The sequence below is a fragment of the Pongo pygmaeus genome, chromosome X (assembly GCF_028885625.2).
Source record: "Pongo pygmaeus isolate AG05252 chromosome X, NHGRI_mPonPyg2-v2.0_pri, whole genome shotgun sequence".
Classification (NCBI taxonomy): Eukaryota; Metazoa; Chordata; class Mammalia; order Primates; family Hominidae; genus Pongo; species Pongo pygmaeus.
In genome coordinates, this window is record NC_072396.2 from 39,925,396 (window position 1) to 40,069,574 (window position 144,179).

Here is a 144,179-nt window from a genome sequence, read left to right on the forward strand (position 1 = left end):
GTTCAGGGTGGGATGTGTGCACAGAATTTTGTTTTAAGTATCCCGGTGTCTCTCATGGGCAGCCAGGGCTGAGAATCTCCTCCTGTCTTCCAACACCATTGTGGGCATCAATATCCAACCCCCAGATATGGGAAATGGAAGAAACACATCAAAGGACCATGTAGGAAATACAGATAGTTTTTGACCTACAGTGGTTCGACTTACTATGATTAGGCTTACAATTTTATGACTTTACAATGGTGTGAAAGTGATACGCACTCAGTAGAAATTATACTTCAAGTATCCATACAACCATTCTCTTTGTCACTTTCAGTATAGTGTTAAATAAATTACATGAGATATTTAACATTTTATTATAAAACATGCTTTGTATTAGATAATTTTGCCCAATCATAGGCAAACGTGTTCTGAGCACATTTAAGGTAGGCTATGAGGTTCTGTAGGTTGGGTGCATTAAATGCATTTTCAACTTATAATATTTTCCAATTACAGTGAGTTTTTCACAGCATAACCCCATCATAAGTAAAGGAGCATCTGTATTTATGGATCGGACCAGGAAGTAATATACATCACTTCTGTCTACATGTAATGGGCCAGAAGTCAGTCACATGGCCACACTTCACCCCAAGGACCACTGGGAAACATAGTCCAGTTGAGTACCCAGGAACAAAGCAAAATGTTTTTGAGGGACATCTAGCTAGTCTCCACATACCCAAGATTATTGCTGTCTCTGAAATATGATCTTAAATTTAGAGAATACATCTCATTTTTGTTTGTTTGTTTTGTATGACAAAAATGATATGCAGACTGAGGGAGTTATGAGTTCTAGAAGTTCCTGGGGAGTTAATGGCATGGCCCTCTATTGACGTAGTCTGACTTGGAGATTGTGAATGATGCAATGTTCATTAACCTTTGGGCTGATCCAGGGATGTAGCCACAGAACTAATGGCTGCTGGAGGAGGTTATGGTGAGGACTGGGGAGACAAGAGTCCTCTAGAAAATAATGTGAGAGTCAAGGCTGTGCATGGCAGAACAGAACCTGGGGGAGCAGGGAGAAACAACTGGAAGAAGAGAGAAGAGGAGAAGGGCCGTAGCCTCAAAAATGGGTGAAACCATATACACTGTGGAATACTATGCAGCCATAAAAAGGATGAGTTCATGTCCTTTGCAGGGACATGGATGAAGCTGGAAACCGTCATTCTCGGCAAACTATCACAAGGACAGAAAACCAAACACCGCATGTTCTCACTCATAGATGGGAATTGAACAATGAGTACACTTGGACACAGAGCAGGGAACACCACACACCAGGGCCTATCGGGGGGTGGGGGGGCTGGGGGAGGGATAGCATTAGGAGAAATACCTAATGTAAATGAGGAGTTGATGGGTGCAGCACACCAACATGGCACATGTATACCTATGTATCAAACCTGCACATTGTGCACATGTACCCTAGAACTTAAAGTTAAAAAAAAATGGATGAAACACAGCCCTTGTCTTTAGGAATTCATAAACTCTAGGGAAATAACAGGTCTGTGCCCAGGTCCTCATAGTGGAATGCTAACTGAATGAATGAATGGGTCTAATGCACAGCCTGGTCTTTCAGGCCAAGAGTTTTTCAAAGTTATTGTGCCACTGAGACTTTTGAGAGTGAATAAGGTTGCTAACTAGATAAGGTACTGAAGTAACAGAAATAAACTGGCACTGTCTCAGGAAAACTGGACAAAATAGTCACCCCATTCATGGAAGTCCTATCAATCCATACACCGTGGGCATTCCCTCCAGGGCCCACCCTCTGAAAAAGGTAGACATGATTTGAGGCTTGTGGGACTTTCTTGCAAACATATGTGCTCCATAAAGCTGAGAAGCTGCAGATGTCCTTGCAATAAAATTCCATAAACTAACACCTTTTCCTCAGCAACTAAGAGGTTCTGGACACCTACTCACTGCTTAAGCTCTTCTTTTATCATTTATGAGCATTTCCCAAACATCTCCTTCTCAAGCCTTCACAGAAGTCGGTTGAATCTGAAACTCTTAGCAGGTCCCTGAACCATACAGCTAAAAAATTACATGCCATGCACATCTGCAGTGAGGAACGTGAGGCTTTCTAGGGGAGATTTATTGCCTCCCTTCCCTCCACCTCTTGGAAGGTTTCTGGATGCTGTTCCTTGTGTATAGCATGTGCCTCCGGCTTATCACTACAGTAAGTATAAAAGCAATTAATTTTTCCTCCTTTTGGAAAGCGGAAGTTTTAACTGCACTTGAATACCATTTGCATTTCTGATTTCTATCAAGTTCACACTTCCAGCAAAGAGAGTCCTGCTGATATAATTTTTTTATTGCATATTCTCTAGTAGGAAGCTGCTTCTTTTGTCTCCAAAGCAGAAAACATGTACACATTGGGAAGTGCTCACCTCTTGACCTCTGCTTCAGGTTAAATCACCTTATTGGTATTAGGGAGGTGAGGACAGGTGTGAAAACTTGGAGCAGGGCCCTCCTGCATTTTTATATAGATGCTCACATATGCTGAGCTTGTGAAAATTAGTTGCCCGATTTGAGTGAGGTGGGCAGGTTTCAAAAGCCATGTCTTTGTACCTGGTTGTAATTTGCTCATACGTTCAGAGAAATTTTATTAAGACATACCAGATTTATTTCTTGCTTTTTTTACTGGTTTATATCCTTTTACACTGTTCTGCTTCTACATCATTATTTAGACTTACAGAATGTTTAGGTTATGAGGGGCCCAAGGAGCCATGTGATCTGCCGATCTTCTCATGTTATAGGTGAGGAGACTATGGTAGATCGAATAAATGGTCCTGATGCTTCTTCACCCCAACCTGCAGTCGCATCATGGTCATGGCATATCATGGGTGGAGCATACTTTCTACCTCTTGATTTGGGGCCAACTGACTTGCTTTGGCCAGTGGAGTGGGACTTATGCTAGTTCTAAGCCTAGGCCTTAAGAAGTCTCACACATTTCCACTTCCTCCTGATATCTCTGCTGTTGCAGAGAACATGCCTGTTGTCTCAGTCCATTTGTACTGCTATAACAGAATACCTCAGAAATTTATTTCTTTCATAGTTCTGGAGGCTGGAATTCCAAGATCAAGGCACTGGCACCTGGGTGAGGGCCTTCTTGCTGCTTCTTCATGTGGCAGAAGGTGGGAGGGCAAGACAGATGAACTCTGTGTCCTCACATGGCAGAAGAGCAGAAGAGAGTGAACCCACTCCTACAAGCATTATCAGCATTAATTCATTCATGAGGGCAGAGCCTTCATAATCTAAACACCTTCCAAGAGGCCCCACCTCCCAACACTGTTGCATTGGAGATTAAATTTCAAACACATGAATTTTGGAGGAGACAAAACCATTCAAACCATAGCAGCCGTCTAGCCCACTAGCATGTGGAGCAGAGTTAGCCCAGCCAAGCCCCAGTCCTGTGATATGAAGCAGAGCCACTACAGTCTGAAGCATTGCTGCTAAGCTGATCCCAGACTAGATTGGCCAAACCCCAGCCGACCCGCAGATCTGTGATACTAATTGTTATTGTTGTATACTACTAAGACTGTGGGTATTTTTACATGCAATAGCTAACCAATACAGACACTGAACTCAGAGGGGAAAGGTGGCTCTGTCATTGTCACACAGCTGGCTTGTGTCAAAGGCAAGATTAGAACCCATGCCCTCTGCTCTTAGCCCTGTAGGAGTTACCCCAGGATTTTCACACACATGTGAAAGATGCTGTTTGGTCGTAGGTCTTGCAGCTTTTGGAAAATGTAGTTTGTAACAAATCGTTGAGAGAAAACAGATGAAACTTTACATGGCTCCAGGGATTAATAATGTAACAGGGATTGTTCCACTTCTGGTTTGAAGTGAATCTGAACTGGCTGTTCCACCCTGTCTCCTCCTCCTCTCTGACAGCTGTGGAGCTCCCCAGGAGGAAGGGTTTAATGGCTTGGGAGCTGCTCCAAATAGCATCTGCAAGAACCAGAGCTTGAGTAGCCCTGGAGACCAACAATGACTGGAGCTGAGATTTGGCCCTTTTCTAGACAAGCAGGAAGCCCAAGCCCCAATCTCAGCAATCCCAGACCCAGGCCAGCCTATGTGAGAAACACAGGGAAGACCCTAGAAAGATAAGCTGTCCCCACATCCCAACTCTTTCCCTACAAATGTTGAAATCCCATGTTTAGAACTTTATTTCCTTATGCTCATTAGCCCTGAGATGCTAGTATGTGATGGCATGCACTTAAAGAAGAAGAGAAGTCACACTTGCTCTTATATTAGCCATTTATACCTCCCTGCAAATAATTATTCCACCCCATTTTCCAGGAGTTACCACCTACTGACTTGTCTCACCTTGGCCTGCAGAGAAGAAATACCGGTCATAATTAGAGTGGCTGGCAGAACTTCTGTGTATTACATTTTCTTACCAGTGGCTGCATAGCTGCTTGCTTCCTGGCATAACTCTGGAGCTTTTATCATACTAAAGGACTCTTTCTTTTCACCATCTTTAAAGCACTCTGTCTTGATATGGGCTTGGGCCCCAGATGGAGGGTGGGTATGAGAAATGGGGAAAAGAAAATCTCAGGATTCCATATAATTATATGTCTGATATTCCATCAATATCTTCCCCCACTCTATGTTATAAGTTCAAGGAAGGGAGAGATTACATCTCTCTCATTCTCTCTTGTATACCTAGTTCATATCACAGTACCACGCACATAAGGAGCATCAGTAAATATTATACAAGTGAATGAATGAATGCGTGAACAAATGAACACAGCTGTTCTGGTGATAACCCACAGATGACATCTTTGCACACCCAGCCTGCCACAGTTCAGCGTATCAGACCTGGGCCTGTGGGCCCTTTGGCATCTGGTTGAGGCCCCTCTGCTGCTCCCTATGGCACCATGCCACACTAAGCTAGTCTCAACACATCAGTCACTGCTGAGCTGACATCTCTATCAAACAGGCCTCTCATGACTAGAGGATACAGGAAAGAGGATGGAAACCGTGGCAGCCGGGGCAAGTGATCAAACTCTGCTGCCCAGTCCCAACCCTGAATCCACTGCCAGGAGGTGGTGAGCTGGCAGCATCTGCTGCTGTCTGGGACCAAGGCTGCTCATCTAGTGCCTGGTGCCAGCTGGGCAGCAGAGCAAAGTCACCATGCATAGAGGAGTCCAGACTGGCAGGTGCCACCAACTGCCTATGAAAAGGAGGAGAGTCTGACAGGAAGTGTCTGATGAGGTGTTCGTGTGGCCTTTATCCTCACTCACTGCCATGAGAGGTTATCCTCACTCATGCCTGAGTTCAGTTCAGAGGGAGCAAGAGAAAAAAAATCCTGTTTTCCCCTGTGTGCTTCTAATTTCTCTAGTCCACATATACTGCTTAAGTGTGGGGTACCCTGAAAGCAAACTCTAAGATAAGGAATGGGTGCAGGCAGTTTATTTGGGAGATGATCCCACAAAGCATGGATGAGGGAGCAGGGAAGGGAGGAAAGCCAGTTTAGTGTGTGCTAATGAGCTGTGGGTGCTTGCTGGAGATCGGTCCTGCTGAGAACCCTCTGAGAAACCAGGTGGAGTGCACCTCAGGGAATGGGAGGCTGGGTATTTATCCAACTACCTCCTGTACCCCATTGCTTGAGGATTGACCTCTGGGACATTAACTCCCTTACATTTCCAAAGTTGTGCCTGTGCTGAGCTAAAAAGACTCCCAGGGTGCTGGAACAAATCATCAGGCAGAGAAGCTGAGAGGTACAGGTCCTTGCAGAGAGAGAGCTGTAGTGTGCTCTAGAATTGTCCACCTCAACTGCAATGAAGTCATGTAGGTCTAGACAGTATGGGTGGGCTATCACCAGGGTCTGCATATTTTGCTTACAAATGTTCTAGAGCTAGAAGACATGGGTCCCAGGCCTCTTCCATGTAACTGTGAGGTCTTAGCCAAGTAAGCTCCCCCTCAGCCTTGACTATTCCATCCAGAAATACATACATATTAGATTTTTTCCATCTAACTTTGAGGGACTGTTATGGGAACCAAATTAAATCAGAGAATCAAATATGAATTATTTCATTAACATAAAATCCTCTTCCTTTAATTAACTTACCCAAAAAGCTATATTGCTCACCTGTCAGTAGGTTAAATATGAAGGGTTTCCAAAGATACGAGTTGTCAAAGATACTTTAAGAAACTGAGGGTAAAATTCAGTTTCAGATAAGAATGTGTCAATGAGTCAATCTGCAGTGGGTTTCAGATGCTCCTTTATATACATTTGGCCACATGGAAAGGAAGACTGTCATTACCCCATTCAAAGAATTCTTCCCAGATTTGGCTGGCCCTGCTTCAGCCTGAGTTATTATCCTCCCCTTCATGCAATCTCCTTCCCCACAAATTCTCCTGTTTCTCAGGGTGATGCTAAGAACTTCTCTGCCTCCTCGGTTCCCCGTTATATTAGTTGAGGCAATGCTGACTGTTATAACTTATGAACATCCACAAACTCAAGGGCTTATGACAACAAAAATTGTTTTACTATCACTCACATGACAATCCAGCCTGGGTGATCCTAGTTGGGCAGAGCCCCTCCATACAATGATCCAAGAACCCAAGCACTTTCCATCTTGTGGCTTTGCCATCTTCAACACAAGGCTCTCAAAGTTGCCATCTTCCATACAAGGCTCTCAAAGTTGCTTTGAAGTTGTTCTCTATTTGCAGCCAATTGGAGAGGGAAAAGAAAATGGAAGATGGAATGGAAGGTTTTCAACAGTCCAAATCTGGAAGTATTGCACATCATCACTTGCACTCATGTTCCTTCAGCCTGAACTCAGTTAACATGGCCAAAACTAACCGCAAGAGAAGCTGAGAATTATGATCTACCTGAGTGCCCAGAAAGAAGAGAAAATGGCTTCAGTGGTCAGATAACAATTGCCAACATAGCTTTGATATTTATCTTTATCAAAAAAGAGCTAATCAGGTGGGAGTTCAGCAGACCAGGAGTCATTGCCAGGAAGCAAGTCAAGTCCAGGGAAGTCAGATAAGGCAAGTGATGAGAGCCAAGCAGAGATCATGGTTGAAGAAGCCAGCACTGTAGCTTTATCTTACTCATTGTTGCCTATATACCCACCCACTTACCACCCAGAAATGCTTAATTTTCCTCAAAACACTACGAACTTCCAAGTCTTTGTTCTTATTACTTCTCCTGACTGGAGCCTCTTTCAACTTCATCTAGCTGATCAATCATATGATAGCTCCAAGGAACCATATTAATGCACTTACTTCTGGTATTAATGCCCTTCTGTAATCTCCCCTTGAATCTGGGCTGGTCTCCTATGATTACCTTTAAGTGACACTTGAATAGCTACAGGCCTAATATTTAAGAAGACTTGGCAGCTTTTGCTTTTCTGTTCTTGGGAGCCTGATTCACTGTCTAAGAAATCCACCTGCTTCTGTAAGAGAAAACACTTGAAAAAAACTATGTGGACAGAGGCCCAAGACTACTTGGAGAGAAAGAAAATCTCAGCTGAATTCAGCCATCAGCCAAACTGCCTGCTGAATTCGATCATAAAAGTGATTACCAGCAAAGCTAGCAGAAGAGTCACCTAGCTGATCCCAGCCCAGATTGCAGAATCACGAGCAAAATAAAACATTGTTTGAAGATAAGTACTGGAGTGGTTTTAGGAAGCACTGGATACCCGCTGGATGCCTAGTGCAATGTCTGTCAAGTTTCATGCCAGCCTCTGCCTCTTCTTAGATGCATTTTCCTTATTTCTCTCTCTACTTTCTCTAACACTTCCCTCTTAGCATGGTTAAGAATCTGGCTTTTTAGATGCACTTCCACAGAATCCTACACACATATCTCTTCTACCGTTTCTCACTCAGTATCACATAATTTACTTTCTTGTCCCTCTACCTTTAAGGGCTGTGCACTTTTTGAAAACTGGAACCAAATCTTATTCCTTTCTGTGTTGTTTGTGCCTAACACAGTGTCTTGTCAGACAAGTAGGTGCTCAAAAGTGATTCTTAAATAATAAATCATTGTTTCTTAATTTGTTCATGAACTTGAATATAAGTGGTGTCTAAGAGAAAGAGAGACCAAGGGAATAAGAAGGTGTGCCTTCAACCCAAAAATTCATAAAGGAAATTCAGAACAGGTCCGTGTGAATTGTGCTGGATAACTGGATTCACTTTTCTCAAACTCCAGTTGAACCACTTTCTACTTGGGTATATTGGAAAGCTAAAAACTACATATTGGGAGAAAAGCGAATCTTTACACACTGTTGGTGGAAATGTAAATTAGTACAGTATTATGGAAAACAGTATGGAGCTTCCTCAAAAAATTAAAAATATAATTGCCATATGATCCAGCAATCCCACTGCTGGGTATATATCCAAAGGAAATGAAATCAGTATATCAAAGTGATGTCTGCATTTCCATGTTCATTGCAGTGCTATTCACAATAGCCATATATGGAATCAGCCCAAGTGTCCAACAACAGATGAATGGATAAAGGAAATGTGGTATATATTCACAATGGAATACTATTCAGTCATAAAAAAAGAATAAAATTGTCGTTTTTGACAATGTAGATGGATGAACCTGGAAGCCATATGTTAAGTGAAATAAACCAGGCACAGAAAGACAATACATGATCTCACTTATACGAACAATCTTAAAATTTTTTGATCTCATAGAAACAGTGAATAGAACAGTGGTTACCAGAGATTGAAGAGAATGGGGGAAGAAGGGATAGGAAGAGGCTGATCAATGGGTAAAAAGGTGCATCTAGAAAGGAAGAATAAGTGCTAGTGTCCTATTATACAGTAGGGTGACTATAGTCAACAATAAGGTATTGTATATCTCAAAATAGGTAGAAGAGCAGTTTTATATGTTTCCACCACAAATAAATGATAAATGTTTGAGGTAATGGATATGCTAATTGTTCTGATTTGCTCATTACAAGATGCATACATTTATCAAAACATCACACAATACCCCATAAATCTGTACAATTATTATGTGTCAATTAAAAATGTAAAACAAAATAAACCATATTTTGAACATTACTTTAGAACTAGAGTTCTGCCCATTTGATATAATTCTGAGAGATTTGGAAGGTGAAAGGGAGGTGTAGGTCATCTTTCCAAGGCAGTTCAGGTGGCTAAGTAGGCTCTGGCCACATGAATCCTGGCAGTAGCTGGACACCATAGTCTGCTGTGTGGTCAGCAGCTTTATGGATGCAGGTGGCTGTGGAGGCAGTGAGAGTAAGTTTCCTGACATCTGGGTTATAGCTGTATGGAAAAAGTGCTGCAAGGGCATGGGACACTGGAAAATACCATTGGCTTTGGTCCAATGATTGCTGACAGGCCTGGTGGTCAAGAGCAAGAGAAGATTCCAATAACTGGGAGGTATTATTTCCTCATGTGCCAAGGACATCCAATCAGAGGATGTCTCTGGGAGCTTCCTGAGAACAGGGACCACATGGCTGAAATCCAACATTTCGATTCGACATACCATCTGGAGGAGCTGGGCAACATGAATACAAGATCAGCATCTGGGGTAGGGAGATTCTGTATCTTGTCTAGAGTCTGTGAAAAGAATCCAAGCTAAAACTCAAAAGATGGGGTACTGTGGGGTGAGTCTCAACACCATACAGTCAACCACATTTTATAACATGGTGTTGATAAGGCTCTGAGTGAGGCAATGTTGATTTGTCAATGATGTATATTTTTCCAGAGGCCAGAACATAAATTAAAATTTACTCTACTTTCCTGACAAAAGAAAATTTTAAAACACTGAACCCTTCCTGCAAGGGACATCTCTATGTAAATGATGGAAACAAGATCACATAATGGTTTGGGGCAAGGACTTTCACATCAAGAAGACCTGGGTTTGAGTCTCAACTCTATCACTTTCCAGTTGTTTAATGTAAAATGAGTTAATTATCCTCACTGAGGCCCTATTTTTTAGTTTGAAAACCCTCATATGTTGCTGTGATGATTAAATTAAATGTTGCCTTTGAAAGCACATAACACAATGCCTGGCAAACAGTAAGTGCTTAAAAAATGATGGCCACTAACCCAGTGGATTGTGAGACATAATCAAAAGCCAGTCTAGGGTAATTTACACACATGGAATCTATTGTTAGCATTTGAAAATTCTTTGAATGATAAAAAAGAGACATAAAATTAAGATATTATTTATAAATATATTTATATTCATAATACTAAATAGAAAAAATGACATTTTCTGTAACTGACAATGATAACATATTTATTTTAATATTTAATTATTAAAGGTTTACAATATGCCAAGTGTTGTGAAGCACATTATATGCACTAAATTATTTAATATTCTGAACAATCCTATAAGTTAGATACTATTATTACTCTCATCTTACAGATGAGGAAACTCAGGGCTCAGAAAGACTAAGGAACTTACCCAAGGTCACACAGCTAGTAGGGTGCTGAGTTCAGATTTATCCCCAGCTGCTCTAACTAATCAGCAATTAACCACTATCATAAAATGCGTCTCATTTGCAGAATATTTTAGGATAGTTGCAAGATCAGAACTTATTTGTAAGCAGGAATTGTTCTGTTATTAAAAAACTTACAACAGAGACTAGAAAAAGAAATATATTGCTGGTGTGAGTAAATATTTACATACACCAAAATATTTATGTTCATATATGTGAGTACTGCTTTCCGCAGGGGGAGAGGAAAACGTGTAAATATTTACTCACAGGAAATAGCTGACAAGTAGTTAGGAAATAAGAATATTTATACTGTACATTGGTTTTGTGCTGTCAAATTGTTTCATCTGGAGTCTATGCACTAATTCCCAAATTGGACATGCAATACAAGAATCCTGAAATTGTAAATTCAGAGCTCCATTTGGAGTTACCTAACTTGGTTGTGAGACTAATTTCAAAACAAAGTTACTTCTGATTTTTCTAAATCATATTTTCTAAAAATGTACACTGCTTTTTAAGATGTCCTGATTCTTTCTAGGAGAAATTATCCTTAGGCTAAAAATCAAAGGCCCTGTCTTTATGCCCTGAGCCCCATGCTGTGGGTTCTTGCTAGGAGACATACTCTGGGGACCACTCCTGGGCCAATAGTTAGAAGTGGTTGGGAAGCAGGTCAAATAGTTAATAGGCCAGACAATGGCCCAGATTGGTAGTGACTCCCAGACAGCCAAAGATAGAAAAATTTTCAAATAAAAAAATTACATAAGTAGTTGGGATTTTGAGAGATATTATAATGAAATAGAATTCAAATAAATGAATAAATATATATTATGGACCTAGTGTACTGGCTTTGGACTGACACTTTCTCGTGCCACTGTGTTTAATCCTTACTGCAGCAGATAACTTTTGTATCAGTTGGATAACGTTTAACTGCAAATAACAAAAAGTCTCAGTGCAACTGATTCAAACAAAGGATTTACTATCTCATGTAATAAGGAGGTCTAAAATGTGGATGCTCTAGGACTGGTTAATTCAGTGATTCACCTCAGTCATCTAGGTTTTATGCTCTTTCCATCTTTCCCTCTGTATTCTTGGTATATTATTTTGTCCTTGGCAAAATCGCCTTATGGTCGCAAGATGGCTGCTGGAGTTCTGGAATTCATTTGCAGATATCATAAGGTGAAACAGAAAAAGTAGAGTTTTTACCTCGATATATCTCTCTTTATCATCCAAATCTTTCCCAGAAGCCTTCCAAAGCCTTCCCCTCCCAAGGCATTGGCCAGAATTAAATTACACACCCATGAGCAACCAATCACTACCAAAGGGAGTGGGACCATCATACTTAACTTAGACGAATCATTTCTTGTAAATTTGAGAATTAGGGCATAGACTCCAGTTCTCTGGCTCGTGAGGCCAGGACTAGAGCCTGCTTCCTTTGAAGCACGTGGCCTCACGGAGCAAGGAGGATTCCTGAATGACATTGAGGTTTTGTAAAAAAGGATAAAGAAGGTAAAAAGTTACTGGGTAGGCAACAGGGTCCACTGCATCCCATTTGAAACATGGGGAAAATGAAGCTCAGAGAGGTTGTGACGTGCATTTAGTAAATGCTACAGCTGCAATCCAAATCCAGAGTCTTTTTCTGTCAATACCATGGCTGCCTTAAGTATCTCCAACTTCTGTTGCTTTTATGTTACTGGAACAGTTGGGTGCGTGGGCACAACTGATGTTTTCCACTGAGCTCCCTTCTCTATTTCCTGTCTAGACGATTGTGAAAGGGCTGCTTGTGTAAATTTAATTCACTCATAGGCATTACCCACCTGCCACAGGCTACAAACCTCATTCCTCCCTCCTTCTCCAGCAATATTGTCAAGAGGCCACACTTGCCCTAGCTTAGAGATCTGCCCAGAGGGGCATCTCTGGACCTAGGCGGCAAGAGTGAAAAGCCAGGGAAAGGAATATGGCTCCTTGGCCAGCACTATTTTTGCTGCAGGTGCCTGAGCTTGTCCCACACTCTGTCTCCACCATGCTTAGATTCTGGCTTCCCAGTGCTCAGTTCCTCCAGCTTGGGTTGTATATTGCCTGTTATCCAGCTCCCTGCCCCTCTGGCCTCTGCAAAATATATGCTCCTCTTTCCTTATGATGATCTCTTCAGTATCTCTGCGTTTCTGGAGCCTTCCCTGTCTCTGATATAGACCAGGGTGCTCCTCTTTTCAGTTTCCTTTGCCTTTAGAACGTTCCTCCCCTCCCACTTAGGGTATTGTCTTATATCAGGTTGTCTTATATTAGTTTGTTTCCACATTATATTGTATTTCCTGGGGATGAATCTACCTCTCTTCATCTTGGCTCAGTTGGCCCCAGTGAAGATCAAAATATCTTTAGCATAGTGGCAACCATCTTCCTTGCAAGATCTATACACATAAATTTTTACACAGTTTTTGTGAGACTTTTAATAAGTTTTTGTTTATTAACTAATGAAGGAAGAAGGAGATTTATTCATGTTTGTTTGCTTTGTTTATGTGTTTGGCTTGTTTGCTTGTTTGTTCGTTTTTAATGCTAAAACACTAGGAGAATAGAGAGAAGAGAGACAAGAGAGTGGAGAAGGGGCACCATGGCAGAGGCCACTGGTCACCTGCCTAAATATCCTAAATATTTCCCCCTTCTTTCTTATTAATGGAACCTTCATTTTGTTCATGGTGGCCCAACTAAAAGTCTATATTTTGCAGCTACCTTGCAGCTAAAGGTAGCTACATGCTACAGCTCTGGCCACTGAGATATAAGTAGAAGTTAGTATATGGGCTTTCAAGAAAGCTTGCATGGTAGAATCTTTTGTGCACAACCCAGATCTCTCTTGTTGATCCGAAAAGGTCTCCGTGATAAACCTCCCACATGCTAATGTCCATCTAAGAGTCTGAATTCTGGGCAGCCCAGCCCCTGACAGCTCCTTAAAAAGGGAGACTCAACCAATTGATATTTTTTGATCTTTGACCTTCTTTTTCCTACCTTGTACAAAACATTATAAAGAGGGCAGAGAGCCATCTTGTGACCATGAAACAACAAGCATAAAGTTGAAAGCCACCCATTCAGGACAGCCAAATGAAAGCATGAAGAATCCCCTGTAGATTGTAGGTGGCATTGTAGAACCATGGTACAGTCCTAGACTGACTGACTGCCTCTGAATTTTGTGGTCTGTGAAAAATAGAAGCAAATCACAATTTGACTAAGCCACTGTTATATGCAACAAAACCTATTTCTACCTGAAACAGCCACCAATAGCACCTGAAGGACAGTTTTGAGCCCTTGTTAAAGAGAGAGTCACTCACTTAGTAGTCAACAAATAGTCAATATGTCCCTTCTATTATTTTCAGCTCTGTGCCAAGCATTGGAGAAATAGCATTAAACAAGACAGGCAAGGTCCCTGCTCTCATAGAGTTTAAATTTGCATAAAGAGAGACAGAGAAATATGTAAACAAAATGAATAGACAAGGTAATTGCAGAAAGTGATACAGGCTATGAAGGAAATAATCACTGCTTTTTGCTAATGTATAACTTGGGTGGGGGTAAGCGTCTGCTTTTAAAAAGGTGGTCAGAGAAAGGCTATCTGAGAAAGCAATGGCGACATGATCTTTAAGGACTGAGAAGAAGGGAGAGGTGTGAAGATGGGGAAGAGAACAGAAAGGCACTGGGGAGGGTGGACCAGTGTCTGAAGAACAGTTGGGGGAGAGGTGTGCCTCAGTCTCAGTGAGCACAAGGAAGTACGCAGGCGTAGATCACATAGGGCATTGCAGAGCAAGGCAGTGTGCTCAAATTCCAGTACAATTATAATGGTGCACCGCTGAAGCAACAGCCTGCGAGATGTTCTATTTTGGCTGCTGTGAAGAATCGGCTATAGTGGTGGCAAGAGTAGCAGTGGAGAGGCCATTTAGGAAAACAGGTGAGGGAGGATGGAGGTTTGGAATAAGACTGTGGCAGTGGAAATGGAAAGAAGTAGATGGATTTGAGATTTTGGAGGTAAGTCCAAAAGGACTTACTTCTGGACTGGATGTAGGGAATGGGGCAAAAGATTAAAAAATGATTTCTAGATTTTTGGCTTTAGCATCTGGAAGAAAGTGAGGCCATTTACCAAGATGACAAAAATTTAAAGGGAATACATATGTGATGAGGAGAATTAAGAATTAAGAATTCCATTTTTTTTCTATGCTAAGTTTGAAATGTCTGTTAGAAATTAAAGAAGAGATGTTAACTGATATCGGGGTGGTGAAAATGTGTCACTTAGATCTCTTGCTGCATGAAGCAAAGTTGATTGATGGTCCCACCTTCTACATTGCACACTGAGGCCACATTTGCCACAGGCTGCTCCCATGCAGTGACTGAAGACACCAGGGATACTAAAGCAGGTCCACTCCGGCAGGACATGGGGACTCCTCTGACAGGCAACCTTGGCTCAAGGACTCTCCATCAGCCTGGCTGGACATTTTCTGGAATTCTGTTACAGTCCAAGACTTTTTCTACCCAAGTCCCCTTCCTTCACTCTCCTTCCACAGGTGTCAGACCTGCATTGCTCTCTGGAGGCTCCACCTGCTCTAGCTCCCTACCTGCTGTTTTACTTGACAGGATTTTCCTCCAATAAATCTCTTGCACATGTAATCCAGTCTGTTTTTTGGAGGACCCAAATGAACAAAACTAAGCAGGTTATCTACAAGCTTGGAGGGGTCTGTGCTGGAAATGTAAATCTGGAATATAGATGCTTCAGTATTCAAAGTCATGAGACTACATGCGATCACCTAGCAGTGTAGGTATAGATAAAGAAGAGAGGACTGTGAGACTAAACCTTGGAGTTATCTTTGTAGAAGTTGAGTAGAAGACAAAGAGCAAAATTTGTGTCATGAAAAATGAGGTATGGAAGTATTTTAAGAAGCAGGGAGGGCCAGGCATGGTGGCTGGTGCCTGTAATCCAAGCTACTTGGGAGGCTGAAGCAGGAAGATCGCTTGAGGCCAAGAGTTCAATACCAGCCTTCGAAACAGTGAGACCCTGTCTTTACAAAAAAATAAAAACAAAATTAATTAGCTGGGTGTGGTGATGTGTACCAGTAGTCCCTGCTACTTGGGAGACTGAGGTGGGAGGATTTCTGGAACCCAGGAGATTGAGGTGGTTGCCATGACCTGTGATTGTGCCACCATACTCCAGCCTGGGTGACAAAGCAAGATCCTGTCTCAAAAAAATTTTAAATTTAAAAGAGAAGAAGAAGCAGGGAGGGCCAACTGTGTCAATTGCTTCTGCGAGAACCAGCACAATGAGGGGTAAGGAGAGTGTCCATTGGATTTGGTAACTTGGTAACATGGAAATCACAGCATGTAAATTTGTTGGGTTAGTGTTGAAAATATGGAGGCTTCGTGTCATTATTTCCACTTTGTTAACAAAGAATGACATGACAGCATAAGCTTTTGAGTAAGGAGTTGGGGAAATGTACGTTTGAAGAAAGAGAAGAAAGTGTGAAGTAGGTTTATCAGTGGGCAAATTTAACAAGCTTCCTAAGAAAGCTTGCCATGTGGTTAGAATGCTATTTCGAGGTTTGTGGTTATACATTTAAAGTGCAATCAGTTAGACCATTTGGGTAAAGGTCAACATGGAAAAGGCTGATTTCATTATAAAAGCATGTGAGACAGAGACAAGTGGAACTTTCCAGGACCCAAGGGATAAAAAGCCACCCAAGTTTGGAAAGGAAGTCATTCTTTCCCCATATCTTTTCACTCTAGATCTCAATGCAACTTTGGCATTCTAGCACTTCAGGGTTGGCACTGCCAGAAAGAACTGATGTGTGGTGGAACTGTGAGTATGACCATAGCCCCCAGGGGAACCACATCTTCTCAGCAGCATTGGAGCAGGGTCCATGAAGAGGGGTCACCTCCTGAATGGTTGACTGGTTGTGGCTCTCCGCTAAGATGCCAAAGTTACAAAACTTGAGTGGACTTCTTCTCATACACAGTCAAAGCTTTCTCTGAGCAGTCTCAGAAGCACCTGGAGGAAACTTTGTCATCCTGTAGCCTTTTTGGTAGAAATAATGTGCTGTTGCAACTTAAATAATATGATGGTTAATTGTATGTGTCAACTTGACTGGATCACAGTGCCCAGATATTTGGTCAAACATTATTCTGGTTGCTTCTGTGAGGGTGTTTTTGGATGAGATTAACATTTGAATGGGTGGGCTTTGAATAAAGCAGATGACCCTCCCTCATATGGGTGGGCCTTATCCAATCAGCTGATGGTTTGAATAGAACAAAAATCTGACCTTCTCTGACCAAGAGGGAATTCTGTCAGAACACTAGCTTTTTCCTGGGCCTTCAGCCCCTGCTAACCTATCCTACAGATTTTGGACTTTCCAGCTTCCATAATTGTGTGAGCTAATGCCTTAAAATAAATCCCTCTCTATCTCTGTCTCTGTATCTCTGTCTCCCTCTCTCCCCCCGCCAACACACACCCACCCACACCCACACACATCCCATTGATTCTGGTTCTCTAGAGAACCCTAACACAGATATAAATTCTAGTATGACTTATGTCTTGTCCAATAGTACTGCTATAAAAGGAATACCCGAGGCTGGGCAATGTATAAAGAAAATAAGTTTATTTGGCTCACAGTTATTCATGCTGTACAAGAAGCATGGCACCAGCATGTGTTTCTGGTGAGGGCTTCAAGAAGCTTCCACTAATGGCAGAAGGAAAAGGGGAGCTGGTGTGTGCAGATCACATTGTGAGAGAGGAGGCGAGAGAGAGAGAGAGAGAGAGGAGGAGGAGGAATCAGGCTTTTTTTTTTTTTTTTTTTTTTTGACAATCAGCTCTCACAGGAACTAGAACAAGATCTCACTCATTACCATGAGGGCTCTGTCCCTGTGACCCAAACACCTCTCACCAGGTCCCACCTCCAACATTGGGGATCACATTTCAACATAAGTTTTAGAAGCTCAAATAACCAAACCATAGCACCTCATTTGCCCTCAAAGCCTGTGGAGGTCTAAATACTAAAGTTACATTTTTTATATCCAGAACCTGAAGCATTATCACATAAAAGTAGTCTAGTGTTTGTTGAATAGATGAATAGATAGATGGATAAGTAGGCAGAAGGAAGGAAGAGTAGATGGATGGTTGGATGGATGGATGGATGGATAACTGAATAGATAATTGGATGATACTGTGGTGGAAAGAGCACTGAGCTTGGAGTCAGATGTTTTGCATTTAATTCCTAATATTGCCACTTCCTAGTTTTGTGACCTTGAATATTTCTTTATTATTGAAATGGGAATAATAATAAATAACAATACTTGATTTATCAATCCCATAGGAACCTTGTGGCAATGAGGTTATTTGGAATGAAATGCCCCCAAAAGCTAATGCTACCCTAGATTGCATTCATAAACATACAGTACTCATATCAAAGATCCAATAGTCCCACAGTGCTCTGCAGCATTGAGACAAGTTGAAATATCTATTGTATGTCTTGAGAACTGATGTTGTTTTCGAAACTATGAAGCACTCCATACCTCCAAAGCACTTTTATTATCACCTTTATTTTTTCAGTCTCTGACCCCATTTTTTTTAACTCTTTCTTTACGTTTCTGAAAATTTGAGGACTTTCCTTGCTACCTGCCTTCCTGCTGAAGAAGCTAGACTTTTTGGACCAAATCTGTGGTACACTTGGCTTTTTATTATTCTTAATAAAAAGAGGAGTTTATCGGTTTACATATATCAGAAATATAAAGCTTTGCTTGTAGCTAAGAGTTCAGATTCCAACTCTGTCTCCTTTTCTCCATCTTATTTTGCTTTCCTTGGCATTAGCTTTATTCTCAGGCATTCTTTCTCCATGTGGAAAGATAGTGTGCTGGCCTTCTGTTGCCTGCAGTGTTCTTTGAGTCTAGCTCTATTTCTGATCCAACTCTCTTTTCTTAAGATACTCCCTCACCCCAAAACAAACATATGTATATTCAGCCAATCTCGTCTTCTTGCTTCATCTTCTGATTGGGACTCAGACCAGCATCCAGCAGAACTAATAGAATTTCTTCTACCAAACTGCCTTGGGATAAAGAATGCAGTTAACTCACTGGGACTCCAGATTGGTTGGCTGTGGAAAGCTCTATGATTTAAAAAAGAATCATGATGTATTGAATTCTCGACTTTCTGAAAAAAAAAATACTCCTAGGCTGTCAGGGGGCAGAAATACACTGGGGACACTGGGTTCCATTTTCAAAACTCAGCTGTGTTTTGCATCAAGACAATTCAGTCCAAAAGGCTCTCTGAAGCTACTCTGAAAGTGAGAAGCCTCAATAGCCATTGAAATGGGCTAAATGTGTCTGATTTAATTAAATCATAGAGCAGTCCCACTCCAGAGCAAAATAATTATATTTGTCCATTTATGTAACTGTCGACTGCTTTCCTTCTGTCCAGAAAAATGGGATTGGGCCTCTTGTAATATCAGCTTCTCTAGATTATGCATACATACAGACATCCTAGAAAAGAAGGACCATGTCTTCACATAGCACTGTGCCTGTAGCAGAGCTCAGTAAAGAGTCCTCCAGCATTTGACTATCTGATTCTTAGCCATTGATCTTGTCCTATTAAAACAAGAATTCAAAGGGCATCAGAAATGGATTTCCATACACTAGTATATGACAGTTCCTAAATTAAAGTTTTTTGCTTTACTTCCATAGAACAGTGTATCCAGATTTTTATTCAGGGTCATAAGTGAAGCATAGCATTGGCAAACAGGTCCCTGACCCAGAAAGTCAGGGTGGGCTTGAACAACAGGCAGGAAGCTGGAATGCCATCCCAGTTCCTGTTCTAAGTGTTTCTGCCCTGGCCCCCGAAACTAGAACACCACCAGCTGAAACCTCCGTTTTGGCTCTTTGTATCGGCAGAGAACTCTAACACATTTTTCTATTTAGAATCGGAGCCATCAAGTTCTGTGTTTCCCAGCACAAACTCTACTAAGAAAGGGTAAGCTCTTCAAATTCTCCACCATGGATCAATTAAAAATGATATAGATATAATATATATTTATTACATTATTTAATAAACAAGAGGAACCTGTTGAAACTCTTTTTATTCATTTATTTTATCACTAAAATAAAATATTAGTTCACATTAACAATATTTTATTTAAAGATGAATTTTATTCATCTTTTAAGATTCAGATTTGAAGAAGTAAGGGTTTTCAGTCATAGAAAAAAAATACAGTCTGGAAAATTTGTCCTGGACTAATGCCCGATTGAATGTCGGGCTTTGATTCAATTTCAAACCTTTGTGTTTCTTCTACGAAAAGAGAGAACTGATGCCTGAGATCACAGACCTGAGACCAAAACTTTGCTATCTAGACACCAGTCCCGTGAGCTTTCTGCCATCCTAGGCTCCCTCACAATGAAAGCCAATGAACAATCAATCGATTTACAAATAAATTCGGTGTTTGTGGGGTTCAGTGCTCTACCTAAACAGAAAACAATTTGTATTTCCCACCTGGAAGAATTAACAGTATATGTTTTCATCTTATTGACTACTCTGGTCTCCAATTTCCAATGTCAGTATGAAATAGCAGTTAGGATATATTTCAGTACAACAGAAAAATCTACCTACCAGTGGCTTATGCCACGAGTATGCATATTGCTTACTTAACCAGTAGCCTGGAGGTGGCCAGTTGCAGGATTGGTTCAGCAGCTTAACCAGGCCAACAAATATCCTCCAACTGCACAATCCTGACTGATGCCTTTATTCTCAGGTTGGCTGCCTCATGATCTCAAGATGGCTGCAGCAGCCCCAGGCATCATCTTCACATGTCAGCATCCAAAGCAGGAAGAAAGGAAGGGGTAAAATGCCTTGTTCTCTTGTGGCCCTGTTTTATCGAGGAGCTAGTATTTCTCAGTGTCTCTCCAGCACAGATCTTCTTACATCTCATGGTCCAGAACTGGGTCACAAGGTACTAGTCAATTGCAAAAGAGAATTGCTCTGGTTGCCTTGGTCTAATCATGATTTATCCTTTGAGCCTGGGCACATTGCCAATGAACAAACCAAAGTTCCATTAGCAAGGTAAAATGGGGAACACCCTTTGTCTAAACAACCATCAGTGTCTGACACACAGTCACTCACACACTGATACGTGAAAATGAGAAGTGTTCCCCCTGGAACAAATGGCCACAAACTGCCTCTTTTCAACATTGTGACACCATCAATAATTTGTGTCTAAAAATATAGAGACACCTTGTCACATAGCACATCCTAAGCCCATAGCAGTTTGTCCAATGAGCATTTGTAACCCCCTCCTAAAGACACATCAACCCACAGGCAGTGCTACTCAAGGCCATGGGGCAGTCCTCTCTCCGTGCTTCTAGGACCTACCACTTCACCTCTACTCTATTCTCCTCCAGTGCCTTTCAGCCTTCAGAAAGGAGGTCTAGGGACTTGTTAACACCTTTGTATGTTTCTTTACTGCACACACCTCCAGGAATTCCCTTAACTGCAAACTCGGTGCCCTGAGAGGCCCCAGGTATCAAGGGATCTAATGTTAGTGGCAGCCCAGTGAAAATGCTACTGCTGCTCCAGGTGTGAAGTGCTTCTACAGATGAAAGAAATTCTTTTTAAAAAGCCAAGGGGAAGTATTTCTTTCATGTCGAAATTTCAGATATTGTAACATGGAGATGGCACTGGGGAGATGAGCTGTTTAGGGCCTCTCCTGTAGCCCCCGGATTACCCCATCAGAGGACCCTGCCCAAGTGGACAATCGTTAGCTCCAGGGAGCCTGTGGGCCAGCCTCTCTCTCCCAGATCACTGTTGTGTCCAGGCTTTGCATTCAGGAAGCACACATCTTAGGTGATTCTGAGTGTTATCACCAAGTTTCCTACTCTTTGGAGTTGATGTCTCTGAGTTTGTACTGCACATGAGCATATTTATGTCATTCTGTGACTCCCTCTGCTGTGGAGCTGGTTTCTTTGATGATGTTTCTGTTTTCTCTTCCAGACTAGGAGCTCCTGGAGCCTGGGGCTGACATCATATTTATATGTGTATTTCTTGTGCCTGGCCCAATGCCTGCATCTCAGAGGAACACCCAGTAACTATTACATTAACAAATGACCTCAGAGACCAAGAAGGAGGATAAAGCTCTTTCCAGGTCTAAAGGCAGGGTTGAAAAAGAGAGGGAGACAATTACAGCCACTGCTTTCTGGCAGAAGACCCACCGCGAAGTCCTGCAGTCCTGAGTTACACCACACCCTCATGCACACACTACAAGTCCCACGGCTGCCTTTGTATTTACAATATCCCTGTGGCCAGGGCCGTTTCCTGTGTTCGATTTAGATCTATCAATAGAACACACTCTGAGAGTTTCACTTTGTGCTTTCTTTTTCCTCTGTACTAACAACATGAGTGTCCTTATTACAGTCACACATGCAGGCCCCCAACTCTTGCTCTCTCCGTCAGATTTACTCAGGGCCACAGGAACCCACTGTCACTGAGTGTCTTTGCCAGAAAGCAGAGACTATAATTGTCTCCTCTGTTTCCAAATCCTGGCTTTATATCAAGGAAGTTTGATCCTCTCTTTTGGTCCATGCACTTCTGTGTCTTTTTTCCTTATTCTGTTGGTCTCTCTCTCTCTCTCTTTCTCTCCCTTTCTCCCACTCTCTCTCCCTCTTTATCCCTCTCCCCCCTTATCCCTCTCCCCCTTTCTCTCTTCTCTCTCTCTCTCTTTCTTTCTTTCCAAGGACAGAAAAATATCACCAACTTTAATCCGGACTAATCTGCCCATGTGTCCGCCAGGTCTCTAGAAGATGCCGTGGGAAGAGAGAGCAGTGTTTGTGTTCGTCTTTGTGTTGGAAGAGGCACCATCTCTGTGTGGGGGAGCAAACATGAACCGGGGCACCTGCCAAACTCTACACAGGGAGGGGAAGGTGTGGAGTATGCCATCCAGAACCCAATAGCTCCGCTTCGAAGCTGCCCAATGGGCCCAGAGCTCCTGGAAGGGTGGCTGCTTGGGCTGGCTGTGTGCATTCATGCTGAAGCATTGCCTTTTTCTCCTTGAGTGCCTGCCATTCAGAACCACTGGGATGCAGAGGACACACACACACATGCCGGTGTTTCCAGCTGTGCCAGAGCATGGAGCATGTGAGCTCACAGAAGCCAGCCTTTGCCAACTCAGACCAGGTAGAAACTAAGGACTGGGCAAGGGCTGAGGGTAGAGTTAAAGAAAGCAGCCAAATCCGACAGATGAGTGTGCAAGTTTCCCCCGCCTCAGTTTCCCCAGCTTTCAAAAAGGAATCATACTCTTTACTTGCTTTGCATATGATTTATAAGAATATCATAAACTGTTACCTGCTAAGTGCCTGACACTGTTTCAAAAGCTTTACTTATATTAATTTATTCAACAGTCACAGCCACTCCACTAGATAGGTACCATTATTTTATCTCCATTTTTCACATAAGAAATGTAGGCACAGAGAGGTTGAATAACTTGCCCAAGGGCACACAATTGGTAAGTGGCAGAGGTGGGATTTGAACCCAGGTAGCCTAGCTCAGGGTCAGTGCTCAGAACAATCACACTATACTGCTTTGTGATGTGTAAATACAAGTGCTTGAAATAGTCTGAAGTTCCATACAAATGTATTTTCACAAATGAGGTCAGTCAGGTACTCTGCTCTGGAGAGATTATTGACTCAGTGTCATAGACTCCTGGACAATTCTTTTGGCTTTTATTATTATTTTTAATTGACACACAATAATTGTACATGTTAATCAGGTACAGTGTGATGTTTTGATATATGAGCACGATGTGCAGTGATCAAATCAGGATAAGTACTATATCCATCACCTGAATCATTTACCATTTCTTTGTGTTGGGAACATTCAAAATCCACTCTTCTAGCTATGTGAAAATATATAATTGTTGTTAATTATAGTCACCCTATACTGCTATAGAACACTAGAATTTATTCTTCTACCTGTTTGTACTTTTTTATCTGTTAACCAACCTCTCCCTATCCTTCCTCCCAACTCCACTCTCTCTAGCCTCTTAGTAATCACTCTTCTACTCTCTACTTCTATCACATCAACTATTTTTAGCTCCCACATGTAAGTGAGAACATGCAGCATCTATCTTTCTGTGGCTCGCTTATTTCACTTAACATAAGGTCCTCCAAGCTCATCCACGTTGCTGCAAATGATGGAATTTTGTTCTTTTTAAAGGCTGAATAATATTCCATTGTGTATATGCACCACATTTTCTTTGTCCATTCATCTGTTGATAGACACTTAGGTGGATTCCACATCTTGGCCAATGTGAACAGTACTTCTATCAACATGAGAATGCAGACATGTCTCCAACATAAGAAAATCAGTATGTCAAAGAGACATCTGCACTCCCATGTTGACTGCAGCACTATTCACAGTAGCCAAGATATGGAATCTTAGACTATTCTGATGGGCAGAGGAAGCAGCCATCAACCAATGCCAGACAGGAAGTTGGTGCATACATAGTCCAGCCTGTGCATCCCTTGGGTGGACAACTTTAACATGAGCTCTGTAGCATCTCCCAGAAGACCTAGTGGGACTGAGCCCCAGTGGCCCACAGCAATAACGTGTTCATCAGCATGCCTTTTATTGGCTGCCTTCCCTTCCCTGTCTCACTTCCCACTCTCCAGCAGTGCTTCCTTGGTCAGCTTCTACATAAACAACTCACACTTCAGTCCTTGCCTCAGAGTCTGCTGCTTGGAGGGCCTAGCCTTAAGATAACATATACCTTCTAAGATGTTTCTCATTGTTTCATCTTTACAGCAACTCCATAAAGTAGATGGGGCAGGTAATATAGCTCCCTCTTACAGAAGAGGAAACTGAGCCCCCAAAACATTCAGAGGGAGACCCAATATCAGTGGTTTGTAAGTGGCAGAGCTGGATGAGAACCTGGTTCTCCTGAATCTCAGCATCTGAGGTACCTATGTCACAAGACCTTGAGATTCCTTAGGAAACCTATGTGCCACTGGATGTAAGACAGCATGGCTAAGCATTTTCAACTGTCAACAAAAGGATATTTATGATTCCTGGGAGAGGCAATCAATGACTACTGAGTGTTAACAGACATACTGCCTACCATATGGTAATAATATGATGCTGTTTCCAAATTCTGTTGATCCATGAAACATTTTGAGTTCCATATTTATATATGTGTGTGTATGTATGTGTGTATGTATATATACATATATAAAACACATATGTACCTATAAGTTATATAGTGGCTCCAGGTGTGTGCGTGTTTGTGTGTGTGTACTACTGCCTTAATATAATGCATACATAATGAGATAAATTGAATTATTGGTTCCAGTTCTTCACTCCTCTGGAGTAGTATTGTACATTCACATTCCTGCCATGACAGCATGGTAGCCATAGTATATCTCCTCACTCCTTGACATTGAGCTTGGGCTTGTGACTTGTTTTGGACAATGGGATGTTAGCAGATGTGATGCAGTCAGAGATGTGAAATATCATTGCAAATTTTGGCTAACCCTTTAACAAATCTGCCATTGCCATGAGAAGAACCTGACAGGTAGCAGGCAGGTCCAAGGAGGAAGAGACGCACGTGGAGCAGACCAGTGCTCAACCTGCAGCTTGGCAGCCCAGAATAGCCTGAGTCAGCCAACCCACAAACATGAAAATGAGGATAAATGTTTGTTATTTTAAGTCACAAAGTTTGAGGTTGGTTTTGTCATTCAGCATAATTGTGACACCAGCTGACTGATCCAATAGTAAAACATACAGAAGAGAGATTTAGGAGAAATTATATATGTGAAAATATATATATATTCTAATACTTCTGGCCTCCAATGGCTCATCTTGGACACCTCCTGTGATATGTGAGCTCTGTTTATGAGACCACTTCACTAAATTTGTAGGGATTATGTGAGTTTGTTGATAATTGAATTGAATATGAAATTGGGCATCTACTATGGGTGTTAGGGTGACAATACGTGTTGACTACCCTAGAATAGTCTAAGTTGTCTTTATATAATTATTATGAATATCCCCTTTCACTCTCAGAAGTGTCCCAGTTTGAACTAAAAATTCTTTGGTCAACTTCACCATGTGGCAAATACTACGCTGTGTACAGGGAATGCAGAGCCCTTTGAGAGCAACAGGCACATCTACTGAGAACATGGAGTGGGGGCAAGAAGACATTGCTGGGAGAAGCAATGTCTGAGATGAATCTTGTAAGACAGAGCTGGATGAAGAAGAAGGAGAAGGTCTCAGGACACAAGACTCACATACACCAAGGCATGGATATGTCAGACTGTGCATGGAAATGAGTCCATGAGTTTAGGATGTATGAGAGGTGGTGTTAGATTCATAGATGGTAGCCTCATTTGCCATATCAATGATTTTGGCCTTTTTCTTGAAAGCTATGGAAAATCTCAAGGGATTTTATTCGGGGGGGGCGGCATGATCAGATTTGTGTTTCAGTAAGATGACTCCAGCAATAAGGTATATTGGAAAGGGTCAGAGAATGGAGTTTGGGAGGCCATTCTTGCTGAGAGACAATGAAGGCTTGAATGAAGACAAAGCGAGGAGGCAGAAAGGAAGGAGCAGAAGGGCTACTAAGGAGGTAAACTCTATGTGACATGATGACAGATAAGATGAAGGTAGATGAAGGGTGAGATCGTCTTGGTCATTGACATTAGAAACATCTCCTTGGGTGTAGGAAGAGTAGCTCTGAGTTTCTTGAGTTCCATACAGTGATCTGAACTTGCCATGTTACTCGTGATACAACTAGTTGGACATGATTGTGAGTGACCAAGAAGCATTGTAATTCAGTGGGTACAGTAGGCACTTTCAATGCTCTGCCCATATCCCTTCTGCCTACCCAGGAGGTCACTGCTGAAACGTCATATATATGACTAGAGCCTACTGTGTCCCACTGGTTGAGGCTGTTCTCTGGTCATGGGAGCATGCTTGGCACATGCACGGTATGACCGAAACGACCAGGGAATTAACATATGAGGAATGATCCTCAATACTGGGCCATACACACCCTCTCAGGGCACCCCCAGCAGAATCAAGTCCCAGTTGCCCACAGCAGTAACCAACTTATTAACACATTTTCTTTTTATCAGCTTTCTTCTTTGCTTCTCTGCCTCATTTCTCACTGTGCTTCCTGAAAACATTTTGCAAATAAATTACTTGATCCAAAATATTTGTCTCAAGGTCTGCTTTTAGAGACAGCCAAGATAAGACAGTGGTTAAAATTATGGACTCTGGAGCCAGATTTCTTAAGTGTGAATATCAGTTTGCCTCTTACCACCTGTATGTCTTCAGGCAACTTCACTTAACCTCTCTGTGTCTTGTGCCTCATTTTCTCATCAGTAAGATGCAAACAATAATAGTACCTGTCTCATAGGTTGTGAGGGTTAAATGAATTAATATATGTATTAATATATATATGTATTAATATATATATTAATTAAATGAATTAATATATGTATGTACCTGTCTCACTGTTGTGAGGGTTAAATGAATTAATATATGTATGTGACTTAGAATAATGGCTGGTACATGATGACTGTTTTTGTGTGCTAGATTACATTATTATTACTATTATTCCATTTGTCTCAACCAAATGTATTGCCAAGATTAATGGAAAGGAAACTTCCCCAGTAGCTCTCATCAAGCACTATTGCTCCTTGATCTCTACTTTACCTTATGGAATATCCAGTTAGGAAAACAGAAACCAACTAGGTATTTTAAACAGAGAGGATTTCAAACGGGGTATTGGTTTCCAGGTATTGGAAGTCTGAAAGAGGCAAAAGAAAGTCAATTAACCAAAAGATTAGAAACTACGGGAAACAGCTACCACTGTGAAGGCTAGGAGAACAAATAGGAGGTGGTTACTAACCTCTGTGAATGAAGAGGAGGGACCATCACCTCAGGAACTGAGATCATGGATGACTGGGCATAGCTACTCCCAGAGACCCCCATGGTAAGAGGAAACAGAAAGAGAAAGAGGGGCAGACAATGCTGCTTCCTATCTCCTGTCTTCTGGTTTCCTACCAGTGCCTCCTATCAGCAGGGTATAATGGGAGTCAACTTGCAAAGGATCCTGGGACATAAACCTTGACAAGTTTCAACCCCAGCATTACAGCACAGAATAAGGAAGGACAGTCTTGGGAATGAGAGATAACCAGAAAACGCCCAGCATACCTGATTTTCTTATGCATGGTTGGATTTCTTTCACCTACCCACACATTGATCCCTCTTTCTTTTGGACAGTCTTAGAAGTCTTCTGGGCTATTGTTGAGTAGTCCTTATTTACAGCACAAAGTTATACTTCTCCTTTTCTTGCAACAGCCTATCCCTCACATTCCATTTCCAGGGACTGCCTTTCCTGAGCCTGTGCTTCTGCTAGCATACATGTGGTTTTGGCCCACATTTATGCTAGCCCACAGTATTGGAGCTTTGGCCCACAAGCTCCAATACCGTGTTTCCAATATAGCAACTGCCTATTACATAGAATTGTCCTGGTTGAAGCATCTAGCCTGCATTCTGTGATCTTAAGACAAGGTGAATATTGTGGCATATACCATAGAGTGGTTGGAGGAACCGTGTGGTCCCATACTCTATAGAATCCAAGGTTAGTTTCCTCACCTTTGAGGTCAGATTGGAAGAGGTGCTGCCTGCTTCTGAAAAATTCAACCATCTTCATGCATTGCTTAACAGAGAACACACCAGATATTTTTCCTGGATATCAGGCTCAATTCAGGCCAGATGGAGTCTTTAGTGCCAACTACACACACATGTTCTAGATACTACAGAAGAGAAAGTCCCAACCTTCCAGGAATGCTCCATCAAATTGCAAATCAACTACTGATTAATCATAATACTGATAATTTAAACTAAGATTGATATAATACCTTGAAGTTTCCCATGCATAAAATTATCATATCATTTTCTCACAATTACTCTGTAAAGTAAGCACCATCACCACTTTACCAAGAGGAAGCTGAAGTTCAGAGAGGTTGATGGCTTGCCCAAAGTTGCACCACAGATAAATTCCAGAGTCTAGATTTAAATGTTGGTCTCAGTCCAAAGGTGAGCTCTTTGTCCTCTGCCCGATGGCACATAAATAAGCATCTAAATGAATATGAAAAAAGTTAGGGCCCATGGGCAGCCATAAATGGGGAGGTCAATGCAGGCTGAAGTCAATGGGTACAACTGTGGGATGATAAGATTTGGGCTGCAGTCTGAGAGATAGATGGGATTTAGAAAGTCAGAGAATAGAAAGTAGGCATTTCAGTGAGTGATCTGCATTTGAGAGCAAGAAAAGACCTCAGAAATCGTGCAGCTATGTACCCCATGACAAAGTGAAAACCTGCCACGTTTAAGAGATTCGTGCAAACCTCTCCAACTAATTCAGGCAGAACTTGGATTACATCTCAGTGTTCCTGACCCCAGATCTTCTTTTGCTTGCCCCTGGCTCTTGGGTAATAAATAGACTAGAGCCAAATTCTCAAGAAAGTATCAAGTTCGGGGAGCTCCTGAGATCATGGTGGACAGGAGGCAGACTAGATTGCAGCTCTGGAGAGCAGTATGTGGAGGCTTGCATTGTGAATTTTAGCTCCAGATTGACTGCAAGAACAAATCACCAATCCCAAGAGCACCCACAGACTCTCTGAAGGAAGCAGACTGCTCCTGCAGGACCCAGGAGACCCCCAAATATGTGAGTGCCCCAACTGCAGAAGCGGGAAAGGGAGACTCTACTCTCCCAAATGCATACCCCCGCTGGAGAAGCTGAAGGGCTGTTTGCAGGAGAAGTTTCTAACTTTACATAGAGCCGAGTCAAGTTAGAGAGCCCAGCAAAATACACGGGTAGAGGAAGCAGCAGAAAGGCCCTGGGAGCTTGCTGGGTCCCCGAGCAGCCCAGTCCTGTCTGGCACCACAGGGATCCATTGGGAGGGTGGCCAGAGGAGCAGGGGGTAAAATTCCACAGGGAGAAGGAATTCTCTAGCTGAACTTTGTAACAATTTGAACTGGGTGAGAAGCCTCCTGGCCAGAACTCAGGGGAGAGCACTAATACAGCATGCAGACTTCACAGGTCAGGAAAGAACTAAAGCCCTCCTCTTTGCCTGGGCAAGTTTTCAAGCCCCTCTAGCCCTCCACCTGGAAACAGACTCAGGGCTGTTGGCGGGGACACAGTGGGAGTGAGACTGGCCCTTCAGTTTGCATGGGAGCTGGGTGAGGCCTGTGACTGCCAGCTTTCCCCCACTTCCCTGACAATCTGCACAACTCAGCAGAGGCAGCATAATCCTCCTAGGTACACAATTCCAGTGATCTGGGAATCTCACCCCCATCCCCCACTGCAGCCTCAGCAAGACCCTCCCAAGGAGAATCTGAGCTCAGACACGCCTAGCCCCACCCCCACCTGATGCTCCTTCCCTATCCATCCTAGTAGCAGAAGACAAAGGGCATATAATCTTGGGAGTTCCAGGGCCCCACCCACCTCAACATCTCTACACACTACTTTAGCTGATGCTTTCTGGAAAGCACCACCTCCTAGCAGTAGGCCAACCAGCACAAAAATAAAGCATTAAACCACCAAAGCTAAGTACCCTCATGGATTCCACTGCACCCTCTGCCACCTCCACCAGAACAGGCGCTGGTATCCACAGCTGAGAGACCCATAGACAGTTCACATGGCAGGGCTCTGTGCAGACAACCCCCAGTACCAGCCCAGAGCCAAGTAGATTCACTAAGTGTCTAGACCCAGAAGAGAGACAACAATCACTGCAGTTCGTCTCACAGCAAACCACATCCATAGGAAAAGGAGGAGAGGGTACTGCATCAAGGGAACACTCTGTGGGACAAAAGAATCTGAACAACAGCCTTCAGTTCTAGTCCTTTCCTCTGACAGAGCCCACCCAAATGAGAAGGAACCAGAAAACCAACCTTGGTAATATGACAAAAGAAGACTCTTCAACAGCACTCCCCCCCAAAAAAAATCACATGAGTTCACCAGCAATGGATCCAAACCAAGAAGAAATCCCCAATTTATCTGAAAAAGAATTCACGAGGTTAGTTATTAAGCTAATCAGGGAGGGACCAGAGAAAGGCAAAGCCTAATGCAAGCAAATCCAAAAAATGATACAAGAAGTGAATGGAGAAATATTCAAGGAAATAGATAGCTTAAAGAAAAAACAATAAAAAATTTAGGAAACTTTGGGCACACTTTTAGAAATGTGAAATGCTCTGGAAAGTCTCAGCAATAGAATTGAACAAGTAGAAGAAAAAAATTCAGAGCTTGAAGACAAGGTCTTCAAATTAACCCAACCCAAAGAAGGCAAAGAAAAAGAGTAAGAAAATATGAACAAAGCCTCCAAGAAGTCTGGGATTACATTAAATGACCAAACCTAAGAGTAATCAGTATTCCTGAGGAAGAAGACAATTCTAAAGGCTTGGAAAAGATATTTGGAGGAGGAGTAGAGGAAAACTTTCCCAGCCTTGCTAGAGCCCTAGACATCCAAATACAAGAAGCACAAAGAACACCTGGGAAATTCATTACAAAAAGATCTTCACCTAGGCACACTGTATTCAGTTTATCCAAAGTTAAGATGAAGGAAAGAATTTTAAGAGCTGTGAGACAGAAGCACCAGGTAACCTATAAAGGAAAACCTATCAGATTAACAACACACTTCTCAGCAGCAGCCTCAGCAAGCTAGAAGGGATTGGGGCACTCCTTCAGCCTCCTCAAACAATACGATTATCAGCCAAGAATTTTGTATCCAGAAAAACTAAGCATCATATATGAAAGAAAGATACAGTCGTTTTCAGACAAACAAGTGCTGAGAGATTTCACCATTACCAAGCTACCACTACGTGAACTGCTAAAAGGAGCTCTAAATCTTGAAACAGATCCTGGAAACACATCAAAACAGAACCTCTTTAAAGCATAAATCATACAGGACCTATACAACAAAAATACAAGTTAAAAAGCAAACAAACAAACAAACAAAACCCACCAAGGTACACAGGCAACAAAGAACATGATGAATGCAATGGTACCTCACATTTTAATACTAACAGTGAATGTAAATGGCCTAAATGCTCCACTTAAAAGATACAGAACCGCAGAATGGATAAGAACTCATCAACCAACTATCTGCTGCCTTCAGGAGACTCACCTAACACATAAGGACTCACATAAACTTAAAGTAAAGGGGTGGAAAAAGGGATTTCATGCAAATGGACACCAAAAGCAAGCAGGGGTAGCTATTCTTATATCAGACAAAACAAACTTCAAAGCAACAGACGTAAAAAGGGACAAAGAGGAACATTATATAATGGTAAAAGGTCTTGTCCCACAGGAAAATATCACAATCCTAAACATATATCTACCTAACACTGGAGCTCCCAAATCTATAAAACAATTACTAATGGACCTAAGAAATGAGATAGATAGCAACACAATAGTAGTGGAGGACTTCAATACTCCACTGACAGCACTAGACAGGTCATCAAGACAGAAAGTCAACAAAGAAACAATGGATTTAAACTACACCTTGGAACAAATGGACTTAATAGATATATACAGAACATTTCATCCAACAACCACAGGATACACATTCTTTTTTTTTATTATTATACTTTAAGTTTTAGGGTACATGTGCACAATGTGCAGGTTAGTTACATATGTATACATGTGCCATGCTGGATTCTATTCAACAGAGCCTGGAACTTTCTCCAAGACAGACCATATGATAGGCCATAAAACGAGCCGCAATAAATTTAAGAAAATTGAAATTATATCAAGCACTCTCTCAGACCACAGTGGAATAAAACTGGAAATCAACTCCAAAAGGAACCTTCAAAATCATGCAAATACATGGAAATTAAATAACCTGTTCCTGAATGAGCATTGGGCCAAAAACAAAATCAAGATGGAAATTTTAAAATTCTTCAAACTGAATGACAGTAATGACACAACCTATCAAAACCTCTGGGATACAGGAAAGGCAGTGCTAAGAGGAAACTTCATAGCCCTAAATGCCTACATCAAAAAGTCTGAAAGAGCACAAACAGGCAATCAATGGTCACACCTCAAGGAAATAGAGAAACACGAACAAACCAAACAAAACACAGCAGAAGAAAGGAAATAACCAAGGTCAGAACAGAACTAGATGATATTGAAAGAAACAAAAAAAAATGCAAAAGATAAATGAAACAAAGTCTGGTTCTTTGAAAAGATAAATAAAATTGATGGACCATTGGCAAGACTAATGAAGAAAAGAAGTGAGAAAATCCAAATAACCTCACTAAGAAATGAAACAGGAGATATTACAAATGACACCACTGAAATACAAAACATCATTCAAGGCTACTATGAACACTTTTACACACATAAACTAGAAAACCTAGAAGAGATGGATAAATTCCTGGAAAAATACAACCCTCCTAGCTTAAATCAGGAAGAATTAGATACCCTGAACAGACCAATAACAAGCAGAGAGATCAAAATGGTAATTAAAAAATTACCAACAACCAAAAAATGTCCAGGACCAGACAAATTCACAGAAGAATTCTGCCAGACATTCAAAGAAGAAATCATACCAATCTTTTTGACAGTTTTCCACAAGATAGAGAAAGAAGGAACCCTCCCTAATTCATTCTACGAAGCCAGCATCACCCTAATACCAAAACCAGGAAAGGACATAACTAAAAAGGGAAACTGCAGATCAATATCCTTGATGAACAGAGATGCTAAAATCCTTAACAAAATACTAGCTAACTGAATCCAACAACATATGAAAAAGATAATCCACCATGATCAAGTGGGTTTCATACCAGGGATGCAGAGGTTGTTTAACATATGCAAGTCAATAAATGCAATACACGACATAAACAGAATTAAAAACAAAAATCACATTATCATCTTGATAGATGCAGAGAAAGCATTTGACAAAATCCAGCATCACTTTATGATTAAAACTCTCAGTAAAATCAGCATACAAGGGACATACCTTAATGTAATAAAAGCCTTCTATGACAAACCCACAGTCAACATAATATGGAGTGGGGAAAAGTTGAAAGCATTCCCTCTGAGAACTGGAACAAGACAAGGATGCCCACTCTCACCACTCCTCTTCAACATAATACTGGAAGTCCTAGCCAGAGCAATCAGACAAGAGAAGGAGATAAAGGGCATCCAAATCAGTAAAGAGGAAGTCAAACTGTCACTGTTTGCTGATGATATGATCATTTACGTTGAAAACCCTAAGGACTCCTCCAGTAAGCTCCTAGAACTGATAAAAGAATTCAGCAAAGTTTTCAGATACGAGATTAATGTACACAAATCAGTAGCTCTTCTATACACCAAGAGTGACCAAGCAGAGAATCAAATCAAGAACTCAATCTCTTTTACAATAGCTACAAAAATGTATAAAATACCTGTGAATATATCTAACAAAGGAGTCGAAAGACCTCTATAAGGAAAACTACAAAACACTGCTGAAAGAAATCATAGATGACATGAACAAATGAAAACACATCGCATGCTCATTCATGGGTAGAATTGATATTGTAAAAATGACCATACTGCCAAAAGCAATCTACAAATTCAATGCAATCCTCATCAAAATACCACCATCATTCTTTGCACAATTAGACAAAACAATTCTAAAATTCAAATGGAACCAAAAAAGAGGCCACATAGCCAAAGCAAGACTAAGCAAAAAGAACAAATCTGGAGGCATCACACTACCTGATTTCCAACTACACTATAAGGCCATAGTCACCAAAACAGCATGGTACTGGTATAAAAATAGACACATAGACCAATAGAACAGAATAGAGAATCCATAAATAAACCCAAATACTTACAGCCAACTGCTCTTCAACAAAGCAAACAAAAACTTAAAGTGGGGAAAGGACACTCTTTTCAACAAATGGTGCTGGGATAATTGGCTAGCCACCTGTAGGAGAATGAAACTGGATCCTCATCACTCAATTTATACAAAAATCAACTCAAGATGGATTAGGGGCTTAAACCTAAGACCTGAAACTATAAAAACTCTAGAAGATAATCTTGGAAAAACCCTTCTAGACATTGGCTTAGGAAAGGATTTCATGACCAATAACCCAAAAGCAAATGCAATAAAAATAAAGATAAATAGCTGGTACCTAATTAAACTAAAGAGCTTTTGCACAGCAAAATGAACAGTCAGCAGAGTAAACCACAACCCACAGAGTGGGAGAAAATATTCACAATCTATACATCTGGCAAAGGACTCATATCCAGAATCTGCAACGAACTCAAACAAATCAGTAAGTAAAAAACAAACACTCCCATCAAAAAGTGGGCTAAGGAGATGAATAGACAATTCTCAAAAGAAGGTATACAAATGGCCAACAAACATATGAAAAAAATGCTCAACATCACTAATGATCAGGGAAATGCAAATCAAAACCTCAAAACCATAATGTGATACCACCTTACTGCTGCAAGAATGATCATAATAAAAATAGTAATAATAATAAAAAAACAGTAGATGTTGGCATGGATGCAGTGAACAGGGAACACTTCTACACTGCTGGTGGGAATGTAAACTAGTACACCCACTATGGAAAACAGCGTGGAGGTTCCTCAAATAATTAAAGTAGAATGACTATTTGATCCAGCAATCCCACTACTGGGTATCTACACAGAGAAAAATAAGTCATTACTCAAAAAAAGATACTTGTATATGCATGTTTATAGCAGCACAATTCACAATTGCAAAATCGTGGAACCAACCCAAATGCCCATCAATCAATGAGTGGATAAAGAAACTGTGGTATATACAATGGAATACTACATAGCCATAAAAAGGAATGAATTATCAGCATGTGCAGTAAGCTGGATGAGATTGGAGACTATTATTCTAAGTGAAGTAACTCATGAATGGAAAACCAAATGTCATATGTTCTCACTGATATGTGGGAGCTAAGCTATGAGGACCCAAAGGCGTGAGAATGATACAATGGACTTTGGGGACATGGGGAAAGAGTGAGAGACGGGTGAGGGATAAAAGACTACAAATATGTTGCAGTGTATACTGCTTGGGTGATAGGTGCACCAAAATCTCACAAATCACCACTAAAGAACTTACTCATGTAACCAAACACAACCTGTATCCCAATAACGTATGGAAAAAAATAAAAATTAATCAACATCTAAATATAAAAAAAGAAGGAAGGAAGAAAAAAAGTATCAAGGTCATCATCCCTTCCCTAGGATTTCTGGTAGATCTATGGATTGATCTCATCCTATTCCATTGAGTCAGACATGACATCCAGGAGACTTATCTCTCTTTGTGCAGTATGGGCTTTTGATACAGTCAAGTTTATTTTTATTTTTACATGAATATGTTCTTTAGTGGTGATTTCTGAGAGTTCAGTGCACCCATCACCTGAGCAGTATACACTGTACCCAGTGTGTAGTCTTTTATCCCTCACCCGCCTCCCACACTTTCCCTCAAGTTCCCCAAAGTCCATTGTATCATTCTTATGCCTTTGCATCCTCATAGCTTAGCTCCTCTTAGGAGTGAGAACATACAATGTTTGATTTTCCACTCCTGAGTTACTTCACTTAGAATAATGGTCTCCAATTCCACCCAGGTTGCTGCAAATGTCATTATTTCGTTCCTTTTTATGGCTGAGTAGTATTCCATGGTACATATATTCAACATTTTCTTTATACACTCGTTGATTGAGGGGCTTTTGAGCTGGTTTCATATGTTTGCAATTGTGAATTGTGCTGCTATAAACATGCATGTGCAAGCATCTTTTTTTGTATAATAACTTATTTTCTTCCGGGTAGATACCCAGGAGTGGGATTGCTGGATCAAATGGTAGATCTACTTTTAGTTCTTTAAGGAATCTACACACTGTTTTCCATGGTGGTTGTACTAGTTCACATTCCCACCAACAGTGTAAAAGTGTTCCCTTTTCACCACCACATCCATGTCAACATCTACTATTTTTTTTTATTATGGCCATTCTTGCAGCAGTATGGTAGTATCTCATTGTGCTTTTGATTTGCATTTCCCTAATAATTAGTGATATTCAGCATTTTTTCATATGTTTGTTGGCCATTTGTAAATCTTCTTTTGAGAATTGTCTATTCATGTCCTTATCCCAATTTTTGCTGGGATTATCTGCTTTTTTCTTGCTGATTTGTTTGAGTTCCTTGTAGATTCTGGACACTAGTCCTTTGTCAGAAATAGAGATTGCGAAGATTTTCTCCCAGTCTGTGGGTTGTCTATTTACTCTGCTGATTATCTCTTTTGCTGTGCAGAAGCTTTTTAGTTTAATTAAGTCCCATCTATTTATCTTTGTTGCATTTGCTTTTGGGTTCTTGGTCATGAAGTCTTTGCCTAAGCCAATGTCTGGAAGGGTTTTTCCAATGTTATCTTCTAGAATTTTTATGGTTTCAGGTTTTAGATTTAAATATTTGATCCATCTTGAGTTGATTTTTGTATAAGGTGAGAGATGAGGATCCAGTTTCATTCTTCTACATATGGCTTGCCAATTATCCCAGCACCATTTGTTGAAAAGAGTGTCCTTTCCCCACTTTAAGTTTTTGTTTGCTTTGTTGAAGATCTGTTGGGGATAAGTATCTGGCTTTATTTTCATGTTCTTTATTCTGTTCAATTAGTCTATATGCCTATTTTTATACCAGTACCATGCTGTTTTGGTTACTACGGCCTTATAGTACAAAGTCAGATATTGTGATGTCTCCAGATTTGTTCTTTTTGCTTAGTCTTGCTTTGGCTATGCAGGCTCTTTTTTGTTCCATATGAATTTTGGGATTTTTTTTTTAGTTCTGTGAAAAATGATGGTGGTATTTTAATGGGAATTGCATTGAATTTGTAGATTGTTTTTGGCATTATGGTCATTTTCAAAATATTGATTCTACCCATCCATGAGCATGGGATGTGTTTCCATTTGTTTGTGTCATCTATGATTTCTTTCAGCAGTGCTTTGTAGTTCTCTTGTAGAGGTCTTTCACATATTTGGTTAGGTATAATCCTAAGTATTTTATTTTAATTTTTGCAACTGTTATAAAAGGGGTTGAGTTATTGATATGATTCTGAGCTTGGTCGCTGTTGGTTTATAACAGGGCTACTGATTTGTGTACATTAATTTTGTATCCTGAAACTTTGCTGAATTCACTTACCAGTTCCAAGAGCTTTTTGGATGAGTCTTTTGGGTTTTCTAGCTATACGATCATGTATGTCATCAGCAAACAGTGACAGTTTGACTTCCTCTTTACCAATTTGGATGCCATTTATTTCTTTCTCAGGTCTGGTTGCTTTGGCTAGGACTTCCAGTACTATGTTGAATAGAAGTGGGGAAAGTGGGCATCCTTATCTTGTTCCAGTTCTCAGGAGGAGTGTTTTCAACTTTTCCCCATTCAGTGTAATGTTGGCTGTGGCTTTTATTACCTTAAGGTATGTCCCATCTATGCCAGTTTTGCTGAGGGTTTTAATCATAAAGTGATGCTGGATTTTGTCAAATGCTTTTTCTCCATCTATTGAGATCATCATGTGATTTTCGTTTTTAATTCTGTTTATGTGGCGTATTACATTTTATTGACTTGCATATGTTAAACCATCCCTACATCCCTTGTATAAAACCCACTCGATCATGGGGCATTATCTTTTTGATATGCTGTTGGATTTGGTTAGCTAGTATTTTGTTGAGAAATTTTGCATCTCTGTTCATCAGGAATATTGGTCTGTAGTTTTCTTTTTTGTTATGTCTTTTCCTGGTTTTGGTATTACGATGATACTGGCTTAATAGAATGATTTAGAGGAAATTCCCTATTTCTCCATCTTTTGGAGTAGTGTCAATAGGATTGGTACCAATTCTTCTGTGAATGTCTGATAAAATACAGCTGTGAACCCATCTGGTCCTGGCCTTTTTTTTTGTTGGTACCTTTTTAATTACCATTTCAATCTTGCTGCTTATTATTGGTCTGTTAAGAATTGCTATTTTTTCTGGTTTAATCTAGGAAGAAATAGATTGTTGTTTATCAGGTTAAATAGGTTGTATATTTTGAGAAGTTTATCCATCTCCTCTAGGTTTTCTAGTTTATTCATGTAAAGGTATTCATAGTAGACTTGAATGATCTTTTGTATTTCTGTGGTATTGGTTGTAATATCTCCAGTTTCATTTCTAATTGAGTGTATTTGGATCTTTTCTCTTCTTTTCTTGGTTAATCTTGCCCATGGTCTATCAATTTTATTTATCTTTTCAAAGAACCAGCTTTTCGTTTCGTTTATCTTTTGTATTTTTTTGTTTCAATTTTGTTTAGTTCTGCACTGAGCTTGGTTGTTTCTTTTCTTCTGCTGGGTTTGGGTTTGGTTTGTTCTTGTTTCTCTAGTTCCTTGAGGTATGGCCTTAGATTGTCTATTTGTGCTCTTTCAGACTTTTTGATGTAGGCATTTAATGCTATGAACTTTCCTCCTAGCACTGCTTTTGCTGTATCCCAGAGGTTTTGATAGGTTGGGTCACTGTTATCGTTCAGTTCAAATAATTTTTTAATTTCCATCTTGATTTCATTGCTGATGCAATGATCATTCAGGAGCAGATTATTTAATTTCCATGTATTTGCATGGTTTTGAGGATTCCTTTTGAAGTTTATTTCCAATTTTATTCCACTATGGTCTGAGAGAGTACTTCACATAATTTCAATTTTCTTAAATTTGTTGAGGCTTCTTTTGTGGTCTGTCATATGGTCTATCTTGGAGAATATTCCATGTGCTGATAGAGTATATATTCTGCAGTTGTTGCATAGAATGTTCTGTAAATATCTGTTAAGTCCATTTGTTCTAGGGTATATTTTAAGTCCATTACTTCTTTGCTGACTTTCTGTCTTGATGACCTGTCTAGTGCTGTCAGTGGTATATTGAAGACCCCCACTATTATTGTGTTGCTGTGTATCTCGTTTCTTAGGTCTAGTACTAACCGTTTTATAAATTTGGGAACTCCAGTGTTAGGTGCATATATATTTAGGATTGTGATATTTTCCTGTTGAACTAGTCCTTTTATGATTATATAATGCCCGTATTTTCCTGTTGGGCTAGTCCTTTTATCATTATATAATGTCCCTCTTTGTCTTTTTTAACTGCTGTTGCCTTAAAACTTGTTTGTCTGATATAAGAATAGCTACTCCTCCTCGCTTTTGGTGTCCATTTGCATGGAATATCTCTTTCTGCCCTTTTACCTTAAGCATGTTGGACACGATGGAGTTTAAATGTGGATCTTGCACCAGCATTCACTTGCCATTTAACCTTGAACAAACTCTCAAGTTATCAACCTCCCAAATTTCTGTGCTCCTATCTGTAGGAAAGGATAATAGAGCCATCTTTACAAGATGGCTGTGGGAATCAAATGAGACATTAAAAAGAATAGTCATAGTAAGGGCTCAGTAAATAGTAGAGTTGCTGTTTTGTGATGATGAGGGCTCTGCTACCTTTGAACAATCAAGGAACCAAAAAAAAAAAAAAATCAGGAAAGAGAATAAAGGGAAAAATTGTCACATGACTTAATCCACCTGATGTGTTTAATAAAACTAAAAATTATGTAGCATATCACAGTACAGACACAGATACCATCTCTCACTCTGTGAGGTAGACTTCATGGGAACTCCTTTCACAGACAAGGAAACTGAGGCATAGGCATGAAAATGGTTTTCACAAGGTCCCACAGCTGATTAGCGATGAAGTTAGGACTACAAACTGGGTCTCGTCTCTCCTAAACCTATGTTCTTCCCACTGTGCTGATGAAAAAAATGCAAAGTGAGGAACTGCCAAAGATTCTAGCACAGTCCAAGAGACAATTGGAAGGTCTAAACCAGGCAGCTGGGGCCAGTTGGGGCGAGAAACACGGACATAATTATTTTCCTGGAAACAAAACTTCAGTACATTACAAAGGAGAGATCCAAGGGAAAAGGTAAGTTTTAATGCCCAGGGAGGAAAGAAAATTAAGTAGAATGTGTGTGTGTGGGTGTGGAGAGAGAGAGAGAGAGAGAGAGAGAGAGAGAAAGAGAGAAGGAAAGAAAACAGCGAGAATATAAATGTGTGTGTCTGTCACCAGCTGGGTTTCCTGGGAAGAAAACTTTGAGGCTGAGGTTAGTGTGCAGGATGTGGATTAAGGAGGGACCTTGGGATCAACATCTGGGAAATGAGAGGAAGGAAGCTAGAATGGCCAGACAGAGCTCACCAGCTGCTGGGAAGCAGGGCCAACCCCATGGGGAGCTGTGGAGCTAGAATGGTCCTTCCAAGATAGGTCAAGATGGCCCAGCCTTTACAGTCTTGTAAAAATCACCCACTGGATATGAACTTCCCCAAGAAGGTGCAAAGTTCTTTCTGCCACTGAGGCCAGCCTGGAAAAGGCTGACAGCTGAGAGTGTACACTGATGGCACTCCCAGCAGCTGGGAAAGAAGTCCTTCCTTGATGGTGCATCTGAATATGTTGTCAGTGTGTTTACCAAAATTGATCCTTGTGAGTGTTTGTGTCTGTGTGAGTGTACTTATATGGTGTGCATGTGTGTGATCTCTGCCCTCCCAGTTGAAACTGGGCTCTTGCACTGAGTGCCCATGCAAGCCATTGGCCCCCCAATAATGTTGTATCTGCCAGTGTGGGCAGGGTCTGGGTGGCAAGGCAGCTGTGAGCACCAAGCCTGCCCACAGAAGAACTGCCAGACACAGGCCCAGAGCCACACACTGGCAGCTGGCAGGGCAGGGACCCTGTGTCGGGATCTGAGAACAAACTGTGCAGGTAGGCCAAGCATAGTCACAGAAACAGGAGAAGATGCTCTGCCAGAGAGCAGCTCAGGGATCATGAAACTCTGAGAGGGCAGAGAGAAGAAAGCAAGAGATATAGACACATATACACACATACCCACAGAGACAGGGAGAGACATGCAGAGACATCCACACACAAAGAGGGAACAAAACCATGTGAGTCAGACAAGGTCAAAGAGAGACAGAGAAAAAACAGACAGACACACACACACACAGAGAGAGAGAGAGAGAGAGAGAGGGACAGAGAGAGAGAGAACAAACACTAAGAGAAAGAGAAAAAAGAACAAGCAGAGAGAGACAGACATGACAGAGACAGAGACAGAGACAGATGGAGTGAGACACATGAAGAACAAATAGAGAAACACAGAGGAGCAAAGACAGACAGAACAGAGAGACATACATGACAAAGAGCAACTGAGAGGGAGACAGGCAGAGACCTAGAAAGACACAAGGAGACAGAAAGAGAGGCTGAGAGAGACAGAGGTTGAACTTGGGAGTCCAGACACTAAAAGAAACTCGATGCTCGTAAAGAAGATATGAGTTTCCTTCAGAACCCCTTCTTTAAATCCAAATATTTTCTTTAGAAATTACCCTGTTTCTTTATCATCGGATCCCAGAAACTATAGTAACTTACTCCAGACAGGAAGAGTGAAAACCAACTCTCACCTAGGCCCCCAGGGCAAAGAGAGGGAAAGCTTTGGTGGGAGAGATCTCCCTGGCTTGGTCTCATTGGAAAACTGGGTTCCATTGAGCCCACCACAGGGAGTGGGGCTAAATTCCTTCCCTCCAGCTGCCTTCCCAGAGGCCCCCTCTCATGCACAGTCTCCCCTGGCCCCTTTCCCAGAGTGCTCACCCGTACACTGAAACCACTCACATTACTGTAGGCTGAGCTGCAGAGAGTCTCCAAGTCAGTGAGGGCAGAGGCCTGAAGCCAGTCTGGCAGGTACAGGGGCAAAGCTGAACTGTGGACCCCTCTCAGCGGCACCTGATTAGAAAAGGGGACACCTGCTCCAGCAAATGGCTCGGAGAGGCTAATAGGAACATAGCAGAGTAAACAGGTGGAGGGAGAACACCAGCAGGCCAAAACCAGATATCAGCAGGTGGGAAAGAAGCCAGACCAGGAGAAGCCCAAGAAGATGCCTCTGGGCATGGAGGGATGGGGGCAGGAATCTCAGACATAGAAAATCACCAACTGTAAATGCAGTGCCACCATGCTGGTGACATGCTAGAGGAACTCCTGCAGCTTCTAAGAAGCGAGGGAGAAAATTTGGCTGCTCTCTGCAACCAGGCTGGGCTGGATCAAGCCAGACCCAATAGTTGGAGATGAATCTGGGGGCAGTGTACTGCCCAGGACACACCTGCCCTCTTCCTGGGAGCAAGGGATTCCGTGTAGCCTCAGCCTACCAAGGAGAGGAGCTGAAAATAGGGGTCTCCTGCCCTGTATCTGAGGACAAACTATGTCCTTGGGATGTCAGGAGCAGAGGAGAAGACAGGAGGCTTTGCAATCCAGAAGGATTGGAGTCCTGTCCATCCCAGAGGCACATGTAGACCCTCTTTACATCTAGGTTTCTGAACTTCCTCAGCACACATTATCTTTATTCTTCTCCTTTTGCTAGTTTATGTCTTCTGTGTCAAATTTAAGCTTCCTCTCTCCTAGTGGATGAAAGCTATCTCCCTCTGCCCAGGTATGAATGTAGGTGCAAGATAGGCTCCCGAGAAGTTACACATGGCATCCTAATTTGAATGCCATAATGACAATCAACGCTTAACAGAACTGAGTGGTGAATTTCCTAAAGCACAGAATTCCCTCCTCATTTATCTTTTATTCTAAGCTGAATCTTGATGCACTACTCTAAAAGTACTAAAATTGAAGTATACCTGTATGCCTTCAAAACCAGTGCTTCTCAAATTTTAATGTACATGTGAGTCACTTGGGGATCTTGTTAAAATGCAAAGTCTCATTCAGTAGGTCTGCGTAGGGCTTGAGATTCTGAATTTCCAACCAGTTCCCAAGTGATGCTGATGCTGCTGGTCCATAAACCACACTTTGAGTAGCAAGGGCCTAAACCACTACAATTAATTGTGAAACATGGCCCAGGAGCACCAGGCTTTATTCCTAGACACCTGTCTCCTTAACATGTTTGCAAATGCAAGGGTTCTCCACAGGCTGGAGCATGCAGTAGATGAGAAAAGCGTGTTTGACATTTGTTTCAAGGAGGCATCATGGTGTAATGGACACAAGGGCCTTTGGATCCAAACAAACTTGATCTCTAATTCCTCCTCCACTGTGTGCTATACGCAAACTACATAGCTTTGTTTAAAGTCACTTAAATTTCTGTCTTCCAGATGTCTCATTTGTAGAGTGGAGATATTATATGTTGCCAAAATGTGGGGGAGAATTCAAGGTAAGGAATATGCAGGTGAGTCCAGCTGAGTCCATGACCCTTTCCTAACCCCTCCCATCCTCACCTTCCTCTAAACACCAGTTCTTATAATCTGAAATTTTTTCAATCAATTATATTTGGACTGCCATGCGCTGCCTTTATTATTATTATTATTATTATTATTATACTTTAAGTTTTAGGGTACATGTGCACAATGTGCAGGTTAGTTACATATGTATACATGTGCCATGCTGGTGTGCTGCACCCATTAACTCGCCATTTAGCATTAGGTATATCTCCTAATGCTATCCCTCTCCACTCCCCCCACCCCACAACAGTCCCCAGAGTGTGATGTTCCCCTTCCTGTGTCCATGTGTTCTCATTGTTCAATTCCTATCTATGAGTGAGAACATGCGGTGTTTGGTTTTTTGTCCTTGCAATAGTTTACTGAGAATGATGATTTCCAATTTCATCCATGTCCCTACAAAGGACATGAACTCATCATTTTTTATGGCTGCATAGTATTCCATGATGTATATGTGCCACATTTTCTTAATCCAGTCTATCATTGTTGGATATTTGGGTTGGTTCCAAGTCTTTGCTATTGTGAATAGTACCGCAATAAACATACACGTGCATGTGTCTTTATAGCAGCATGATTTATAGTCCTTTGGGTATATACCCAGTAATGGGATGGCTGGGTCAAATGGTATTTCTAGTTCTAGATCCCTGAGGAATCGCCACACTGACTTCCACAATGGTTGAACTAGTTTACAGTCCCACCAACAGTGTAAAAGTGTTCCTATTTCTCCACATCCTCTCCAGCACCTGTTGTTTCCTGACTTTTTAATGATCACCATTCTAACTGGTGTGAGATGGTATCTCATTGTGGTTTTAATTTGCATTTCTCTGATGGCCATTGATGATGAGCATTTTTTCATGTGTCTTTTGGCTGCATAAATGTCTTCTTTTGAGAAGTGTCTGTTCATATCATTCACCCACTTTTTGATGGGGTTGTTTGTTTTTTTCTCGTAAATTTTTTGGAGTTCATTATAGATTCTGGATATTAGCCCTTTGTCAGATGAGTAGGTTGTGAAAATTTTCTCCCATTTTGTAGGTTGCCTGTTCACTCTGGTGGTAGTTTCTTTTGCTGTGCAGAAGCTCTTTAGTTTAATTAGATCCCATTTGTCAATTTTGGCTTTTGTTGCCATTGCTTTTGGTGTTTTAGACATGAAGTCCTTGCCCATGCCTATGTCCTGAATGGTAATGCCTAGGTTTTCTTCTAGGGTTTTTATGGTTTTAGGTCTAACGTTTAAGTCTTTAATCCATCTTGAATTAATTTTTGTATAAGGTGTAAGGAAGGGATCCAGTTTCAGCTTTCTACATATGGCTAGCCAGTTTTCCCAGCACCATTTATTAAATAGGGAATCTTTTCCCCATTGCTTGTTTTTCTCAGGTTTGTCAAAGATCAGATAGTTGTAGATATGTGGCATTATTTCTGAGGGCTCTGTTCTGTTCCATTGATCTATATCTCTGTTTTGGTACCAGTACCATGCTGTTTTGGTTACTGTAGCTTTGATGAACATTGATGCAAAAATCCTCGATAAAATACTGGCAAACCAAATCCAGCAGCACATCAAAAAGCTTATCCACCATGATCAAGTGGGCTTCATCCCTGGGATGCAAGGCTGGTTCAATATATGCAAATCAATAAATGTAATCCAGCATATAAACAGAACCAAAGACAAAAACCACATGATTATCTCAATAGATGCAGAAAAGGCCTTTGACAAAATTCAACAACCTTTCAATCCTTTCAGATATCACTCTCTGACCACACCTTAGGTTTTGACATCTTCCAACAACATGATTGGTTCTCTTCTTCTATTGTTTTTTTGCCTTCCAGAATTGTGTTGAGCTCTCTCACCCTTTACTTCCTCCAATCCCATACTTTTTAAAAAATCAGTTTATTCCTTCATTTTAGTGGGGTTTGGAGAAGGACAAGAGATAAACATGAGTGGGCAACTTGGTGTGTTTCACAGAAATCTTATACCTCTTGTGTTTCTACTTGGGAAATTGCTTCCTTACCACTTCCATCTGTTCCAAATTCGTGGGGTGCTACTGGGATCATCAATTGCAAGAGGCTTCCATCTGACTGCAGAGGTGGGCATGTAATTCAGGGCTAGTCAGTCACAGACTCTATATATTTGCCATGTGATTTTTTTTCAGGTGTAGTTATGAAGGGATAATCAGAATACTTGGGGCTGGAGGAAGCATAACCTTTTATCTAAAGATCATAAAAACGTGACTTGTATGCAGTTCTGGAGCTGCCAGATGTTACATTATCTCCACGTGGAGAAAACCTGTCAAGGGGAGAGAATGATGTCAAGCTGAAAAGAGGAATGGGTGGACAACTACAATATGGAAAACTAGTAGTTGAAGTTCTCGAACTCAGCCATGCCTGAGCCTAGCTTACCTCTGAAACTTTATAGAAATGAGCAAACAAATACCTATTTAAATTTAGACAAGATTGAAACATTTCTAGCAATCTGGTGTATCTTAACTAACACAATCTTGTTCTAATGGACACATGTGTAGGATTTTGTTAGGAATATCTTATTGAATGCAAATAAAAATTTTTAAAACAAACAAAAAAAACTCTCAATAAATTAGGTATTGATGGGACATATCTCAAAATATTAAGAGCTATCTATGACAAATCCACAGCCAATATCATACTGAATGGGCAAAAACTGGAAGCATTCCCTTTGAAAAGTGGCACAAGACAGGGATGCCCTCTCTCACCACTCTCATTCAACATAGTGTTGGAAGTTCTGGCCAGGGCAATTAGGCAGGAGAAGGAAATAAAGGGTATTCAATTAGGAAAAAAGGAAATCAAATGGTCCCTGTCTGCAGACGACATGATTGTATATCTAGAAAACCCCATTGTCTCAGCCCAAAATCTCCTTAAGCTGATAAGCAACTTCAGCAAAGTCTCAGGATACAAAATCAATGTACAAAAATCACAAGCATTCTTATACACCAATAACAGACAAACAGAGAGCCAAATCATGAGTGACCTCCCATTCACAATTGCTTCAAAGAGAATAAAATACTTAGGAATCCAACTTACAAGGGACGTGAAGGACCTCTTCAAGAACTATAAACCACTGCTCAATGAAAGAAAAGAGGATACAAAGAAATGGAAGAACATTCCATGCTCATGGGTAGGAAGAATCAATATCATGAAAATGGCCATACTGCCCAAGGTAATTTATAGATTCAATGCCATCCCTATCAAGCTACCAATGACTTTCTTCACAGAATTGGAAAAAACTACTTTAAAGTTCATATGGAACCAAAAAAGAGCCCGCATCGCCAAGTCAATCCCAAGCCAAAAGAACAAAGCTGGAGGCATCACGCTACCTGACTTCAAACATGTGCTGCCTTTAAACAATGTCGTCTTCTTGTAAATTTTTACCTCTCCTTGTATTCTTCTCAACTGAAATATGAGCTTGTCTTCAAGTTATTAAATATAGTGCTTTAAATTTCACTGTTGATCACTAAATACAAGTTCAATGGATGGATGGATGGATGGATGAATGGAGCAAGTCATACACGTGTGATGGTATCTGCTTCAACCACTGTATGAAGCATGAAGCTTGGTGGATGTTGCAGCCCCTCCCTCAATCTCCCTGAAGCCATCAGTCACTGCTACCAAATCAAGGAGATGCTGTGCAAGTTGCAGACAAGTGGCCCATTGGAGAGTGAGAGGGCAGTAACTTTAGAAAGCCCAAGGTCTCAACCAACGGTGGCCACATTATTCAGGGTTTTTATTTTTTTTAAAGAAATGTAAACCAAGATCCAATTCTTCCATCCTGATGGAAATGAGAGGGTCTCAATTCTTCCCAGCTCCTGTGAAGAGCAGGAACTGGGGTTACTCAGGCCACCTCATGGCAAGTATAAATCATGGGGCTGCCACTGCACAGAAGAGGCTAGGGCCTACTTTGCATGTTTGGAAAGTATCTAGCTATACTTGTTACAAGCTTCTGCGAAAAGACCCACTAGAATAATTAAGAAACTTACTCTTTATCCCACAAGTACCCTAGGATGATGCCTTTCAGAGGTTCATTACTTCTACTAGAGACCTGCACTTCATTTTTAAGGATTAGGGGCTGAGCTGACTATGAAATCTGCCCTTGTTAACCACACCAACCCACTCTTTCCAGCAGCAGAAGAGATGCTATTCAGATCTCTATTCAATGAGTATCTATCCTGACCTACTAAAAAAGAACAAATTTGCTTCAAGAGCCTTAGATAAACAATGCTCTTATTCACTCAAAACACAAGTATGTCCTCAGAATGAGGATTCAAGACAATATTTATCAACTTGGCAAGTACATCTTCTGGCTTTTTTGAAATTACTAATTGTTATGGCATTACATTTGCTCTCTTTGATGTGTTTCTGATATCCTTGGCTTTGTAGGAAAGTCCAGACTTAGGTCTGACAAAAAAGGTTCTGGAGAATGGTTGACTTCTGGGGGTCACATCCCATTTCTGTGGCCTCTTCTATAGCTGTTTTAGGCTAGATCTTTTCTGCTCCTCCCCAAGGAGAGGTCCTCAGCTTTTCCTCCATCTCTCAGATGAAGGGAGAGGGCCAAATGATGGCTTGGCCTCCTTCCAGTTCTTTGAGTCCACGCATTAAGAGGCTGTTTTAAATTCAAACACCCAGCAAATTTATTTTCCTCCATATCTTGAGGCTGCAGCATGAGAAAGATAGCCTGAGTAGGAGCCGACAGGAAATTTGAAAGCAAAGAACAGAGCCACTGGTTTAAGAAGTCATGGCACAAATGAATCAAAATGGACCTTAAAGATCTCTAGAGCCACTGGACTCCTTCATGTTATAAACAAGAAAAATAGAAAGAACTAAAAGTGGCCCCATTTTTTCTTCTTGTTTAAAAGACATTATTGTACAGCACTTGCTTAAAAAAATTCCAATTATACAGTATGTGGTTGTTGTATTTAAAGAAAGTTCATCTTAATGTTTCATCTTCGGTTGTCATTTGTGGCAGGCTGTTACATTTTCCTCGCCTCCTCCCACAATGAACCATGTCTCATATTACTGATTTCTTTATGGAGTCCCCTCTCACAATGACTTTGAGACTGACCTTAGTTTTGGCCAATGGGACACTAGCAAGCATGAAGCAAGTCAAGGCTTAATCATCACTTGCACATTAGGTCTTGTCCTCTTGTACACTCAGTTTTTGAGTACTCCCTCTCAGAACCCAGATGCCATGCTAGGAGAAGCCCAGGACACATGAGGAGGACATGTGGCAGAGCACTAAGGTTCTCAACCACAACCCTGACTGAGCTTCCAACAAAAAGCCAGCACCAACTTGGCAGCCACATGAGTGAGCCATCTTGAAAGTGGGTCCTCCACCCCAGGTTGAGCCACTTCAGTGGATGCCACATGGAGCAGAAACGAGCCTTCTTCAACAAGCTCTGCTTAAATTGCAGAATTGTGAGCAAATAAGTGATTGCTGTTATTTTAAGCTGCTAATGTATAGGGTTGTTTGGTTACGTAGTGGTAGATAACTAGGACACCTTGTTCATGCTCAGAGGAGTCTGGTCCGACTCTCTGGGTCTGAAAGAATTCTTAAGGGGAATCTCCATACTGCCTCATGGGGTTTCCTCTGGGGATTCAGTTGAGTGTCTTCAATCCCATTGTGGTGGGCCAGGAGAATGGTTAAACAGCTTTCAAATTTCACCTTTGCAGTAATAATGGCTAGTTTGGTTCTCTGTGTGTCTTTGTGAATATAAGTTTGTTTTCTTTCCCAAGATAGATATCTTTTTGCATAGACAAATAAGGTCTGGTAAGATAGAAAGAGCTGATTTAGGGAAAGATTCTATAGTTTGCTTGCTTATCAGGTGCTTATGGGGTTTGAATGCATCAAGGTCCCAAACCTAAAGGTTAATGTTTTGACACTGAAAATCCATCAGTCAGGGGGTGAGGACGAGAGGACAGTTTGCATTAATTATTAGTCTGGCTCTTAATTTGAATCAATGAAAATGCCAGAATGACGGAGGTGTTTGGGCTGAATAATAATTAGCAAGGCTGACATGCGCCTAAACAAAGAGCTGCAGGAGAGGAGGACAGTGTCTGCTAGCAGGCCATGGGCTGAGAAGGCAAGGCTGGGGCTTCATTGGAAAGAAAAGCAAGAGTCTTGCCCAGAGACCCCTGGCCTTTTCCAGAGTCCCCTGGCCTTTTCCAGAGTCATCTGGAGAGGCTGAGAGGGGAAGAGGAGGCACGCAGGACAGGGCAGGGAAGGGCCAAGCTGCTGCTCTGCAAGTCTGGGCCATGGAAGGTTGCAGTCTCTAGAGCATTCTTAGCATCACTGAGCTTTTGAATCTGCCTATTGTTACTCTTTTGGAAATGGGCCAAGTTTTGTGTGCTTTCTTGTATCTAAACACAGCCTCACTGTGGGACCAGCGATGTCCTCTTGGACCTTAAATATCAGCTGTCCCAAGGAACCCTTTTAATATGCAAGTGAATGAAGTGAAGCTGAGAGACTGGGGAGGCCTTGGTCAAAGTCACACGGCTGGGAAAGACAGAGATAGTAGAACACCCAGGTCTTCTCACTCCCCCAACCCCAGTTGTCTTTTCGCCAGGCCCCAGTGTTTGGTAGCTTTGCATAAATTAATTATCCTGATGTATTTCTACCCTCTGACTGTGGACAGGACACCAACCAGTTAGATATTTCCCTGGTAGGAAAGAGGAGAGGGCAATTTGGGAGAGATGGATGTTGGTTGCTTGGGTGAGACAGGACTCACTAATAGCTGGAAGGAGTAGCTAGCTAATTTCTGGGATTTGCAAGAACCCAGGTGCTTTTGCTCTGAAAGCTTGTCTTAAATTCCACTAGGAAATAGTATATTTGTAGTAAATATTTCTATCTTTCTATGGTCCTTTAAACTACGTAAATGCCCCTGAAGAAGACAGTATGAAAGTAATTCATTTACATCTTAGCATGAATTAACACAATCAACCCCTCTACTCCTTTAACAGATAGATATTGAGCACCTTCTTTTCTCCAGACTCTGGGACTCCAAAGTGAAGTCTGTGCCTTGAAAAGCTCATGATCTCTTAGGGGAGGCAGACATATGATGGCACTACCACAAATGGCCTTTGTTGAGCATCTTCTCTGCTTTGGGCACTGGATTTAAAAAAAAAAATAAAAATCAGTTCTAACTAACTCTCCCTCTTCATGGTATTATCTCCAGGTAGATAATTCAGTACTGCAATAGACTGAATAACTGTGTCCCTATGAAATTCACATGTTGAAATCCAACCCCCAAGGTAATTGTATTTAAGAGGTGGGGCCTTTAGGAGATGATTGGATCTTGAGAACAGAACCCTCATGAATGGAAGTGTGTCCTTATAAAAGAGGCTAAGAAAGCTTCCTCATCCCTTCTACCATGTGAAGACACAGTGAGAAGACACCATCTATGAACCAGGAAGCGAGCCCTCACCAGACACACCAGCCAGTGCCCTGATCTAGGACTTCCCAGAGTCTAGAACTCTGAGAAATCATTTTTTGTTGTTTGTAAGCCACCCAGTCTATGGAACTTTATTATAGCAGCCCAATCAAACTAAGACAAACATCTTCCCAAGGCCACATAGCTAGTGAGTTGCTAGAATTCGGAGCCAGACCTGTCTGATTCCCAAGTCTGAGTGTTTTCTACCACCTCACACAGTGGCTCAAAGCCTAACTAAGATTTGCACCAGCTGTGATGGAAGGAGAGTTTCTGGAAAGAGCAAGTTCAGTTGCTTGAACTTCAAAGCCACTGGAGAGGTAAGGGTAAGAAGATAGAGAGAGGGCATCTGGCATTTTGGGGAAAGAATATTATAGACAGAGGGGAAAGCCTGGGCAAAGGCATAGAAGGAGGAAAGCATGCTTTGTTTTCAGGAAACTACAAGTAGTTCCTCATGACTGAAGCCAAGAGCATAAGGTTAATCTGCCCAGAAAACTAAGTTAGGCAGGCAGGCAGGAACCAGCTCTCCCAGGGTAGTACTAACAAAAATCTAGGTTTTTATCCTAACACTGGGGGAAGTCTTTGGCAAATATTAAATGGAAGAGTGCTTAAAAGATATAGCTTTAAAAGAAACAACAGACACTGGGGTGTACTTGATGGGGGAGGGTGGGAGGAGGGAGAGGAGCGGAAAAGATAACTATTGGGTACTGAGATTAATACCTGGGTGATGTAATAATATGTACAACAAACCCCCATCCATGACCTGTGTTTATCTATGTAACAAACCTTCACATGTACCTCCAAGCCTAAAATAAATGTTTTTAATAATTCCAAAAATTAAAATATATATAGAGAGAGAGCTTTAAAGTCCAGGATTTCCAGAGCCCAGTGCTTAAGAATGTAGGCCTTGGTATCAAATCTGGGGTCTCTCCTGCTTCACAACTATAGAAGGAGTTATTTGTTCTCTTTCCCACTGGAATCTAAGCTCTCTGAGGTCAGTGACTGATATGGTTTGCATCTGTGTCCCCACCCAAATCTCATGTGCAATTGTAATCCCCAGTATTGGAAGTGGGTCCTGGTGGGAGGTGATTGGATCATGGGGGCAGTTTCTAAGTTTAGCACCATCCTCCTTGTGCTGTTCTGATGATAGAGTTCTCACAAGATTTGGTTGTTTAAAAGTTTATAGCACCTTCCCATTCTCTCTCTCTTCCTCCTGCTCCAGCCATGTAAAATGTGCCTGCTTCCCTTTTGCCTTCTGCCATGATTATAAGTTTCCTGAGGCCTTCCCAGCCATGCTTCCGGTACAGCCTGTGGAACCGCGAGACAACTAAACCTCTTTTCTTTATAAATTACCCAGTCTTGGGTATTTCTTTATAGCAGTGCAGGAACAGACTAACACAGTGACCATGTCTTATTGATCACTGCTGTAACCATGGGATCTGGAAGTCTCTGGCACATAGTATATATTTGTGGAAGACTTTCTGTTGCTCCTTCAAATCCATTCCTCTTTTCCTTTTGGACACACCAACCCTCCACATAGAGATGACATTTTTCAGCCTCCTTTGCAGCTAGATGTGGCCATGCAATTAAGCTTTCACCAATAGAGTGAAAGTGGAAGATGTGTGTGCAACTTTGCCTCACGTGCTTTAAAAATTGCTTGCCCTGAAGTTCCTCTATTACCTTTCCACGAGCTAGAACACAAATGAGACCATGGCCTGGCTTTGACCTTACTGATAACAGCAACACTCTAACAGATAGGAGAGCACAAAACTGAAGGATCTTGGATTCCTGAAGAACCACATGGAGCCAAGCTGCCCTGCAAACCAGGACCACTAACCTTAGAATTATTATATGAGAGACAAATGAATTTCTCTGTTTTGTAAGCCTCTGCACTAGGGGATCTTTTGTTACAGGGGCTTAGCCTTTATCCTAACTAATACAATGCTCAGTAAATATTTGTTAAATGAATGAATGAAGTGTATGTTTCTGCAAATGCTATCAGAATCTCATTTTATCTCTCTGACAAGACTGTACCTTTAGTGCAGAGACCCTATCTTTGTTTACTGTCCCCAAAGCACCCAGATTGGTGACAGGATCTTGTTGAATTGAATTAAATAGAAGAAACTTAATTCTGACTAGATGAGTCTCCCTAAACCAGCCATTTTAGTAGTCTACTTTGCCAGAAGGGGAGAAAGACTGTCTCCCTAGACTGGTAATAGTTAAAGAGCTTAGGAAGTGTTTGAGGGTCTTTGGATGAGAAGGAGAAGCACAAAGTGGAGACACCAGGACTAAGGTTAAAAACCTCATGGATGACTTGAGAAAAGTTACAGAATTACAGCTGGCAGAGCTCAAGCTTTTGCACGGCACTGAAAAGTCACAGGGGAGAAAGGGAATCCTCTCTATGGAGAGAAGCACGCTGGCAGTGGAAGTGCATCAGATTTAACATTGCCACACACACACACAAAATCCTGCACTGCTGAGAACTCGTTAGTTACATCGGATGTGACATATGGGGGGGTAATATAGTCTGGAGCCTAGATTTCTTTAATTAACCAATAGCAATCAGGAGTGAGGGCAATTCCTGGGGAATGGTAATTGTCTGGAAGTTCTGGATGCCTGCAGGCTGAGCCGCAGGCCAAAAACCCAGCCAGCTCTGTCCCCGGGAAGCACGCTGAGCCAAGGTCACAACTGCCATTTTAAACAGGGTTTTTTTTCAAAAACGTTTAGATCACAGCTGATTGTTGTGGGTGAGGATTTCCTCTGTGATATATACAGCCTTGGGAGAGTGTGTGTGCTGTTTGGGGCATCCCATAGTACCACAGTAGTGAACATACAACCTGCTGGGGCTCTAGGGACCAAATTGTTCAGTCGCTGGGTGATAAGTGACTGGGAGAGGTCAAGCTGATTCAGAATTCTTTCATTTAACAAGTAGTTACTATATAACTAGTACTGTAAGTCCTCACTTAATGTTGTCAATAGGGTCTTGGAAATTGACTTTAAGTGAAAGGACATGCAGCAGGTCCTTGAATAAGCTCAATGTTATTTTTAATAACATTGATAAGAAAAAATAATTGGTTTCATTATACATCGTTTCACTTATATTGGAGGCCGGGGCTAGATATTTAGGAAGCATTTTTAAACATTAGAAAAGAAATGCAAAAAAAAAAAAAAAAAAAAAAAAAAGGCCCAGTGCAGTGGCTCACGCCTGTAATTCTCGCACTTTGGGAGGTCAAGGAGGGCAGATGGCTTGAGCCCAAGTGTTTGAGACCAGCCTGGGCAACATGGTGAAACCCTGTCTCTACAAAACAACAACAAAAAAATTAATCAGGCAAAGTGAGGTGCTCCTGTAGTCTCAGCTAACTGAGACGCTGAGGTGAGAAGATCACCTAAGCCCAAGAGGTCAAGGCTGCAGTGAGCCAAGATTGCAACACTGCATTCCAATCTGGCCAGTGGAGTGAGACCTTGTCTCAAAAAAAAAAAAAAAAAAAAAAGAAAGAAAGAAATGCAAATTTTTAATGTGGTGATAGCATCCACTATGATTGTAAACTCCTTGTGGGTATCTCATGCTCTGCAGGAACTAGGGGTTCAATAAATGTCAGATTGAACTTAAGTTCATAGAGTAATGCCAACTAGACCACCAATGGGTTGCTTTAAAAAGTATTTTGATTGCAGAGAGAGGTGGCTCACACCTGTAATCTCAGCACTTTGGGAGGTCGAGGCGGGCCGATCACTTGAGGTCAGGAGTTCAAGACCAGCCTGGCCAACATGGTGACACCCCGTCTCTACTAAAAATTCAAAGATTAGCTGGACATGGAGGTGCATGCCTGTAGTCCCAGCTACTCAGGAAGCCGAGGCAGGAGAATTGTTTGAACCCAGGAGGCAGAGGTTACAGTAAGCCAATATCGTGCCACTGCACTCCAGCCTGGGTGACAGAGTGAGACTCTGTCTCAAAAAAATAAAAATAAAAATATTTTTATATCAGCTTTAATAAACTGATAAGAATGTCACATGAATTTTGGGACCATAAACTGGTGCTTCTAAAGTGACAGAAGTTTTCTCCCCTCTCTTTGAAGTTGTTGACATGGTTCCCTTACAATCTTGCTTATATTCTCCATCTGCCTGGTGAGCTCCTTTGCCCTGATAATGCAAAAGGAAACAAACCCCCAAAAGGCCCCTCTCTGGATCATCACAAATTCCAAATAAGAACAGTCTGAATTAATGAGCTTTTTAAATTTACTTTTCTAAGTGGAGTTGAAAGATAAACAGCTCTCATTTGTCTGGGCCACAGGACAGTGAGTGCGGAACATTCCCAGGCTTCAGTCAGGATACTTAACATCACTGAGGAGTTAAGCCCCTAGAGAGGAAAAATATAATGTGGTTCTGGATCCCTGAACTTCTAAAGAGAGCCTCAAATATTAACTTGAACTTGGAAGGAGGTCGAACCTTTGTTCCTGTTCTAGGCTGTGCCCTCTGGAAGCAGAGATGACGTTTGTGATACAAGATGGTTGTTAGAGGTCCACACCTGTGAAAGGGAGGGAGAGGAAGCAGGAGTGAGCAGAGGTCAGCAAGGAGTGGGACTCAAGCTGCCCTGCACACCCGGTTAAGATTTAGCCAACCCAGTGAAGTGCTGTGGACAAAGTTCGCCTCTAGAAAGTCTCATGTTGGGTAGAGAAATGGCTAGACCTTTATACTCCTCCACTGCTCAGTGGGGGGACGTGGACCACCCAAGGGAAAGGCATGACCTAGGGCCAGACAGCTCCCAGCAGCTGAGATGCTCCCCAGAAGGAACTGACTGCTGGAGGCTGCCTGCTGACCATGCTTCTCGCAACTGGGCAGGGAAGCCCTCCTTGAAGGGGAAGCTGGGAAGTGCATCTGTCTGTCACAGGCCCAGGGGCCTAAGTGCTTCTAAGTGCTGCCCAGGGCGTGCTGACTACTCCGAGCCTCCTAGCTGGACACACTGAGGCATCCACTGAGCACCAGACAGAACTACATAGAAATTGTTTTTCTTCCCCACGTGGCCCCTTCTTCCTTCCATCCTTTATCAGACGCTGTTTCTTTCTCCATCTTTCCTTTAGGAAATAATACTCATTTAAAAAAACTATAAAACACCAGATCACTGCTTCAGGCATTGAGGCTAAGCAGGGATAAAAATGAGCTAGTCCCTGCTCTCAAAGAACTTACAGTCTAGAGGAGAAAATGATATTGAACCCACAAAAATTAATTGCTTAATTGCAGGTTAAATAAGTATATGAAAGAGGCTCATGCAATGCTATAAGTGCACTGTCTATTAACCTGTTAAAGAGACTAATGATGGGTATGACTTATGGGGTGTTTGTTATGTTCCAAGCACTGTTCTAAGAAAACTGTCTATGCTAACATCTATTTCTCACAGGAAGCTCAATAGGTTGGTTTTATTCCCACCCCATGTTGAGGCTTAGAGAGAGTAAGTAACTTGCTCACTATTGCTCAGGTAGTAAGTGGTGGAGGGGGCTTTGAACTGACATAGTCTAGCTTCAGAATCCATTGTCTTAACCTGTATGCTGCACTGTCTCTCCCAATTATTTGATACAGACAACAACCTATTGAGACCACATGGAATAGACAGCAAGAGGAGAGGTTGGTGAGCACACAGAAGTGCTGGGGAAGACCCCAGGAAGGAGAGGGGTTTGGAAAAACAAACAGATGGGCAGGAAGAGAAAAGGGACACTACAGGCAAGAAAACATCATGAGCAAGGCTTAGAAGAAATATTGGCAAGACTTGTGTCTTAGTTTAGAGATAGGGATTTTAGTGTAAGTAGTTAATTTGATAGATAATTCTAAAAGTTATCTCCCAATAATTCTTTTTTTTTTAGATGGAGTCTCACTCTGTTCCCAGGCTGGAGTGCAGTGGTGCAATCTTGGCTCACTGCAACCTCTGCCTCCCGGGTTCAAGTGATTCTCTTGCCTCAGCCTCCTGAGTAGCTGGGACTACAGGCACGCACCACCACACCCGGCTAATTTTTGTATTTTAGTAGAGATAGGGTTTCACCATGTTGGCCAGGATGGTCTCGATCTCCTGACCTCACGATCTGTCCGCCTCAGCCTCCCAAAGTGCTGGGATTACAGGCGTGAGCCACCGTGCCCAGCCCCAATAATTCTTTATGTAGAAGAGTGGGGGAAAAGAGACAGGGCAGGCAGCCAACCAAGGGTGTGTTAGCTAGTCACCACTGTGGGCAACTGGAGAGCAATTCTGGGAAACAGTATGTAGAACACACCTCAGTTATCCAAACCAAGGGCCAAGAGGGTTGGGGTATGTATCCACCAGATCCCATCAGACATTGGTTAAAGACTCCTCCCAGGAAATGGGGAGGACATGGGGACCTCATTTCCCTGGCACCTCCCTCTTGCACAGGCAGAGCAGGCTCCAGTGACCAAAAGCCCTTAGGCAGAGATGCAGGTGCTGGCAGTTGGAAGTCCAACCCGCATACACAAAAATGTTAAGTACTGTAGGACCATGGTTGGGATACTGACAGCTCACAGTAGGACACTTTCTGGGGATAGTGCGGAAAGTAGCTCTGCTAGAGAGGGGAGAATGGACTTTATGATAGGCTGAATAATTGCTTCCAAAGATATTCACATTCTAATCCCCAGAACCTGTGAATACATTACATTACAGGGCAAAAGAGACTTTGCAGATGTGATTAATTTAAGGACCTTGAGTTGGAGAGATCATTTTGGATTATCTGGGTACACTGGATGTAATCACACGGGTGCTTACAAGAGGAGATAGAAGATCGGAGTCTGTAGCAGGAGGTGTGATGACAGAAGCAAGAGGCTGGAGTGATGTGAGGAAGTTAGAAAAGGCAAGGATATGGGTTCACCCCTCAGAGCCTCCAGAAGGAACCAGCCTTCCTGGTACCTTAACTTAAGCCTCGTGAGACTGATTTTAGACATCTGGCCTCCAGAACTGTAAGAGAGCAAATATGTGTTGTTTTAAGTCACCAAGTTTGTGGTAAGTTGTTACAGCAGCAACAAGAAATGAATACAGGCCTCTTCCATCAATTACTGCATGCCCTGTGGTAAGAAGTTTATCTCTACCATTGACATCTTGTGTTTGTTCAGCACTTAAATTTAGAAAAAAATTTCCCTGTGGCACAACAACAATGCTTCATGGTAGGGAAAGAAGATTTTGCCTCTGTTTTTCCCAGAGAACCAAGGCTCAGAGAAGCCACAGGGTTTTTCCTGGGCTGCTTAGAACCTTGGTGGAGGAAACAACCGCTTTAGCTAGAACCCTTCTGCCCTACTCTTGGCAGTGCACGGCCTGCATGCTGTGGACCTTCTAACTCAGAAGCAAGTCTTTAGCCTCCTGATGCCACCACTCCAGCTGCAGCTCTGCCTGGGACTGGGAAGACCCTCAAGGAACTGAGGCCCCATCCTTTGGAATCATAGACCTGGTGTAGGCAGCCATGCTGGAACCCCTCTCGGGCGGTCTTAGACTGAACAATTCTCTGAGCCCACCAGCCCTTGACCTCCATTTGTTGACCTTCTTGATCCATCAGACTGCAAAAAGAAACTTTTCATGAGTGCACAGTATCACAGGAAAGGCTTCCCAAATTTTGATCTCCTTCATCTCTCCCAGAGTAGTGGCAGAAGAGATAGAGCTGCTACTAGTCAGCTGAGTGATCTTGGGAAAGTCTCATTACTTCTCTGAGGCTCAATTTCCTGGTGAGATAACCATTTCTGGTTAACCTTGCAAAAAAAGGGACACTTAAGAGTCACTTCTGTAGGGTCAAATAAGCAAAAGCTCACCACAGAGTAATTTACCTGCCAGTTGTTAGAGTGCCTGAATTCCTACTATTAGATATTCAGATCTTTGTAGAGATGATCTTCTATTTTCAAGGGTTCCCCAACAAAATGAAATTACCCCGAGTGGTAGTTAGACCTCAAGTTGTGATAAGCTATCACTTTAACCCACGATTATTGTATTCTTTCTGACCTCGGCCGCTGCCTGAATTTAGAACATAAAAGGAAAAGAATCTCTTTGGTAGGAAGATGGGAAGAGGTTCTTTGTAAAGACAGGTAAGGAGATACCAAGCAAAGTCTTCATACTGCCTTGCAATTTTGTCCTGAGCTAGTCTTCAGACCAAGCTTTAAACTCAGACTAGTTGGCTCAGTGACTTATATCTCTTGGCCAATGATCTATTCTTAGTGAGTGTTCCTTCCTAATGCAGCCTCATTGGAAACTCATCTGTAAATCCAAATTCCATTTCACATGAGTGTCTATGCATTTGAGGTGAAGGAAGTTTTGTGTAATAAAATCTCTCAGTAAATCTGAGGCCCCCTTCCCCTGCATTTATGTACTGGAAAAGTCAAACTATAGAAGTAAGTGAAGTTTGGTTGGTATCATAGCTGGTGTCCTCAAGAAAACAGAGGCTGAGGCCAGCTTGCTGATGCTTTATGAGGCAAGTGACAGGACAGTAGGAGTGAAGGGAAAGAAGTGAGGCAGGGAAAAAAGGAAAATGAACACAAGGTGGTACATTTCACAAAATGCACAGCTGACCACTCAGCCATCATGGACTTCTTCAAAGAAGCTATGAAACCACTGCATTTGAAACCAGTCAATGAGAGTGAAGGGCCCTGATACCAGTCCCTTCCTACCACTTCTCTCTCTTGTCACAGCTCACTCCAGAGTGGTATTAATTCCCCCACATATCCCACCTGTGTTCCTCACCTCTCCAGGAGCTTTTAGAGAAGCCAAGTCTTCATAATTTGAAACTAGTGCTAGAGACCCTGCAGTGGGTAAGAAGAAATCAGGCTGAAGCCCAGTGAAACTAGCGAAGTGGCACTTCCCAACTGCAGAAAGCGAAGCAGTGGCTGAAGCCGCTCTGACTAGACAGCACAAGTGACCAAGAAAGAGGGGTTGGGGAAGATGGGGCCCTGCAGAACTGGGATGGTGCTTAAACCTGTTCTGGAATGATTATTGAGCACCAATTTAGAAAATCAGAAAAGAACAGTCATTAAAGATTCTCCTGTCTAATCCCTATACAGCGTCAATGCCTAAAGCACCACCTTTCTTCCCTTTTGATGCCCTAAACTATCTGATGATGCTGGAAAGTTCTAGAGTTTAACATCCAAATTACTTGCACAGATGGTCTGTCATGTGTGGAAGTGACTCGACAATCCTTCACTGAACCACATTATCATAAGTATGAGTTTGAAGAAAATAGTCCCTTAGCCCCAGGGCAATGCATCCTTTAAGTTATCAAGGCATCGTTTGTAGATGGCCTTCATCCTCCCCTGGAAAGTTAGCAGAGTGAGGCAAGCAAAGCTTGAATTAGCATGTGTGTGTTTCTGTTTGTGCTCTTGTTATCAAATATATTGTCATGAGTACATGCCTGAGCCAAGAAGCTACAGGAAGAAAGATGTAAGGAGCATAACCAAGTCACCCTAGTTATCCCAAGCAAAGCCATTCTAGATCATCTGATAACCTCCCAAGCAGGCCCTCAGACATATGATTGAGCCTAGCCAAGGTGAGCAGAACCATCTGGTTGCCCCACAGCTGACTGCAGCCACATGAGCAAACCCAGCTGAGACCTGCTGAGTCCTGCCCAGAGTGGCCCAGAGTGGCCCAGAGTGGCTGAAACTTACAGACCTGGAAGTGAAATAAATGTTTATTATTATATGCCACTGAGATTTTAAGGAGGTTTTTGTTACACAGCATTATTGTGGCAATAGCTGGCAGATATAACTCCATCCATCCCAAGTTGAAGTCTCTCTCTCTGTGAATTCCCATTGGCTGTCTCTGTATCAGATTTTCTCACTATCCTAATTCTTTCATATTCACAAGTGTCACCTCCCAGACCTACCTGGTCGACTCTTGATTGTTTAAGTTTACATTTCTGTTTCCTTACAGATTATTTAACAGCCACACTGAGCATCTAGTAGACCTTCAAAATGTTGATGTGATTTCTAAGCCCACATGGATTTCCAATGCTACCACTATTTGCTTTTCATAGTTTTACAATGTGTGAACTGGAAAAGAACTCAGAGCAAGTCACTCCTTTTACAGATGACAAAGCTGAGGCTTGGAGAAATTAAATTACTTTCCCACAGCCACATGGCTGGCTGGAAGCACAGCTAGACATACTGGCCAGGTTTCTTGGTTGGGATTCCAGTGTTCCTTCCCCCAGAAGTGAAGCCCTAATCAATCAGTTTCCTAATTGACTGGCAGAGGCTGCCTGGCACCAGTGTGATGAGAAGGATTCTGAGGTTCAATCTGGACATAGTAGGAGACAGTCCCATGATCGATGAGCCAAATCTTCCAGAAGTAAGGAAGTAGACATCACTATCTCTGCCAAATCTGTTTATTGGTTAACCTGTTGGCTTATATTTATGATAAAGATGCCATTTTGTTTATTTCACTTTCATCTAGCTCCTGGTTTGAAGTACACTTTGGAAACCTCCGAAGGCTCTGGTTCACTTTTTTTTTTTTTTTTGGCTATTTTTTTTTCTTTTTTTTAAATTTATTATTATTATACTTTAAGTTTTAGGGTACATGTGCACAATGTGCAGGTTAGTTACATATGTATAAATGTGCCATGCTGGTGCGCTGCACCCACTAACTCTTCATCTAGCATTAGGTATATCTCCCAATGCTATCCCTCCCCCCTTCCCCCACCCCACAACAGTCCCCAGAGTGTGATGTCCCCCTTCCTGTGTCCATGTGTTCTCATTGTTTAATTCCCACCTATGAGTGAGACTATGCGGTGTTTGGTTTTTTGTTCTTGCGATAGTTTACTGAGAATGATGATTTCCAATTTCATCCATGTGCCTACAAAGGATGGTTCACTTCTTTCTGTGTGTGTCCAAGATAAGCAATCCCTTCCCCTTGCTGCAAGGCAGCATTTTAAAAACGCTTCTTCTAGTGTTACCTTTCAAGGTGGTGAACACACATAAATGAAGCCCCAAACCAAAGGAAGGTTTAAGATCTGAAAAATCAATGTCAAAATCTGGCATTGTACACTGACATTGAAGCAATGGGGACATCATACACTGGAGGGACAGGCTGTTGACTTTTCTGCCTTCCCTGAAAAGTTGGGTACTCCTTGCCTCAGTCAGTGTCATTCATCCCCAGGTTAAGAGGCAGGGACTGAATGCAGCACAATCAGCCTTGAACTACATTTAAGTGAACTGACAATCAGGCCTGCTGAGGAGCCATGGGCCTCTGGTGGGGAAATCTCATGAAAGTAGGACGAAACAGGGGCTATATTTTTATTTCCTTCACCTAAGAAAATTGAATAATCCTTTCCTAGTGTCCTTTTTTGCATGGATCTTAACTTAATGTCACTTCCTCAGGAAAACCCTTCCCGATGGCCAAGATAGGGTCAGGAGCCCCATTGCTTGTCTTTTTCGTTTGTGGCAAGGATATTTCATTGAATCTTAGATCCATCAATGTAAGACCTCCCAATATTTTATGTACCAAGCAGAGGAAAAATGCCACCATTTAAATTATAACTCAATGCTTTCATGTCACTTAGAATTTTTATTGTGTAGTTATTAAAAGAGTACTTTAAAATGTATTTATACAGATTTGTATGATATAGCACTCTTGTGCAAAGGAAAATATACTTGAAATTAACTGGTTGAGGTAATGAGCCTTAACTTTCTTCACATGTAGAATTCAAATATTTGGAACCACTTTGTGAGTTGGTGTTGAAGCTTGTGTGCTGCCACCCAGGCTTGGTCTTTTCACCATTGCCACCACACCATCCATCACCTCTCTTTCTACCCCAAACCACCAGGATATACAAATGAGTAACACCCTAGTAAAGAGACAGTCCACACACAAAAATCAATACAATGCAAGAGCATATCTATGAAAACTATAGTAGAAGTATGCACTGCTCTGGATAAAAAAAGGGAGGAAATTTTTAATTTGATTGAAGATATTTGGAAAGTCTCGAGGGCGAGACATGGCATTTGAAGGAGGGGAGAACCTCCAAAGCTTGAGATGGAGGAGTGGCTTTTCATGGGAGAGGGGAGGAATAGCATAAACCAAATGTGGTGCTCTGTAAGTAATATATTCTCACAATAGTGGTTGATTCCTTTTAGTTAGAAAATAAAATGAGCAATCTGAGTTTCATTCTATGGGGAAAAGGAAGTCACTGAAAGTTCTCCAGCAAGAGAATGTCTTGCTCAGCAACACCCTGTAGAAGGGTAACTTGTTGGGAGTGAATAGGGCAGTGTGATGTGACCCAAGGAGGGCAGCAAGGAAGCAATTAGGAGGGGCATTAAGGGGCCGGGTGCAGTGGCTCACGCCTGTAATCCTAACACTTTGGGAAGTGGAGATGGGAGGATTGCTTGAGCCTAGGAGTTCAAGACCAGCCTGGGCAATATAAGGAGACCCCGCCTCTACAAAGAATACAAAAAAGTTATCCGGATGTGGGGGTACATGTTTGTGGTCCCAGCTACTGAGGAGGCTGAGAGAGAAAGATCACCTGAGGAGACTGAGGCTGCAGTGAGCCATGATCACGCCACTACACTCCAGCCTGGGTGACAGAGCAAGACCCTGTCTCAAGAAAAAAAGAGAGAAGTATTAAGGGCCTAATCTAGGGCAGGACTGGTAGGAATATAAACAAAGACCAATCCATTTGAGCCACATTGTTCAAGGAAAACCAAATGATTAATCACAGGGTATCAGAGGCAGGCAAAAGGACAAGAAGAGAGAGCCCACTGAACAAGTCCCACAGATGTTTAAATCCAAATGACCGGGACCACGTGGGGAAAAACAGCAGACCCTGGCAATGTGGATCTAGGCTTAGGAGAAGGGACTAAATTTGGCAGTGAATGAAATGGCCCAGGCAGAGGGCTATAGTCACAAAGAAGGTGTCTCCAGATATGAGAAAAGTGGGTGCCCTCATGCATGAGGCTTGGGTTCTTCCATCAGCCAGTAACATCACGTGCCATCGAAATCTCTTACAGGGGCACAACACACTGGAGAGCAGCCACCATCCCCGTGGTGTCCAAATAGATCACTCTTTCTTCTGTGAGCCATTAGAGAAGGTAGTTGGCTTGCACTGTGTCAGCACGTTATATTGAAAAAAAAAACAATAATAAGCTGTGTTTAATATTAAAGTCATATGCAGTGGAAGGAGACAGTCACATCAGGAGAGATAGAAACAGAGGAGCCTAGAGCAACCAAGGGAACCTCTCCCATCCCAGGCAATCAGTGTGGAGTCACCACCATCCCCCTGCCACCTAAATTGTTCTCCCTCTCACACTCACTCACATATAGCCATGGTATATGGCTGATCCCAAAAGGGCTACTTAGCTCCAGCCATCACGTCTGTATTTGCAGTCAAGATAGAAGACAGAAAGGTGATGCCAGTTCTTTTAGTTTAAGTAGCTTCAAAAGCAGAGCCCCAAACAAAAACTTTGAGTGCACATAGTTTATTTGGTAACTGATCCCTGTATGCACAAGAGGAAGCAAGGAGAATGAGAGAGTAAAGACGAAAATGACAATATAAAGGCATATTAAAAAGGTTGCTGCCTGGGGCCCTAAAGGCTCAATTGCACCCAGACCTCCTGATAACTGTACACAATGCCTCCCAGGAGTGTACCCCCAAAGGACAGGTGGCTGGAGCATCTATCCACTAGGCCGTGTTCCCCATCGACTGAGGGTCGATCCCAAGGGCATGAATCCCACACTCCCAGGTTTTGTTTTTGTGCAGGCCCAGTGGGCTTCCATAGTGTCAGAGAAGGCCCTGGAGCCGAGAGCAGGAAGATGCACAGCACATACTTGAGACTGGATGCTGTCTTGCATGAGGTGAACTGGAACACACGGAACTGTCCACCATAGCTGTGACTGAAGTCAGAGGTGATTAGACTGTAGGCATGGGACACAGGGCACACCACAGCCATCTGCCACATCAACAGACCTCCCAGTGTCTTATTGCTGGCAGAAGGAGAGGCTGAGAAATGAACATTTTAGCTGTTTCGGCCTCTAGAATAGAAGCAGAGTGGGGAGAAAGGGATTGGAAAGGGCTGTTAGCGGAGCAAAAAATATATAAGATTTCAGATTCACTAAGGACATGTTAGATTAGATCATCTACTGTGAATGCATCATTTTATAAATGAGAAAGGAACTGAGTCCTGGGTAGAGTGAGTAACTTGCCTGCCCCAATCCTGTAGTTGGAGTAGAGCTGGGGTTTGAAGCAAGCCTTCCAGGTTTGAAGATCTTTCCACCTCTCCATAATAACCCTCTTAGGCTGCAAAAGAATGTCTTGGCTGAAAGTCTGTTTAAAAAAAGAAAATAAAAAAGCTCCTGAATAACTAAGGTGGGCTCTGTTGTCACAAGACCTGGAACAATAAGTCTAGGCATTTGGACTTGGTCTGAGGGACAATGGGGAGCCATTGTCGAATCTTAAACAGGATCATGGCAATTTGAGTTGCTTGTAGGTAGATATTATATAAATATAAGCGGTTATTTCTCTGTTGATTATGGCTGCTGATTCAGCCAAGGGGAAATGGAGTTCTGGACAGGCTTGTACCTCCAGCAGTGACTGCAGGTGCTGTCAAAAGGAGGTGCAAGGCTGCTGTCTGACATTCTCAAAAGGCCCCTGCTCTCCTGAGAATGGCTTGATGCTTATTGCTAATAACAAGGCTGGCAGCCGGCTGCAGCTTTCACTCAAAATTCTCCGGCTTTCAGTAATCAAAGCCAGGCCTGGGTTGTTCCTTGGCCCTAGACTGCAAAAGGAATTTCCTTTATTTTTGAACATGGAGAGAATAAAAAGAAGTACAAGTTGTTTTATAAGACAAGTGGGGCAGCAATTTGAAATAGGCATTTAGGCATCTCTTAGGGATTAACATCGGGACTCATTTAAGGGCTTGGAGTGTTAATAAGGATGAGATGTATTTATTTTTCCCTGGGTTCTTTTTTAGGAATCCCTGGGCAGTGTTCTGGAATTGATCTATACTGGCTCAAATTTCACACGTCCCCCCATTTTCCATGCAGACTCTCCCACCCCTCCTTTTGACTGAGTTGTGCCTCCTATTAACTTGGAGAAAATGCCCCAACCAGGGTGCACAATTGGGCATAATTGGTACCCAGAAATACTGTTCACTGAGTTGAGGCAGCTCAGCAAACAAAATGGCCTCCTTTTACCTAGGGAATCTGGTTTGAAAATTGGACATTAAGTTACACTTCTAATTGAAATGAATTTGATGGTTTCAGAACAGTCCCCAGTGATCCCAGCCCACATCATAAAAACCACCATAGGCAAATTGGCACCATTCAGCCTTGGCTCAAACAGGCTAGGGAGTAAAAGAAGATGTAAACTGAATTTGTGGTTGTTTTTATCTTCAGATAGACAGGCTGGGGTTGGGGGAGCTTCCAGAGGGGAATTCTTGGAGTGGATTACATCATTTTCCTGACAGTCTGGGAGGCAGTGGGGTATAGAATAAAAGCACTAGATTAAGGGTCTACCCTTGTCTCAGACAGTAATTCATGTTCATTCTCTGGTAAGTCATAACATTTTTTCATGCCTCAGTTTCCTTGTCTGCAAAATGGGAATACTAACATCTCCTTGCCTCGTGGTTGGTATTGGGCCCAGGCAATGACAGCTGAATGGTTTACCTAATGGACTGAAGAAGCCCTCAGAATCTAGGGATTCTGATTGCTTGGCTGGTGTTCACCGCACCAGCTGACATCCAAAGGACAAGATGCTTGCCTGTTTTCCCGGGAAACTTGGCTGTGAGGTTCAATGAGCTCAAAGCAAAGAACAATGACAAGACAAGGAGGGTACTAAAGGGTGGACACTGACTTGTCACCAAGGCACTCTGAGCCACCTCATTATTCACATCAGTTCCTTATTCATCTCAGGCATATCTACCTAAGCAACAACACACATGTATTTTGTACCAACTATGAAAGATGACAGTTCTGTAACGCACATTCATGCCAGGCACCCTGCTAGGATATTCAAACTTTCCTCTCTGCAACCATGTCAGGTAGATTTTAATACTCCCATTTTATAAACAAGAAAAGTGAGGCACGGGAAGATCACACAGCTTAGCCAAGGTCACACAGCAGTATGTTATTGATTGGAAATGTCATATGCCATGGCCTGTCTTCCCACTCCACTGTGTTTTCAATCACTGTTCTAAGGGGAAAAGATAAAAATGAAGAAGACCCAATCCCCACTTTTAAGAAATTCGTAGTCTAGCCATATATCTACACAGAAATATGTGTGCACAAGCAGAATAAAGGTCTGAGGGAGAGGAAAGAGAGATTATTAGTCAGCTATTGCTGCTGTAACAAACAACCCCACACCTCAATGATTAGAAAACAACAATTCTTGCTTACTTATTTTCAGGTTGGCCATGGGTTGGCTTATGTGGCATGGGCCCCACTGAGCAACTTTGGTTTTGGCTGCAGATCTGCTGGGCTTGGATCCTCACTGTGGAATGGGTTCAGGTTGGCTAGTCATGGACCCGCAAGTGCGAGTGGCCATTTCCAGGGGAGAAGCTCTTCTCATGGTGCTGGCAGAGACACAAGAGGTAAAGCACAACCACTTAAGCACATGGCAAGATGCTGCTTGGTTCATTTCTACCAACATCCCATTGGCTGAAGCATGTCACATGGCCATGCTCCAAAGTCAAGGGGGCAGAGCAAAGGGTAGAGAGGGATACAGAAGGGGTGAAGAATTGTGTCCAATAATCTATTCTACACCAGAAGGCTTCAGTTTTTACAGTAAAGTATCTGCGTATTAATTTGAAATGATAAGCATGTATTGTTTTTAAATTTAAAACTCCAATTTAAAAATACCATCAGCCTTCTCTATCCACGAGTATCTCATTCACGGATTCAACCAACCAGGGATTGTAAATATTTAAAAATGAATTAAAAGTAACAATAGAACAATACAAATATTACAAATTAGAAAAACAATACAGTATAACAGCCATTTACAGTTGTCCCTTTGTAACCACAGGGATTGGTTCCAGGATCCCTGTGGATACCAAAAATCTCGATCTCAAGTGCCTTATATAAAATGGTATAATATTTGCATATAACCTGCACACATCCTCCCAGATACTTTAAATCATCTCTAGTTACTTATAATCCCTAAGATAATGTAAATGTTATGTAAATAGTTGTTATAATGTATTGTTTTTAAATTTGTATTATTTTTCATTATGGTATTGTTACTTTTTAATGTTTCTTACAAATTTTTTAAAGTGTATTTTTGATCCATGGATTTAACTGTGGATACGGAGGGTTGACAGTACATAGCATTTACATTGTATTAGGTATTATACATAATCTAGGGATAATTTAAAGTATATGGAGGATAAGCATAGGTTATATGCAAATACTGTACCATTTTATATAAGAGACTTGAGCATCCAAGGATTTTCGTATTTGAAGGGGACCTGCAATACATTGTAAAAATCATCTCAGGGAGGTTAAAATGAACATACCCCAAGGTAATATTTCCTAACCCATCTCCTATATGCCAGTTAAAAAATTTACACACAGACACACACACAATACTACAATATAATGGTTGCTGTAACATAAATGTGTTTCCAATGCTATGAGAACCCATATGAGGGGCATTTTTCATTCATTCACTTATTCATTCAACAAATATCTATTTCATATTACTATGTGCATAGGCATTGGAAATGAAGAGAAAAACAAAATAGGACAGATCACTGTCATCGTGTAACTCAAAAGTCGAAAACAGGCTCTGAACATATACAACTGGAATGAATTAAAGGAGGGGTGGACGAAGCTATGGAAACAAAAAAGATAAATAACTCATTTACATGAGGATTATTGCAAAGGCTCCTAGGGGTTGTGTTCCAATATCCTTTCCTTAATTGACAGTCAGAATCCTAAATTGTAGCTGAACAATGGCTACTTCAGATAATGACAAGAGTTTCCAACTTTCCTTGCAGCTAGCTATGGCCATTAAATTTTGGGCAATAGCTATAAGTAGAAATGGTGTATGCAACTTCCAGAAAGTGCCCTTCTTTCCCCCTTATCTTTCCTGTTGGCCAGAATATGAATGTGATAATTGGAATCAAGGTAGCTGTCTTGGACCGTAAGTGACTTTGAGAATGGAGACCATAGGGGATGAAACAAGATAAAAGGAGCCCGGGTCACTGAAGACTATTGGAGCAAGATAGCCAAACCCACTCTGTACTGCCTACCTCTGGGCATTTGTGTGAGCAAGAAACACACCTCTATCTTGTTTAAATCATTGTTATATTGAGCTTCTGTTACTTGCAGGTAAACTCACCCTAACAGATAAAGGAGTTCAGGGACCTCCCTACAAATGTGAGAATAAGCTGATACCTGAATGGTGAGTGGACAAAGAGTGCAGGTTAATCTCTTCCAATAAGAAAGAACAGCATACGCAAAGGCCCAGAGGTGGGAGAACACAGGAATTTAGGGCAGATACAAAGGGGAAAGAGGTAAAGGGTGGCCATTATGAGCTTAGATCCCATTCAGTTACCCATACATTTGTTCCCTACACCTCTCCTTTCCCCCGTTCTCCTTCCTTTCTTCCTACTTCCCTCTCTCCCTTTATTTCTTTCCCCATCACTCCATCCCTTCTCCCTCTCCCTCTCTGCCTTCATCCCTCCTTCCCTCCCTAGCTACCTTTTTCACTTTTTTTTAGAGAAATATTTATTGAGTACCCACTGTGTGCCAGGCACTGTACTAGCCACTGGATGCACACCCTCATAGAACTGACAGTCTACTGGAGGGACAGATATCAATGGGAGAGGTGGGAGTGAGAGAAAGAGCATGTGTTGACTTCCTGTGGCACATATGAGGAAGCACTGTTCATATCTCCTTTCAGGGAAAGATTTGCTGCCCAACTACGAGAATTGCAGTTAGCTGACAGCCTGCAGCTGTTGGCTTCAGCAGGGTCAGCCTCAGCTTTTGAGCTGAGGTCACATCCCTCTCAGAGCAGCCCTGGGCCAGCAGCTAAGCAAGGAGGTGGTATTCTCGGCTGGCCATTTCTGCCCAACAAAGGGCTGCTCTCATGGGCACCCTTTGCTCAGAGCTGCCACTAGGCTGACAGGAACTTTTCAAATCTGCATTGCGATCTTCCTGGAGAATCCAGCCTTCCATAGGCCTCAAGGCAGGTGAGAGCTCATCATAATCACTGCAGGAACCAAAGGAAGACCTAGTCTGTCTGGAGCACAGAGAGGGAAGGGAGAGTTCTGGCAATGAGACATGAACTACAACACCATGTGTGACTTAGGAGGAACTGGGGTTTTATCCTAAGTGCATTGAAATAATGCTGAGAGGTTTTCAAAATTCACTCTAACTGCTGCATGGATTGGAGAGGCCAGAATACCAGTTATGAGAAACTGCAGTCAATCAAGGGAATAGCTGGAGGGAGCTGCTTCTAGCTTGGTGGCTGCGGGAATGAAAAGCAGTGGAAGAGATGTCCTGGGAGTTTGTGGAGGGAGAATGAGCAGTACTTAGTAGTGACGGATTAGATCTTGGAGGGAGGAGGGTGATAGGAAGGAAGGTATCAAAGGCAGGCAACTGAGTAGAGGGATTTGCCTTTTCCTGAGTTGATAATAATTGCGGGTAAAGTAACAAACTCGGTGGTGAAAATCAAGAGCCGAATTGTGGACATGTGGGTTTTGAGACTGTTGGATACACAAACCTGGAGTTGAAGACTGGTCTGGCCAGGAGATAACAGGGAAGTTATCAACATGCCCAGGGTACTAGACACCCCGGGAGCATATTAGGAAGCTTAAGGAACTGCCCCCTTCCCTCTAGGCCATCTTCTATTTCTTCTTACTTCTATGCTCCCAAAAGCGTCTTCTTTTTTTTTTTTTTTTCTTTTTTTTTTTTTTTTTTTTAGACAGAGTCTCTCTCTGTTGCCTAGACTGGAGGGCAGTGGTGCAATCATGGCTCACTACAGCCTTAAATTCCTGGACTCAGGTGGTCCTCCTGCCTCAGCTGAGAACCTGGAACTACAGGCTCATGGCGCCATTCCAAGCTCATTTTTAAATTTTTTGTAGAGATGGGGTCTCACTCTGTTGCCCAGGCTGATCTTGAACTTCTGGCCTCAAGCAATCATCCTGCCTCAACCTCCTAAAATGCTAGGATTACAGAGAGGAGCCACTGCACCCAACCCTCAAAGCTTCTAAAGCCTTATTTCATTCCAGGGAATCTTCTCAGGTGGAGAGGAGACAGAGGGTGCTGAGAGAGGTCTTTGTACTCCCTACTCCCATCCTTAGCTTTGCGCTTCAACCAAAATACACTTTTGTATGATGAGCCTTTTGAGTAATTGGTGCACTCTACCACCCTTACAGATAAGACTCTCTCTGTCCTTAGGATCAACTGCTTCCGAGGAGGAAGGTGTGCCTGCTCCAGGACAGCCCAGGGACTTGGGAGGGTTGCCCTTCTGCCTGCCTAACCCTAAAATGCTCCCCATAAAACACTCTGCCTGCTAATATCTAGACTGCACATCACAGATATGCAGTAAACGTGTGTTGAATGTATAAGGTCATTTTATTATTTGGTTGCCCGATCAGTGTGCCTGTCATAAAGCCCATCTCTTCGATTTTGCCTTTCAGCATAGATGAAAACAAGCTGGCCATTATTTTCCAGGCAAGCACTTGTCAAATAAATGTTCCTCGTAGAGATGTAGCTTGCTGCAGAGTGAAAAGCGTGGGAAGAGAGCCCCATCTTTCTCATCTGTATAAAACAGGATGACAATCCCCACACCACACACTTTACAACTGAGTCGGTATGAAGAGCTAACAAAAGTCCTCAGCCTAACAGTGCGTTGGGCTTTACAGAGAGACAGTGGGCTGATACACCGTTAAGCTCTACTCCAACCCAAGTCTGATTTGTTGAGTGGAATAATCCCAGTTCCTCTCATCTTTCCTTAGATACGACATTTTGCAGCAAAACATTTGATGCCTGCAGGCTTTGGGAACTGGCAGTGATTCACGGACAACAAGTAGGATGCTGGACATTGGTCAAACTTTGGCCCTGCACACCTTCTCCCACTACCAGTTATGCTGGTGAGGAATTTCCTCTTTCCCATTGTGTTATGTGGGTGGGTGGGATGGTACCTAAGGGGCCTCGCCACTCCCCATGGAAGCCAAAAAGGGTTCTCCTTCACTACCCTCATCCAGCAAAGGGCAGCTATGTGACCTCATCTTCTGAGAGGATCTTGGGCAGTGAGCAGAGTGACACACAGCCAGAAGAGGGTTTGCAGGACACTCCTTTGCCCCAACATTGTCCTGCACCAGCCTCTATAGTGCCTGCCATACAGCTGGGTTCCCATCCAGTGTTCCTGCCTCCCTGTCATTTATCTAAGCTCCCAATATCATCCTTTAACAGTCCCTTTTGCCCAAGGTAGCCAAGAGGCAGTTTCTGTCACTTTTGCCCCCCAAATTTCAAACAGATACAGGCAATTTCTGAAAGGGGCACTACATTATCATCAATATCCAGCATCGCTGAAGAGGAGGATTAATTAGTGACAACCCTCTTACTTCACCTATCATTGGGGCGGTCCACGGAGGATTTATCCCTGAACCACTAATGAATTTTCCAACTGTCACAAAACAATGCAAATAAGTAAGATCCACATCTGCTGAACACCATCATGAGGTCAAACTGTGGGTAAATAAATACTTGCTTCAAGAAGAGGGTAAATCCTAAGGTGAGGAGTGACAGGGCTTTGTTTGCATAAACCCAGCAAGGTATTATGGGTAGGATATTAATTAAATCGTGCTCCTGGGCCTCACGGATCCCCAGCTCCACGGCTTCAGCTTGTTGACAAACCGAACACAGGGCCCCCTGAGAGACCACTAACATTTTGATGAACAGGGTTTGTTGGGGGTGATGTTTCCTAACTAGCATTTTAATATAATTTTTGACGCTTCACCTGAGCAACCTGGAAAGAATATGCAGATAAAAGAAACGGACAAAAGTCAAATTTCCAAGAGAAGAAACTACCATCTAATGTTAGTCCACTGGAATTACTTCCTGGGAATAATTTCTTGCTACCTTCACCCCACCCCAGGCCTTCCTGAGACCTCCTTTTTTACCCCCTCCCTAAACCTGGGAGAACATCTCTGAATAACATCGAGGCTGCCTCAGATTTAAATGAAGTTTTAATGAGTTTCATAATCTTCCCAAGACCCTGTAAGTCTTTCCTTTTTGTTCTTCTTTCCTTTTTGAATAAATTAACCTGATGGCAGGTACTGTCTTCAGGGAAAGGGCTTTTATTTTCTGGTTAAAATAAAAGACCTCATCTCAGCTGGAATGGAAGATTGGTGATGAAAAGACCCTCTGTGGCCACCAGAAGTACCCGCTGTCTGAGAGATGCTGACCAAGAACGTTCAAGCTCCTTGTAATTGGTCTACCATTCCAACCATTCCCATCTTCATTTGCACTACACGGCCTCTTTCGGCTCAAAATTTCATGCTTCGTTTGAAGATTATAAAGCCTCTTTTATCTGAGAATATGCAGACAAATATGAACTAATTAATGTTCCTACCAGCCCCCTGGGAGTGTGCAATTGTCCTATGACCCACTAGCTTCCTGGGCATTCCCTGACGTTACACTGCTGCCCAGTATCAGGCATCTTTGCTAGTCTTCCCTCCCCTCACCACCCCCAATCAGCAACTGTCAACCCTGTTTCCTCCAAACTACCATTAGAATCTTCCCATTTCACACCATCTCTGCCATTTCCAACTGGTTGCTTGCATTGACTATGGAAACAGACCTCTCACTTCTTCTCTTGCCCCTTCCAATCTAATTACCCAATTCTCTGCCCAACAGGCGGAGGGAAATTACTAAGACATAAATCTGAAGAAATCACTTTTTCCCTGCAATGAGTCTCTCACCTAAAGCCCCTGCCTACTATTCCCATCCTCCCCTGCCTGACTTTTGGTTTCTCAAACACACCAAGATCTCTCCTGCCTCAAAACCTTTGCACATGCAGTTCCCTTTTCTAACACTTGGACAGGAAGGTAACCAATTATGGATGATGTTCTCCATGAGCTAAAGTCTAAAGAGTCGTTTTAAGTCTCTGAGTTTTAAAGTAGTTTCTTATGCAGCTTTATTGTGGCAACAACAGCATCAAACACTCCTTCTAATAAGAGCACATGGATTTTATTTTAGAGATCTACCTCCTCCACCCTTCATCCTCATGATTCTGGTGAGGATGACCCCACTCCTGGGGTGCGGGATTGGGGCTCATCCTCCAGACGTAGCCAATCAGAGCATTCTACCCTCTAGCCAGAAGAGCTGGGTCAGACTCTATATGTGACCTAAGCTAGGCCAACAAGATATATAATCCTGGAAATTTCCCTAGAAATGATTAGAAAGAAGAAAAAGTCTTTCTAACAGAGTTTCTGTGCTCCTAGGTGAGAAGACTACAGCTGTCACCGGGAAGAAAGAGCCTGCCTAAAAATCAGAGGGCAACGAAACTGAAAGGAAAGACACAGAAGTCTAATGGCATCAACTGAGTGCCGGGGCCCAGCTATTCCCGATGATTTACTCCTGGACTTTCTAACTTTATACACCGACACATTCTCTTTTTTCTTAAGTTATTTAGACGCGGTTTTCAAGTCACTCGTGACTTCAAAACTCCTGACTTTTACAAGTTCCTGCTTGCCTCTAGTTCAGCCCCGACATTGTACTCCTGTCTTCAACTGTGTGTACCCTGACTAAATCCTTGCCTTAATTTTCTACCTATTTCTCTTGTGCTTCCAAGTCTGTAGCCTTATCTTTAGGGCCAGCCTACCCCTTCCCTCTTTCTAGAAATCAAATAGGAGGCAACAGCACCTTTCAGAAAACAAGAATGGAATCTCAAAGTCCCAACCTCTTTATACCTTTCCCATGATCAGTCTGCAACATTAAGACAAGGGAAAGTTTGAGCAAGGCAAATGGCATGATCTGTACGTGGCAGGAAAAAAATGGGACAGACTCTCCGTTCCAGTGCTTTGAAAATCTGTTGGTTGTAAGATCTGGAGAAGGAGCTCCACTTCCAATAAATGTCACTGAACAAATTTTACAATGTATGGAGCTGCCTAATGTTTCATCTGTTTGGATGAAGTGGTTGTCTTTAAATAAACTTGGTGCAAAATTTCAAATAACCACTGTTTTTCAGCATGTCTCAGAGCTCATGTTGTTAATCAAGCAAGGTTAGCTTATTTTTATTGAGTAAAGGATGTGTTAAGAAAGGAATGATTTTGCATTTTAAGCAAAATGGATGAATGAATGAATGAATTTTAAGTAAATAAATAAAACCTTTAAGTGACTGTTTCTCTTTCAGAGAAGTCATTGATGGAAGCTATGTACTGATTTCGATGATGCTGCCATTAGTCTCAACATTCCTTCAATTCCTATTTTGAAAGGCAACCCTCTTTAGGTTGTACAAATTCTAGTTTGGTGGCTAATTAAGCCATGATACTAGTTTGAGATTTTTTAAAATCTTCCTTCTCATCTCTCCCTCTCCTAGTGTTTGAGGACTGATCATTCCTATGTTAGTAACAAAGTAATTCGTGTTGGCAGGTGTCACTTAAGCCCCTGTAGATTGCTTGTAACTTCCTGACACAATTTGGAGTTAGCCTATTCTGGCATTCTCCTGCTGGATATCACCTACATTCTTAAATCTTAATGATGTAAAATTATTCTACATTTTTAATGATCCGTTGGAGCTGTTTCCTCCAAACCATTAGCAATACAAGAGGTATATAGGAATTTGACTTATTTACAACTCTGTACTATTCTTTCTAAACAGTTTCCAAGGAATACAAATGCACTACATACTGGTTACTAAAAACTGTTTGGGAATTGGATTCTTTAAATATTATGAAGAAATAGCTGATTTCAGGACTGGGGCTAGGAAAGCACAACATGAGCCTAGAACTTTTCGCTGCACCACAAGGATGCGCTGAAAGAATGACAGGGAGATGGCAAAAGGACACAGGAGCCAGCCTGATCAGGATCTTTCTGGACATACTTAGGACAATTTGAACATCAAAATAAGTAATGACAGGAATGAATTATGATTAAATTGAATTAAAATTGAATTTAAAAATTCATGAGTCCATACTGACATAGACAAAGCAAAATAAAAAAGAGGGGAGAAGGAAAAGTTCTTCCTTACATGAAATACCAGCCAATAAATTTACAAGAAATGATAGCCTTAAAAAAATCACCATTTTGCAACCATCAGAGGAATGGTTGATTCATGTGATAATCCTCAATGGATAATAAAAGCTATTGGGTGAAAGTTTGCTGGGAAACCTGATAGTTACACAATTTTGACATATCTCTTCATCATTACTAATTAATTATAAAAGTAAAAATGATACTATTACAGTGAAGAAATCTGGCAGACATCTCCTTAACAAGGGATCAAAGTTAACATCATGAATACTGGGACAAACTGATATAATGTGCCTCCTGATAGGGATGCACTGGGAAGAACACAACACTCTTTCTGGGATGCTTCTGCCAAATATCCACAACCTGAACTAATCATGAGGAAGTATTCTACAAACCTGCATTGCAAGACACTCTACAAAATGACTATCCAGAATTCTTATTTGTCACGAAAGACAACAAAAGGCTAAGGCACTGTCCCAGATTAAATGAAACTAAAAAGATGTAGTTAAATGCAATGTGTGCTCATGGACTTGTTCTTAGATTAGGAACCAAAAAAAAAAAAAAAATAGCTACAGAAGGCATTATGGAACAAGTGGCAAATTTTGAATATGGATTGTAGATTAAATAATAAGATTGTATCAAGGTTAGATTTTCTGAATTTGATCATTATACTGTGGCTTTAGAAGAAAATGCTCTTGTCCCTAGGAGATACACACTAAAGTACTTAGGATAAAGAGTCTTGATATGTGCTATTTACTGTCATCAAAATAATAATGATAATATATATATGTATGTGTAATGTATATGTGTATATGTTTATGTGTATAGAGAAAGAATTATGGAAATATGAACAAATGTTGGCCATAGGTGAATCTAGGTGAAGAATACATGGAAATTCATTCTACTGCTCTTGCAAATTTTCTGCAAGTTTGACTTTTTCTCAAAATGAAAGCATGTGCACACACACACAGAGGTGCAAAATCTCCCCATCAGACAGATGCAAGGCACCACTCCGTTAAGGCAGGCAGTGACTTGCTAATGATCTATATCAGCCCTCACCTATATGGTAGCTACTAGCCACGTTTGTGACTATCTAAATTTAAGCTTACATGAATTAAAATTGAATACAATTGAAAATTCACTTCCTCAGCCTCACTAGGCACATTTCAAGTGTTCAATAGCCACATGTGATGAGTGGCTACTATCCTGGACAGCACAGACATCAAATGTTTCCATCATCTCAGAAAGTTCTATTAGATAAGGCTGAGAGGGAAAGAGCACAATCTGCCTTTGTCATTTAGTAAATGACTTGGGCAAGTTTCTTCACCTCTCTGAGCTCCCTTTTCCTTAGCTGTTTGATGAGGATAATCATAGCTGCCTCACAATGGTTTTGTGTGAGAGAATTTAGGGAGCCCATGTGTGTAGAAATGCCGAAGACAGGCCAGTGCTCTACTCCTTGCTTCCTGGGCTCCCCAAAAAGGAGCTGACTCCTCATCCCTCAACCTGGAGAACCAGTTCAGCTCCTCTTTTCACCAGAATCCTTTCCCTGCTTCCAACCCATCTTCTTTTTCTCAAAGCTGTTGTAACTGTATTGTTCTCACCTGCTTTGCCCAAGACAGATTCCCCAGTCCTCCCCATCAGTGTTTGGCATTTGTCCTGGGTGTTCTACTAGCAAAGCCTGGCCCCAGTCCTGGGCTTCCTGCTGTTTCTATCGCATCTCCCTAACTCTTACATCCACCCCAACTCAGTGTTTTTGGCCTTCCTCAGCAACCAGGAATCTAAACCACCCTCCACCCCACAGCAACCTATGGATGATGGAGCCTTAGTTCTTGATGGTGATGCAGACACGTTGAAGTGTGGCCATGACATTCACTCAGCCCTTGGCCTGGTAGCAGCAATTTTCCCTGATAAGGTCCCCAAACTGACTCTCAGTTGTCACCTGCAGTCCCATTAGGGCCTGTGGAATTTATGACTTCCATACACAGCACCAGGAAGTTGAGGATGGCTCCACATGCTAGCTCAGTCTCTTTGCCCTCTCTCTGCCTGTGGCAGATTGTATTTTCCAAAGATGACTGCACCAAAATATTCCACCTCATGTGATCTTCTTAAATGTGAAGTTCACACTAATTCTTCAAGAAATGGGGCCTCTGTTTACACCTGCTGAATCTTGGCAGGCCTATAATTATGGTGGTTATGATTCTAGTGATGCTATATGACTTCTGAGACCATAAAAAGACAATACAGCTTCCACCTGGTCCTATTGGAACAGTCATTCTTGGAACCAAGCCACCATGTTGTGAGAAAGCCCAGCCGACATGGGAAGGTCACACGTAGGGAAGACAGTCCCCACTGAGCCCCAGCCAATAGCCGGCATCAACTGCAAGACATGTGAGTAAGTGAACCCTCAGATGATTCCAGCCCCCAGCCTTTGAGCTGCCCCAACTGATGCTTTGTGGAACAGAGAAAAGCTGTCCCCACTGAGCTTTGCCCAGATTTCACATTTATGGTCAAAATCAATATGGTCCTTACTTTAAGTTACTAAATTTGGGGATGCTTTCTTTACATAGCAGTAGGTAATTAGAACACTGCCTGATCAAACTGCACTGCAACTTTTACTAGGCTGCTAGCTATATGGCTATAGCCGGGCATCATGGGGCCACCGTGTCTGGCAGTCCCCACATCCGAGTTCCAAATGCGGAGCACAAAAGTCCCACTGTCACTGATCTTCCCTTCCACTCTCAGAATCTCAGTCTAGTGTGGGGAAGCAAGGGTCAAACCACGTGCTTCCCCTGTCAGGGCAGGTGGTTCTCTTCCTGCCTGGAAGGAATTCCCTCTACATAAAAGCCTCTTTCCACCAGGTACGGTGGCTCAAGCCTGTAATCTCAGCACTTTGGGAGGTGAAGTGGGCAGATCACCCGAGGTCAGGAGTTTGAGACCAGCCTGGCCAACATAGTGAAACCCCATCTCTACTAAAAATATAAAAATTAGCTGGGCATGGTGGTGGGCGCCTGTAATTCCAGCTACTCGGGAGGCTGAGGCAGGAGAATCACTTGAACTCGGGAGGCGGAGGTTGCCATGAGCCGAGATCATGCCGCTGCACTCCAGCCTGGGCAACAGAGTGGGACTCCATCTCAAAAAAATAATAATAAAAAATTTTTAAAAAGTGTTCTTCTTCCCAAGAAAGCAGACATCTTTCCCCCTTCATTGGGGCCTTAATGGCAGATGGGACTCTGGAAGAGTTACTGACATATGCATAAAAGTAGGTCCAAAAATATTTAACCTCTACACAAGAATTCAAATAAGCTATTGACCTTATGAGAGAGTCACAATGATGGACACCTTCAAAGGAAGGAGAAGCACCATGGAGGGCAGAGGAGAAAGACCATACCTGCTTGACTTGGTGTGAGAGGCATTCTAGATGTTATTGACATCGTATAATAGACAGATGACAAACGTAGAAGCTCAGACTCACAAAATGCCTTAATCTTATTGCCTGGCTAAGATCTATTTATAATATTTTCTCCACATGCAGAGAGAACACTTTCTTCACCTTTCATTCCATTTCCATATGTTTAATTTTCCTCACCTGCAGGAAGCCCAGATCTGTAGAAGCTCCTCCCTTGAAAGAAATTTGCAATAATTTTATCATTCCTCGCAACAAGTCCATCCTCACAGTGAGCTGCCCTTTGACATTTATAAGGATGTGGATTTATCCATAAGCAATCCTATTTACATAGTCTCACTCATGTTCTTTGTCATTATAATTGCTAATAACGCTATGTTTTAGAATTGGCAGAATGCTTCAATATCAGTGTAGCAGATGCTTATTGGTGTGTCTGCCCAGTCCTTATTCTTTAAAAATTGTCCATGTCATGCACAGGGTTTGCTTCCATCATACATAATACTCATGTTTTTGCCATATGACTCTACTTTCCTGACCATAGATGTCTTGCCTGGGGGCAAATATATGATAAAAACTGAATGAGATTCTCTCTCTTCAAAATATGAATGGAGACATCCAGAAACTATAAGTTAGTTGTTGAGTTGCATTAATAACAGCATTTTGGTGGGAAGTTTTATTGTAGATGAGACAGTGAGCTCTGATGTCCAGGCCATTGTTGGGGAACCAAGTTGTGGTCCTGAATGACTACCCAAAGTGTTGGTGTAGTCTCCTTTCCCATGATCCATACTAATAATAGAGATGACCACAGGTTGGCACATGACCTGTCTGAGTTTGGGTTCCCCCAAAAGCAGATCCTGAGACAGGAATTTGAATGCAAATAGTTTATTTAGGAAAGACCAGTAAGGAAATGAGGAAGTATATGAATCAAGGTTCTTCAGATAAACAGAATAGGATGTTTGTATGTAGAGATAGAGATGTAGAGAGAGACAGAGGTAAGAGATAGAGACAGGTTTATTTTAAGGAATTAGCTTACATGATCCTGGGTCCTGGCAAGTATAAAATCTTCTGGGCAGGCTGACAGGCTGGAGACCCAGGGAAGTGCTGATGTCGCTGTCTGGACTTGCCGTAATCCAAGTTGGAAGGCAGTCTGGATGCAGATTCCTTCTTCCCCTGGGAACCTCAGGGTTTTTAAGACATCAGCTGGTTGGATGAGGCCCATCCACATAACAGGTTTCCCATTATGAAGAGTAATCTGCTTTACTCAAAGTCTACTGATTTAAATATTTATCTCATTCAAAAAAAATACCTTCACAAAACCATCTAGAGTAGTGTTTGTCCAAAAACTGGGTACTACAGAATAGCCAAATTGATATATAAAATTAACCATCACAGGAAGTGAGGCAAGGAAGGAAAGACCACCAATAAAGGGTACATTATCAAGCAGGTTATCATTACAGGCGAGTGGAACATAATCACACTAGGGAACTCTGGAAGACAATGCAGAAAATACATCTTAGAGCCATTTTACCTGAAGAGTAAGAGAGCTGTGATATTTATCCACCCACTCCTGATGGTCATTGGTTGAGGGTTGCTCTGGGGAATGGGTATCAGTCCTGCAAGCCTCCAGTCCTGCTGCAGGCGTAGTGGGCTACAGCAGCCAGAGAAAGCCCACAGGCTGCAAGACACAGCTGCCTGCAGTCAGAAATCAGGCTGGCATGCACAGGACTGGTAAACGCTAAGGGGAATGTGGGTGGGGTACTCACAGCATCAGCTACGTTGTCATAATCCAGAGAAAGATGATATTTGTGACGTTAGATAATAATTAAAGAGACAAGGACCACTCTGCATCATTCAATTGAAGATGTGTTACTCTGTACTCACTCTCTTAGTTCTTAAGATCTCACAGACCTGTTGGCAAGTATACTCCAGGACAGCAGGAGGAGACAGCATGAGAGAAGAGAAGCAGCTGAGGTCTTTAGTTCTCACAGGTATGTCCTTTCCTCACACTCAATGCCTTTTTCCAACCTCATTCAACATGTAAATTGAGAGACAGAATAGAATTGTGCCCAACACTGCCTACCCACTACCCATTATCGATTTGCTCCTTCTCACACTAATAGAACCCCCATTATGTCTGGTGTGATGATGTACTTAGTTAAACTACTTCTTCCCAAACTCTCTTGCATTTATGCACAAGCACTTGACCCAGTTTTGCTCAAAGAGACGTAGGTGAAAGTTGCTGAGTAGTACTTCCAGGAAAGGTTTTTGGTTTTGTTCTGTTAAAGGGAAAGACCTGGCAGAAGTGAACCCTTTGATTATTTTCTTTAACTCTTATCCTATTATTTTGCCTGGGACACGGTCACAATGTTGAGAGGTGGAGCAGCCACTATCTGGCCATCTGAGGTTGGCAGAATCAGAAGTGAAAAGCAGTCTATATTCCTGAATTTCCTGAGCAAACGCATCAGGACTAGGCTGCCTATTTCAAAACTTCTTATTTATAGAAGAAAAATAAAGCCTTTATTTATAGAAGAAAAATAAAGCCTTTTTTTCTATAAATAAGAAAAATAAAGCCTTTTCTTATTTATAGAAGAAAAATAAAGCCTTTTGTGCTTAAGCCCCTGGAGTCTGGTTTTGTTCTATGCAGCCAAATGTAATCCAGGCTGATGGAAAGTAATTGGAAGAATGCACAGCTTATTAATTGCAATTATTATTTATATTATTTCTCTGTACCCCCTGCCAGAATATAAGCTTCATGAAGGTAATCATTGTGTTTGCTTACTACTATTCACTAATATTGGCCACAGTAGACATTCAATAAATTCTTGTTGAATTAATGAATAAATGAACAAAGAATGGCACTCATCTTTGACGGCTTAATGTACATTGTTTAGTTTCCCCAGTGAGAACATTCATCAGGTGCTGAGACCCAGTCTTCTTTGGCATCCTTCAAAGCACACATCACAATGGCAAAACACACCTCAATGAAAGAATGATTAATGGTCACGGGCTTGAATCCTAGCTCAGTCACTTATCAGCTGTGTCACCTTGGGCGAGTCACTTACTCTTTCTGAGCCTATTTCCTCTTCTTTAAAGTGGGAAGAACACTTACTTCACAGAGTTGTTGTGGGTATAGGAACAATATGTATGTCTCAGATTGGGTACCCTAAAAAGCAGAGGACTTGGTTATGGGTAGTGTACTTGGGGGGTAAGCTCAAGGAGCTAAGAGAGAGAAATGGGGGACAGAAGAGAAGTCATGACACAAATGGATTACTGAAGTCTTTGATATAGGCAATGGGGGCTTGATGTGACTCTGAACTCACACAGATGGGTCCATCTCCACTGGGGTAGATGTCAAAGTTGCTCCAAGATGCAACTTGGGGCCCCAAAGCATCTGCTATTGTGTGTAAAGTACCTGACCCTTTATAACCATCAAAATGGCCCAAACTAAAAAGGTGAACATACCAAGCGTTGATGAAGATGTGGGGAGGGGAGTACTCATGCATGGCTGTGGGGTGTGTAACGAGTGCAGGCTCTTTAAAAAGCAATCTGGCTTGTCTCAGTGAAATTTAGTTGGTACATGCCCTATGATCTGGTGACCTCCCACATCCCAGGCATAGAGCTTAGAGGAACTGACTCATGTACAGGTTTATAAGGACATCTTTATGCGGATGTTCACTGAGCTTGTTGGTGACAACCTGGAGGAAAGTTGGATACAACCTGAGTGTCCATCTTTAAAGGAATGGATAAGGAAAGTAAGGTGGATACACCTTATGAAATACCATGCAGCAGCAAAAAGCAACACACAAAATGGACATACAACAATGGCAATAGTTCTTCATGATAATGCATTGAGTGAAAAAAAGGTAAGAAAATAAATGAGATTGGTAACATGATGCCAATTATGGAAACTAAAATCCCACTCACAAAAAGGCTTTGCCTATTTGACACAGATGCCTGCATATATCAGGATACATACCAAGGACACAGAGGGGATGCCTCCATGGGGGTGGGGCACGAAGGTGAGGATTGGGGATGATGGAGGTGGGGTGGGGGTGGGAAAGGAAATAAAACACAAGCAGGGCCTTACATTACATAGACCAGGGTTTATTATGTGCTATGAACTGAGGAGTATGATTAATCATCTTTTCGTACCAGAAGGCCTAAACCTGTTTTTTAAAGTAAATAAAGTGCCTGGAACACCGTAGGTGTTCAATAAATGGTTGCTAAAAATGTGACTGAAGGGACAATTGGGCAATTTCCCACAAAGACCTGCCATGTTCCCTAGAAACTAGAAGGCTGAAAAAGAATGGCTTTCTCCACCTCATGCCTCATATCTAGGGAAGGTTAATATTGGGTGAGTGGACTCTGTCAATTTGGATTGGGAAAAATCATATTTATTTGCACTAACCTCTGACTGCAGTTTAGCATGTCCACAGTTGTATTAGTGATATCTATGAGTTTATCACAAAGAGAAATCATAGATATTTTTACATCACATTATAGTTGTTGCAGGTATCTTGAAATATGCTCAGCACTATATGGAAATTATAGTAGTTATTAGACTTGCCAGTAGATCATATTTAATGCATTAGTAAATGTGCATTTATCACATATCTGGCCTTTTTATTATTGTATTTCAAAATCATTAGTTTCTTTTGTGATTCTCTGTATTTTATTTCATGTGCTTAAGACTATTATTCTGAGAAAAGGTTTATAGGCTTTACCAGATGCCAAAGGGGTTCAATGGCATGGCAAAGGTTAAGACTCACCCCTAAATAAGTTTTATCAGTATTTCTTTAAGTCACAAGAATTGGTGAGAAAACGCACTATTAGACTTTCCATTGCACCATCCTCACTGGCCAAGAAGGAGTTAAATGGTGTCCCCAGCACTGTGTTGCCATTCAGCCGGTGCTGGTGCCAAAGCAGCTAGTGCCTGTCCTTCCTGTAGGGACAAGGGAGGAGAGGAGCAAAGGAAAGGAAGGAAAGGGGAGGAAAAAGGAGAAAAGAAACGAAAAGATAATTTCTCCTGCTTTTTCACATCACTGAATTGAACTTTGCTTTTAATAAAAGCATTATTAAATAGAAATGGCATTCTCATTATTTTGCATTTAGGTGATATTCAGAAACATGGTCCCAGTAATTATTTGTGCTGGGCAGGGCCAGCACATTCTCTTTTCCTGAGTACAGTTGAACCAGCATGTCTTCTTCCAGGGCAGCCATTCCCCAGGCTATGGAGAGATGTAAACAGTCTCTACTGTTTCTCCCCACTTACCTCCATGAAACCAATAGGCACCCTTAATCAGGCCCAGAGTTCACACACGGGGCATGTGGTACCTGACACTTGATATAGAGAAATATTTCGCCTCCATAATTTATAATGTTTTCATCAGAAGACATCCCAGAAATAAAGGCTCTCTTCTTTATACACATCACAGCTAATCAGACCAGTGCTTAGTTTTGGTTCTCCCTGAGGCGCACCGCTACACAGCATTCAAGTGCAGCTAGTTTATTTGGGAAATGCAGGAAATACCTGGAAGGACATGGAGCAGTGAGACAGGGAAGGGAGGGCAGACAATGACAGATGCATTATCAATCCAGGTACCACAGGGGGTAACTGGGTCTCGATCTCCTGGGGAAGCTCTGGGAAAGGGTGTAGAGCATGTGCCTCAGAGTTATCCCATCTAAGGGGTGAGGGAGGTGCGGTATTTATACACCAACCCCCATAGTCACTTCTTGTGAGCTGCTTCCAGGGGATATTACTTCCTCAGTGCTTCTAGCTTTCACAGGGAAAGCCACTTTTCACAGTTTTGAAAATATCCTTGGGCATAGATCTGCAGACACTGGCTGTTGAGGGTTAGAGGGAGCCACGTGAATTGGGAAAGAGGGAGGGGCACTGGTGGGGTGCCGATGGTATCTGCTACAGACCTAATGTTGGAAAGCCATCTGCTGCTCTCCAGTGTAACAACCTCTTCACCTCTCCCCATCTCAGTTTCTCCATCTCTGCAAGAGGCCAAGGCTCTTTAAAAGTTGCAAACCAAAGCCCTGAGAACCAAATGAGGTACTTGGGTGGATTTTGTTTGGCCTTCATGGCTTTAAAAAAATTTTTAAATTGAATCAACTTCTCAAAATCACGAACTTTTGCATGAAAACATGACTATTTATGTTCTCTAGAAAAATATTTGGCAACACTAGACCCCAAACTAGATGATCCTCAATGCCATATGGTTCTGAGAATCTAGACGTTCCTCTTTCCTGCCAAAGTAAAATGGTTTAAGGGAAACCTTTCACGGCTTGTGGGCAGATTCTCTCCCATCCCTGTTTTCTGAAAGGTTTTTGGTTGAGTGTTTTTGTTTGTTTATTTTGTGCATGGTTTGGGGGTTTTGTGGTTGTGATTTTTGTACAGGACAATGCAATTTTCTGCCTTTTCACATAGCTGAGGAGTGGGGAATTTTCGGTTTTAAAAAATCCAGGTAGCCTCAGCCTGCCCTGCCAGGGTTTTAGAGCCAGTATGTTGTAGCATCAGCTGGCAAGCCGGCTGCTTGCAGGGAAGGCCCAGCCATCTGTTCCCGGAGACGGTGAGAGAGCCATCTTCCTTCCTCCACACCTGCCCCGAAACACAGGCCCAGAGACATTTTATAACCCAGAAACAGCTCTTGTCTGTGCCAAATATAGGACCTCAAATTCTTCTGCTCTTTCCTGTATTCTCCATCGGCTCCTTGTTGGTTATCTCCAGCTCAAAGAATCTCTCCAGCTACTGGGTTCCAGCCAAACGCCAGAGGCCACCAACTGTGCCTATCAACAGAAGTGTGAGTCAAGGGCTCTCAGCCCCATTGCTGAGCTGCCCTGGGAGTCGGCAGCTGATGACACGGGCTGTCCCCTGATTGCCAATCTAGATGGCGCTTTGAAACATCCCATCCCCAGTGATCCCCTCAAAGGCAGCTGTGATTAGTTTAGTCTCCGAAGTCTTTGAGAAAAACCTCAGTGACTTTGAATAATAATAAGAAAGCCCACCTAAAAGCATAGAAAGTCTGAATCCAAAGGTCTTTTTGAACAAAATGAAGTTTTATTCATTTCACATGCATGAAATAAGGGCTAACAGGATGGTCAAGGAGCAACTTTGACTTAATGAATGGATAAGAATTATCGATTGGGTCACTGTCTTGTCTTTTTTTTTCTTTTAACAACAGAAATGGGTACTGTTAAAATGATTTTCAGGTCCGTAGAAACAATCTGAATTCTTGACCTAGCTGGGAGTTGCCTTTCAAAGCGTGATTGAGAATATGGCTCTGGCATCAATCAGACTGCTGGGGTTCTGAATCCAGGCTCTCCCATTCATTAGCTGTGTGACCTTGGGCAGGCCTTGACCTCTCTGTGCCTCAAAGTAATCTCCTGCAAAATGGAGAGAATAATAAGACCTTCCTCACAGGGTTGCTTTGAAGATTAAATGAGGCATCCACGAAGAGCACTCCAGACAGTACCTCGTTCAGAGTCAGAACTCAGTAAATGTTATATATTATTGTTGTGTTATTATGAATGATTTCTTTTTCAAGGATAGTGCCAAGATTCACATCAGTTTTAGTTCTCCATGACAAAAAAAAAATCCAGATTTCTGAATAGTGGGGTCTGAATTGATGAGCTCTTACCAGCATCTTGCTTTTCTCTGGGTCCTTGTCACAGGATATCTAATAAGAAATGCAGGGGGTGTGCTCTCAGCAGACAAAAGCCCGCGGTGGGGCTGCTCTGCATTGGCTGCCGGCCTGAGGTTGAGAGGAGGGCAAGCTTGCCCCAGTGCAGCCGGCCTCTGTACAGTGCCCATGGGCCCAAGGAATTTGTGTATTCAGCTGGCCTCTCAGCACCTCCCTGCTCATTCACAGGTGGAGGTGAAACATCAGAATTCAATTTTTTGTCACCTTGTGAAATTATGAGACTCCATTCCAGTTGCGTTTGTATCATCAGAGCACAACAGACACGTGGGGTAATTGCTGTTGCTGGGTTACTCCTTGTAAGTTCAAACAGTTTCACATGCTGAATGACAATATATTTGCCGTGACCTGGGTAAATTAAAACAATGCTTCCTGCCTAGGTAGACTTTGACGTGATTCAGTCCATCTGCTTCTGATGAAGGTAATACTTCAGTAAAGCAAGAAATCCAAACACACAGTGCTACCTCGATGTTTGGTTTTCCTTCCTGTCTTCCTTCCCTCCCTCCCTCCCTCCTTCTTTTCTCTCTCCTTTTCTTCCTCCTTCTCCCCTCCCTCTTTTCCTCCTCTTCGTCCTTTTTCCCCTTCCCTGTACCTTCCTTCATCTCCCCTATTTTCCCTTCCCTCCCTTCTTTCCTTCCTTCTTCCGTCCTTTGCTCCTCCCCCCTTTTCTCCCTCCTTCTCCCTCTTCCTTATTTCCCTCCCTCCCTCTTTACCTGTCTCCCTCTTTCCCTTCCCTTCTTCCTTCCATTCCTCTCTTCTTCCTTTTTTCCTTCTTTCCCTTCTTCCTTTTCTCCCTTCCTCCCTCTTTTCCTTTTCTTCCCTCCCTTTTCCTTCCTTCCTTTCTTCTCTCCATGTCTTCCTCTTTCTCCTTTTCCTTCTTTCCCTTCTTCCATTTCTCCCTTACTCCCTCTTTTCCTTTTCTTCCCTCCCTTTTCCTTCCTTCCTTTCTTCTCTCCATCTCTTCCTCTTCCTCCTTCTTTTCCTCTTTCCTTCCTTCCCTACCCCTTCCTTCCCTCCCTCCCTCTTTTTTTCCTTCTTCTCTCTCTTCCTTTCTTCTTTCCTATTTTTCTTTCTTTCCCTGTCATTTTTTTTTCCTAAGAGGAGAAACACCAGTTCTCAGCCGCTCTGCGTTCTTGGCGCCAGACGCTATTCTCCATGTGTACACAAGTCTGAGTCCTGTGTCCAAACATAAGACAGAAACGTGATCAGGGCTGGGGAGAGAGTGGGGGGTGGGGAGAGGACAGGACTTGACAGGTCTTCTGCATCCCAAGTCTCCAAGATGCAAAGGTAAAGTCAGGCTCTTTCCTTAAAGGTTACATTTCACATTTTAATTGCCTCACGTGGAGGCTGCTCCAAGCTGGGGCTCCCCTAGCCTGCTTGGCAGCCCTCCCAGCTAGCTGATACTTAGGTTTCCTATGGAATGCCTTGCCCTTCCCTCCAGCGCCATGAGAATTGGGGCAAGAATACAACAAATGCCAATGAATCGAGCACTGAGGCTGCAGTACTAGAGGGATCTCGTTCTAGCCCTTCATGCTTATACCGACTACAGTAGATGCTTCTGCCAGTTACTGTTGCTATTTAACAAACCACCCTAAGACTTAGAGACTTAAAACAATGTTATTGTCTCTTAGGTTGTGTGAATTGAGTGGACTCAGCCAGATGTTTTTTACTTGGGATCTCTCCAGCCATCATAGCCAGGTGGTGGCTGGAGCTGGAGTCTTCTGGAGGTTCAACAAGGCTGGACTTCCATGATTTTTTCTTGCTTTTGTTTTCGTTTTAGTCAGAAAAACATTTATCTTGGTATCATGTCTTTTTCAAAAGTGGGAGGATGCAATTCTAGACCAGTGGCTGGCTGTTGACTGGGAGCTGAGCTGAAGCTGTCCAGTAGAGTGCCTAAGCATGACAACTCCACAGGGCTCAGGCTTCTCTCAGCGTGGATACTGGGTTCTGAGACTGTCCTGAGGATCATGAGAGGCTGAACATTCCAAGAACAAGCATTCAAGAAACGTTCCAGGGGAATCAGGCAGAAGCTTCATGACCTTTTGTGACCCAGCCTAGAAGTCACATAGTATCAGTTTCTCCATAATCAATTGTTCAAAGCAGTCACAAGCCCACCCAGATTCTAGAGGAGAGGGCATAATAGATGCCACTGTGCAACGGGAAGAGTGCCAAAGAATATGGGGGACATATTTAAACATGGCTACAGTGTTTAAAAAAGAAAAACACTTTGCTTATTTTACTTAATTTAAAAGTCCTGATTATGCCAACATCTAAAACACCAACCTGTTCCTGCTACTATGTCTGCGAGGTAGAGGGGAAGTGGAGCATTTGAGAAGAGCAATGGATGTCACACTTTTAATATTTCAGTTGTCCTTTTAGGGCTCAGGTGACAAACCAGAAGTCCCCAATATAAATGGAGCCTGACATGGGCTTTACAAAGAACTGGTTCAATACTTTAAAAGTTGAAGATTTCATATAAAGCTGAATTTTCAGTATCTCTTACAAAATCAGATCTGGCAATATAAGCTCTGCATTCACTCAAGGCAACAGCAGCCTGGTGCTGAATGGTGACTTCCCCTTTTAGATAGGATCGATGTATACCAATTAGCCACAGTCCCTACCCAGCCCTATTGCCCTTAACATTGAAATTAAATATTAGTACTCCTTTATCCACATGGCTATATTGGTTTTTTCTTGCTTTTGTTTTTGTATCTTGCTACCATGTGTTTATCAAAAGTGAGAGAATATAACACTAGACCTTGAGGGCCACATAGTCAACACAAATGGGAAAAGGCAGTTTTTATGGGCATAAAAAGCTTCCTATATTGTTTTTAATACACACCAAAGATGATCTGTGCTGATTTTTCTCATAGTCCTTCCTTTCTCCTTCCTTCACCCTCGCTCCTTCCTCCTTCCTTCACCCTCGCTCCTTCCTCCATTCTCTCTTTTCATCCCTCTCTTCCTCTCTCCCTTCCCCCACTTTCCCCTTCTCCTTCTCTTTCTCTCTCTCTCTTTTTTTCTCTTTTAGCAGAAGATCTGATAGATTCTTGTTAATAACCCTGAGTTTATTTCATTTTTAGTCTTAGGCTATTACTTGAGTTAAAACAGTTTTTCTCTCTCCTGATGTTTGTTTTTTATATGACAGCCAACAACATAAAGATTGGGGACCTCAAAACACTATCTTCAGTATAACAGACACATCAAAAGGCCTCCTGGATGAGCCTAAAGTAGTCTCCCAAATGGTGTGGGTGGTCTGCTCTCCCCAGGGAAAGACCCCTTGCCAGCCCAGCTCTGGGCCTTTTTCATGGTGTTTATATGCATTCCAGGCCAGAAGAGGCAGCTACTCCAGAACCACCACTCTAGCTGGTTGTTCAAGGTGCAGCTCACTAGACAATAGGCAAGCAGTTTCTTTTGACTGACAACTCTATCATGTTCACATTTGGTGCTCAATGCTTGGCTACAGAGTCTAGGCCCTTGGCCTGAGGGAGGCCTGTCACCCGTTCGCACTTGGCTTGGGGATTTCTGTTCCATTCATCATTTCCAGACTTCCCTTGATTGATTCCAGAAGTCAGTCTCTCTCTCTCTCTCTCTCTTCTCTTTCTCTCTCTCTTCTTTCTTCCCTGGAAGCGTAGGTTCAGCCCTCTTTTCCTATGTTTACAGTTCTCCTTGACTGTCATTTGGACTTGGTTCGTTCACTGCAGATGACCATTTATAAATATCTGCATTCCTTTAGCATAGACCACAGTCTTCAGAACTTCTCTCCTGGATTCATTTAAGGAGGGGCTCCTTTGAGAGGAAGTCTCAGCACATTCAATTCCTAAGTAGTCCTAAGAACAGGAGAAGGAATGAGCTAGAACAGGGATCAAATAACCATGCTCAGTAAGGATACACATTGGTCCAGGTCTTTCTCTGCAGGGTGGCCACCCAGTCTGGCTTATGATGGAGCCCTGTGAGAGGGCACCCATCCAGCCAGGGCCTGGAGCCATGCAGCTGCACGCATCAGGCACTATGAGGCAGAAGAGCCAAGGGCACAAAGGGATGAGGGGGCTGCTTCACTTGTCTCCATGTCAAGAAAACAAATATTTTGGCATAAAATTTCGCTTCTGATTTGTTCTGATTTGGGAAGGAAACATTTTTCTGAATCATTTCCTCAGGGGAAACCCACCTATCTCAAGAAGGAAAATATTCCTTCTGAGCTTACTATGCCACCTTGACTCATAGAGGAGGTACATCTACAGGGTCATGAAACTGATTTCTAGATTGCTACAAAAAGCAGCTTGCATGCATGCATGTATGCTTGTGCATGGATGTGCATTCGTGGGTGTGGGGGCACGTGTGTGTGTCTGTCTTTGGGGTGTGCCTGTATGCACATGTGTCTGTGTGCATATGTGTGTGCATGTATACGGGCATGTGGGTCTGCATTTGCATGTGTGCATGCCAGTTTGTAGACATTTATGTGTGCATGTGTTTGTGCTCATGTGCGTGCACATGTACATGTGTGTTCATGTATTCATGGTTGTACATGCATGTGCATGTGTTAGCATTTGTGTGCATATGTGTGTGCGTGCACATCTGTGGATCATAACAGATCACAGAGGAGCCTAAAGGGAACGTGGGAAGGCAAAGGCTGTTCTCCTGGGAGCCTGCTAAGGTGGGTGGGAGAGTGGGTAGCTTCCAGGCATGCTATGAATTCTACACAGCACCCTCCCTGCCGTGCCTCTCCCACAACTGACTGCTCACTGGCATCAGTCACCATGAAAATAAGAGGTGAAATCATTCTATGTGTCCACATACCCATCCTCAGCTGAGGCTAAGTCATCAGGGTGGCAATTAGACTGTCTCCAACCTTACAGCCCCCCTGCCACAGGAGGGACCCACGGCCAGATGTCGCTTCCCACTCCTGCTCAGAGCCTCACTAGACTTTGCACTGACACCATAAGTGTGGTCATTTCCTATTTTATGACATAAAAAAATCCTAAATTTATGAAGTTAACCAAGAAGGAAGTGATTTGAATTTAAAGATTTGGGGCAAGTACCCTAAATTTTCTGAGCTTCAGTGTCCTCATTTGTGAAATGAGGATAATAGTATCCTCTTCCTCAAAGGACTAAATGCATATGTGGCTGGTCAGTAGATGCATGTAAAACTAGCCTGTTACATGGACTGAAGTTGATGGGGTAGTAATAGGAAACAGACTGTTGCTCAAACACCTGCATTCGCACCTGTCACCGTCAGCTCCTCCTTCCCTATCCCTTGACATCTTACTCAGCGCCCATACCTTCCAGGAACCTCTGAGGATTCAATTGCCCGGCCTAAAGTTTGGCAATGGGAAGGACAATCGGTTGCCTCCTCCATCTCTCATTCCTCAGCCCCTCTCCTTGGCTGTTTCTTGGTCTTCCTGTCTTCTCTGACACATTGGAGTCTGAGCAGAGAGGTGGGAGAAAAGAGTACAGTCATACTTTCCTGTCCACCCTGTAATAATCCCATCATTGGCTGTCTCTAGGAAAGCTCCCAAATGATGCCCCCTCCTGGGGCATTTCCATAGGTGTTTGGGAAGCCTTGAAACATCCTTAGCACTGCACTATCTCTGTTGCGGGCCTAACAGGAGCTTCCCTATAGGATTGTTGTGAGGTTTACATGAGCTACTATAGGACTGTACAGTAACAAGGCACCCTCTCAACTCCTGCCCAGTCTGGTTCACCCCCACAACCTCTCTCTGCTGGGACCCCTCACTCTAGCAGGCAGCTCTCTTGGGCAGGGACTCTTTGAAACAGTGCCAGCCCAGTTACCTTCTACGGAAGTCACTTGGTCTCCGGAAGCTCACTCACCCTTGCCATTCCAAGTCCTAGGAGTGCAGTTTTGCTACCCTTTTCTGCCCTGTCTCCCTCACTTGCCATCACAGGTGATTCCAGCCGCCCTTCTTCCTTCCAGATTCTCCAGGCAGGAGGCAGTTGCTGGTCTCTGCTGGAGAATGCTCCCAGCTTCCTAGGGACAGCTCAGGCTATCCCTAGAATTCCAGTGCACAGGTTGAGCAGGTCCATAGGTTTCTGAAGCACAGGATCAGGCCTCTGAAGAGGGTCACCAGGTGCCCCTTCTGGCGGGCTCTGTTGCACAGATAAAAACACTTCTCCTGAAGACCCTCAATTGGTTGGTGGCAGAGGTGTTGTGGGAAGTGGAACTTAGGAGGAGAAAAAACACTATGTTTCCGTCCAGATGACCACCCCACTCCCACACACATCTGTATAACCCCCTCACATTTCTAAGCAGCCTTCTTACATAGGCTGATGGGGCCAAGTGGGAGATGCTTATGGGACAATTTTTCACTTGCATGCCTCTCTAGCGAGACAAAATTTTGAAAAAAGATGAGTATGGTGGTTGAGAGTGGAAGCTTGGGGACAGAGTGTGTTCAGTCCCAGGATTCTCAGCTGTGTGCCCTTGGGCAAGTTACTACATTTCTCTGTGCCTCAGTTTCCACAATTGTGAATGAGGACATAACAGGACCTTCTCTACAGGATTGTTGAAAGGGTTAAATGAGTTACTATAGGACTGGGGCTTCATAGTGCCTGGTACATATTGGGTATTCAATATACGATAGTAGTGTGTGAGTCTTCCCATCTAGTTGGCAGACACCTTTAGTCCTAAGGAAGAGATGGTACATTTGGGGGCTGAAAGTGTCCATCACACAACCCAGCTTCAGTGGACATTACAAACTTCCAGTCAAGAAGATTTGACTCTATCATTCTCCTTCTTTTAAGCTTTCAGTTACTCCCTTTATATTAAGCCTGAAGTCGAACTTCCCTCTGGTCCACTGAACTACCTGTGATTCTCCCAAGCTTGCCACACTCACTCTTTTTTTTCTTTTTTCTAGCTTTAATGAGGTATAATTGACAAATAAAAATTGTATATGCTTAATGTGTACAATGTGATGTTCTGATACATGTATACATTATGAAATGATTACCACAATCAAACTAATTAACATACCCATCATCTCACACAGTTGCCTTTTTGGGGTGAGAATAATTAAGTTCTACTCTCTTAGCAAATTTAAGTATACAACACAATATTGCTAACTATAGTCCCTATGCTGTACATTAGGTGTCCAGAACTTATTCCTCCTGCCTAACTGAAACTTTGTACCCTTTGACCAACATCTCCCCATTTCCCCAATCCCACAGCCCCCAGTAACCACCATTCTACTCTTTGCTTCTATGAGTTCAACTTTTTTAGATTCCACATGTAAGTGAGATCATGCAGTCTTTCTGTGACTGACTTATTTCACTTAGCATAATGTCCTCCAGTTTCATCTATGTTGTCACAAATGACAAGATTCCTTTATTTTTTAAGGCTGGATAGGATTCCACTGTGTATGTATACCATATTTCTTTTATCCATTCATCTGTTGATGGACAGTAAGGTTGATTCCATATGTGTCTATTGTGAATAACACTGCAATAAACATGGAAGTTCAGACATCTCTTTGATATGCTGATATCATTTCCTTGCAATATATACCCAGCAGTGGGATTGCCGGATCATAAGGTAATTCTATTTTAGTTTTTTTGAGGAAACTCCATACTGTTTTCCATAATGGCTGTACTAATTTACATTCCCCCCAGCAGTGTAAGATGGTTCCCTTTTCTCCACATTCTTTGCAACATTTGTTATATTTGGGTATTCTGATAGTAGCCATTCTAACAGGTATAAGATTATATCTCATTGCAGTTTTGATTTTTCATTTCTCTGATGATCAGTGGTGTTGAACATTTTATCATCTACCTATTGGTCATTTGTATGTCTTCTTTTAATAAATGTCTATACAGGTGTTTTGCCCTTTTTTTTTTTTTTTTTTTCTGAGACAGAGTCTTGCTCTGTCTCCCAGGCTGGAGTGCAGTGGCATGATCTCAGCTCACTGCAACCTCTGCCTCTCGTGTTCAAGCAAGTCTCCTGCCTCAGCCTCCCAAGTAGCTGGGATTACAGGCGTGTACCACCACGCCAGGCTAATTTTTGTATTTTTAGTAGAGACAGGGTTTCACCATGTTGGTCAGGCTGGTCTCGACCTCCTGACCTCAAATGATCCACCCGCCTCAGCCTCCCAAAGTTCTGGGATTACAGGCGTGAGCCACCGCACCCAGCCGTTTTGCTCATTTTTAATAGAGTTATTCATTTTCATGCTATTAAGTTGTTTGCATTTTTATGTATTTTGAATATTAACTCCTTATTAGATTATGGTTTGCAAATATTTTTTCCCTTCGCCCTGTTAATTGTTTCCTTTGCTGTGCAGAAGCTTTTTAGTTTGATGCAATGTCATTTGTCTATTTTTGTTTTTGTTACCTGTGCTTTTGAGGTCATACTGAAAAAATCTTTGCCTAGACTAATATCATGAAGCTTTTCCCCTATGTTTTCTTCTAGTAGTTTTATAGTTTCAGGTTATACATTGAAACCTTTCATCCGTCCATTTTGAGTTGATTTTTGTGTATGGTGTGAGATAAGGGTCTAATTTCACTCTTCTGCATGTGGATATCCAGTCTTCACAGCATCACTTATTAAAAAGATTGTCCTTTCTCCATTGTGTGTTCTTTTGTTGTGCTCACTCTTGCCATCAGGCCTTTGCTCATGCTATTCATTCCTGCTGGAAACATCTTTCTCCATCTTCTCCACCAGGGTAGGCTTCATTTAGTGTGGCAGCCATGGGAAGGCACTGCCCAGACCTCCCTTCAGTGGAAAATGCCTTGGGAGTAATGTAATTGTCTGACAGCCTCTGAGTGCCACACCTTCAGGATCCACTGCAGATTTCTTGCCGGGGCAACCCTCTCTCCAGGCTGTTCCCACCCATGACAAAGCACAGGGAGGAGAGGTGGTCAAGACTAGCCCTGGGTCATTCCTGCCTTACATGGACCTCTCTGATGGGCAGTCTGTGCTCTGGGTATTCCCATCAGCCTGGCTGAGACTTTCTCAGAGTTGTGCTGCCAGCTGAGGCTTTCCCAAATCACCCCTTCTTCCTTCCCTTCTCCTTCCACAGGGTTACACCTGCCTCCCTGTCTGAAGGCCCTCCTCCCCTCCTCCTGCTTCCCTCATGTATCCCTCACAGGTGTCTAATTCCATCTAGGTGTCTGCTTCCCATACTGACATTCCGAAGAACTGACATACATATCCATCAAGCCTCAGCTCAAGCTTCACTTCTTGGAGGTGTTTCCTACCTTCCCCCAGCTCTACTCAGATAAGTGAGGTCCCTTCTGTGCCATGTCCCAGGACCCTTCTGTGTGCTTCCAGACAACCTTGTAAACACCTCCACCAGAGCACTTTTATTCTGCTATACTCAGCAATTTCGTGTCTGCTTCCCCTAATAACTGAGTACCCTGAAGAAGTTTTCCTACTAATCTCTGAATTCACAGCATATATTACAATACCAGGTGCTTAGTAGGTAATGAGGGTTTGTTGAATAAATAAATTATTGATTGAATGATTGAATGAATGGAATAGGAATCCAAGGTACAGACCTTATGAATTTGGAGTTACCAGAATGTAAGCATAGGAGAAATTCTTCAGAACCAAGAAAGGAAAAGGAAAATAAAAGAGATTTAAAGGAGAATTTCCACATTGTTCTTGGGTTTTCAAGGCCTGAATTCTATGGCCTGACCAAAATTTTAAAGTTTCGTGAACCAAAACACATGAAACTTTATCTATTAAAAAACCCTTTTCTTCTTTTGATGAAAACATATCTTTTAGGATGAAAGTTGCTAAGAAAATAGAACTGCTTTAGAGCAATTCGGTTTGTAACTCTCCTGGAATTCAGAGGACTACACTATTTATTCAGAGATTGCTTGATTTCAGAAAATAAAAAACTTAGAGCTAGCAAAAAGGAAAGAGGCTTTAGGTAAAGAAGCTGAGGCTGGGCATAGGCCCCAAAGTCATGCAGCACAAGCAGAGCTCAGGAGAAATGGCAGCCAAGAGCTGGAAGGGTAACAGCTGAGGTCAGGGCCTCCTAACCTACCAGGTTACAGGCTTGGGGCTTCTGCACACACTCCTGCATAAGACTAGTAGTTCATTGCTGCCCGGAGCAAGCATCCAACTAAGGAGACCAACTAAACTAATTGTGTCCCAATGCCAAAGTGTTAGAAGGAACTTAGCTTGGCTGACTGTCCGTGCCTCCTCGCCCTCAGCTGTGGCCACAGAATGTGGTCTCAGAACTACAGAGCAGGGCTTGTGGAGTAAACTGGAAGAGGAGTGCGTCCTCGCCCCATCCCAACCTCAAAGCCATGGAGAAGCCATGGAATTAGACCTGGCATTGAAAACTTTGGACCACCGTGAGAGGTAGAAAGCCCCCTAACTTCTCTGCACCTCATTTCCTCATATCCAAGATGTAGTGAGTAGAGGGTGCCTGGTTTGAAGATTTCTTTCTTCCAGAGCCCGTACAGTTCCATTGCTACACCTTGCTGTCTCCCTAGACTTTTGAAATCCTCAATAGCAATTTCTCCCTCATGGTTAGCAAAGTCATGCACTCAAAAAAAAAAAATACTACACTAAACATTTTAAGGCAAATTTTTCTTTAATTTCCTAATAATAACAAAAATCATTCAAAGCCACTTTACTGTTGGAAAAGAAATATCTATGCATACACTTAGATCATTTAAGCCAAATGCCTTTTTAACAACATTTCTCAATTAAGTATTCAGCAGAGATAATATTAAGTCTGAAGCATTTCATCCAGTTAAAAATATTAGAGATGAAAAAATTCAAAATGTGGAATATAAGAAATTAGAATGAAAGTACGATAGCATTAGACGCTTGTCCAAAAGGGCAGAACCACAGGTCAAAGCCACATCTCTCTGGATATGCTGGCATTTAACTAGATGCAAAATGTCAGCACAGAAAATGGCTTGTTCAATGCAAATATTAACAAGAGAGGAGTGTGTCAGTGTGTAAATGCGGCTTCAGCGGAAGCGTGTCTTTCTGACCTACCTCCCACAGTCACCTGGAGGCAACAAGGGAACTTTCTTTTTGCTTATTTTCACCCTCTTTGCTGGTGGTAAAGTTACATGGCATTTGTTTCATGGAAGAAAGGGAAGACTGAAGCAGGAATCATGAAGCAGCAAAGTGGTATTGTTTGCCTGTATCATGAACTCAGCTTGTTTCTATTCTATTCTATTCTATTCTATTCTATTCTATTCTATTCTATTCTATTCTATTCTATTCTATTCTACTCTATTCTATTCTTACTCTGTTCTATTCTAATGTTTCCTCTGCATATGTTCAGACAAGACTGACACTTAGCAATGTTAATTTGATCAAGGCCAGGAAGAAGGCAGAAAAGTAAGAAAAAATCTGCCTTTTTTACTCTCTTCTCCACACTGAGGTTTTAGTAGTAGCTCAAAGCTGCACATTGGCTTTCTGTGCCTATTCTCCTCTGGACAGAGTATCCACAGATTTTCCTACAGGCCCTTTCCCCAGGTCTCTGCACTTGTTGTGCTGCTCTGAAAAGGGAACCTTACCTGTGAGTGGCTCTGATTCAGTGATGGTGGGGGGAATCTTGGAGCTGCCCTTTCAAATACAAAGGGCCTTGATTCTGAGGAACGCAGGAAAGTGATGTCTGGAAAGAATGTGATGGTCACTCAGGCTGAAACCTGCTCATTCTCCTCTGAGGTGGCATTTTGGTGAACCCACCGTGGGTGGCAGTCAGATCTTCAGCCAGGCAGCCTCGGAAACTGGATGCTCTCAGCACCCCGAGAATGGATCAACTCACTCATCCAGCTCAACAGAGACTTAAATATGCAAGCTGTGATGACTAATCAGACTAATGCAGAGTGATGCCAGACCTTCTCACCAGCCTGACATCACATTCTCTGCCTATGAACAAGTGATATGGGTGGCCATATTTGCTGATGGCAGCTTGGGTTTTAGAACAAAGTCTGGCTTAATTGGAGCATTGAAGGAATTGTTGAAGCAATATTAGGTGATTTGCCAAGTTGCTGGCAAAACTGCTGAACTAGCCTTGAAAAGCAGGTAGAGGTCAGAGAGCAGCTGGGGAGGCAGACCCAAGCCAGTGAGAACACCAGCTTGTACTGCCAACAGCTGACAAACATGACTCCTTTGTTCACTTGTGCCTGTTGGGATCTGGATGTTACAGCCACCATGGCTACTGCCAAAAAGGATTTCCCACTGTTCCTAGCTGCCGATTCCAATCTATGGCAGGTATATCTGACTGGCTGAGTCTACGTCGCACACGCGTGGACTGACCACCAGGAAAATTGAGAAGGCAAGTGTCTTAGTTTGGGTTTCTTCAGGTAAAAATCCTGAGGTAAGGATAATTTACTTGGGAATGATTCCAGGAAGTGCCAGTAGGAAGTGGGGTATTGAGATAGGAAAAGAGAGAAGCTGATAAAGGACAGGTCATGAAACTGTAGGCATGTCACCGCTGTGGGCAACTGGGGCTCATTCTTGTTGGGGACCTCTGGGAGATAGTATAGATTCTCTTGGAGTTATCCTACCTGAGGGGCAGGGAAACTGGAGTTTTGATTGACCAGTTCCCACCCGTCATTGACTGAGTATGGCGTTAACTCCTGAGCAAAGTCAACTTCCCTGCCCATCTAACTGTGTCTGTATCGAGAGTTACACGTGCTTACATTGGCATATACAGGAGTGGTGAGTGCCAAGCACTTATCCGTGGGCACAACAGTGTCTGCTACAATAAGTGCCATGCATTTTTAGCTGCTCAAGTGACAGGTGGGCTGTACCTCCCACCTAGATTCAGAGAGAAAGGGTTCAGATGCCAGGTAACCAAAAATCTGACAACAGTCTCTACCAGTGGGTGCTTTTCTCTTTATTGGCCAAACTCTTATTTTTTTCTTCGTCTATTAACTGCCAAAACATGGTAGTTCCCTTCGGAGTAAGTACTTTTTAACATGGTCACTGGGCTCTGTTAATTGGTTCAGGATGTCCCCTGACCCAAGATGGGCCAATCACAAGTCTTCTCTGGAGTTTTCTAAACTAGAAATGAGTCAGTGTTTCTCAAGTGGTCTGGAATTTAAGGTACAGAATTGGGAAGCTCTGAGCAGGCGCATATTTCACCATGTAGTAGAAGTGGTCTACAGGTGAGAGAGAGTAACATGCACATACAGAAAGAGTCATAGTGGAAAGGAGACCAATGGTTTCCCTGCTCTCCCCAGCTTTCAACTTTCCTGGAATTCTGTGCTCTGATGCATTGTTTTTTTGTTTTGTTTTGTTTTGTTTTTTGCCTAAGTTTACAACCAAAACAATCCTGATTAATAAGGTGAGCACAGAAATACAAGGAGGGGGTGGAATGATTATCGCAGGCTGTGCTACCCCATGAGAGGACTCCCCAGATGAGTTGCCACATGACATGCAAGAAGTTTGTGGAGGAGAGCCTTCAGGGGAGCAAGGGAAGCAAAGCAGAAGAGAGGAGGACCTTGAGCTACAATCCCTCCACTGAGAGGCCTCAGCTGACACCCTGGGAGCTTTGGAGCTGAGATGGCCCTTCAGAGTAGTATCAAGTTGGGGCAAGAAGTCAGGGCCTTTATACCCCTACATGGCCAGTCATTGGATATAGGCTGCCCCAGGAAGTGAGTGGACCTTGGACAAAGTAGCTCTCTTCAGCTGAGGCAATTCCTGCAGGAGGTAGACTGCTGAGGCCTTTATGCCAAATGGCTCTCTCATCAGCTGGAGGAAGCAGTCCTGTGGTCCTGAAGGGAAACCCAGGTGGCACATCACAGCCTCCACTACAATGACATTAAGAGACATCTCTCAGATAATGCTGAATAAAGACTCTCCCCTAGTGGAGAGGATATCTTTCCAAGCCAATAATAACTATTTGCTGGAGTCTGCACATTTAGTACTCTGCAAGCATCATCCTCCTATATCCCCTTGTGAGATTGAAACTGTATCCCTATTTCACAGAAGGGGAAGCTGGAGCTGAGAGAGTTAAGAAACTGGCTCAAGATTACAGAAATAATAAGTGGCAGAGGCAAGATTCAAAACACACCTTCCACTCATGAACCTGCTGCTTTGAGCCTCTTTGCCAGGGGTAGGGCTCAGGTGAGACAGTGAGACAGCCAGGGCACAAAACTTAAGAAAGCACTCACTCTCAAGTGCTAACACTGAACTTCTACAACCCTGACAGTGAGTGCCTCCTCAACATGCTGTGCCCTGGTTACCTTGCTCAAGTCACCCAAGTCCCAGAGCCCTGATCTTAGCTAAGGGACCAAGAAAACTAACACACTCAAGGATCCTGAGCCAAGGCACTCTTTCCCCTGGAGTTATTCAGTGGGTCCCTCCGGCCTCTGCCTCTAGGTCTCACTTTTCTGGAAGCCTCATGGCTGATTAGCCTCTTCCTTTTCACAGTCTCTTTCCAAACAGGGCACGAGACAAGGGATTTGATTTGTTAACTTAGCATTTCCTAATTTCCTATCTCATTCCAGGGCTGCCTCCCAGGGCACACCTCTATTCAGCTTAAGCTGGCATTTTGGAGCTCATTCACTCTTCTGTCAGCCAATCACCATCACAGGGTGAAGCTTCACCCCATATATTATGAATCAGTCCCATTCTACGCACATTGTACCAGTTTACCTGTGAGGGTAGCCCTATAGCCACTATTTGTTAGGGTGGAGGGGGCTTCACAATTGCCTTCATACATGGACGGCCCCTGATAGGTACTTTTCTGCCTACAAAGAACCTTCAGACTCACACACTCCTTCAGCACATTACACTGTAGTTGTCATTGGCCTGCCTCTCTCCCCTCCGGGCTCTGATTGTACCCACTCCCTGCAGACATGGTGTATTCCAGCTTCTCCATGGCCTAGGGTACTCAAGATGTATTTCTTGAATGAAGATTAACCGACCCTCTCTAGAGTTTAGCTCAGGTGAATTCACTGTTCCAGCTGGAATGAAAATCATGCCAGGCCTCCATCTGTTTTTAAAAGATAGAAGGGCATTCCTACTCTTTGGGGAGAAACTGCAAGGATTTAATGAAATGTTTCTTCAGTGGAGGCTATTGATGATCTGTTGACATGGTCTAAAGGGTTGTAGGTTGTTTAATGTCTTTCTGTACCATCAATTCTGCACTTTGTACCAACTCAGCAAGTTGGTATGAATTTAGGCTACTGACAAGGACCTTGGAAAATAATGTGGCTTCTGCAGGTTTAAGGAAAGAAAGAACTCAAAAGCAGTGCTAAGAGTCTGAGATGAGAACCTCTGTGATGCAGTGCTTCCAAGGATTTGGCCTGGGAGGGACTGCAGCAGTACATGTTTCCTGCCTCTGGTGCACCTACCCAGGGCTCCAGACCTGCCTCAGAGTGCCAGCCTGGAGACTCCATGAACATCACCTGCCCCATCCCCTGTATTTCTTGTTTCATTAAAAAGTCCCCAAAATCACACTGTCTCAGGGCAGCTTTTTCAACCTTGGAGGCAGATGTTGCTCATCTCTATCAGCTTGATGCAGTGAGAAAAGCGGGCCTTAGAATTTTGGCTTTAGAAGCCTTGAGTGCAACTCTGGATTGGCCATTTACTGACTTCAACTCAGCATTTTCCAAAGAGGATTCCACTGAGTGCTATAATTCTATGGCATATTAAATAGGACTGGTATATTGGTGTATCAGCATCATTGATAATGATGCTGTGTAACAAACAATCCCAAACTTCAGTGGCATACAATGATCAGCATTTATTTTTTGCTTGTGTCTCTGCAGGTTGTCTGGGGCAGCTATGTTCCATGTGTCTCATTCCAGGGCTCAGTATGGTGGAGCAGCAGCCCCTGGGGTGTGCTTCTCTCATTGAGTACAGAAAGTCACAAAAGGGCACATGGAAGCATGCAATATTTTTTAAAGCCTAGGCTTGAAACTGGCACACAATCATCCCCACCTTCATCCCACTGGGCAAAGCAAGTCACATGGCCAAGCCTTTCATCAATGAGACAAGGAAGTTTACTCTTCCCATGAAGATTTAGAGAGACGGAGTGAATTTTTTGTTGTATGGTAATTTAATCTACAAGCTACATGGGGTAAATGTTCTATGGTCAAATAAGTTAGGGAAAAGCTGTGTTTTTAGAATAAGATGAAAAAGAGTTGGGATGTTGGAGGTGGTCGGGGGATGTCAATTAATCTTTTTAAAGATGTGAGACAGGTCTCAGAGCCTTTAGTGAGTATGTCCATCTTGAATACAGTTGGGAGGCATAGTATGTGAAATGATGTTTTCTGACTCTTTTTCACCATGCTATTAGTGTTCCACCAAACCCACTTTGAGAAAGGTTGCTATAGCTCATGACCAAGTGCCCTAACATCTCTGAGCCCTGGGTATCCAGGTTATTTGGACAGAAACAATGGTATCTATCTCAGAGGATGGCTAGGGGGTCTGACATGAGATAAAGTGCACATAGATGCCTATTCACTCATGAGTTCAGTTCATCTGGGACCTCAGTTAGAAAGAAGGCTCCCGTAGCATGGGACAGGTTGGATCTGGGCCACAGGAGATTCACACACTGGATTAGGCAGGCTCTGGGCAAGTAGAACACCTATGAAAAGGAGTAGAAAGTCCCTCTGAATTCTGAGTGTGGCAACAGACAGCAGAGGCTTTGAAAATGGAGGAGTGTGAAGGGGTAACAGGGTCGTGGTGGGAAGAGGGTTTTGTTGGTAGCAAGTTCTGAGGGACTCTAGGCTAAACTGATGTGCCTACAGATTGGCAGAGGCATTTCAGGAAAGGATCAAGTCATACGTTGGCCTCGACTGATCCCTGGCCCTGAGGAAAGGCCAGGATGTCAAGTCAGAGATTGGCAGCCCCAGTTAGTAAGGGAGCTGAGGGCTATAGGGGCAGGAAGCCATGGATATCATCAGAGCTCCTATCACTGGAGCAGGGCCTGTATTCAGTTCAGAGTCCTGCCTTTTCCCTGCACCCACCAGGAGCTTGTGTCCTTTTGCTTCTGTCTCACCCCTGCCTAAACCTGGTCCATCTTTCCAAAGCATGAACCATGCCTTCCTGTGGCCTCTGCAAACAACGAAACACCAGTGTCATTAGCATAAGGACACAGAGGCAGGAACAAAGTTCACAGAAGATTCCAATTCCACCCAGGTATGAATAGAAAATTATCTGTGGAATGGTCTGCTTCCCCTTAGTTACACATGTGGTTTTTATTTCTTGGGGAAAAAAGGCTCCAGGTGTTGTTCTCCAAAATGTCACCCCCGACTCCCGGCCTTGGCAGGCTCCCAACTGCCTAGGTCTATAGAAGTGCCAGTGCTGGAGCCGACAGCTTCCAGCACCTTCCAAAGCTGCCACAGCTAACACAAGAGACCTGTTCTACACATTGGCTTTTCTCCCATCAGAAACACTCCAATATTTGTCCTCTCTGCTCCTCGGGGTGGTGTCTCCTTTCTTCACCTGTGGCATCTCCAGGTTGAACAACATTTTTAGGTTTCTCCCCTCTTGTTGTTTAAGAACCCTCACCCTAAAATCTCAGAAAATGTATCTCAGAGGCCTGAGGGGATGCACCCTGGGTCCCGGTGTCTCTGAGCTGATGGCACAGCATCCACTAGTTGGGATTTTTTGTTATTTTCCTGGTGTTTTGTTTGTAGACTTTTCTTAAAAAAAAAGGGAAACAGACACCACATCTTTTTCCTTTGGAAAAGTATATTGGGAGGAAAGTGAAATGCTGGGAATATGTGGGTGCACCCTTACAATGGAAACATCTCATTGTAAAAAAATTATAATAGTATCTATTTGAAAGAAATATTGTATAAGTAAAAAAGCAAGATATCGGCTGGGTGCAGTGGCTCACACCTGTAATCCCAGCACTTTAGGAGGCTGAGGTGGGTGGATCATTTGAGGTCAAGAGTTTGAGACCAGCCTGGCCAACATGGTGAAAACTCATCTCTACTAAAAATACAAAAATTAGCTGGGTGTGGTGGTGCACACCTATAATCCCAGCTACTCAGGAGGCTGAGCCCTGAGCGCAAGATAGCTGGGCAATTGAGATCATCCAATGATGGCAGAGCAATAACCTGCTCTTTTATAGTTACATAAAGTTACATAAAAATTCTTATGAGCACAGCCTCTGCAGCAAGGTAGTGGGGATTGGGATCCCAGCTCTGCTACATACCAGCCATGTGTCCTTGAGCAAGTTACTTAATCTTTCTGTGCCTCAGTTTCCTTCTCTGTAATCTGTGGATACTAATAAACTCACCTCTTGGGGTTAACATGAGAATGAAACGAGTTAAGTTTCATACAGCTGTTGCGACAGTACCTGGGTGTATAGTAGGCACCAAGCGTTTGTTAAAGAAAACTTCAGGAAGAGGGTCACTCTCATAACATCATGTGAGCCGACACCCAGGGCATGCTGGAAACACAGGAAGTGCTCGCCATTCTTGTTGTTTTGTCCTCACTGACCTTGCCCCATCTCCCTTTTCTTCATGCTTTTCCTTCCACAATAATACCCTCTCATGAGGCCCTTTATGTATTCTACCTCCTTATTTTAAAAGGGAAAAATGAAAAAAAAGAAATAAAATACAATTCTTGGAAAGCTAGCAGGAGAATTTGCATTTTAATGGCAGAGAAAACGTAAAGTCAAAGGAATGAATCCCTAATTGTAGAATTTGTGGTTGCTGGTGAGGGGACTACTTGGTGGGACAGAGGTGGCAGGACTGGGCAAGATAGGAGAGAAGGACAGAAGATCAACCTGAAATCCCTCCACACAGGCAGTTGCCCACTGGACCAGAAATGCCAGCCCCAGCTATGTACAAGAAAATATGCTTCCCGTGAGGTCACACCCACTCTGAATGGAAACCCACGCATGCCCTGGACTGGTTCTTCCAATTATGGAAAAGGCCCCCAAACATCCCCTGATTGGCATACCACAAAAGCTGAATCTCTGCAATAATGATGATGATAATGGCATTGGTAATAGCCGCGATGCAGCCGTTACTCAGACGCGTGCATCTTCAGAGTCTCCTGGGGATTGACGGTGTGCTAAGAATAGTCCTGGTACCGGCATTCAAGAATAATCGGCTGACCAAAGTGAACCTCACAAGGTGGGATCCTGCTTGCCAAATGGGCTGCCAGGTGTGAGGGCACGGAGTCTGCAATGCTCTACTCTCCCGGGTGGGCTGAGAATGAGTGAGGAGACTTGGCTGTGTGTTCAGGCTGGGGAAATTCTGGAACAAGGGCTGGAGTGAGACTTTTCAAAACTGCGGCACTTGGATTAACCTTGCTGTCAAATTCCACCTGTGTCATAGCTCCTGGGACCTACTCCCTTGTGGACTTTACCACTCAGAGCAGAGCAGAGAGAGGAGTCAGCTGCATGACTGGTGACTGGCATGGAGAAGATGTAGTGCTGTTAAGACAGGATTAGCTAAAAGTGATAGAAAATGCCAAAGAAGATCAGCTGAAGTTTCTTTCTCTCATAATAAATCAGGTTCAGAGGTGGACGGTTGAGGGCTGAAAAGGTGGCATGACAAAGTCAAAAGGACCAGGCTATTTTTGTTATCAATATCATTGTCATGACTATTGTATAATTTGCATGCGGTGAAATACACAGATCCTGATGAATTTTAACAAATGTTTGCACCATGTAATTAACTGCCCAACCAAAAGAGAACATTTCCATCAGCTCAGAAGTTTCCTTGTGCCCCTCTCCAGGTGATTTGACATTTATCACCAGGGAATGGATTTGCCTGCTCTAGAATTCCATATAAATGGAGTCATACAGTAGCTATTCCTTTGTTTCTGGCTTCTTTCACTCAATATAATGCTTTTGGGATTCACTGATGTTGCTGTATCAGTAGTTCTTTTTTATTGCTTATTAGTCTTCCATGGTATGAATACACCATAATTTGTTTATTCACCTGTTGATGGACATTTAGGTTTTATCCAGTTTGGGATTATTATGAAAAAAATTTGTTACCAACATTTGTGTGCAAATCTGTGTGTGGAGACAGTTTTTCATTTCTCTTGGGTAATGAGTGGGAGTAGAATTGCTGAGTATAGTATAGGTACATGTTTAATTTTGTAGAAGATTGCCGGTTTTCCAAAGTGATTCTACAATTGAAGGCTCTATCTTGCTCTTCTACCATTAGCCATTCATGACTTCTACCTCATGGTAAAATATGGCTGCTTGAATTCCAGCCATCATATCCACATTCCAACCCACAAGGAGGAAGATGGAGGAAATTATACGCTTCCCTCGCTTTAATAACACTTCCTGGAAATGTCACACAATACTTCTGCTTACATCCCATTAGTTAGAACTTAGTCCCATGATTGCACCTTGCTGAAAGGGGGGCTGGGACATGTATTTTTTGTTATGGAGACCCACATGGCTAGCTAAAAATTGGGGATCTTATTATTGAGAAAGAAAGTGATATTGGATGTTGGGGGGCAAGAAGCAGCTCTGCTACAGATGAATGGTCAGAAATTAGTCAGGGATCTTTCCTGTCTTGCTTAAGGGTGTTTCTCCAGAACCTATCTTGGACCTTGGCTCATGATATATGCTCTATAAATGTTTGTGACAGGTGGAAGGAGGGAGAGAAGAAGAAAGAGAGAAGTAGCCATGGCAGCCAGCCTCATGACTCAGGAAAGTTTCCTTGAGGTCACTATGCTCTTCTGACAAGAGTGTTGTTCTTAAAGGACTTTCACCATTCTTCAACTTCTGACATTGTTTCAAAACATCTCTTGGATGCAATTAAACATCATTGTGTGAATTGTCAAGAGAGTCTTTCAGTGACCTGATAGGTAAGGGACTTTTTGACTTTGTTATCTGATAGAGATGGTTTGGGAATTTTGTTTTTCAGTGTGGAATAGTGTGTGGGTGGGTGTGTGTGTCTGCACAGGAAACCTTCTGAGGACTTTTTCCTGTCAAGAATCTCACAATTTGTGTGGTAATAAACGTGTTGTCATCAAGGGCTTGTGCCTTGGAAATTCGAAATGAGGGCCGAGATGCCTGAGGGGAGGGGAAGAAAAGAGAGCTGGGAGCAAGGTTGTTTCGAAGCCGACTTGTGGCCGTGACAGGCAGCGGGAACTTTTGTGAGAAGCCTCCGTGTTTCCAGCCGGGTGCCCCTTCAGCAAATGAGGGGGTCATCGGGTTATATTATTTTATGGTACAAAAGCAGATACGGTCCGCTGCCTCCGCTCTACCCTGATAATTTTGTTTTCCTGGAGAGTTTGCCATCAAGGATCTGACATGCCATTAGGTTTTTATCTCTGTTGCCCAAGGAGGGGCAACGGTGAGCAAGGGTCTGCTTTTCATTAAAGTGAGCCTGGTTGCACGAGCACTTCTTTGAACAAAACAACCACGGTTCACGACAAGGTTAGGGGAAGGCGCGGCGGAGGGAAGGTTATTAGTTATTACCTCTGCTTCCTTAGCGGGAGTGGGGGCTTCTCTCTAGCGGGATTTGGCTCCCTCCCTGGGGGGCTGAGAGCTAATTCCACACTCAAGCCATGATCCCCAGGCCCGCCTAAGAAGTGGCACCTTCTAATCATGCCAAATCATCAGGCTGATTCTGCGACATCAACTGTTACCCATTAGGGAACAGGCTGACAACAAGAAATGCATTTCACTTCCAGTCTTGGCCCTCCCTGGACTTGTAGTCCAGGGAAGCTCCAGTGATCCTGCCGGGGACACGGGCCTCCTGCCAGCTCTTAAGAGCTTCTGCCAGGGTTTCTCTCCCCAAAGGAAAAAGTGTCTGGGAGGGCCTGTGAGGAAGGGGAAAGGGTGAAGGACACTAGCTGGGAGTCAGTCCAAATTGGCTGTGCCCCATGTGAAAGAGCCTGATACATTCAAGGTCATTGATCCGAATTTGTCCCCGCAAAGCAGACCAAAATGAGCAGAGACACACACTCAGTAGCAAGTCTAAGGGGGAAAAAAAATCCTGTAAATCTGTCCATTTTGTTTTCTTTTAAGATGCAGTAGCTAATGTTGGTGTCAGAAAGGGGCCCAGCTGTTTATGGTGCTTACCTAAACAGCCTGCCTGACTTTAGAGTCATTTCTGGCTGCTTCTGCCAACCCAAGTACTCCAGGCCACCTTTTTGTGTCATTCCCATCAGAAAAATCACACCGGTCTGATGCTCACTCTGGCGTGCTGGCCTCCTGTGAAATGCTATGATCGAGGGTCTCCAGTGGGACTCAGAGCCTCCATTCTTCTGCCCCTCCCCCACCATCCTCCCCCACACCCTCTACCCACCCACTGCTGGGTGCGATTTATAAGCAGGGAAATCCCCTTAATCCCATAGATATGTGATTTACTTCACCCAAGAATTCGGAGAGCTACGTCCTCTCTCTCGAAAAGTGAATTATAACACCAGCATAGAATATCAATTCCAGACATGTGGAATTTTAATCCCCAAGTTCCCACGAAATGCTTCTGTCCGTGGTAAATTGGTCCACCATTTCAGCATGTCCGAACAGGTAGGACAGATGACCCCCTCTGGCCACCACCACTCAGTCACTGGCGGCAAGGTCAGGGGGTTGCGGGGGAATCTGAGAGCCTTCATCTCACTCTTGTGACTTTGTGTCTGCTCTCAGGTGCTGTGTGCAATTCTATTTTGTATTTCTTGGAACCTGACATCAATTGGGCATTTTTAAATTCCCCTGCTGCCCGCAAAGCCAAAGCCAGGCAGCCGTCTTCAAAATGTCACCAGCCATTAACCGTGAGCAGGGATGAATTATGCTCACCACCACCATCAGGTGCATTGAGAAAAACAACTCACGGAGGCAGACTGCCATGTACTAGGGGGAGTTCCAGCTCCAAGCCCTGCCCTGGGCTGTCCCAGGACCGCCAACCCGTGTTTCCAGAGACCTTGTGGTTTTATCTGCAAATAGGTTAGGTTTTAATGGGTAGTAAGCCCCCATGATATTCCAGGCCCTGTTCCCAGTACCACTTCCACAATAACTCTCCTCACTTCCTCGTCACAAGTGGGAATTGAAAGGCTCAGAGCTGTTGGGTACATTGGTCAAGGTCACACAGCTGGTGAGTGGAAGAAACATGCCTGCTACCAAGATCTATTTTCTATTGCATCACACCCAAAGAAGCTTCTGCCAATCTTATGCATGGTTTTCACTGCATGTCTCAATAATATAACCAGTCCCAGGCACCTACATTTTAACGCCGATACAGCTGGAGCTCAGACAGGTTAAGTGACCTGTGCGAACACACACTCATGGAGGGAGAATGGGCTCTGTGACGTGTAATGCGACAGACATTTATTGAGCATCCACAAGCTTTGGCTATACACAGCTAAATAAGGCACAGTCACTGCCATCGAAAGACTTGACGGTCACATGGGGGCAGACTGCAACATACATGATTCTACATAATTCCAAGCGTGGAATAGTATCTTATTTGTATTTGTGAGTGTCATGGGAGCCCAAGAATGGAGTGAGTCATTCACAGAGGAAGTGACATTTGAGTTGAACCATGAAGACTGTGAAGGAATTAAGAGGCAGGCACCGAGTAGAATTCCCTGATGGCACAGTGCCCCACCCCACAAGCCTTACCCCTGGGGTGGCCAGTTTACTGTGAGCATCTGCAAGTAAATGTCAAACAGCCTCTCCCATCCTCTAACTCAGCACTATACAACAAAACTTTCTATGATAATGGAAATGGTCTAGATCTGTGCTATTCAATATAGTGGCCTCCCAGCCGCAGGTCCCTACTGAACACTTGAAATGTGGCCAGTAGGACTGAGAAACTGATTGTTTCATTCTATTTACTCTTAATTTATATTTCAATTTAAAAAGCTATATGTGGCTAGTGGCTACTATAGAGGACAGCACCTGCAGCAGAGAGTGGGACTACAGGCATTAACCTTGCAAGAGGATAGCAGACCGACCTCTGTGCAGGCGATCACTGGACAATTCTCCATCATTGACAGGCAAAGGAGCAGAAGCATGGGCACAGCCCTCCTAGGGCTAAGTCACAGGGTCCTGTCATAGGTCCAGATGCTCCCACAACCGCTCAGTGTTCCCCAGCGTCATGTGATCAGTGGGACTAGGTCCGAGTTGCCACCACATCACCTCCTCCTGGCCCTGTAGTCTCTGCTGAGGAGGCTGGAGAAAGGAGGCACTGTGAGAGACCCAGCCCCCATCTCACCTTCTGCTCAATGGTGACCTTCCCCTGGTGACCCTTTCATTGGATAAATGTGTCACAGCTGCCCTGCAGTGAGCAGGAGGGCTGGATGTGGTGCTGGGAAGGCCACCCTTGGTATGAAGCCCTCCTGTCTTCTCTGGGTGCCCCAAGCCCAGGGCTCCAGGATGCAGCTGTCTCCATGCTCACAACAGCAATGAGACTTATAGCAAATGAGACTTATAGCAAATGCATTAGTCCATTCTCTCATTGCTATGAATAACTACCTGAGGCCAGGCTCGGTGGCTCACCCCTGTAATCCCAGCACTTTGGGAGGCCGAGGCAGGTGGATCACGAGGTCAGGAGATCAAGACCATCTTGGCCAACATGCTGAAACCCCATCTCTACTAAAATACAAAAAATTAGCTGGGCGTGATGGTACGCACCTGTAGTCCCAGCTACTCGATAGGCTGAGGCAGGGGAATGGCTTGAACCTGGGAGACGGAAGCTGCAGCAAGCTGAGATCACACCACTGCACTCCAGCCTGGAGACACAGCAAGACTCTGTCGAAAAAATAAATAAATAAAAATAAAATAAAATAAAGAACTACCTGAGACTGGGTGATTTATGAAGAAAAGAGGGTTAATTGACTCACAGCTCTGCAGGCTGTACAGGAAGCATGGCTGGGGAGGCCTCAGGAAACTTACAATCATGGCAGAAGGCAAAGGGGAAAAAGGGAAAGCAGGCACATCTTCACATGGCGGTACAGGAGAGAGCAAAAGAAGGGAGAAATGCTACACACTTTTAAACAACCAGATCTCATGAGCACTCTGTCTCAAGACAGCACTAGGGGGATGGTGTTAAACCATTAGAAACAACCCCCATGATTCAATCAACTCCCACCAGGCTCCACCTCCAACACTGGGAATTACAATTCAACATGAGATTTGTGTGGGGACATAGAGCCAAACCATATCAGCAACTCACCATGCACCCCAATTAATTAATGCATGTAGCTTTGACTTGTCTTCTTTCCTACACTTTCATTGGGGGAACTGTAGAAAATAGTGAAACATGAATAAAGGAAATCTATCCAGAACATGACTCCTTCTTGCCACCTCCACCACTGCCACCCTAGTCAAACTGTCATTGTATCTGCTTTTACAATGGCCCAATCAGTCTTCCTGTTCCTCCCTTGCTCATACATAGTCCATCCTCAACAGAGCAGCCAGAGGGATTCTTTAAACCCTAAACCAGATAGAGGCACTCCTTGCCCATAACTCTCCAATACTCCCCGTCTCGGTGCAAAAGCTGAAGGCTTTACGAGGTCCTGTGCAGTCTCACAGTCTGCCCCACTCTTCCTCACCTCTGGCTTCATCTATTACTCTCCCGCTCCCATCAAAGGTCTGTCCCAGCTGCACTGGTCTCTTTGCTGCCCCTGGACCATGCCTGGCATAGACTGCCTCAAGGCCTTCGCACTGGTCCTCTCCCCTGACTGGAGCACTCTTCCCTTAAACAACCACATAGCCCACTCCTGACTGTTTTTCATGCCTTTATTCAAATGCCACCTTCCTGGTGAAGTCTTCACTGGACACTTAATTAAATTTGCAATCTCACTCCTCTTCCAATTCCCCATTCATTTCCTCAGATCTCTTTTTCTTCCTAGTCTTATCTCTGTCATACTATAGATTTTGCTTATTTATTTGGTTTATTATCTGTTTTCTTTCACTCGAATGTGAGCTCTATGAAGGCAGGTGGTTTATTTATGCTTTGTACTCTGCTATACTCACAGTGTCTAGAAAAGTGCCTGGTACGATGTAGGCTGTCAATAGATATTTGCAGAATAAATGATTAAAAATCACTATATCTCTGCACTTAAAGATAACCATTCTTAATGGCTGGTTGTATTTCCTTCTAGACTTTCTTCTATTGAGCCTCATTTTGACTGAGTTAAGTAGGAGTCCTGTGGCCATCAAGAGAGTGCTGAGGAGAGAGGGAGGGACAGCTCTCTCAGGGTCTGTGTCTGCCTGTGATCTCCTTGGTGGAGGCCTGGGCCTCATCCTGGCTGGCCCAGAAATCAACACTTTCAGTTCTCTCAGGAATCATCAGCCTTGGCAGGACTGACCCACATTAACCAAACTCATAAGAACCTGCAGATAGATAAAACCAAAGACCACTTTACTCATTCCTACCCCTTTCCAGTGATTCTGCCCTCAAGGAACACAGAACACTATGCTGGAAGTCATGGCTGCAGCTGGAGGAGGTGTACTTTGTTGATTGCCCAGAGGGTTGTATTAAGATTTTAGGGGCCTTCAAGCACTGAAAAGATTATAGTGTGCTGTACACAATCCCATGTGCTATTCACAATAAAAATAGTGCTCAACTATGAAACAATTACAGTGAAAATAATGTTCCAAGTTTTCCCATTATGATAACGTCAGTGCTTTTAAATATATACATTAAAAATAAAATTGCTTCTTTTAAAAATCAGCTTTGTTTCTCCTGCTTTGTTTGTGATCTGGGCATGTTCTTAGGCTTCCTGTGGGACAATCCAGCCAATATAGTTTGGCTCTGTGTCCCCACCCAAATCTCATGTTGAATTGTATTCGCTAATGGTGGGGGAGGAAACTGGTGGGAGGTGATTGATTGGATCAAGGGGGTGGATTTCCCCCTTGAAATTCTCATGTCAGTGTGATAGTGAGTGAGTTCTCACAAGATCTGGTTGTTTGAAAGTGTATAGCACTTCCCCCTTCACTCTATTCCTCCTGCTCCTGCCATGTAGATGTGCCTTCTTCCCATTTGCCTTCTGCCATAATTGTAAGTTTCCTGAGGCCTCCCCAGGCATGCATCCTGTACATCCTGTGGAATCATGAGCCCACTAAATGCCTTTTCTTTATAAATTACCCAGTCTCAGTATGTCTTTATAGCAGTGTGAGAATGCACTAATACACCAGCTTGGGTTGTTTCTCCAGATTTCTCAACCCTTACAAGCAAAATGATCCTGATTTTTCCCTTGGGGGATTGCTTTCCCATTTTCCAGTATGGTTTGTGGAGGTAGACCTCCCCTCCACACTCAGGGTTGGGGTCAATTATGAGAAGCAATTTGGTGGGACTTCTGAGAAAGCCCCTGGGTAGTGTGATGTGAACGTGCTTTAAGATCTGGTGCTGGGTAGCATTTGGTTATCATAATGAGGTACCTTGGGCAAGTGGGGGCCACCATGTGTAATTGTAGTCAAAATGGAATAATACAGAGAAAAGAGATGAAGAGAAACCAGGTTTTTGGTAGCACAATTTTTGTGCTGCTGGCTCAAACTGTGCCTGAAAACAACATTTCTGCTCAACTTTTTTTTCAGTTATGTGAGCCAATTCTCTTGTGGTTTAAGTTGGTTTGAGTTGAGTCTTCTGACATTTAAAATCAAAAGATTCCTAACAGATATACCTTGGAAACATGAATCATAGCACAGAGAATTGAACAGACTTCAGCACCCTTTTAAATAGATTAAGACTGACACATTCTAACATTTTAGACTCTATGAAGACTGCCTATTTTCTGTTGAAAGATATATTTGGTTGTTTTATAATTCATTAGATTCGTTTATGTACTCCATGAGGGCCAAAATTGTGTCTGTTTTGTTCATTGCTGTTTCCTCGGCACCTAAAACAATGGCTGGCCCTTAGTAGACACTCCGTAAGTGTTTAATGCCTGCCTGCCTGAATGAATGAATGAATGAAACTGAGACACAGATAAAGTGACATGCCCAAAGTCACATAGCTAACTATTGAGATAGTAAGGTGGGGAATCCTCCATATTATCCTAGCAACATACTTGTAAACATTCTTAACTCATCAGAAAGAGAAGAAAGAACTAATATTTGTTGTTGTCCTTTCCTTGGCCAGATGTAATTTGAGTGTCTTCACACTGTCTTATTATTCTATGTGAATCCCCCACCACACACATACAATATCAAGAGGTGGGTAAGATTACTGTCATTTTACAAATGAGAAAACTGAGGTACAGAGATTTAAGTTTCTTTCCAAAGATCACAAAGCTACTATAGCAGAAAACAGCTCATGTTAAAAGAGTCCCGATATGGAAAGCACTTGCAATGGTGCCTATGATATTGGTCAGCTCGCAGAAGATTCTACAGATAGCTAACGCCATGCATACCAGGCAGGTTTTTTATCACATTCCCTTTCAGAGACTGACATTTTGTGACATTGATCCCCAAATCTAGAGGAGACAGATTTCCCTGCACAAATTACATGCATGTGGATAGGTGGGAAAAGAATACCCAGTGGTGTGGCAGTTGCGATGTCATCATCCATGTGAGCTCTGTGCTGGTATGTGCGGATGTGAACAGGAGCATTGTGTACTCAAAGGCGTGTGTGAGTGTGTGTGTGTGTGTGTGTGTGTGTGTGTATGTGTGTCTTTTCACATAGATGATCTCAGAACTGTAGGACTATTATTTCTGGGGCCCTACCCTGGTGCAGTGTAAACACATCACAATAAAAAGAAGTGACAGAAACTTCTGGTCACATCAAACCATGCAGATGTGTACCCAGCATGGCCACAATTTCAGCAGAGTATGCAATACTACTTCTCTGAATATAAAATGGCAGAGGAGCCTGGACACTAGTGTCTGGGGTAACTGACCATACACCAGAACAGACACTTGCCCATATGTTCTCTCTAAGTAGTATTAATTCACACACCCTGATCAGTCCTGTTACTTGTCCTGGCTCCCTGTGTGCTCAAAGCAGCTTTATTTAGTAACACCTGGGGGATCCCTGAGGATAACCCAAATATGCCACTGTGGCATATCCCAAAGTGGCATATTTGTGAGTGGCATATTCTACTACCCTTCAGAGACAACATTAAAACCATGTGGAAGACCACCGCATGGGAAAGAGGTGCAAATCCAAAACCTTTGCATGGGGAAGAGAAATAGGCTAATCATTGAATATAAGCATAACTACATAATTTTTAAACCATTGCAGAGGAATCCATAAACAATGGGAAATAACAAAAATACGTTGGGAAAAGGCCTCTAACATAATTTGCATATATAGAGTTAATACTTATAAACCTTATGTTCTATGGGAAAGGCCCTGTGGGGAAGGGCCCTGTGGGGACCAGGAACCACAGTGACACTGTCATGCTTTGTATCCTAGGAAAAGCCTCTCCACTCTCTGGGCCTTGGAATCCTCATTGGGGGAATGGGGCTGTTAGATTACAGAATTTCTAAGCTCCTTCATTCTACAGTACTAAAGCAGAAATTTCTAGGCGTGGAAATAAGGAAATACTATGGCCATGGCTCTTCAAACTGGGGGGCTTAGGATCTGTGGAATTGTCCACTGAAGGGTACCCCTAATACAGATGGCTGCTCTAGGCCCTCTGGCCTTGGTTTGGAGGTTACCAATTTGGTGTGCTGGGGAGAAGGTAGAAGGAAAACTAGAAGGTGGTGAGGGAAGGGTAGAATGCAAAGGCTTCACAAACACTGACTCATGTCGGAGTCTGCCTGGTTCCTCCCCACTTTGCAGGGGAAGCATAAAAGCGTGTGTGTATGTTTTTTAAACCCACTCAGGTCAGGAGAAATGCAGAAAGTAAACATCTAAGAGAAAGAAAAGATTGCTTTCCTTTGTGATTTTTCTTCCGTTGAGCAAAGCGCCCCAGAATGTATTGCAAAGGGCGGGGCAGGGGGTGAGGAGAGAGCTGTTAGCACTCCCTTCATGCCTTTGAAGGCAGCGGGCCTCTGTAAACAGAAGTGACTTCTGACTTCTCACGGCTCTAAAAATAATCAGAGTGTGGGGGTTCTAAATCAGGAACAAAGAAGAAACAAAGGGTTAATGAGAGGACACAAGTTTGATGTCTTGTTGCATAAACACAGAGCCAGCTAGGAACAAAGGTGTCAGAAGCTGGCCTTCGCCAGAAGGTAACCAGCACAGCTTTTAGCCCTTGAAATTCTGCACATTGCTATTTCTTCCTCACATTTGCAAAGGGCACCTCACACCCTGCTCTCTGCACCAGCCCCTCTCTAAAGTGTGCTGCTGGCAGGGAGTTGGCCCTTTCATCTATCTCAGGACCCCTTCCCCTATAGCTTCACCCCTCTCCGCTCACCCTGATCAAAGCTTTGCTGTAAGATCCAGCTCATACTAACTTGCAAGTGACTGATATGGCCCTAGCAGCAGCTCATGTTTACCATGGGGCTCACTTTCTCTGTGCTCTGTGCGTGACCTCGCTGCGACTCACATCACCACTAAGTATTATTACCACATGCACGTTAAAGCAAAGAGGATGGAGAATTGCTCTAACTTCCCCACAGTCCCAAATCCAGTGGATGGTGGAACTGCAATCCTAAACCTCAAGCAATCAGGTGCCAGAGCCCAAACCCTTAACCCTCATTCTCCTACATTTTAAGGCAAAGAATTAAGTAGTGGGGAGTTATCTAGAAGCCGAAAGCCAGGGTAGAAACCTAGGGCTGACATTGTAAGGCAGTCATTCCCTTTGACTCTCAAAAACCCATCTCAAAAGGTCGCTCCCGTTGTCTAGTTTTAATGAACTTCGAGGGAGGTCCACTCAGCACCACCTCAGCCCCACATACTGTGCCAGGCTCTTTAAGGCATTCAGCACACACAGCCATTAGCTGTTTGCAGTCCAACAAGTCAGTTTCTGTTTGGACCAAATGTCATGCACTACCCATCATGCTGCATGTGTAAAGATGTGCCTTCTGGGGTTGGAGGAAATAGGGAAAGAAAAATGTGGGGATTGGAAAAGCCAACTTTTAAAAGAGTATTGTGAGTCTCTTTCCTAATCCCGTGTAACTAGCATATCACAGTTCCTGGCATAAAGGAAGCCCTCCAAGAATACATATTGATTAAAAGCATAAAGGAATGAATGAGTGAACAAACAAATGAACTAATAAACAAACTGACACATAGCTACCTTCTTTCTTTTCTTCTCTTATGTTCTCGAAATCATCATCAATATTCCCTCGACATCTAATGTGCACACCTGTCAGATAGGGGCACAGGTTCCGGTTGTGTAGATCTGGGCTAGGGCCTGAGATTGTACACATCTAACCAGCTCCCAGGTGATGCTATTGCTGCTGCTGATCCGTGGACCACACTTTGAGTATCAAGGGTCTAGTACACCTGTGTCTTACTCATGGCTGCTGTCACAGTTCAACGTCATTAAAGGTCTCTTCTGTTCCATGGAATTATTTGCACTAAACTTTCGCAGCCATTTTATCAGTGTGTTTTTGTTTTTACTGTAGTTTTGGTCTAAGGTACACAGTACAGTACTGTGTGTTAAAATTCCACCTGTGTTGCCTTTTACCTCCCACTTGTACCAGAGGTGGATTTCCCATGAAGCTAATGAAGCTTAAACCTCGGATCCCCTCACTATATGGACCCTGTTCCACATCCTCAGGTACAGATAGCAATATCTTTTCACAGTTATAAAATTTTGTAAATTTCCAAAATTAAAAGTATTTTGCAGTTTTTAAAGAGGGTCCCCCAATTTGTACAAACCTCAGGTCCCACATAAACCTGGCTCCACTCCTGCACTTGCCCTACTATATTTCTTAGAGTAGATACACATTTCTCTTGTACTCATGTCTCTATCAAACACAGGAAAATAAAGGAAAAGACAGCCCATGAGTTTTAGGAAATGTGAAAGAGTGTAATTCTCAGAGGATACACTTGTATATTTAAATACCAAACATTTAGCTCTGATTTATGGTTTCTGCTGCCCACCCAGCCCTTGTATGCATCTGCATTGGCAACCACTAATCTGGCCTTTGGTAAGAAGCATTACAATGAAAAAAGTTTCACTTTGTCATCCCATTACCTGTAGAAGTTCATGGAACCCATCAGCCTTGGTCTCCTGGACAAACAGACTCAGCATCCTCACCTGTTCAGGGAGGAGGCCATGATTCTATGACACTGTTGCACAGTGTAGACTACCATGTCAGTAAATAGTATCTGCTCCATTTATTGGATTATCACAAGTATGGGTGATAATACCACAAACCTCAAGACAGCTGGCTCCATCAAAGTCTGTACAGCCATGTGGTACCTTCAACCAGTTCTACTAAACCTTGGCTGCACCTTGGAACCACCTGGGGAGCTTTAAAACATATTTTTGCCTGGGTCATATCCCCAAAGATTATTCCGATTTAATCAGCCTGAGATGTGGTCTGGGCAATGACATTATTTTAAAGCTTTCCAGGCAATTGCAATGTGCAGCCAAGAGTGAGAGTCACTGCCTGAGTCTATCTGATCTGGGGAGAACGCTAGAACCCTGTTACCCAAGGTGTGATTCTCAGATCAGACCAGCAGCATCGGCATCACCAGGCAGCATATTAGAAATGGAGAATTCTGCTCACGCCTGTAATCCCAGCACTTTGGGAGGCTGAGGCAGGCAGATCACCTGAGATCAGGAGTTCGAGGCCAGCCTGGCCAACATGGCAAAACCCCATCTCTGCTAAAAATACAAAAATTAGCTGGGCACGGTGGAGTGCACCTGTAATCCCAGCTACTAGGGAGGCTGAGGCAGGAGAATCACTTGAATCCAGGAAACGGAGGTTGCAGTGAGCCGAGCCGAGATGGTGCCAGGGCACTCCAGCCTGGGTGACAGAGCAAGACCCCATCTCAAAAAAGAAAAAAAAAAAGAAAGAAAGAAAGAAAGAAAAGGAGAATTCCGTATTCCAAGCCCCGCCCCAGACCTACCCAATCAGAATCTGCATTTTGTCAAGATTCCCAGGGGATTTGCCTGCACAGTAGATTTTGAGAAGCACTGCCTTAGAAACCGTCAGTTTCTGGATCAGCCTCCTCTATTTCCAGATGCAGAAATTGGAACTCAATCACGTGAAATGATTTTAGCCAAGCTCCCCAAGAAGCCAGCTGGAGTCCCAGGTCTCCCATCCTCCAGCTTCAGCCAGATTTCATCCTCTCCCTCAGCTGGACTTCGTGCCATTTTAGAAGGACATCAAGAGTTAGAGGCACAGGTCCCATTTCTGAGTTGCAGAAACTACACAGTTTACTGCAGAATTTCTGGCTTTTTCTTGCTAGGGGAAAAATATGTCTCGGTAAGCTCCATTATGTATTCTGGGTATATGCAATGAGTTTGTCTTGAGACATATTTATGCTTGAGAATATTATGTATTCTCTTTATATACCATGCAAGGTTAAACTTTTTGAAAATTTGTATTTGCTTTTTATCACCCAGACATATAAGCAATTTATAGCCAGGCCTGATGGATTGGAATCAGATGGCAAAACCCGGATTCACCCCGTGGATCCTGATGGCCATTGGTCAGTCCTTGCTATCCATGATATTTTCACATGAGTGAATGTATTAAAGGCTTTCCTTTTAAGATAAATATGCAGGTGGGTATCATTTTTGCAAAGCAGGCCCTTCCTCTTGCTGCTTTAAGTTCATCCAGCACTTTTTTCAAAGACAGACATATTGAAACAGTCATACACTGAATAATTCATGTGGAAAAATTGGGGGGAGAGCTAAATAGAGGTGACTTGTGAAATATTCTTACTTGCTGGTGTTAAAAGATGGAGATTCCTTGTATTACATAATTGCTATTCACCAGAAATGCAGTGGTTGAAGCAGGTTAGGGATCCCTCATGAGGCCCCTTTTGCACCAATCCTTCGGTCACTCAACAAACTCTTACTAGTTATCTTTTAGAAATAAAAGATACTCCGAGTACACAGGCGTATTTGCAGACCATCATGTAAACTGGCCTGGCCCAGGGAGGTCTGGTAACACACGAATAGAAGCTTCCTGACAAACACAAGACTTTATCACACGTGCATGTGCATGGGTGCAGGCACAAACCCCCCAGCCACTAGTGTGATCTATCACCTACAATCTTTGCCAGGCCCAAAGAGGGTCTTTATGTGCAAATCTCTGGCCAAGGGTGGTCCTACAGAACCATTCAGCATTCACCCAGGTGCAAAAGCCAGCCAGAGGATGAATCATTATTATTTTTTTAATCAAGTAACAGACCCAGGTGTAGCAGCAGCCCAGCTTTCTAATATCACTGTGGCTTTGATAAATATGTCCCATTCCTTGATAACTTTTCCAAATCCTTTAATATCCTGCAGCTCAGTCCCTGATGTCTGGCTGTCGCAAAAATGTGTGAAGGGAGACCAAATGTCAATAAAATCTCCCTGCCTGCCTCAACCCAGTACATAATCAGCTCCAAGGTAAATAAATGGTAAGTTAGTTATCTGCTGCCGGGGAGGGAAGGCCTCTGGGCTTATCTGGCTTTCATTTTTGCCTTCCTATGGAGCTGACCAAAACATCTTCTTATTCCACTCTCTTCTGGGGGAGGGTGTTGAATTTTTTCCTCTTTTTTCCTTTTCTTTCCCTTTCCCCTTGGAGGGACAGACTGCTTTGCTTTTCTGAAATGGCTGTCCGCTTTATGCTTCGCTCTCCTCAACTCCATTAAATCACCTTTCATCACATTAAATACAGGTCTTCAGGGTGGTCAGAGAGCTCCGCTCTGAGGGATGATGTTATAATGAGGGCAACGTGTATGAAAATCATTTTTCAGCTCAACCCCAGGCAGGCCACAAGGAGAGGGGAGGCACTAAGAGTGTCTCACTTGAGACAGGAGCCAGGTTCCTGAAGAGATGTTTCATCTACTCCTTCCTTCCTTCATTCATTCAGCAAACACATAACAGAGCACCACTATGTGGCAGGTTATAGGAATTTATCAGTGAACAAAAGAGACCAAGATATCCCTTCCCTCATGGAGCTTCCATGAGTAGGACGCATTGGAAAGCCTCTTAGGGAACATGCTTAACATCAGATTCTCAGAACAGAAGAGGGGCTGCTTTGAAAAGTTTAAGATGTGGCTGCCTATAAATTGCTCCTACTCCAGTGCCAAAGTGTGGTATTCTTCCAGGAGACACCCTTTCTTTCTAGTTAAACCGTTCTTTTTTCTATGAGCCATCATTTTTCTCCAAGAGCAATTGTCCTTGGAAGGGATTAGCTGTTATCACTCTCTAGCACCATAGTGTGAATTTATTTATTGGCTTCCCTTCCTGCCTAGATAGGAGGGCCTCCAGGGCTGCCAAAAGACAGAAAAATCCTGAAAAGGCAGCAACAAGAGAGACTGAGGACAATTTGGGCCAGTGTTTCTCCACACAGTCCCCTGGGGCCACCTATTAAAGAGCCGGATTCTTCATCCCCCACCTGGCCCCACTGCACAAAGATCTCACTCCATAGCCTAAGAGCCCCTGCATAGGACCTTCCCACTAAACAACCCAGGGGCATTAAAGGAACTCTTCAGGAAATAGGCCAAATGGCGCTGAGGTTCTACAAGCTCAGATAACTTATAGCTCCCCTTCCTCCTGGTGGTGACAACTCCCCACTGTTACCTAGCCTGGGGTACTGCACTCTCCTAGGTTGGCACCTTTTTATTAAAGGCATACTCTATTTGAGTGAGCCATCTGTTTGCTGTCCAGACTTAGAGCCATACAGGGGACAAAAAAAGAAGTAGAGAGACCAATCCTAGGACTAGAGTCTGGGCACAAGTGAAAAAAAGTGGGTACCTGCAAAGCCTGATGGAAGGCAATGTCTTTACATTTAGTGGACTTATGCATGTCCATAAAATGCAGATTCCTCCCTCATAGCCCCTTCTGACTCAGTGGGTCTGACCAGAGGCCTAGGAATATGGATTTTTAGCAAGTACCAAAGATGATGCTAAAGCTGATGGCCTGTGTACCACAATTTCATACCTATTGATTTAATAGGTCCCAACTCATTATGGTTACTCCCTTTTGCTGCAATTCCATTCTCCTTTCCACTTGTATTCATCCGTTTTCATGCTGCTGATAAAGACATATGTGAGACCAGGTAATTTATAAAGAAAAAGAGGTTTAATGGACTCACAGTTCCACGTGGCTGGGGAGGCCTCATGATCATGGTGGAAGGCAAAAGGTACGTCTTACATGGCAGCTGACAAGAGAGAAAATGAAAGCCAAGCAAAAAGGGAAACCCCTTATAAAACCATCAGATCTTGTGAGACTTAGTCACTACCACAAGAACAGTATGGGGGAAATCGCCCCCATGATTCAATTATGTCCCACCAGGTCTCTCCCAGAACACATGGGGATTATGGGAGTCACAAATCAAGATGAGATTTGGGTGGAGACACAGCCAAACCACATCACCACTCTATCTAAAATCTCTACCACCAGTCACTAGCAATTTAAACAACAGATGAATAGCAATAAAGTACAGGAGAGTAAAGAAGAGCTAAGGAAAGAACTATTCAGTTTATATGCAGAATTTAGACAAAATGTAAAGGAGCCAGGACTTGTTGGGCTTAAATATAAAACTTTTTAATCCCTGATCTTTCCTGGCAAAATACTATCAAAGTAATAAATGGCCTCCAGGCTGCCAGTAAGACATGGACTCAGAGTACGGTCAGATCAAGGGGACTGCCATAAGACCCTCTGTTGAGATTTCAATAGGTAGAATGCAATGTCTTTTAGATCATCTCATGTAGACAAAATGTCTTCTATGAATCTTAAGGATGCTATTCCACAGCCCTTGCTTGCAGCCCCAATATCTCTACCCATCATCAATATACAGTGTGACAAAATGGCTCAGAGAGGTTAAGTAATCTGTCCATAGTCACACAGGTATTAGTGACAGGGGCAGACTTTGAACCCAAGAAGATTGACTTCTACACTTTGACCCAAGACAAACTATTGACTCCCTGAGACAGATGGGTTCCCTTAAGTGTCAGTCCTCAAGGTCTTTTAGTTAATTTCATATGTGTATTAGTTCATTTTCATGCTGCTAATAAAGGCATACCTGAAACTGGGAACAAAATAAAGGTTTAATTGGACTTACAGTTCCACGTGGCTGGGGAAGCCTCAGAATCATGGTGGGAGGTGAAAGGCTCTTCTTACATGATGGCAGCAAGAGAAAATGAGGAAGAAGCAAAAGCAGAAACCACTGATAAACCTATTGGATTTCATGAGACTTAGTTACTATCACCAGAATAGCATGGGAAAGACCAGCCCCCATGATTCAATTACCTCCCCCTGGGCACCTCCCACAACACGTGGGAATTCTGAGAAATACAATTCAAGTTGAGATTTTGGTGGGGACACAGCAAAACCATATCATTCCACCCCTGGCCCCTCCAAATCTCATGTCCTCACGTTTCCAAACCAATCATGCCTTTCCAACAGTCCTCCAACATCTTAACTTATGTCAGCATTAACCCAATAGTCCAGTCTCAAGTCTCATCTGAGACAAGGCAAGTCCCTTCCACCTATGAGGCTGTAAAATCAAAAGCAAGCTAGCTACTTCTTAGATACAATGAGGGTACAGGTATTGGGTAAATATAGCCATTCTAAATGGGAGAAATTGGCCAAAATAAAGGGGCTACAGGGCCCATGCAAGTCTAAAATCCAGTGCAGCAGTCAAATTTTAAAGCTCCAAAATGATTTGCTTTGACTCCAGTCTCCCATCCAGGTCACGCTGATGCAAGAGGTGGGTTCCCATGGTCGTGGGCAGCTCCCCCACTGTGGCTTTGCAGGGTACAGCCTCTCTCCTGGCTGCTTTCACAGGCTGGTGTTGAGTGTCTGTGGCTTTTCCAGGCATACAGTGAAAGCTGTTGGTGGATCTACCATTCTGGGGTCTGGAGGATGGTGGCCCTCTTCTCACAGCTCCACTAGGCAGTGCCCCAGTAGGGATTCTGTGTGGGGGCTCTGACCCCACAACCCCACATTTCCCTTCTGCACTGCACTAGCATACATTCTCTGTGAGGACCCTGCTCCTGCAGCAAACTTTTGTCTGGGCATCCATGTATTTCCATACGACTTCTGAAATCTAGGCAGAGGTTCCCAAACCTCAATTCTTGACTTCTGTGCACTCACAGGTTCAACATCACATGGAAGCTGCCAAGGCTTGGGGCTTCCATCCTCTGAAGCCATAGCCCGAGCTCTATGTTGGCCCCTTTCAGCCATAGCTGGAGCAGCTGGGACACAGGGCACTAAGTCCCTAGGCTGCACACAGCATTGGGACCCTGGACCTGGCTCATAAAACCACTTTTTCCTCCTGGGCCTCTGGGCCTGTGATAGGAGGGGCTGCTGTGAAGGTCTCTGACATGGCCTGGAGACATTTTTCCTATGGTCTTGGGGATTAACATTAGGCTCCTTGCTACTTATGCAAATTTCTGCAGACGGCTTGAATTGCTCCTCAAAAAATGGGTTTCTCTTTTGTACTGCATTGTTAGGCTGCAAATTTTTTGAACTTTTATGCTGTTTCCCTTTTAAAATTGAATGCTTTTAACAGCACCCAAGTCACCTTTTGAATGTTTCGCTGCTTAGAAATTTCTTCCACCAGTTACAGTAAATCATCTCTTTCAAGTTCAAAGTTCCACAGATCTCTAGGGCAAGGGCAAAATGTCTCCAGTCTCTTTGCTAAAATATAACAAGAGTCACCTTTGCTTGAGTTCCCAACAAGTTCCTCATCTCCATCTGAGACCACCTTAGCCTGGACCTTATTGTTCATATTACTGTCAACATATTGGGCAAAGCCATTCAATGAGTCTCTAGGAGATTCCAAACTTTCCCATATTTTCCTGTCTTCTTCTGAGCCCTTCAAACTGTTCCAACCGCTGCATGTTACCCAGCTTCCACATTTTCGGCTATCTTTTCAGCAATGCCCTATTCTATTGGTACCAATGTACTGTATTAGTCCATTTTCATGCTGCTAATAAAGGCATACCCAAAACTGGGAACAAAAAAAAGATTTAATTGGACTTATAGTTCCACATGGCTGGGGAGGCCTCAGAATCATGGTGGGAGGTGAAAGGCTCTTCTTACATTGCAGTGGCAAGAGAAAATGAGGAAGAAGCAAAAGCGGAAACCCCTGATAAATCCATTAGATCTCATGAGACTTAGTCAGTATCACAAGAATAGCATGGGAGAGACCAGCACCCATGATTCAATTACCTCCCCCTGGGTCCCTCCCACAACAAGTGGGAATTCTGGAAGACAAAATTCAAGTTGAGATTTTGGTGGGGACACAGCCAAACCCTATCAACACGCATTTCATGTTATTTATTGCAATATTCTTTGAACTTTCACCCTGTCAGAGAATGAATTGAACCAGAGTTGATGTTTTAAAATTTGCACAGATGTTTTCATGAACTATCATGAATCACCTTCCATCATGTTTACCTACTGTAGGATGATGAGATGATGTTGCATAGGAGTGGGAAGGAACAGGACATGGGCCCCACTGCTGCCCCCTTTCCTTGCTGTCCTTACCCTCAGACTTCTCACTGTGCTCTCTTCAGTGACTTTGCTCATGCCAGCCCTGCCATTAGAGCTGCCTTTTCACTGCATATAACAAGCAGGTGGGTAACTAATCACCTTCAAAAACGTAGTGGCTTAAAACAACAATCATTCTATTATGCTCAGAGACTCTGTGGGTCAGAAATTTAGACATGGCATGGCAAAGATGGTTTATTTCTGCTATAGGATGTTTGAAGCCTCATCTGGGAAGACTCAAGCCTAAGGATGACTTGCAGCTGGGGAGCAGAATCTGGAATCACCTGAGGGTTCCTATTCCCATGTCTGATTCCTGGGTTGGGAGGAATCAAAGACTGCCAGGCAGACACCTACAGAAGGAAGTCCACATAGCTTGGGCTTCCTCACAGCATGGTGGCCTCAGAATAGTTAGGCTTCTTACATAGCAGCTCAGAGCTCATGAGCCTCCTATGCAAGTGATTTAGCAAATAAGGGGGAAGCTGCATGGCCATTTTATGGTCCAGTCTCAGCATCACTTCCCTTGGATTCTGTTGATTGAAGCAGTCATAAACCCACCACTCCATATTCAAGAAGAGACATAGACCCCCACCTCTCAATGGGAGGAGGGTCAAGGTAACCTTCTAGAAGAGTCTGTGGCTCAAGGGATATTGCTGGCTGCCATCTTTGGAAAATAGTCTGTTAGTCTGACCTCTGACCACAATTCATAGAATCCTACCCAACTTTCCTTGCCTAGGTCAAGCGTCCTACTCCAGGAAGCCTTCTCTGATTACCAAAGTCCACGTTAACTCCTATTTTCTCTCTATCACTTCTATTTAATATCACAGAGCAGTCATAGTATTAATAGTAATAGTACAGCTAACGTTTTGAGGCATTGAAAACTTAATTTAGATTAACTCGTGAAATCCTCAAGACAATCCCTTAAGATAGGGGCTCCTATTATCACCCTCTTATAGTTGAAGAACGTGAAGCCCAGAGAAGTTAGATTACTTGTCAAAGTCACACAGAGCCAGAATTCGAACTCAGGCAATCAGCCCCAGAGTCTGACCTCCGCCCCTCCTCCTATTCTGCCTCTCAGTAGCTCTTACTGATCATAGTTCATTTTTCCCCCAGCCAGACTGAAACAGCTACACCCCTTGGCCACAGTCCCTGAAACGGTGCTAGACTCACTCACATTCTCACTGAGGGATTTCTAAATGGATGTACGTTAGTGCCAGCAAGCCCCTACCCCAGAACTGAACACATTCCTAAGAGCCAGTGTGCGTGTTTGTGCAAGTGGCCTGCTAACTCCAGCCTGGCCGAGCCAGGAAGACAGACATTATTTGCAAAATATGTAAAAAGCTTCAAGAGAATCATTCTACTCCAGACCACTAGAGTAGGGCAAGCACTGAGGACTGGTGGCCAACAGGGATGTCTAAAGTGCCGACATAAACATCCCCAAAAAGCCAAAGGTAAAATTACTTTGCTAGATGGAGATGTACAAATTTGGATTTCAAGATGGTTTTAATTCCGGGCTCTGGGAGTTTTGGGGACTGAGTTGAATGAAAGAGAGAGAGAAATGATTTAGAACCACAGAGTTTTTATGGGCAGCGGGGTCTCTTTCAGCCTGAGCAGACAGATTGAGAAATCTGTAAACAACCAAAGAGCAAGCCCAGAGATAGAGAGCGTGGTCTAACAGGCAGAGGGATAATAGCACTCTAGTCAAGGGAGGCCCTGAGCCACAAGAAAATGATTCAGGGCATAACAGACTGAGCCTGGGTGCTTTGTATCTGAACAAAAGCATTCCACATGCATGCAAAAGTGTCTTCCGAAAAAGAACAGGTTTTTCTAACTGGCCCTTCTAGCCTATAAATTTTGTTTCAACTTTGGCTTCTGGGGCAACCCAAAGTCAAACACCCTTTCTTGTATAAGGCTACCCATGCCACTATCTGCTGCCCAGGGCATGCTTCAGACCTTTATCTTGAAGCCACATTGCCCCGTAAGAGCCCATCTTAGAGATGCAGTGGGGGGCATTCAATATTAAGGAGAATATTGATGATTCTTGGCTGCCAACTCTCTGAAAGTGCGTTTTCTGTCAGCCCCGGCCAGTGTGTTATTCTGAAAAAGCAAGGAACGCCGAGGGCAGTGACTTCATGACCTTAGGCCATGGATGCGGGAAGAAATGCAGAGGTGAGCAGATAACTTTATCATCCTTAATGGGCTACCTAATTCCTTGGGGAAAAAAATGAAGGAGCCACCAGTGACATGCCCCAGGCAGCAGATGGCAGTGTGGGCAGCCTTATACAAGGGAGGGTGTCTGAGTTTGGGTTGCCCCAGAAGCCGACCCCAAAACAAAGAAATGAATGCAAATAGTTTATCTGAGAAATGCAAGAAACACTGGTAGCGGAGTAGGAAAGTGAGACAGGTAACGAAAGGGAGCCAGTCAAAGGTGCATTATCAAGCTAGCTGGCACAGTGGGCAACTGGAGTTTAATCCCACTAGGGAAACTAGGAACTAGCGAGACCAGTGCTTCTCAAGCTGTCTGAGGAAAGTACCAGGTTGTCTGCTGTTGTTATCAATCCATTATAAATGGATACTTTTGTAAAAATACAATTAAAATGTCACAGCAATGTCAAATTGCTATAAACGTTCGTAAACACCAACTTTCCATTTGTGTATGTACCTTGAAATGTACAAGCAATAAACATTTCACAGCTTGTCACGGGCCTGGAGACCACACTTCAAGTAGCACTGGTGGAGAATGCACAACCTTATCCAAGTTATCTCATTCATGGAGCTGGGCTGTTTATACACTAGCTTGCAATAGTCATGTAATTCTTTCATGTGCACGGCAGTGTGGTGGTCCACAGTTTCAAGAAAGCCATCAGGCAAAGAGACATACACACTGGCAGTTAGGAGTCAGCCTGAACAGGCTGAGGGAACAGGGCGGGGCACCGACAGCATATAGAGGCACCCACCCTGTCAGTGTCCTTATCTTGCTCCTGTTAGCAACACTCTGGGACTTAAGACGAAGGCAAGGCAGAGGCCAGATGGGTGTATCCTGAAAGCTGGGAGATCTGGAGCCCAAATTCAGGACTTCCCTATGGCTAGTTGTAAAAGGAGGGAGAATATTGGGTGGATTCTACTTTAGCTGCCTGGCCTAGTATCAGAATTCAGCTCTTATAAAAACAGCCAAGCCACTGTTAAAAGAAAACCAAAACCAAAACCATCCCAGCACCTGGTGTCAGCATTGATAACAAACACAGAGGGGCTTTTTTTTGCCTGACCACAGTGCAGGTTGTTATTTGGTTTGCTCCTGCCTGGAGCTTGTGCTTCACAGGCTTCTTTTGCAGGCTTGTTTTCCAGGGGACCCGGCAGCTATTTCTGACTGTGTGATAAACTCATGGCCTGCAAGATGAAGGCAGGAGGTGACTGCAGTCTCGGTGAAGGGGATCAAGGGATTGAAAAGTTTATCTGGGCTGCCCAGTGGCCTTTGGGAAGAAAGACCAGCCTGGCCTCTCTACAGTCAGCATCACTAGGGCTGACTGCCATTTTCAGGGCTTAAGAGAAGATGGGGATAAGAGTAATATTAAAATAATGACGATATCAAGAATGGACACCTTCAGACTCCACCTGGGCAGTGACTTTGGGCTGGGTCCTTTATATGCACTATTTCATGGTCCCAGGAACAGTTCTGAGGAGTGTGTTACAATGACTAGAAGTGACATCACCCATGTCACACTGCTTGGGTCTGGATGCCGGATCTCCCATCTCAGAGCTGAGTGATTTAATGTGCTTCAGTTTCCTCATCTGTAAAGTGAGGTTCTACCTCTCTCCTTGAGTTGTTGCTGTATTAAATGTGCTAATCTCTGTGACATGCTTAGAGTAGGGTAAGGCATGGAATTAGTATCCAGCACTCATGCAGTCCTGGGTCCCAGGCCCTGTGGGGAAGTGACCAGTAGCAGGTTGGCTGGGCCCCCTGCTGCTGAAACACAATGTCACTGCTGTCATGCTGATGGTAGCCAAAGAAAGGAATGTGATTAAGACTTTCCATTTTCTGCTGTTGGCACTCTATACTGCTACTCCTTCTAAGGCCACCTGGGAAATGTATGACTACAGCCTTGAAGGCCACTAGGGTTTTCACCTCAGGGAACAGACTCCTGGGTTGTGGTCATTTCCTTAACCTCCTTGAGTGATGTTTCTCCCTGACTGTCCTCACACACAGTTGGCTGTATAGGGTGCCCAAGAGGATGATGGGGTGCAAACCATTCCCAGATTAGGCATGATAAAGGTTAAAAGGCTCACAAATCTGCCTTATCCAGTCCAGAATGACACAAAATCCAGGACTTTGTAATCATTTCCAGTTTCCTAATTAGTTCACTCTTCTTTCCAGCCATGATTCAGGTTGCCAGAGAAAATACAAAATGCCCAGGTAAATTTGGATTTCAGATAAACAATGATTTTTTAGTATAAATATGCCCAAACAACAATTTTTAGTATAAATATACCCCCAATATTGCACAGAACTTACACTAAAAATGTATCTGTTGTTTATCTAAAATTCACATGTAAATGGGAGTCCTGTATTTATTTGTACATCTGGCAGCCCTTGTCCAAGGTCGCAGAAGGGTCTCTCAGTATCAGCAGAAAAACCTGGTGTCTCCTTCTGCATCAGGTTAGGTATCTCATAAAGGACTCAGATGCAGGTGGTTTGATTGGGAGGTGATCCCAGGAAGCACAGCAAGGAATCAGGGAAGTGAGGCAGGGAAGTGAGGGAAGCAAATAAAAGAGGTATTAATGAGGACATTACCCCTGTGGGCAGCTGGGGCTCAATCCCTCCAGGGAATCTTCCAGAAACCCAGTGCAACATGCCTTAGAATTGTCCTGTCTGGGGACAGGGAGGCTGGGTATTTACCTACTGTATTAGTCCATCAGGCTGCCATAACAAATACCAAAGAAATGGATGGGTTAAACAACAGGTGTTTATTTCTCACAGTTCTGGGAGCTAGAAGTCCAAGAACAAGATGCCACAGATTCGGTTGTTAGTGAGAGCTCTCTTCCTGGCTTGCAGACAGCTGCAATCTCGCTGTGTCCTCACATGACAGAAAGAGAGAGAACTCTGTCTCATTTCTTCCTCTTCTTATAGGGATATTAATACCATTATGGGGATCCCATTCCCATGACCTCATCTAAATCTAATCATCTCCCAAAGACCCCACCTCCAAATACTATCACACTGGAGGTTAAGGCTTTGACATATACATTTCAGAGGGACACAAACATTCAATCCACAACATCTACCAACTCTCATCTCCCATGTTTCAGGGTTGCCCTGGGGACATTAACTTCCCCTGTACCTCTGAGTTGCACTTGTGCTCAACTGAGCATGTCCAGGGCAGAGAAGCAGGGAGATGTGGTCACTGGAGCTGAAAGGCTGTTAGGGGACTGGAAACCATGAACCACAACTGGAGGTAAGCAGCCCAGCATCTGAGCCCAGAGAATCAACTGTGGGCCATCTAGAACACCTGCTTCATTTTCCTTCACCTCAGGCTGACCCCTCAATCATAGGAGGATAGAAGGGCTTGCCCAGTTGGCCTCCCACAGTTATTGCCAAGATCGGATGAGATTATGTGAAAGAGTGTTACAAACTACAAGGCACTACAGAAATTGAAGGTAGAGTAAGCATTATTTAGTTAAGAAAAAAAGGAGAAGAGGGAGCAAGGAGATATGAGGAAAGGAAGAGAGGATGAAGGAGGAGAAAGAAGAAGAGGAGGAAGAGAGGAAGAGAGGAGGAAGAGAGGAATAAAGGAGGAAGAAAGGAAGGAAGGAGAAAGGAAAGGAGAGAAAAATACACTGGTCACTAACAGCATAGATTACGACCCAAGAAAATTAATGTTATGTACTCAACAAATTGTTATCAGGCACATCACTGTTCCAGGCCTTCTTCTAGGTATTAAAAATTCAGTTGTGAACCAACTGCCCCAATTTCTTGCCCTCACGGAGCCTACATTCTAGTGGGGGAGTAAAATATATAGCAAGATTGTAAAGAGCTACAAATAGCAACAAATCAGGGAAGGTTGTTAGGGAGGGTTGGAGAGAGTAATAGGGTTGCAGCCTTTAATAGGTCTGGAAAGGTGTCACTAGAAGGTGACTTTGGGGTCAAGCCCTGAAGAAGAAGAAGGAGGAAAGAGCCAGGGCAAAAGCCCTCAGATAGATGTGTGCCTAGCCTGTTGGGGGAAGGGCAAGGAAGCCATCATGACTAAGGCAGGGGGACAATGGGGAGAGTGGTAGGAAATGAAGTCACAGGGCCAATGGGGGAAGGGGAGATTGGGTAGGGCCATGTGTGCCACTGTGATGATTGGCTTTCCTTGGGATGAGCTGGTGGCCATAGGAAGGTAGTGAGCTGTGGAGGGACACGGTCTGACTCATGTTCTACAAGGAGCATTTTAAGCCCAGCATGGTGGCTTGTGCTTGTAGTCACAGCTTCTCCAGAGGCTGAGGCAGGAGGATCACTTGAGGCCAAGGTTCAAGACCAGCCTGGGCAACATAAGTAAGACCCCTGTCTCTGAAAAAAATATATAATAATAAGGGAGCACTTTAGCTGCTGTGTTAAGAACAAGCTCTTAGGGCAATCACTCAAGAGGCTGCCTCCGTGATCCAGGCTTGAGAGGGTGAGGCGGGACTAGAGAGGGTGGAAAGTGGTGAGGTTCTTCATCTCTGTTTTAAAGTATTGCCAAAGGGATTTACTGCAAGAATGGGCAAGAGGAAAAACTGAAGGATGAATGTAAGGTTTTGGACCTGAGCAACTGGAAGAATGGAGCTGCCAAGACTGAGACTCCAAAGACCAGGAAAAATGGGCTCAAGCAAGGAGATGATGGGAACTTGGCTGAGTCTGAGATGCTATTTGGTGTGGAGGGGAAATGCTGAGTAGCAACGGGAAGGCATGCACTGTGGGTAGGAACCGGGGAGTTCTGAGTGCATAGATACCATTCGACACCACATGACTGGATGGGGCCACTTTAGGGAAGGGAATAGAGGCAGACGAGAAAAAGAGATGCCCAGGCGTCCTGGGACACTGTGACTGTGAGAGGTCGAGGAGGTGAAAAGCAAATGAGACAAGGAGGCTGGGAAGGTGTGGCCAAAATGATGAGCAAAACCAAGAGAGGATGATGTTCTGGGAGCCAGGTAAAGAATGGTGTGGCTTCAATAGCAAAGACTTGGAACCAACCCAAATGTCCATCATTGATAGGCTGGATTAAGAAAATGTGGCACATGGCCGGGTGCAATGGCTCTCACCTGTAATCCCAGCACTTTGGGAGGCCGAGGCAGGCGGATCATGAGGTCAGGAGATCGAGACCATCCTGGCTAACACAGTGAAACCCCATCTCCACTAAAAATACAAAAAATTAGCCGGGCGTGGTGGCGGGCACCTGTAGTCCCAGCTAATCGGGAGGCTGAGGCAGGAGAATGGCCTGAACCCGGGAAGTGGAGCTTGCCGTGAGCCGAGATTGTGCCACTGCACTCCAGTCTGGGCAACAGAGTGAGACTCCATCTCAAAAAAAGAAAGAAAAGAAAACGTGGCACATATACACCATGGAATACTATGCAGCCATAAAAAAGGATGAGTTTATGTCCTTTATAGGGACATGGATGAAGCTGGAAACCATCATTCTGAGCAAACTGTCTCAAGGACAGAAAACCAAACACCACATGTTCTCACTCATAGGTGGGAATTGAACAATGAGAACACATGGACACAGGGTGGGGAACATCACACACCAGGGCCTGCCGGGGGATGAGGGGAGTGGGGAGGGATAGCATTAAGAGATATACCTAATGTAAACGACGAGTCAATGGGTGCAGCACACCAACATGGCACATGTATACATATGTAACAAACCTGCACGTTGTACACATGTACCCTAGAAATTAAAGAAAAAAAAAGAATGATAGAAAGAAAAAAAAAAAGAATGATGTGGCTTTAGAATTAAGGCATTGTGGGCTACAGGGATAACACCACCACAAAATTTCCCCTAATAATAACAACAAAAATCCTTCCAGGGAGGGTGAAGTCCTCGGGGGTCTTTCCGCCTGGCTCAGTGCTTCCCTTGCCTCCCCTTGTAGACAAAGCTGCACTTAGCCCCCCAGTTGCCTGCTCCCTGTTTGTTGGAACATCCTTCCGCTTGAGCTCCTGTCCTTGTCTAGACCTGGATTCTGCGCTCCCCTCTTGTATCATACATATCTCCTGGCATCTGGCCAGGTCCTCATCCAAACATCCGCAGAGCCCCAGAATGCATATGCATGTCCCAACTCCACTCCGGTTCCCACCCAGCTCCCAGTTCTCGATCTACCAGCCACCCCTCTCAAACCAGCACCTGCCCAGATTTGTGCCTGCACCCTGCCTCAAATCACCAGTCTGTGCTCCACAGCACCCCCTTCTGGCACAAGGCTTGTTTGTAATTTGTGCACTTTATTGGCCAACAGTTTCCATCCATGTATAGCAAGCACCATTCTTCCGGAAGCTTTTAAGCAAGCACACCTTCTTTTCTCACACTTGGCTAACCTCAAAGAAACCTAACATTAAAAAGACCTGGCATGCAGAGCCCTCTTGATTGTGGAGAGGCACAGACACACACACACACACACACACCATCACCACCACCATCACCACCATCATCTTTTGCAACCACATCCATTGCTAAGCCACTCGGTGGCCAATAGCAATTGAGAATCATGACTGAAGAGGCCAAAATTGCATATCTCTTCTCTTCTTGCCACTCTTGCAGCAAGGGCCCTTAAAAACCGATTAGAACATCCTCCCTTCGTACCGAGTAAATAAATGCTGGCCTCTGAGGAGAGAGTGGGGAAGGGAGGCTGTGAGGCATTGGGTGGGTTTTTCCCTCGCCACAGCAACCTTTTCACTCATCGGAGGCTGGCTCAGAGATTTTAGAGGGAGGCAGCGCCATAACTCATGAGATTAAAACATGCCCACTTCTCCTCAGACATGTATTCTATATGAAAATGTGGTTTATGGGCAACAGGTCCACAAATCTAAAGCCCAAGCAATTCTACCTATGACCATCAGTCATGGAAGTTACACTCATGGAGAATGAAAATTTACACGACCACTGTTAGCCCATAACCAGCGACAGAGCATCCTCCCCTGCGAGGAGCCAGGTCTCCCTGACAACAACTATCCGCCGTGTTTTTACTGGCTGGTACCCAGTCTAGTGGCAATGACTCTCAAATGTGAGTATTTATCATGAGATCCTCTCAAGGCCCATCTCCTCTGGTTTGCAGAGAGGAAAATAGATTAGGAATCAGGAAAAAAGGGGTCGATTTCCATCTCTTCCCCTTACCACCCATGCAAACCTCAGACGTTCACCCTCTCCGTCTCAGTTTCCGCCTCTGCTGTCCTGAGAACCTCAAGTGTAACAGTTGTTACAAGGATGATCTTAATTCAGCATAGCATAGTAGGAAAGCTCTTAGGCTCTACAGCCAGACTACCTTTCAAATTCTGACTCTATCTCTCACTGTGCAACTTTGGGCAAGTTACTTCACTTCTCTGTGTCTGGATTTCCTCCTCTGTAAAAGGAGATAATAACAATACCTTCCTCATAGTAGTATTTCCTATTATGAGAATTAAAAGAGTTAATATTTGTATAGGGCTTAGAACAGGGCCTGGCAAGTGGAAAATGCTAAATAAGTGTCACATCAAATTCATTCACTCAACCAACATTTATTGAACACTGTATTAGTTTCCCAGGACTGCTGTAGAAAAGTAGCATGCACTGGTGGCTTACAACAACTGAAATGTTTTGTCTTACGGTTCTGGAGGCTGGAAATCTGAGATCAAGGTGTTGCTAGGGTTGGTTTCTTCTGAAGGCTGTGAGGAGAATCTGTTCCCTGCCTCTCAACCCAGCTTCTGGTGGTCATTGGCGATCTTTGGTGTTTCTTGGTTCATAGAAGCATCACCCAGATCTCTGCCTTCATGTTCATGTGGTGTTCTCCCTGTGTGCATGCCTCTGTGTCCAAATTTCCCCTGTTGTAAGGACACTAGTCATATTGGATTAGGGCCCACCCTAATGACCTCATCTGAACATGATGACATCTGCAAATACCCTATTTCCAAATAACATCCCATTCTGAGGCACTGGGAGTTGGGACTTCAGCACACCTTCTCTTGGAGGACACAATTCAACCCATAACAAATACCCACTAAGGATCAAGTACTCTGCAGGGCACTGAGAATACAAACATTAATAAAACATGGTCCTAGCCCTAAGGAGTTCACATTTGAATGTGGAAAACAGATTTTCATTCATTAACTCATTAAGTATTGTATCAGGGAAATACACAAATACAAGGACAAAAGGAACAGGAGTGGTGGCACCAGAAGAAAGATTTCAGTATGTGTGTGCTGGGCCTTCAAGGGTGAGCTGTATTGACATTCTCCAAAGGAAAACACGCAATCAGAGATGCAGGAGTCTGAAAGCATATGGCATTTTCTGGGAACTCGAGTTCTTGATACGGCTGTAGTGTCAGATGAGACTCATGAAAGATAAATCCAGAAACATTGTTAAGATCAGATTCCAAAAGGCCTTGTCTTCCAGATTAAGGAGGTTTCACTTTATCGTATAAGTACTTGTCTTAGGTCAAGGTCCCCAGAAGCAGAAAAGGATTCCTGTGAAAATGATTTATTAGGAAGTATTCCCTGGAAATGCCAGGAAAGAAGTAGGGAAGGGTCAAAAGCCAAGCCAACAGACTGTACTAAGCAAAGTCTCATGGAGGGCAACTTCTGCTCAACCCTACAAGGGAACTCTGGAGACACTATAGGTCATACCTCAGAGTTGTCTAGATTGGAAGAGGAAGTGGGAGGACTTATAGCCTCTCACCCCAGCAATCACTGGTTCAGAGCTGCCCCCAGGCACTTTGGGCTGCCCACAGTTGCCCACAATGCAGGTGACATGGCTCTGGCAGCCTGAGGGCAGTCCCTCAGCAGAGAGACACTGGCTTCCAGGAGTGGAGGCACACTGGGAGCCAATGTCCACAAAAATAGCAAAAAGACTGCAGAGTGAGACAACAAGAGCCTCTGCTACTGTTGCAGAAAGTCATTAAAATGTTTTAATGAAGGAATTAAGTAATCTGATCTCTATGTCAGAAATCTAACTGATAATGGTGTTAAAAGTGAAATGGCAAGAAAACAGGCTGGTTGCAAGGAGAGCACTTAGGAAGCCATGACAATGGTCCAGGCCTACTAGGGACCCTAACAAAGGTGAGGGGAAGGAGGAGAGAGGCATCAGAGAGATATTTGTGTCTACTACTTGATGACTGTTGGCTCTGAGGGAGAGATAACTATCTTGTGTGTCTAAAGGGATAAGGGCTATAACACAGGTTTACCGAAGAAGTGGGGAGGATGGTTTGGGATATGTCCAATGCCTACAGCATACCCAGCTGGCAGAAATATGGGCCTCGACATCAGGAGAGAAGCTACAGCGGGAGCTGTAAATTCAGAAGACTTTGGTGTGGAGGTGGTAGATGACAATAGGAACCAGAAAGAAAGGGTGGAGTCAGAAAAAAGATCAAAAAGGAACACTAGAGAATGTCAGCCATTGAGAGATGAGCGAGGGAAAGAGATGGAGAAAGAGCCATAGACAGGTTCAGGACTAGGAGAGGTGTGTAAGCAAGAGGCAAAGGAGGACACTGCAAGAAAAAAAAAGTGGTCAATGGCATTTGATGATGCATAGATGTCAAAAGAGGGTCAGGAATGAGCAAAAGTCATTAGTTTTGACTATTACGAAAGCATTTGTGACCTTCACAGGAACCACACTGTAATAGGCTGAAAAGGAAATAAAAGAAATTGAGGTAACAATATATTACCATGCTATCAAAAGCAGGGTCCATAGACCAGCAGTATCTATTGGTATCATATGGGAAGCTCGTTAGGAACACAAATTCTCAAGCCTCACCTCAGATCTACTGAATTAGAAATTCTGAGGCTGAAATCCAGGAATCTGTTTTCAACAAGGCCTACAGTTGATTCTGATGAATGCTAAAGTTTGAGAACCACTGATATATACAATTTTAAAGAAGTTTGACTGTGAACAGAAAACAATGTGACAGCTACTTACAGAGGAGGCTGTGCCCAGTTCAGATGGAAAATTGGTCAATACTTCACAAATAGAAGGAGGTATTGGCAAAGCATACAGGTAGCCACTGGTTTTGTAATTAACAAGAATAGACGATCTATAGGTAATCCATGAGCAAACTGCAAAACAGGTGCCCAGGGGAAATGTGACATTTGTTTCTTTTGGAGCACAAAGTTGTCATCTGGATCATAATTTTCACCTAGGTCTCTCACAGCATTTTACAGAGTAGTGACTGATTATGACTACGTGTAAATGTAAAACCAACCATCAAACAGGTCATGAGAAACCACTGAACTTCTGTGTTTTTAGAGGCAGATAAGTTGAGAGTCTAAAGTGGGTGTGCTGTGGCAAATCTTGCCATAGAATCCAAACTTCGAATTCCTAATGTCCAGCTTCATCCTAGTTTTCTATTGCTGTGAAACCAGCCACCCCAAACCTAATGGCATAAAACTGCTACAATCAGTTATCGTTTTCTCCTATGGTTCTGGGATTGGCTGGGCTCAGCTAGGCGATTCTCCCTGTGGTTTCAGGCAGACAGTGGCTGATACTGGAGTCATATCAAAAGCAAAATCATTTGCATGTCTGGCTGTGGATGCTGGCTGTTAACTGGGACTCGGTGGGGGCTGTTGTCAGGAATCTCTCCACACATCTCTGTATCATCTGGGCTTCCTCACAGCAAGGCAACTGGGCTCCAGAGATCATGTCCTGAGAGAGAGAGCGATCTAGGCAAAAGTTGCATTGCCTTTTCTGACCTAGCCTTGGAAGTCAAGGAACATCACTTCTGCTGTACTCTATTCGTAGAAGCGGCCATAAGTCCTGCCCAGGTCCAAAGGGAGGGGACACAGACCCCATATTTGCATGGGAGTGAGACCATTTTCCAGAGGAGCATATAGGACAGAAACTATTGTTTCAGCCATTTGTGCAAAATACAATCTGCCACAGGAAATAAATCCTCAGTGGTCAGCCCAGTTATGACCTTGCTCACTCTGGCAGGTAAGCTCTAGTCCATCTCTAATTACCCATGACCAGGCTGATTTGTCATTCCTGTGACCTTCCTTCAGAGGAGAGGCAAATCCTCAGAAGACCTCCGTGGCCAGAATACTGCCCTGGGTCCAGGGCAACTCTGAAACCACCCCCCACCATGAGAGTCCCTTCCTCCCCAACGAGTGAAGCACGGGAAGGGTGTGGTTGCTGGAGGGACAAAAGGAATTGGTCAACAGCCGGAATTACATCACCCCCTCTCTTTGTTCATTTTTCATTAATGTTGTTCTTTTTCCTGTGTTAAATTTCTCTCCTTCCTTACTCTCCCCTAGGACCTCCCCCTTAGAGATGGGGTTGGGGGGTTTGATTGATTGGTGCTGAAAGCAGGGAGGTTGCAAGTAGAGAGAGATCACCTTACCCCGGAGATAGTTTCCATGGCAACAGGGACAGGTCGGTGGGAGGGGCGGGCAGATAAGGGCCCCACTTTGGGGTTCAGTGCGCGGTGGAGGTGAAGGCTGCAGTGTTTACAGTAGAGAGACAGAAAACCAGCCTGTGCAGCTGGGTTAGGAAGTGGAAACATTCTTCGAGGCAGCTTTGAGGCTGGCCTTCGCTGACCTCTCACCCTCCACTCTCCCCTCCTCCATGATGCAGCAACCTCAGCACAGCTTCTGCCTGCCAGCCTGCCACCCTTCATCCTGACTAGTAGCCCTTCTGGTCATTATTTCCTCTAGGAAAAGCGCTCATCCTCCTCCTTCTCCTCCTCCTTCCTGCCTCTGCTCCCCCTTCTCTAGCTCAATCTTGACTTCTAACCCAGAGAATCAGCAAGCCAACTTCTCATCCCTCCAGGTCAAGGTGAGGGAGCCAGTCCAGCTCCCTGCTTCAGCCCGGGTGGGGGTGTCTCCAGGCCAACCCTCCCACTTCTCCACAACAGCTTTCACCTGGCATCATGCCTCAGGGGGCCACAGGTCACTGCGAAAGAATCCCCAGGGAATCACTGAAGACCATTAATTAGCCCAGAATACACAGGAGGCCCCTGAGCGGTGACCACCCAGGCATCAAACACTTTCCTGTGTGCCCGCCCACGCCTAGCCTTTCAACGTGACCAGACCCGGCATGTTCAGGGCAAGGGGTTGCTCAGCTGAGGGGTTCCTCCTGAAAGCAGGGAGATATTTTCATCCTTTTGCTTTGAAGTGACTCCTGCTTTCCCAAGGATGGATCCAGAAATTGATTCTCTCTCCTTTCCCCCCACCACCTTCCCTCCCCTATCCCTTAACTCACTGCTGCTATGGCCCCACACTTGAGAGCCACAACACACTTCAGTGCTCTCCGCTAGTTTTGTTGTTGTTGTTGTTGTTTTCACTGATTTTCTTAAGTGTCAGGGAGCAACAGAAATCTCTGGGGCTGGCTCATCCCAAAGCAAATGCTTCTCCAGTTCCCTGAAGGAGGATGCAGAGAGGGGAATGGGACTGTGGGGGACCTGGGCCTCAGCAGGCAAGCCCTCCAACTCACCCCTGGACTGGGGACCCTCAAGGGCAGGATCTAGGTGTTGTTTCTTGCTAGATCTTAAAGGACTCTTCAGTGCTTACACATGAGGGGACTTAAAAAAATATGTTGATCATCAACAAGTTCAACACAGAATTGCCATATGATCCTCTAATTCCTCTCCTACATACACATCCTCAAAGAATTGAAAGCAGGGATGCAAACAGATACATGTACATGGATGTTCATAGCAGCATTATTCACAAGAGTCAAAAGGTGGAAACAACCCAGGTGTCCATCAATGGATGAATGGATCAACAAAATATAGTTTATACATACAGTGGAATATTATTCAGCCATAAAAAGGATGAAATGCTGACACATGCTACAACATGGATGAATCTCGAAAACATTATGCTAAGTGAAAGACGAAAAGCAACATATTGTATGATTCCATTCACGTGAAGTGTCCAAAATAGATAAATCTATAGAAACAGAAAGTAGATTCGTGGTTGCCCAGGGCTGGGAGAAAGAGGGAATAAGGAATGACTGCTAATGGGTATGGGGTTTCCATTAGGGGTATAAAAAAATTTCCAGAACTGGGTAGCGGTGACAGTTGCCAAACATTGTGAAATGTACTTAATGCCACTGAATTGTACTTTAAAGTGGTGAATTTTATGTCATGTGTATGTAATCACAATTTTAAAGTGTGTGCTGTAATGATGCTGCACCCCTTAGTCGCCAAGGCCCCAGAACCGTGGAGTGATCTGCACTGAGGATAACCAACTAACACTGGTTTCCCCTGTCTGTTCCTGATTTAGCACTGAAAGCCCTTCAGTCACAGGCACACCAGGCTGATTTCTGACTCTCTGGAATCCTACCTCCTCCTGGCTGTGGGAGCTGAGGCAGAGTTTTTACCTACTCCGAGTCATGGTTTCCTGCCCAGTGGGTGTGCTTCAGGATTAGATGGGATAATAAATAATAACAGTAATCACAGCCAACAGTTACAGAGCACTTAGTTCAGGCACTGCTACCAGACAGTGCTTCCAACTTCCACATGAACCCCCTGGAGGTCTTGTAGGCATGCAGATGCAGATTCAGCAGGTCTGGGGCAGGCCTGATACCCCGCATTTTTAAGGAGCTCCCAGGAAATGCTAGTCCACAGACCACACTTGCAGAACCATAGTTCTAAGCTCTTTGCATATGTTAATTCATTCAATCCCCACAACAACCTAGTGAGGTAAAAACCCTATTCACATCCCCATTCTACAGACAGAGCTGGAGGCACAAGGAGCTTTCAGTGACTTGTCCAAAGTCACAGAGCTGGGAGGTGAGAGAGCCAGGATTGGAACCCAGGGCAGTCTGGCAACAGAAGCCACAGTTGCCACCAGTACCCTTTTCCGTTACAGAGATAATGTGGGGAAATAATTCAACACCAGGCCTGCCACAGGGTAACCCTTTCGAAAAAAGAGTGCTATTGCTGTTATGAATTATATTAGAAGCCTGCTTGTCCTTGAGAAAATCATTCATCTTTTCAGATTCCTCACTAGACCACACAGCCTGTAATGTCTCGCCAGTTCTCATCCAATCTATAGGCAAGGGACTGCCCTGCCAGCCAAGAGTTCACAGCCAAGGTCTTCCTTCTCTTGTCTTTCTTTTTCAGTAAATTGTTCAGAACTCCCCAGGAGCTGAGCCCCAGGGATGGGCTTCTCCACAACCCTGCAATCTACCAAAGCAAAGAACCTGAGTCTCCCACCCTGTCTTTCAACAGTAACCTCCCCCAACCCCCGCCCCCCATGGAGAGGCAGGGACGATGACTTACATCTGTATCCCCAGTGCCTAATTCTCAACCTGGCATAAGTGCCCAACACACACCAAGTACCTGTCAGCTACCTCTGTCTGTGCCTCTCAAGTCTCAGTTTCAGGATCTGTAAAATGAAGATGCTAATACCTACCTAGAATCCCAGCCTATGCTGTCGGACTAGTAGAACAATCCTTTCCCACTGCACTGCAGATCTGTGAGTTAACATCTACTGTGTGCCTTGAACTATGATACAGCCAGAGAGAGATGACTGGAACAGAAGCACCTCCCTGTCTCCCATCTGGCAGTTTTGTGATTTCTCACAGCAGATGGTTCTATGGGAATCGGGACTAAGAGGCGGACTGCATAGCACAACTGAGTGCTTTTAGTGGATCTGACCAGCCTGTGGGAGGGAACCTAGGATGGCTCTGTGAGAAAAGGGGGAAGACAGGCTTGATCTGGGTCTTGATTAAGTCCAAGAAAATATTTGGATCTACAGAAGGGAGGTTTCCCAAGCCAGGGCACTAACAGCTGACAGCTGTCACCCTATCCCATGTGCCCTGTTCAAAGAGTCTTCTGAGCTGGTCTGGTCTGGGAGAGAGTGTGAGGTGGGAAGCCAGTCAGGGAGAGGGCAGATGGTAGGACTTCCATGAGGTGGGTCTGGCCTGAATGGGTTTGTACAGGAGGGGGCTGCCTTGAAGTGGTCCCCTCCCTTCCAATAGAGCTTGAGGCCCTGGAGCTTTTGCAGCTCTCACTGCCCTCCCTCCTTACCCCAACACAGGCCTTCCGCAGGGACAGCTTCCAGAGGTCTCCCTGAATCCATATGTGGGTTTTGGCTCTTCCAGTTTTTGGCTCTACTCAGCGGCAGGGGATTTGAGGGGTGGTTGTGTGATTTGTACAGCTGTCATTAGGGTAATTGCACGATATTTTCCCAA